General features: G+C 41.0%; 4 protein-coding genes and 1 long non-coding RNA gene across 13 annotated transcripts; all 5 read right to left on the minus strand.

Moving 5' to 3' along the window:
• Positions 1 to 2821: 2821 nt before the first annotated feature.
• Positions 2822 to 71018, minus strand: cacnb2a (calcium channel, voltage-dependent, beta 2a). Of its 8 annotated transcripts, none has more exons than XM_040043803.1 (14): positions 70609 to 71018; positions 69049 to 69141; positions 25175 to 25294; positions 17113 to 17235; positions 16857 to 16993; positions 16656 to 16732; positions 16241 to 16374; positions 13338 to 13418; positions 13162 to 13220; positions 10435 to 10544; positions 7791 to 7942; positions 5956 to 6051; positions 5278 to 5460; positions 2822 to 4150 (listed from the first exon to the last, which is right to left on the minus strand). In XM_040043803.1, the coding sequence occupies exons 1-14, from the start codon at positions 70690 to 70692 to the stop codon at positions 3413 to 3415; spliced, it is 2187 nt and encodes a 728-aa protein (XP_039899737.1). In that variant the 5' UTR covers positions 70693 to 71018; the 3' UTR covers positions 2822 to 3412. The 8 variants fall into 8 exon arrangements, with proteins under 8 accessions (XP_039899737.1, XP_039899739.1, XP_039899740.1 ...); XM_040043805.1 differs by lacking the exon at positions 16241 to 16374 and adding an exon at positions 16017 to 16036 and having other exon boundaries at positions 70609 to 71017; XM_040043806.1 differs by having other exon boundaries at positions 59897 to 69141; positions 70609 to 70638.
• Positions 71019 to 74615: 3597 nt separating this feature from the next.
• Positions 74616 to 87469, minus strand: LOC120741126 (zinc transporter ZIP12-like). Of its 2 annotated transcripts, none has more exons than XM_040043812.1 (13): positions 86598 to 87469; positions 85499 to 85794; positions 84506 to 84826; positions 84214 to 84421; positions 83031 to 83194; positions 82703 to 82874; positions 82224 to 82396; positions 81980 to 82135; positions 81727 to 81801; positions 80053 to 80125; positions 79739 to 79897; positions 79452 to 79639; positions 74616 to 77915 (listed from the first exon to the last, which is right to left on the minus strand). In XM_040043812.1, the coding sequence occupies exons 2-13, from the start codon at positions 85748 to 85750 to the stop codon at positions 77787 to 77789; spliced, it is 2070 nt and encodes a 689-aa protein (XP_039899746.1). In that variant the 5' UTR covers positions 85751 to 85794; positions 86598 to 87469; the 3' UTR covers positions 74616 to 77786. The 2 variants fall into 2 exon arrangements, with proteins under 2 accessions (XP_039899746.1, XP_039899745.1); XM_040043811.1 differs by having other exon boundaries at positions 86240 to 87469.
• Positions 87470 to 88366: 897 nt separating this feature from the next.
• On the minus strand, positions 88367 to 103888 carry mrc1a (mannose receptor, C type 1a). The gene is made up of 30 exons (XM_040043789.1): positions 103675 to 103888; positions 103167 to 103568; positions 101739 to 101912; positions 100530 to 100685; positions 100341 to 100454; positions 100088 to 100228; positions 99821 to 100000; positions 99301 to 99458; positions 99104 to 99220; positions 98908 to 99023; positions 96116 to 96264; positions 94441 to 94640; positions 94237 to 94352; positions 94052 to 94133; positions 93813 to 93957; positions 93659 to 93697; positions 93191 to 93354; positions 92990 to 93054; positions 92771 to 92871; positions 92500 to 92639; positions 92294 to 92399; positions 92031 to 92197; positions 91175 to 91280; positions 90166 to 90398; positions 89889 to 90054; positions 89639 to 89791; positions 89436 to 89552; positions 89187 to 89345; positions 89067 to 89099; positions 88367 to 88976 (listed from the first exon to the last, which is right to left on the minus strand). The coding sequence occupies exons 1-30, from the start codon at positions 103745 to 103747 to the stop codon at positions 88735 to 88737; spliced, it is 4314 nt and encodes a 1437-aa protein (XP_039899723.1). The 5' UTR covers positions 103748 to 103888; the 3' UTR covers positions 88367 to 88734.
• A 3846-nt stretch (positions 103889 to 107734) lies between these two features.
• LOC120741149 lies at positions 107735 to 110468 on the minus strand. The gene is made up of 3 exons (XR_005697567.1): positions 108378 to 110468; positions 108066 to 108129; positions 107735 to 107907 (listed from the first exon to the last, which is right to left on the minus strand). It is a non-coding gene; the product is annotated as an uncharacterized LOC120741149 (long non-coding RNA).
• Positions 110469 to 116912: 6444 nt separating this feature from the next.
• LOC120741535 (transmembrane protein 236-like) lies at positions 116913 to 120830 on the minus strand. The gene is made up of 5 exons (XM_040044515.1): positions 120395 to 120830; positions 120087 to 120159; positions 119226 to 119397; positions 119154 to 119160; positions 116913 to 118915 (listed from the first exon to the last, which is right to left on the minus strand). Exons 1-5 carry the CDS (start codon positions 120664 to 120666, stop codon positions 118039 to 118041), a joined length of 1401 nt encoding a protein of 466 aa, XP_039900449.1. The 5' UTR covers positions 120667 to 120830; the 3' UTR covers positions 116913 to 118038.
• Positions 120831 to 122529: the final 1699 nt, after the last annotated feature.

Here is a 122529-nt window from a genome sequence, read left to right on the forward strand (position 1 = left end):
TAGATAATTGGTGCGATGAAAATCGACATTCAATGGCATCTTATTTCTCTGTGTGATCTTATGATCTTCAATTTTTCAAAGCTTTCTGATGTTCCCATAATCAAAGGCTTGGTAAAATAATTGATTCTCCACTTCCATTTCATATCTGCTCACACACATTATAGTGTGTTACATATTGCTACATGTTCATACGTGCTTATGGTTGCCAAATATAGGAACTAATTTATTCAGTGCAAATTTAAAATGGATGTCCAATAAATCCGCAGCCTGTGTGCAATTTATAGATCCGTGCCAGCAGTGCACCGACATCTGTCCCGTTCTTCTGACACAAAGTATTTTGAGGACCTTCACTATGACCTCAGCTCAATCCCCTTTCCTGGGAATAACATCAGACTCTTATCAGTCCACGCACACATCTGTCTGCGCTGCACTTCACCTCCCTGCATCTAAGCTGCATGTGAGTGCGGACTCGCTGCACCACTGAAGATTTGTTTTTCCCCGATTTCACATTAAAATTCAAGATCAAATATGCCTCATCTCCGAGTTTGTCTGTTATGAAGGCAGCTGTGAGTGTGTGTGGAGGCAGCTTCCTATTTTAGATGCATCCCCTCAGCATTGTCATTCATGTCGGGGTTGTCATGACGACTCGGGAGGCAGGCCGGTGAGTCTACCTCAATTTTTCAGTGGAGTTTCAGATGACTATTTATAGACGCACCGTTTCCCTCCTCTGTCTGGGTCTTCTGCTGACACAAACATCAAAACGGTCTCCCACTGCGTCAGTCGTTTGTTTCCAACTTTATTCTTCGTATTTATGCAATATGTACACATGTACACTGTTATAAAATCTGTAGTGCTACCAATGTAGCATAGAAATGGACGAGTTTTTATAATTACAATTATCAGGCAAAAAAAAAAACATTTAAAAAAAAAAGGTGAGGAGATGGTGTGTAAACAGAGGGCCAGAGTGCACGGACTCAAAGATCAACTAAAGTCTATTCAGGTTTTGATGATGTTGTTGACTCAGGCATATAGAGCAGGTAAAATATCCCCAAATCCATTAACCAGATCCTGTATTTTAATCAGAAGAGTGAAAAGAGGGCAAAAACTTAAAGGCAATATTTATCTGGTAAACACTTGGAATTATTTTTGTTTCTTTGGAATTTCAGAAATACCCACACTGAACAACACATCCTAAAATTAGCATTGTTTGTACTAAGAAATCAAAGTAGGACTTAAATGGGATTCATTAGAAAAGGGGTCAGGATTAATCCAAGATGAATCATCAGGACCTACGATTTGGTGGGAATGTTATATCAAATCCCTTTCACTTGAAACCAATGTGAAAAAGCCTGTTCCAATGTTATAAAATGTTTCTGGACCCATACAAAGAACAGTACTGCATGTGTTGAGAGGAAGTTACTGGAGAACTCTTTGTCTGTCTTGTAAGGCAAGACTAAGGTGCGCCTGCAAGAAGGCATGAATATGTTAAAACGTAACATCTAAAACCCGTGGAATCAAAAAAAGAAACTAAGCAGTAAGTGATGAACATAAAACGAGCAGTTTGACACTTTGGGAAATACGCTGTTAGAGCGATACCACTCTCATATACGAATCCCCCTCCCCCAGTAATGCCACAACCTGTTATTTGTAGGCTTTGTACAGATTTCACCAACACAAAATGGTAATTGTTGAGCTTTTAGAGGTGCTGGTAGGTGGTTTTTACCTTCAGAGAAACTGTTCACATGAGCTCTTTCCTCCTGTTTATTTGTGCTAAGCTAACCTGCTGTTGGCTCTACATTCCTACAGATATGAGAGTGGTATCAAGTTTTTCACCTGCTAAAAATCAATGCAGTCTGATATAACAGTGCTGCATTTATGAAGAGTATAGTATTCAGTTATTTTTAAAATCAAACAGTCATTGATTCAACTTTATGATTATTCTCAAATCTGTGATTTATACTTACTAAAGTACTGAAAGCTGTTAAGCTTCTTAGAGATGCTACGCTTGGCTGATCCCTTACTCACAGTGGGTAGGTTTGGTAGAGTTTTTACACTGGATTTTCTTCTTGACACAACCCCAAAAGGGATTTGTGTCTGCCGTTTTGTCCAGTCTACCAATCAAAGTTGTCTCCTTGTGGACCCCTTGATCACTTCAAGAACTGCTGCTATTTTAAGTGTATTTCAGACTATTTGTAGTAGGACAGTTATAGATGGTACAGGCCACCATTCAGGTCCTCTCCCCACAAATGCGTGCCTCAGAACATTCGTAAAACAGTCTGGTCCTGGTGGGTAAACTGACAACTATGTGAATCTTGAAAATATGAAGACAAAAACGAGCATGGTCCTGACCTAAAGCACTGTCACTGGGGTTGGACTCTGTTTGGTTGCTTGGTTGTAGCCTGAAAGCTAATTATCACGATGAGTTACAATCATGATAAACCTTAAAGCTGATCTGTTTAAAACAGAAGCTCTTTTGAGGTTTGTGGTTAAATCAGCACAAATGTGCAAGGTCTCAAGTGACCTAAAAACAGGAGCAGCTCTGAAAGCAGTCCAGAGGTGTACAAGCAGACTACTTAGAAAATGAGTAGTTTCTATAGTTTTCAATGTAATTATGGGAAGTGTTATGGCTAACACAGAGAGACAGACAACCATTCGCGCGCACATTCACACTTATGGGTAATTTGGATTAATCAGTTAACCTATCCCCACAAACTGCATGTCTTTGGACTGTGGGAGGAAGCTGGAGTACCTGGAGGAAATCCACGCAAACACGGGGAGAACATGCAAACTCCACACAGAAAGACCCTGTCCTGATGGTGGAATTGAGCTCAGGACCTTCTTGCTGTGCGGCAACAGTTCTAACCACTGTGCCACCGTGCTGCCCTACGCTCGATAGGTGTACATAATAAACTGGCAACTATGTAGTCAAGTGTTATTTCCCAAAGTGTCAAACTATTCTGCAACTACAACATCAAAGTATGATGGCTGGTCAACCCTCGCAGTAGTCTGAAGGAACAAATTATTCAAGTGGTAGCAAGCAATACAACTTAATAATAATAATAATAATATTAGAAACAATAAAAATTATAATGCTAATCACAGAAAGCACAGCTCAGTACAGAAAAAATTCTGCTTTTGTGTCATGCTTTATCAAACACAGGTTTAAAATATGCATATTTGAGAATATTCATGCATATCCACACATAAACAACGTCTATGCATAGATACACACATACATATATTCATATATTTATATTTGTATCTATGTAATCAAAATCCTGCCATTGAAAAAGATGCAACAGCATTTACAAAGAAGTGTACATAAATAGGATGCTGTGGTTTTTCAGGGTATAGCAGCACGATGGGAGGACAGAACAGAGTCCAGGAGGGCCTTGGGAGGGGTTCTGGTCTGTCACTGGTGGATGTATGAGTCTCTGGCCCATTCCCCTGCCTCACCCCTCTTTTTTGGAGCTACCTCCCCTTCTCTGTCCCTCTCTCTGTCCCGGTCGTAGTAGTGATGGTGGTGGTCGCGTGCTGGCCGGTGGTGGTGGTGAGAGCGCTGCTTGTTCCGCTCATTGTGGTCCTGTTCGCGCTCTTTGGAGCGCTGGTGTCCCGTGCTGTGACCGGCCTCGTCCGCCCCGCTGCGGTGATGGTGGTGGTGGTGATGGTGGTTGTGGTCCCGGTGGGGCAGTGGCTCGTAATGCTGTTGCTGCTGGGGATGCCCCTCCCCTTGATCCTCATCGTCCTCCTCTTCCTGCTGAAGACGCTGAGTGCGCGGCTCAGTACAAGCCGAGTCCTTGCTCTCTCGACTTTCTCGGCTCTCCCTGCTCTCGGGGGTCTCAGAGTCCAAAGTCTCTTGCCGGGAGAGGCCCTTGGCTTTACTGCTGTGATGGTGGTGGTGGTGATGGTGGTTGTGGTGTTCAGTCCTGGTAGAAGATGACCGGTGGTGGACGTGCTGGGATCTCCTGGATGACTCTGTCCTAAGAGGCCTCTCCTCCTCGTTGCCCTCCTCCTCCCCCTCTGCGTCAGCATCGCCCTGGTCCAGGCTCTGGTGGTGGTGATGATGGTGGTGACGGTGATGGTGGTGCTGGTAATCCTCTCTGGAGCCTTTCCCCTCCACTTTATCTCCCTTCTGCTCTGTACTGTTTCCCTGAGATTAGCGACACACATCAGTCAGTACGATGGCACATACAAAACCAGAAAACATCACAGCAAGCACACGCAAACTAAAAATCACATCACCCCAGTTGTTTCACCAAAATTCACACAGAACTACAAAGAAGAAGATGTCACACTTGAACACACACGCTTTCTCGTCAAATCCATTCACGGCCGACTCTGTGACCCAGGAGTAAGAACTCAAAAAAAGCAAGGCGTGCTCCTCGGCTTCAGCTTTCATCACTCGACCTCGCCGCACTTACCACACTAGCAAATACAAGCTCACTCCTGCTCCTCATCAATATCAGCGTTTTCTTCGCTCTCAGTCTTACATTGTGATGGCAGTGGATAGAGAAAGGGCAGATAAGGGGATTATGCAGCATTTACAGATGACTGAAACTGCCCATAACGGTGAGGGTTGTTATAAAATATATTAAACAAAAAAAATGGTTTAGAGCTGAGCTGAAAAGGAACTACATTAGAAAAGGAACTATTAAAAGTGAAACAAATGATTTCATGTTAAATACTAAAGTCCAGCTCTCTGTCTACGTCCAAACTGTCTCTAAACTGTTTTTATTCTATTGAGTTTTACACGTTTTGTGGTAGTTAAACTTCAGGGGTCTCCTGTATCATCAGCATCAGCCACGATTAATCAAATGAATGTGATAACAGCATTGTTTTGACCTGTTAATATGAATTTTGTTCCCATCTCTTGAAGCGTGTTTTGTCTCTGCTAACTCTTTTCTTGCTGTCAGCTCCTGTTCGTCCTTTTATATTTGATGTTTTCTCTGATCTAGTTCCTCTTTATGCATCAGAAGGTTCTTGTAGAGCATTTTAAATCCAGTTTCTTCCTTAGTATTTCATACCCGTGTACCTATCCTAGATAAAGTAGATTATTCTTAATTTACACATTACCTGTAGTGCATATGTTAAAGAATAACATAATATGAGAAAAGTAAAGACTTTTAGCAGACATTGTAGATGCAAACTACAACATTTTGTAATTCTTCAAAGCTCTGATTTCTTTCATCTCTTCCTTTCTAATCCTGCCTCCCACACTTCTGGATCCCCTCTTTTTCCATGGCCTCCATTGGCCCAGAGTATGCTCAGCACTTGTACCTGCACGCCAGAGACCGGGGCCGTGCTGGAGGGCAGGCTGGCTGTGGGTAGCTTTGCTAGCACTGGGTCAGGGGGGCTGCAGCTGGTGGGGTGAGTGCTTTTCCAGTAGGCCTCCAGGTAATCGGCCATATGCTCACATGCGTCCTCCAGCTGGTTCTCATCAAGAATGATGTCAAACATTTCCTGCGAAAGGCGAAACGGGCGCAGTCAGAGTTGAAGGAAATGGAACGGAGACATGACAGGGTCAACAAAACCAGCCAGCGCTGACGTGGAACTTCACATTAAAAGACTTAAAGTGATCTAAGGAAACAAAAAACGATTAAAAAAAACCATCGGGGCAAGTTAGAAACAACTCACAGGATTAGACACTAGATAACATTAAGTATTCATTTTGCAGAAAATCTTAAACTGTAAATCCCTAAAGATACTGACTGCTATTTAAATGAAATTAAACCTCCGCTTTCACAATACTGGAGGGTTTGCCTCATTTTCTAAAATAATAAGTAAGCAGATTAGAGAGGGACGGAAATAGAACTGGCAGAAATTATAAAGGAATAAACAAAACCTGACTTCAGATATGCACAAATTAAAACCCAGAGCCAAAAAGAACAAAACTCCAAGTTATTTCACACACTGGATTAAAATTGGCAGTAATTCCGGTCCGCTGTGGAGACTTACAGGAGGGCACTGAGCCAGCTTGTCGGCGGCCACCATCTGGACATTGAGGTGTTTGGCCTGAGACTTGCCTCTGGACTTGATGAGCCGCTGTAACACCTGAAGGCAAATGAGGACGAAAGGCAAGAAGGTCACGGCTGTTTTTGACAAACTTAAATTAAAGCTTTGTGCGTGCAGCACACAAGTTTCTCAGCTTTAAACAGGAGCTTCTTTTGGAGGTGGACAATTAATGTAATCTTAGAAGGATTCATTTTACACAAATACAGATAGATAGTAATGAATTTTTAAAACCCATTTTTAGATGAGACCCCATAAATGTGGGTTGAAAACCTCAAATCCTAAGGCTCAACTGGTCAATTAAATCTGCCATTGGCACTTATATATGATATCTAGAGCCTGACCAATATATTTCTCTTGGTGATTATAATCTGTTCTTGAAACATAGAGTATCATCGGGTATGTTGTCCAGTCAGCATGTGGGATTTTTGTTTGTTTACAGAAAACAATGCAGAAAAAGCATAACTCTTCTCCCTCCTATCAGTAAGTTGCTAACTAGTTTGTGAAATAGATAATAAACAATAACCCTGCTCATTTTAACACCAGCACACTGGATTTATTTGTGGTTATACTGGATATCCATCCACCATCCAACTATCCATTTATCATGGAGGTATCCCAGCTGTCACAGGGTGATAGGCGGGGCATACCAGAGACAGGTCACCAGTCACAACCATGCCTATGGTCAATTTAAAATCACTAGTTTACATAACATGCATGTATCTGGACTTGGGGAAGAAGCTCCACTCCACGGGCCACCTTCGGACACATGACCTTCTTGCTAAGAGGCAACAGTGGGACCCCTGCATCTCTGTACAACTGTGCATATACAGTATATATAAATATGATATGAAAACTACTTTTTGTATTGAAATATACTTTTGTTTTATGTGTGCGGCAGGCTGCAATGTGCTGCTACTGTAGAATAAACATTCAATATTTTCCACAAACTACCAGGTTTGTGCCACGTGGTGATATTTGATGGCTAATGTCAAACTTCTGTCATTAAATAGACTTTCTGTATGTCATAAATAAATATAACCTTCCCAGAATAAATGCTGCCACATCCAAGACCATTTTGGGAGGCATGAAAATTAAACAGTGGTGTTGCCTGAAATAATTTAATGCAGCAATTTTGGCTATTTTTACTTTTGATACAGAATATTTAGCTCGTACTATGTCTTTACATTCATTTGTGCAGTTGCTAATGAAGTTGAGTAATTCTACTCATTTAACTGCTATTTATACAAATACAACATATTAAAAGTTACTCTTAGTGTATAAGAAGCAGCAGTTGGGTGTAATTAAGAGGCCAGGTGATAAAGAGCAATTTATTTTCCCCACTTCGAGTGTGATTTAATCTGCTGCCACTGTGATTTAAAGCTGGCATCTCGTGTCTGTTCATCAGCTATTGCTTTCTCTCATTTTCTGAGATGTGCTTTTTATTGATCACTGACTCATGAGCCTTTTGTACACTTGTTGAAGGTCGAAGTGATGAATCAGTCCTCTCACGCATTTTCTCACTCTCAAAGTAGCAGTCACGTCTGACATGCTGGATTTAAAGCCAGAGAGCAGTTGCAGAGAGACAATACAAGCGGTGACAAGACAGGATGACGTGAAGACAGACGCACATAAACCAGCGGAGCTGACTAACACGTTTATGAGAGTACAGGGAACATCTGCTGAGCCGTTTTCTCACTGTCTTTATTTTCCATCATAGCACATGTACACTGGCAAGTGCATCTGTTCCTCTCTGTTCCTACAGACATCATTTCTCTTACCTTGGGTGAGGTGATCTTGACGTAGACAATGATGGGGGCGAGGGAAGTCTTTCCCAGCTGTGACGGGTGGTTGATGGTATCAGCGTCCAGAACCACCAGCTGTAACGTCCGCGCCAATTCGAAAATTCGCTCGATCTCACTCTGGACTTCAGCTGAAGGGAGACACAGAGGTCTGGGTTTATTCTTTTCAGAGCAGGAAATTATTTCTTATCAGTCGTCAGGGGGATTTATCATGATAGTAGCTTGTGTAACACTGGTTTGTTTTGCACTTTGTTTATCAGTGGCACACTTCCTCTTTTCTTTCTTTGCCACTTGATTGAAATCCCCCTATTTTCACTCCTTACTCAAAATCTGCACTCTCTTTTTCACCTTCTCATTGGGCGACAGTCCTGCTACTCAAGTTTAACTTAGCCATTTCTTTGTTAGCATAACCAATAACTATATTTATGTTTATGGAAGTTTATGACCAAGAGGCTTAAGTCTAATCTTGTCTTTGTTTATTTTCCACACTGAGCAGTCCACTGGTGTCGTTTCCCCATTCATACTCACAACTGCAATTAATTTAAAGTTGGATAAATAAACTTTCATGCACCGGATCATAACTTAATAGCTGATTTCTTTCATGCATTCTTACCAGATCCCCTTAATGATTAAGTTCACTTCCGAAACCCCGATTAACACCAATATATCCTCTGCTGCTGACTTTCAAAGACATCACAAATCTTGTAGTGTCATCTAAAAACACCTCACAAGTTGTTTTGATGTGGCTGTGCAAATATATTTCATGATTACTGATAAAACAAAAAGAATAAAAACAAAAATGATCTCGTCTTTTAACAGCCGAGTTCGTTATCGCAGATAAGCTCTCTGCTAGGATGACAGAAAATGAACATAATAGGCCCCATTAATATTTATGCTTAATTTATTGCAAAATATTCACAATATTAAAGATACTCCTAACTCCATATTTTATTATGGACTATCCTAGAGTAGCTGTGTATGATTTAAAGTTAAAAATACTCCTTATTTATCTTAAACCGAACAATGATGCATGCCTTAAGTTCATCTACTGTCTGAAAGAAGTTGTTTTAGCTCCACCCCCTCTCTCTTTAAGCTGACTCTTGTAATTGGCTGCCTCTCGTAAACACAAGTGATGTCATACAGATCCATGAGTGTAAAAAACATCGTCTTTTGGCTCATAGGGATTACTTGCCTTACTTTTGCTGGCCTCATTACTGGAAACTAGGGGCATGTTTAATGTGACCATCCACCACTGTACAAATATATATTTGACAGATTTATACCTGACGATGGCGCTAGATTAAAAAGGATCCCAAGCGTGATTTCAATTTATTTTGAATATCTGCGCAAATTTTTGCAACAATCCATCCATTAGTTGTTGAGACATCCCATTTTAATGTGGATCCCTAGAGCCACACTGAAAGCGTGGCTAAAAAATGATTATTAGTTATTATTAAAGATGAATTTTTATGACTGCTCAGAGTCCATCAGTCATATAGTACGCCTTTTAAAAATCTGAGCCTGCATCAGTGATTTAGGGCATAGCTCTTTGTGCCTCACAGAGACTTAAATATTCAAAAGACATCATGACTTCAGGGACACGGCTTGGAGACTAATAGCTCTGAGTGAGTGAGGAGCCACATTATGTTACCTCTAACAGATACCGACTCTTACATCACACAACTCCCACTCCAGCAGATGACGACGTGACTGCAAATACAATCCTACAAATAACTCAGGAAGGCCCAGTCCGGAGAGAAATCACGGCCAAGCTTCATGACTTCCAGTCCCGACAGTCTGAAGATAACATGAAAACATTCCAGCCTAACAGCTCATTCAAAATCTCATTTTCCAACTTAAAAATGCCACAGAGGGCCACCAGTTTCACGTGTTTCCAACTTTTCCTGAAATCATTTCATCCATCTTAATGGAGCACAGCTTCAAGCCAATGTCACTTTTGATGATAAAATTCTCTTAAAAAGCCTTAAATTACATAGAAAGCAAATGCATAACTCTTTGCTCTTTTGGCAGGAAAACAAAAGCTTTGAGAGACAAAATAATAACAAAAGAATGACAAAACACACCCTGAGTGGTCCTTAACTTTAAAAGCTTTATGTTTAGTATATTAAATGAAAAAGTAGGTTTGACAAAGACTTCGTTTTCTGAAGAAGAACAAAGTCAAAGTTATAGTGTGCCGGCTCTCTGTACTCATTAAAAAACTGTACTTTTAACACACGATGGGCTTCTATTTTATGCTTTTTCCTGCCTTCTTCCTCTGCTGTGGCTGCTGACTGATGCTTCTGGTGATACATAGCAGAGATTAGCCTTGTCACCTCTGTTTGACTCCGGAATCTGTTTCATTCTAATCACATCTAAACCCCAATCAACCTCAGTCAAATCAGAGCAGCTCTTAAACTTATTACTGCATGTTTGCGCTCCATCTTTCATCCCAAACAAAAGAGGCCAGCCAAGGCCATTCAGGGCCGTCTAGAGTTATCGTTACCATTGTCAAGAGTTTCTTTAATCGTTTCCTTCCTTTTTGCTACGTAAGCTGGTCTCCTTGAAAACATTATGAATCAAAACACCAGATGTTCCCAGGCGTAGAGTTTTCTAAGAAACTTACCCAAATTTGAGCGTGTGTTGGAGCGTTCGATGATGGCGTGCTTGCTGGGATTGTTCAGGACCGAGCGTTTGGCAAGAGAGATGTCCGCCGTGACTCGAGTGATTGATATTCTGTCACGAGAAATGGGAGAAGTAATCAGTAGATCTGGGCTTAAAACAAGATGTTGCTGAGGGCAGCAGTTTTTATCCACTGCTTGAGCACATTTCCTGAAACACTGCTGCAGTTCTCAAAGCATTAAGAGCAATCATCACGTCATTGAAAGCCCTGCATCATGCTCACTATAAACATTTAGGCTACAGCGATCAGGCATGACATTATGGCCACCTGGCTAATAGTGTGTTGGTCCCTGCTTTGCTAAACAGCCAAAAAACTGCAATGCATTGTGTATTCTGACACCTTCCTACCAGAACCAACATTAACTTCTTCAGGAATTTGAGCTACCATAGCTTGTCTGTTGGATCGGAAAGCGGATCACTAGATAGTGACCACTGCAGACCGGGAACAGCCCACAAGAGCTGCAGTTTTGGAGTTGCTCTGACTTAGTCTCCTAATGTTCCCCTAATGTATCCCACCAACCCACTAACAGGTGCCATGATGATAATAATCAGTGTTATTCACCTCACCCGTCAGTGTTCAAAATGTGATACCAGATCGGCGTATATGTGACTAAAATGAGACTTCCCTTCATTGTTGCTTTAAGTAAAGGCTCTCGTGTCATAAAGGTGGTGTCCTACACACAGGAACTCCAGGGTAAAGGGACAGTTCACTCTAAATTAAAATCTACATGTTTAACCTCTGCTGTGCAGTGCTGCTTGTTTTTGTTGATGTTTGGTTTCCCAGAATTAGAGATACTGGTTGTAGAAATGTTTGCTTCTCTATTAAATATACTGCAGCTGAACAGCACTTGCTTTGCGATGCTCAACGCTTCCGAAAATACATCTGAAGAACTCAGCAGCAATTCCTTTGAGAAACCATGACCTAGTTAGTCAAACAAAAAAATCCACCACCCCTGTTCTACTAAAAGAAGAATGTGGCTTGTTACCATTACAGCTCAACCAACTGGGACATCATTAATGATTACATCTTAACACGAGCACAAATGCCAAGAAAATATACTTTAGACTAATGTTCTTCATCTATTTATTTATTTCTCTTTTCTTTTAATGCTTATTGACTCGTTGCAAAGGCAGCTTCTGTGACAGCACTTCAGTCCCTGACGAATTTCCCTAAGCGGACAATGAAGTCGTACTGTATTGTTTTTCATTGATCGTGTTCATCAAATGCAAACAGTTTGTCAATACTGATACTATATCACAACTGCTCACCCTTCCCTGCAGACATTTGGAGTTGTTTTGGGGAATGCTGTGCATGGTTTCACTAACTTTTCCAGATTTTGTAGATACAACGAACATGAGCTAAAGAGCCTTAACAGCTCAGTCAGTGGTTGAACACCCGGGGAGCTCTGCTGCATGTCTTTCCTCCCCTCTCTTTCCTCTGTCTATCTGCTGTGTTATATAAATAAAGGAAAAGTATCCCACATAAAAACCATGTGGATGTTGTTAATGTCTGATCTGTATTTGCTGGAAAAACATTAACTGAAATAAAACTAACTAAAATAATATTTGTCCCTACAAAACTAAATAAAAAAAATATACGAGAAATGTTTTCAGTTTAAGTCTTTGTCGGCTCGGTCAAACGTGTCAACGCTGTCAGGCTGACGAGGCTTTGGTGCATATGTTTACTGGGACTGAGATGTCTGTGTGACTGTGGTTGTCTGTAGTTGTTTGCTTTGCTGTACTGTGTCACGTCTTGCTCTGAAACTCCGGCAAAACCACCCATGTCAATAACAAAAATGAACACTAAAGCTAGTGAAAAACACAAAAACTGAAGTGAAATGAGCACATCCACTGTGGGAACTAAACGAAACTGCACTGAATAGAAATCAAACATGTAAAACTTAGAAGTATAACTACAGCACAAAGAACATGCAAAACTGTAACAACTCCGGAAACGGCGCTATGAACAGTATGTGTTTATATTTGAGTTTGGGCATGTTACTAACTTTAGTAACACGAACTTTACACAAGATAAATTAAAGTTTAATAATTTAAACATTTATTTTATACATTTTGAGGATTTATAACATGTGTATGCTTATGAAAAAACAGGTCTTTTGCAGCCCATAACTGAGGATTCTGTACCAAAGCAACAAGAGAGCGCATATAAAAATGCGCTGTGCATTTGAGACTCGCACACGGCGTAGGAATCTCGATTGCCAGGTGAAAACTGTGCCAAACCAACTAAGAAAAACTAACACCAAATCAAAGACAAATGTCAGAGAGCAGCAGCAGGGAATTACTTACAGGTGTAAATTTGTTTAAAACAAATCAGCAGATCAAACGGTATTCTCCGCAGCTGCTGATGATCTGAGTGGATCTTCGTGTTGTGCAACTTCTAAACTAAAAAACCTCTCTGCTCCGGGTGGGAGGATGGACTCAGCATTGAGTAAGGAGAATCCTGCTCGGCTCTAGGGCCCATTATGGCCTATTAAGGACATGGAGAGGGCCTATTTAAAGCAGCGGCACACATCTCCAGGCCAAACAAACTTGTTACACACTCCCTCAGCTAACCTCGAGGGAGAGATAAATACCAGCCTATAGACTTAGAAGAGTGAGGAAGGAAGCGGGATGGGAGCTTGTGTTTTTAAAAAGGTCACAGGAAGCTTACCTTCCCTCAAATCTGTGTTTCAAAAAGTCAAACAGCGCTTTTTGCATCATGTCTGTCACCTGCAAACGAGATTCAGGAGAGAGAACAAGAGTCAATGAGTCAGGTTTTCTAAACTACTAAAGAAAATACTAAAGAAAATTCAGTGTTGTGTTTGGAAAGTTGAAGCTTTGATGCACCTCGTAGCCCTTCAGTGACGGTCCAACCAGAACCACGGGCCGCATGGAAGGCACAACGTCGTACGGAGGAATGTGCTCCGTCTTCAGAAGGAGAGAAGAAGAAAAACAGTTACACATTTATGGAGACCAAGTAAACACTCACCATCACAAATCACTTAAGGGGGTGGAAAAACAACGAAGTAGACATTTTAAAAGCACTGAAACATTATGAACCATGAAACGGGACGTCCGAGCTGGTTCGAAAAACAAACAAACAAACAAGCTTTGATTTATAACCGATTTGGCAGTTTGCTGCAGAAACTTTAATGATGACACTTCAAAGGAGGTTACCGTAAACGAAAAATATTTATGTATGTCAGATCGAGTCTCTCGTGTCATGGTTCTGATTCCGCTGAATAAAAGGGAAGCTAAATTCTAGGAAAGGTTAGTCAGGGAGTGAGAAAGAAGCCCGAGTAGATCAACAGAAGCTTTGACTGAAAACACAAAATTAGGACACAGTTAGAAAAACTCGCTCACTGCTGTACGGACAAAAACGGAGCTCAGTTTGTGGAACAGCCTGTTTTTAATCAACACTTAGACTGACCTTATTATGAGGTCAACGCGGTCCATGATGTGACTTTTGCACATAATATAAACAGTTATTTTTCTAAATGTAAAAATGCTTTTATGTGATGCCTTCTAAGACGCCTTTCATTACACTTAAAAAATACTTGCAAGTATGCACATGCAGCACTTAGCATATTTATTAGACCACCTATTATCAAGCATAACATTTAACCACTAAAACTACATTTTCTTTTCGGGAATGCAAATAAATAGCTACATAATAACACTAACAACAACACTAATATTGTGTTTTACAATGGGGGCTTTTTTGTAAAACAGTAAGTTTGAACATTCATGAATAACATGCATTGAAAATATGGTTTTGATTGAACTGGTGCATTCTGTTAATTAATCATTACAGAAACATAAAAATGATTTTGATTATTACAAATACAGTTAATTTAAGGCTGAACACTGGGTGTTTGACTGTGAGGCTCTCCAGTGCAGAATGTCATGTGGTATGTTTATGAGAGATCATAGACTGATATAATCACACAAATATTTTTGTATTTTTACAATTTACTGTGAACATGCATATATTAATAAAGAAAAAAACTGTTGATTCATAGAGATGAAATTTTTTTATTTGCAACCCTGTTCGAATTATTTTTTTAATACATTTATAAACTACTGAAACTTCTGATACATTCTTGCATTTGTGTTTTTAGTGAACTCGCTGTTTTAGTGGAAATTAGCATTATAAATTCAATTTGTGTATAATGTTTTTAAGACTGTCTTCTTAATCCTTGCAAATATTAGCATGTGGTTTCAGAGAGGAAATGCATTATGGTCTGTGACAGCGAGCCAATGACCCTCATACCTCTGTGTCCCGCTGTCTGGAAGAACAGCGTGTTTGAGCCGAGATACAGAGAGAAGGTTTACTTCTGCTTTCTCTGGCTACTTAAAAGGACTGCTGACATTATTTTCTTAGTCATCCCTTATTTGTCCTCATGTCCGGGCGGTTCTTTCGATCTGTATTATCTTTACGATAAGTGTTTCAGATGATTTATTTAGACTTTCTTGTTGCAGTCTGTAGCTCCCTTTTACTCGTCCCTTCAGCTCTAAACATTTTCTATCTAGCATTCGCTGTCGTCAGTGAGCTTCCCCAGAGACGCTGTGGGAACTGATGCGCACTACTGCTGACTAACATGCCATCAATGAACAATGTAGCTCAGCTTAAATCCTTTCAGTAGCATATTTAACTTCTAGATTACATGGTCACTGTAATCATGAGAAACAAGCTCTACTATATCCTTAAGTCCCACAGCAAACAGCATTTATTTATTTCAGCTGTCACTAATGAAAAATATGAGTAGCGATTATGTTATAGTGAACTAAAGCTAAACCAAAACTAAGTTGAAATAACACTTCAATGAATTAAAAATAAAACCAAGATTAAACTATATTATATGTTTTACTTACATAAATGAAATGTAAGAGGAGTTTCTTTAGTTTTAATCTTTATCATTTATCAAATGTGTCAGCAGAGCCACCCTGAGGAGGCTTCAGCACATTTGTTTATCTGGACTGTGATGACGGTGATCCAAAGCCTCTCACAGGTGTGCAGCTGGAATGCTGCAGTATATGATTTGGACCACTTTTTGCTTATAAAATGATTCAGTGACCCCTCATGTCCTGAAGACGAAGGCCCCATCATCGTGGAAAAGATTGCTCTCATCTGGGTGGTCTTATGATGTTGACAGAACATCCATATCTCCTCACTCTAGAGGTTAGGATTCAAGCTTTCCTTTAATTTGTCAATCATCATTTTTTGGCTTTTCATGTTTTCTGTTTTTATTCTCTTTGCCTTTATACTCTAGCTTCATAAAAGATAGGACCATGGCATTACTTTTCTCATCAATTGTAGCTCTCACCAAGAAACAAGCTGTTCACACTGAGATCCCAAATGTACACACAAAACAATCACAACACACAGGCTGGCAGGAGCGGTGAGTAGTGTGAGTACATTGGTGAGTCTATGCTTAGGAAATGCATTGAGAGGTTTTCACAGCTCAGACCATGAAGGTTATCCCCACACCCTGCTGTGCTGGTGCGGTGCACACAAAGACTTACCGACTTCTGCTTCTGTTTAGCTGTGGCAAGACGAAAGAGGAAAAAGAGAGAGGTTAGGAAAAGGCATGCATGCTAAGTGTGGCGTGAACGCCGAGGGACAAGGACGATGGTGTAGACGAACAGGAGGGGCGCTGCGTGTAGCTGAGCAGCCATAGGCATTTTAGTCAGAGCCGTGCGGACGGATAGAGAAGAAGGGAGGGTCGGGTAGCTCAGGTAGAGTTTACCTTCTTAAAGAAGGGCATTCGTTTCTCTTTTGCTAGGGGTGACATGACAGTGTTTGGACTGGCTTTAGGGGAGCGCAGGTTGACTGGAAGCTCATTGTCCTCGGGGTCTAAGCCTGTGGCGTCTATGTCAATGGCTACCCACACAGACAGACAAGAGCATCGTCACATGGAGGTGAAGACAGGAGGTCACAGGTAACGGGTAGGATTTACATTGAAAGTAGCACAGAATGTAGGTACTACACAGAAAGTACATGAAACGTAAAAGTACAGTTATGGCAGAAATAATGTCTGTTTTACTGAGGTTAGGAACACGTACATCTTACCTACAGCTGGATTTCAGTGACTAAATGTTGATTCAAAATACTAACAAATCTATTAAATACAAAATTGGACTTTCACCCCTGAAGCTGCTTACCAGATGAAGGAGGAGTAGATTTCCGTGAGTTAGGAACAACTTCACCTAAACTAGATGATGAGTTTGCTCCCAATTTACTGAAATGATAAATACAATTTTTAACATTAGGCCAACAAAATTGAATATCTAATGATGTGCACATTCATAATAAATTATCTCAAAGCTAAAGCAAAGGACTTTGGTGTGCACGAGTCTGTTTACCTGGAGTGGAACTTGCCCTGCTTGGCTCTCTGCTCCTGGAGGATACGAGTGTTTTCAAGCTTCACTGGACTGGGGATGAAACCGATTTCACAGCCTTCTTTCACCAGGCGTCCTATCCACCAGTCATTGTTGTACTTCTACACATACACAAAATTCAAGAAAGTCATCTCAAACATCCTCCTTTTTATTGCTGCCGTCATCTTTCTTTCCATATGGCATCGACAAACTACCGTACTGAACAACACCTCTAGCTCACCTCTTTGACATGGAGGAAGTCTTTAGCCTCAAAGGAGACGGCCATGCCTGGCACAGGGACATCATCGTCGTGACTCGGGCTGTAGCTGACATTTGTGCGGACGGCAAATGCAACTGGTTTGGTCTAGCAGAAGGAACAAAGGAGGGAAATAAAAAAAAAAAAGTCAGATTTTACAAGCGATAAATTGCTTTCAAACTGGAGGAAATCAAGCACAGATTCTAACACGAGTGGGGAGACAGTTGCTAAAAGTTTTTATTTTAATCTTTTTCGAACACTACTGCCAAGCTGTGATCCTCGTCTTTGTGTGAGGTGTAAAAATAAGCCCGGGTGAGAGATATCAGCAGCCTCTGACTCATCCAGACTTCGTCTAGTCTTCTCTCCACAAATGAGCTGCCTGCTTTTCTGTCTCTCTGCTACATGCTACAGCACTCACATGTTACAAGTTCAAATGATGCAACATGTTACCAACCGCAGCACCAGTAGTACAAGTACGCTCAAGCAAAATCAGCACTTGCGTAAATGGTAAATCATAAATCAATCCAGCATTCTTTACAAAGACAGAATCAATACTGACCTCCTTATACGATCACTATAAACCTTTTACTTCAAGACAAAAAGTCATTGAGATAATGCATAAAGCTAATAAAATGTTTCCAGGCAGGGAAATAACAATCTAACACTGCTGACTGTCCACAAACTGCATGAAACAGCACTGATGTAGCTGCACCGTTCAATAAAACCTCCCCTGCCCACAGTGACACGTTACCCTGCTACAAAAGATTAAGGATCACATCATATGCTCACATACAAACACTAAACTAGTTTCTGGGTTTGTTTTTGCAAGCCCAGAATATCCACTTAAGACACATATCCCTTTAAGAATTACATAAAATGCTTTCGGACATAATCTTGGAGCCAGTCTGGCGGCAGTAGCCTCAACAGTTGGCAACACGGTCATGCCCTCAACCAGATTACATTTGCTCTGCCTTTGACAGAGTGACAAGCACGACAGAAGTCAACTGAAAAGCCAAAATAAATGCACAAGGATCTAGCTTAGAGTAATCTCCCAGCCCAGACTTGCACGCTAAACATTTACCTGCAGGTGAAAGGGAGCAAGATGAGAGAGTGGATGTGCAATATTTAGCTGGAGGTCTAACCGAGATCACTAGATCAGAGAGGCTGATGCTATAATGGAGTTGGACTTTCTACAGATTCCTAAAAAATGCCTTCAAGGGGCACAAAAAGTCTGGACTGCTGCAGCCGGTTTCCTCCCAATCTGATTTACTCTTAGCAACCCAAAAATAAAACGCACCATCACATTGAGGTAATTTCCATTTTGATTTCTGCATTAAAATGTGGACAGAAAGTATAAGAAAACACATTTATCTTTATTACCACTGGGTTTAGCATAAAGTGAAACCAAAACTGATTTATAATAGATAGAAGTGGAGCTCATGCTATATATTTTAAAAGCTCTATTATCTGATTTTATAGTCGTGGGAGAAGATGAACCCAACAAACACTTTAAACTTTTTAGTTTCTGATTAGGAGACAGATTGTTTTTGCCACCACTCCCGACTAGTCAACTAATAAATGCTCCATTTCGTTCATTGGCTAGTTCATAACTGACTGTTTTTGCTGCTATTTGCTTTCAGGCTTTTAGCTTCATTGTTTTAATTCAGTCCCACTGCTCTTGCAGTGAACTTTTTTGTCAGGTAGGCAGCTATTTTCCCAGTTAAAAAGCTACCTTCTCAGAAAAAAAATACAGTGAGCTTCCGCAGGGAACACAAACAAATGACCAAGAGCACTTACATGACTCCAAATGAATGATAATGTGACTTTATTTGTGGTGACAATATTGGCGCGTCATTACTGCGTTCATAACCAGTGGTCAAAACATTTATTCCAAGTTTCAAGTCTATCAGATAAATGCCTCAGAGAAACACAACTAGTGTGAAATCACAATAAACTATGAATGACTGTGTAAATAATACATTAGTCAAATCCTCCTGAGATCATTTTCCCACATGCAGGCAGCAACGTAAATATTCTATGGCTGTAAGCTGGAGTATGTGTGTGTGACGTCCCCATTGAGGAAATCATCCAATCCAGCGCGTGCACTGCCAAGACCCTTTGAGGACACAGAGTCCTTGGCGTTTGCATGCAATGAGTCACATGCCTGAATGAAGGTATGAGGTCCATTAGTATACATATGTGTGCTCTCTCAGTAGTCTCCTGGACTGCGGCCTTTTTCCTCCCTTCCAGCTGCTCTCCTTCATTTTATCCATCATTTTCTTTCTATAGTCTTAATGGCACTTTGCAATATGCACACATACATCTCTTGATGTGCCACTCTGTCTTTCAGGTGACTGTGGCGTCTATTCAGAATGACACTGCTCAACAGCATCTCCTCACCTCCTGACTGAGCCCATATGGCTCTGTTGCTTCTTATGTAACACAGGCTTTCATTATGGATGCCATACTGCAGTGAGTAAGGGAGAAGGACAGAGGCGGAGGGTTAGAGACAGGGTAAGAAAAAGAAGAGAGGAGGAGGACAAAATAGAGGACATGGAAAAGGAAGGTTTAGTGTTAAAAAAAGGAGATGAAAGAGAAAGGACTGGGAATAAGGAAGTAGATTAACAGCACAAGAGAAGCCCTGTCTGTAACTGGGAACCCTATGAGGCATAACCAATTAACAACCGATGAAGCCAGTCACAATATCACGTCACCCCATACATATTTCATCAGGTAATACCTCCCAGTCCTCTTTCTGCTTATACCAACCTGCCCTTGATGTTGTTGATTTGCCTTCTAGCATGCTACAACCTTTCCTTTAGCAACACGCCAAGGATCTTGCGCTATAAATTAATTTTCCCACATTGTTTCACCTTGAATCTTGTGGATCGATTTGAAATAAATTCCCCTCTGCTCTGCGTGCCGGCCTTAGGCTGTACAGAGAACTGGTAAAATTTATTATTATATGACGTGAAGGAAACCATAACTATCATTAATCTAGCGTGTGGGAAGATGTTTCTATAATTATCAAAGGCTCCTTTGGTATATACTTGTATATTGACTTGACCACTGCAGCTGCCAGTCCTATTATGCCTGGAGTTTATAGTTGGAGTGAGATTATGCTTTGTTTTCATAAATCAAGCCTTCATCCACATAGTCAAATTGCTTTTTGCATCCACGGTTGTTATGTTAAAGCTTCTTGAGTGACACTTAACTAGAGTGAGGGAAAATTGGCTTCATCTACAGCAAAAGAAATCTCCAATACTTCAAGTACGCGACTGAAGATTTAGAAAATACAACTGATATCCAACAAAAAGATAACATGATAAAAACGACCATAAACCATGCAGCAGTCTTTGGCTGTCAATACAATATATGTCAAACTGTCACTCTTCTTTTACAGTACTGTGCAAAAGTCTTGAGCCGCCCATCACTTATTTATATTTTGATGCAGAAATTTAATACAAGGCAAAAAATTTGTACAAAGAAGTCTTTGTCTTGAATTCTTTGAACTCTTTCTTATATCGTATTTGAACATTTAGCCAATAACAGATAAGCATCACTCACTGACATTCAAAAATGTTGCTGATAGGCTGATATGTTTGCACAGTGCTGCCAGCCCTATTTCTTTATGTAATTTTCTTTGTAGAAATGATGCCACACTGCTTTCAATAATGTCTGGACTCTGATGGAGCTCCACTGTGTGTTTTGTATCCAGGTATGTTTTTACTGCATCAGCAGTGTGTTTCTGTCATGCTAAAAAATGATGATGCTTTTCAGATGGTTTTGCACTGTCGACCAAAATCTGACGGTACTTTTCTGCATTAATAACTCCATTACTTTTGACAGGCTCCCCAGCACCGCTGGTTGAATTCCAGCCCTTAAACTATGACAGAGCCTCCACCATGTTTTACAGATGGCTGTAAGCACTCACTGTTGTACCTCTCTCCTGACCTCCTCCAGACATACTTGCAATGATTCAGAGTAAAAGCTTTAAATTTGGATTCATCACTTCATCAGACCTGTTGCCACTGATTTTCAGTCCAGTTTTTGTGTAACTTGGCAGACCTCAGCTTTTCCTCCCTGTTTCCCTTCTTGACAGCCATGTTTCCACTGAGACCATTTCTAACAAGGCTTCAGTGAACGGTAATCAAGACTGGATCGACTGAAGAGCTCAAAGCTCGATCTTTCAGGTCTTGTCAGATTTCTTTTGTTTTTCTTAAAGACATGACTTTTAGTTTCTGTTCATTGGCTGTAGTTTGTTAGTTTTTTAAAGGCCTGCCAATTCTTCTTTTGTCCTCTACTTGCAGACCATGCAGTGATATGACAAGTTTTTGGCTTTGGTGTGAATCAACTTGTTTGATGGGTTTAGCAAATGGGTTTTTGCTAAACTGTCCAACACTAGTTCATGCTTTGAGTAAGGTGCATTTTTTTATGCTTGAACGATGCTTAACACACAAATAAAAAAAAAGACAAGCAAACAACATTCCTCTGAAAACGGTCAGCCGTGAAAAAGCAGCCAATGTCCAAAGAACATCTTCAGCAAAGGCCTTCAGAAAGAAATATTCCTTAAGACCACTTTAATAACAACAATTCCAGTTTGAGATTTTTGCACAGCACTGTAGCTCACAATCAAAAAATACCTATAGATATGGCTCCTAAAAAAAAAATAAATAAATACAATAACATGAAAATCAAAACAGCAGAAAACATCCCATTTTTACTACAGTTCATTCTCCTAAAGTCCTGCTTCCTGTAGTTGAGTCATCATTTGACTATTTTCTCAGCTGCTTCTAGAGATATTAAACCATCCTTTTACAAGCTAACTACTCTCAGTGATTGGTTTGACTTTGATGTGCCCATTTAAGGCTAATTAGAAACAGACAGATGGTGACAGTGTGCGTGAATCTGTGAATGCATTTGAAATAATATTTCAAGTCGATGAAAAATCAGCATTACGGGCATCAACGCTATCTCACTTACAAATATCAGTGGCATGTAGGGGAAGTGATTATGAATTACTGCCCATAAAGGCTCACAGCCGGAGAGTCTGCACTTCCTCTGACCCCAGCCTGCTCTTGCTCTGGTGGCCAGACCACTGAGAAGCTATTTTTTACTAGTCATCTGTCATGTAAAATGCCAGCGGGGGTAATCTATGCCAGGTTATCTGTAAAGCCAACTTATCTTTTTAATTAGTCTTTGCCAGCTACAGCATGAGCAACCCCGACCGAGAGACAGCACAAGGAAAATCTCTGCTCAAACGGATGGATAGCCAAAAGCTTGAGGCTTACAGCTAATGAGCAAACTAGCTGTTACAGACACTAAACACCCAACGAAAGACAATAAACTCATTTTTCAGACATTTGCGTGAATTAATATGTAAAAATAGAGCACCATGAGCTATCTAGCGAGTTGCCGAGCAGGAAGGGAAAACACAATGTGCATTGAAGATAGGAGAATTATTTCACAGATCAAAGGCACGAATCTTAACAGTGCTAGAGATTTAAGTCATTCAGTGGAAGAGAGCTCTGATTGCAATTCCTGTCACACAGAGAGAGAGCCTGCTCTGCCGTGTGTGTGTGTGTGTGTGTGTTTGTTTATATGCTGCTAATTGTGGCCCAGAGCAGAACAGAGCAGGCGAAGCTCTGATAAACAGTGAAGCTGAGCCCTCCAAGGCCCCTAACCTCTCACATCACCGGTCCCTGACAGCCCTTTTCTTCATGTGAAAAACCAGCTAAAATCAGCTCTAATTTCCTGCTTCTCTCTGAGTCAGTCCAGGAAGACTGTCTACTGATTTAGTTTAGGATTAGTAGAACATGATATATTTTAAAATGAGCACTTTAAATGATTAATGAAGGTCTCAGTCAGTGATCTAAGGAAGGCAAGTCAAGTTACAACAACTTTACACAGAAACTTTGACCACAATATTCCTGAAGCGCTAAAACTTTCAAACTATTTCCTTTACCTGGCCCTGCCCCCTACCGTATCCTGACTTGTGGCCCCCTATCACTTAGAAAATGGTAGCTGCTTGCTTGTTAATGTGAAAAAAATTTGGGAAACTAAGAAAAGAAGCCAAAAAGGAAGCGGACTCAGCTTTTCAACAACAAACAGAGCAGTGTAAAGTTTATGTTACAATCTGTGTGATGCATGCCATCATTCATTCAAGCATAATAAACCAATTTTTCTCTCTACAACACACATTTGTATTTCCATATTTCCCAAGACTGCAGTGTCTTACCCCTAATCCTAACCATCGCATGTTTATGTCAGACTAAAATAAATTGAAAACACAGTCAAACCTTATTCCTGAAGGTGCAGTTTTATTGTAAACAGATCTATCAGCATTTTTAATTGCCTGTTTAATTTTAAAACATTTACTACATCTGTAGATATTTGCTAGCTTCTTCACTTCTACTTCTATCAATCAGTAAGTAAAGCCATTGGCTAGAATGTGAAATGGGCATTACTGGAAGCTTAGTGGACCCACCAAGGAGCCCCTATTTTTTCATATGAGTTTTTACTCTCAAAGCATGAAGCTCATGCAACCAAACTGTACCTGAAGGAAGTGGAAAGCAGAATTTTGAGCTCTTTCAGAGAAACTACACGCAGCTACTGGTTTAAAAAAAATCACCCGAGTCAAAATCTTTTACTGAACATATCAACTCAGCAGACACAAACAAGTTCACCACAGCGGATACCAAAGAAAACAGGTTACCATTCACGAACTGTGCAGTGCTCATTGAGAAGGACAGAAGCCTCGACATTGACGGTTACTGGTAACCCACACACACACACACCAGTACCTGCTCTTTGAATCCCACCACCCACTGGAACACAAACACCACCAAGCAGAGAATGTTCCCTTTAAGGCAGAGAGAAAAGAAAAGGAACAAACACACATCAAAAGAGCACTTAAAACATGTGGCAATCCAAACTGGGCCTTCATCAAGTCAGCCAAGAGACAAGGAAATAAATACTGGCAGCCACCAGCCCTACCTCTCAGTCTCCTAGTAGATCCACCTATGGTACTGATTTCAAAATACTATGCCACCTTGTTCTCAAGTTATTCACAAGATTCTCAGAAAACTTCTGACTTTGACTGAGAAACACAGAATAATCGTTTGTCCAAGCATAACATGCTGGTGACCTTCAGTCCCAGCAAAACCCTCAGACAAAAACTGGTTCATCCCAAAACCGAGAAAAAACAAGCTGAGCAATGCTGTGAGGAGTCCTTGGACTAATACAAAGGAGAAACCAAACAACTTCACAGGTGTAAAACACTGGAGAACCACCTCTTCAGGACAGGACTCAGCTGTGTATTTGCACTTACAGGAAAGGGGAAACTCTTTTGAGGGCAAATATTTTCACATTTTGGGCAAAGAGGAGAAATGTCAGTTCAATTGTATTTATGTACCAGCGGTGCGTCCCTCCCACTATCACACTTGGCAACAGCAGGAAGGAAAAACTCCCTTCTAATAGGAAGAAACGTCAGGCAGAACCAAGCTCAGGGAGGAGCAGCCATCTGACACGACCAGCTGGGAGTTAGAAAAGGGAGACAGAACAAAAGACACACTGTAGAAGACAGGCAGAGATTAATAATACCTAAGGATTAAATATGGAGTTGTGTATAAACACATAAAGGAGGCCATGTATGACCAACTATTACTAATCTATTCTGCATCCCTGAGATCCCATCCCAGGCAATTTAACCACCATTCCCATGTCAACCCATCTGACCTTAACAACTCACAATGACTCAATCATGTCCTATCCATCGTGACAATCCCATGAGAAGATAAACAACTTGGATTCCCATCATCTTTTAGAAGAAAAGAAGTCTTTCTAGTGAGAGGTAACTTCACCAGCACCTAAACCAGTCCTGGTGCCTTCAACTCAAACACAGACATCATGGAGAAGCACAAACTCGTGTTGGTTGCTCTCCTCACATTTGGAAATCCCACTTGGTGCAACTTATAAAATGCTGATGACAAACTGCTGTTACTGAGGCTAGTAGGTAGTCACTGACCTCAGGGTTTAGAATACCAACCTTGGCCTTGTCAAGCTGTGCCTGAGCCTGTCGCTCTGCCTCTCTGCGGACTGCCTCCTTATCTTCCTCCAGGGACACATCGGAGTCTGATGGACGGCTGGTGTAGGAGTCGGCCGAACCCTGCAGAAGACACAAGGAGTAAAAACTCAGTGACACAACAGCACGGAAACACGAGCTTGTCCATTTGGTTTCACACTTTAAAAATGACCGGTTTTATCAGCCAAGACGTGCTGAGATTCTTAGCATCTTGAGGACACCGAGGAAAACGATTTGCTTTTCGCTCCCCACGCTCTTTGATGATACGTTAAACTTTGGAGATTGTGCAACTTAGAAATGTGCGAACACCCCCACACAGACTGACGTGTTAAACTCAAAGAAAGGATTCTCAGTTGATTTCATCAGATCCTGAGCACAAAGGAAGGCTGTGCTGGTCTAATCTACAGAAAATCATTGACACTTCTTCTTTTTCTGAGACAAAGTGCCAAAGGACACAAACTGTCTTTCTTACGATCACATCATAGCAGCTCTTTGTCTATACTTAGCTCTCTCTTAGCTGCTTGCCTGCAGATTTGTTGTCATCTTTCTGTGTCAAACACTGGGGGAAATGTTGAGGAACACCAGATCCTGGTATGTCTGTGTGATATGTGGTTGCCACAAATCTACTCATAAACATGCAGACTCACACATACCAGTGCACACAAGACTACCTAGCATACACTCCTGGGCACAGCGCATTGAGCGCATACCATTACACCAGAAGTTATATACAGCAAGTTGTTAGATGCTGAATGAAAACGCACGCATACAATAAATAATTACTGAAGATAAAGCAATGCTTGCATGCTTTAACACATAGTTAGAACACTCTGGTAAAGGAAAAGAAAAAGCAAAGTTTTCAGGCTTACTGAGTAAACTATCTAACAGATGGGCACGCTTTTTTTTCTACACTTAAAAAATGTTCACAGATACAACCATGAAAAAAATGGTTTCTGACATTTGGGAAAGTTATTAGAAGCATGAGAGGAAGAAATAAAACACATGACACGTTTTTTTTAGGTCAACCATTTGTTAAAAATTACCTTTATATGAATAGAACCTATTTTGGAACGCGTGTCATTCACAAGTAGATTAGCCACACCAAATCATGAGAGGGAGATTGTAGTTTCATGGGAGGAGATTGTGAAACAATCCAGAATGGAGTCTTATTCTCATAATTCATATTTAGAACAAATATAGCCCTGATTTTGATATTATAGCAGTTTTTTAGTTGTTTTAAAGCACCCTTCGTTGAAGCAGTGCAACACAAATCACTTCACAGCACATCAAACACAGCTGCATAGCAGCAGCAAACTGATCGTGGAAGCCACAACAAGCTGGAATATATAGTTTCTGATACACACATGTAAATTTAATTTTGATATAGCCACGCTCCTAACGTCAGCTGTCGTGGACATTTGGAAATGTTGTCAAAATCAGTTAAAGTATAGAAAAAAAAAAATCAACCAGTGAGAAGCAGAATAAGCTGCTATATATAGATTTTTTTCTTTGAAATTATACTCTTCTATTCCATAATTTATTAAATAATGCATTCATAAAATGTGTTAATTTGGATTTGATTTTGATATATACTAAACATGAAATTAGTAGCCACATTTATGCTGGCATAAATCCGGACGTACAGATGAAAAACACAAATATGAGATAAAAAGTTTTGTTATCTTATTTGTGGGTATTAAAAAAATATTGCGCTTGCAGATCAACATCAAATCTGTTCCAGTTTCAGGTAATTATCAGGGTATATGATAAAACGGGGTTTTTTCTTAACTAAGTGAAGACAGCATGAGTCTTATCCTTACCTGCACGCTTCTCTGACACCCACACAAGGTCTTTCATTCATCTCACTGCACCATTACACTCTGTTTCTGTCTGAGCTAAAAATAGCCTCCCTCACTCTGTGCCTGATTAGAATTATCCAGCCATCACATACATATGAAGGATGATCGTGCCTCCTCTCCACTTACGCTATAGTAAAGAGACGAGTTTTGTTGCTGTTGATAAAACAAGGTTATTAAAATTTATCTCCTCCATCTACGACAAAGCCCTTCTTTACATCAATCACCTCTCTGTTTCTCATCCCTCTCACCTGAAATAAACAGCTCATTTTAAACTACGTTAATTAGCTAGATTGTATTGGCTGTATTGGCTTCTTTTGCTTTCAATCCACCTGTGGTTTTCAAAACATTTTTACCTACAGTATAAATTACTTCTTTGGAAAATGCTGCTCCTTATCATGGCCTATAACTATTATTTAATGCACATAAACCTTTTTTTTTTTTACTTGAAAAGTGCAGGTGAGCATACCTGGACTGCTATCATTACTCAGGTCACGATTAAAGATGAAGCGTGATCGAGAACACCGTCCCAGTAGGTCAGAGGGAGGTGATATGGAGCTCTGCCCAGAATCTGACAGCCATAACTGATAACAGCACCCAGCTTCTCATCATCACCAGGCAATACATAACAATGCCAGAGTGACCCCAGCACTGCTGACTGATAGATGGATGCATGAAGGAAGCACAGACGCACAAAACACAAGTGCACGCACACAGAACACACTGATTTTCATGATGTAAGCACACTCAAAAGTCCCCTTACACAGGCATCGGAGCTCTTGACACGACCTCCTTTGGCTCGTTTCAGCAAGCGGATCCAGGTGGCCTTCATCAGCCACACTGGTCATTCAGGGTCCTGAGCCACTGCCCCCCTGCTTCTACTACAATTACACCTGACTGCACTGCTGTGGTCACCTTGCAGCTACCGTCACTGCTCTGGCTACAGGTACATTCAACACTGTGGCTACATCGACAGCTGGTTCCTGTTACACCTTGGCTGTAAGTGCTACCTTCATCTCTCGATAAATGAATTGCTTTAGAGCTTCCTGTTTTTCTGCAGCTCCAGCTAGCTCGGCTGCTGTCTGTAGAGCCACAGCTCCTGCCCCCTCTGCTGCTGCTGCTGTTGCCAAAGATGGGGAATCCACAGGAGCTCTCTGCCCCGCGCATAATCTCAGCAGCTCTCTCCCCGTCTGCCCCAGTCTCCTTGATAGCCGGAGTGCTCAGTCTGCCGCTGCAGGTGCTGAGGCTGACTCCCGGTGTGAGTCAGGTTGCAGTGATGCTTCTCATCCTCTCCTTAAAGCTCTGGCTCCAGCCTTGTTGTCCTCCACTGTAGACTCCCTGTGCTGCTGCTCCATAAGCGATGGGTAAAAGCGGTTTATCTACATGAGTCCCGGTGTGGCTGCATGTGACCGACTCTCCTCCTGATACTAATGAAGCTGCTGCTGCTGCCTTTAAGGTGCTGGAAGCTCTCCCTTTCTCATTCTGTGTCTCAGCCTGTCAGTATTTGTCTTGCTCACTCCCCTTCACAAGCCCTCCTGTACTACTTCAGTGATTCTGCCTCTCTATCTCTGTCTCTACCCACCCCTTCTCCTCCTCTTCCTCCTCCTCCTCCTCTGTCACTCCTCTCTTATTTTTTTCCTTCAGTTACCCCTCACAGTCAGTCCATCTGCTCCTTGTGTCTCTGCAGTGACCAGTGCTGGGCAGTGCGTGCGCTATATGGACACTGTTTATGTGCCAACCGTGCACCGTGCTGTCTTCTATGTGCAAACGCACTACATTCACACTGTGATATGAGCTGTTTATAGCTGCTGAAACTGATGTCACCTCATAATTTTTTCAGGAAGGATCCAAAGTACAAGTCAGAATGCAAACGAATCATTAAAACTGCATCTTTAATTACTTTCATATCTATTCTTGCATTATCTCTCCAACTTTTCGTTGTACTCCCTCCTCTGGAAAAGCAAAATGCTGCTGGTTTTATCAACAACAACAAAAACCCAAACAAAAGAAAACAAAAACAAAAACAATGCAGTCCTAAAACCCAACATGGATATTTCACAATGATGTAATGAAAAGAGAAAAGAAGCACATTTTTGCATGGAAGAAACCAGCCAGTTACCATTTCAACACATCAGTGCAACACATCAGAACAAACACTCAAGAATTTCAACACGAGCAAAGCAAAAAAAGCTAAACAAAACTGTTGGTAGAGCTGGAAGTTATCATATGATCAACTGACAGAAAATAAACTGCTCTGGCCGTCAGTTCTTTATTTTCATTTCAAAGCAAAAATGCCAGAAATTTGTTGTTATCAGCTTTTTAATTGTGGGTATTTTCTGCATCATTGTTACTTCAAGGTCAGCTGCTCAGGGAGTCCCTAAAAGAAGCTTTGCCTTTGAACCACTTGGCTTTTTATTTAAGAAATTAGAGGAATTAAGGAGCAGGCTTGTAGATAATCATGCTGAACATGTCGATGTTCATATTTCCTGTGAGTCTAAAAAACAAAACAAAATAGATTTAAAAAACAAACAAACAGTGTTTTCAACATTAATGAAACAAGTGCAGCGTGTTTTCTCTGTATAACTTCTTGTCTGAGGTGTTTTTGTACACACTTTCTAAAGATCAATATCTGTGGACTTTAAACTGCGGAGCAAATGCCCACCTTGGACATTTTATAGAAAGAAAATAAGAAGAATAATTAGCATTGCACTGTATGCATTATGCTGAAATAAGTTTAATATACTGTATCTTTTTTAATTATGTCTTCTTCCCTCTGCTCTCAGCAGCAGGGATTGTGAGGTGAAAGCTGCTCTAAATCCTCTCCTGTCAGATCAGTGCTGATTCATTACATGTGAGCAGAGCACTGCAAAGCCACAAAGGACAAATGAGAATAATTACAACGTTAATTAAAAATTTCCCATCCTCATATAGGACTAGCAGAAGTTAAACCCTGCAGAAGGATTATTCAGAATGATTTTTTTTTTGCTCTGCTGACACATGATGTGTGTCAGTGTGACCTGTCAGGAGACTGTGCTCATTTGAGTCAGGGGTCAAATTGTGGGACGAGTGATTTAAACTGGCCAGTGAAGCAACTCCCTGAGGAGCACTAACTGTAGGTCTCTGAATGACACGCTAATCATTGGTGTTTATCAAAAGCAACAAATGACAGGAATCCATTTACTTTAGGTCTTTTCAATACAGGCACTTCGTGACACTCTGTACACAAAGGAAAACGCTGAAGGATAATTAATGTAATTTTATATTGTTAAGGCCAATTATCTTAATCTTAATCTTATCTGATTATAGTTTAGAACCAAATGAACAGAAAGGGTGGACAAAACAAAAGCCAGTGCACAGTCAGAGTTAAAAGAAAAGGTGTCATGAGAACCTTCGTAACATGACATATCCTCAAATGCAGCAGTTCAGTAGACCAGTCCACAGCACTATGAAATCATGCGAGGGTCACATATGTTTTGTTCTGGTGGCTTGACACTGGCCCGCAGAGCTCTAAGGGCAGGGCACAGATGCTCTGAACGTGGAGCTGTGGAGCCCGGGGAGGAGGCTGGTGGAGTTGTGAAGGCTGCGCTCTGATGGAAACTTGCAGCGACAGAACAAGCCTCCGGCTGCCCGACACGCCTGACCTGTGATACTGACAGCACTGTGTCACCACACACAGGACACTAATAATAATCTAACAGCAGTATGGTGTCGCTCTGATCCATAAGGAGAAGTACTCTCTTTCTATCTGGGCTCACCCAGCAGATTGGGTGAGCACGTCACCATCAAAAGGAGATGAAAATTCGGTGTACCGCTAACAAACATCTGAGCGAGCGCAGCAGTTTGATGCTCTGCAAAAAGCCACATATCACATCACATTTGCCACCAAATATGATACGAGACACTTGAGTACTAAATAGCATTGCTTGAGGAAGTGAAATGCTAGTACTGTGCCGAGACTATTCCCAACAGGTCAAGTATTTTCATTTATGCTGCGAGTTGTCACAACACAGACTAGAATGGTTTTCAAAAATTGCTACCGACATCTATGTTTCCCACAAGAAGTATCCAGTATCCAATTAGGTCCTGACATCATATCAAGTGCAAAAATGAGACTGAAATTCAAAATGCTTACTGAAATGAAATCATCAGTTCTTGGTCAACTTGTGCCAGAAAATTTAATACAGAGATTTAGAGCTGCTTAAATGGCTTTAGACTCGGGACAGAGAACAGGTTTCGTTTCAGGGGTGGCTGTTTAAAAGCAGCACACAGAATGGGCAAAAGTGGAGGTGGGGAATTGAGAGGTCCTTAGATATCTACATCACCTTTATTGATTTATTTAGACCGAGGTACTTGCTGCAAGACCGCCACTGACCTCTACATGGAGCGACAGGATGGAGATCATTACACTAGAACATACAAATCACAGTGGAAATATCCACAGTGAAAGAGGAAGCTGACTCAGTTGTTGCTGCCTCTTATATCTGACACAATCACTTACGCTGGGTGAAGCCATTACACCAGGGAATCTCTTCATGATCCGAGAGCTTCTATTTTCATTTTTAGAGTCTGCTGCTACTACTCTATACAGTACATGTCCACTATGGAAAAAAAGAGAGCTTTAGCCATGCAGAACATGGAGTCTATTTAAGCAGGCTATAAAGTGCTCACGCTGGCCTTTTTTTAGTCAGTTTTACCAGTTTTACTCTCGATTCTTTCTCTGCGACCTAACTCAAGCTCAGCACTGCACTCTCACTCATGTCTGCACTCATGTCCCTTGTTCTTGTGGTTTCCTAAATATCCTCTCGCATTCCTTTTTCCTGTTTGCACTTTATTTCACCTTTTCCCATTCATTCTGAATCCATCCTGACCTCTTACTCTGCTTCTTTTATCTCTCATCTCTCTCTCTCTTGAGATTTTCAGCGGCTTGTGTTTCCTTGACTCTGTTGCTGAAGGATGAAGAGAATTGTCATGTGCCTTCAGTGACTCATCAACAGCTGGCAAAGCACTGTGCTGGTATTTGTTTTGTTTATTTTGGGCCCTTCATCCCACTTTACAACGACTTTGTCACAGTTCTGGATTATTAATGTGTTTGCTTCTTGCCATATGAGTTATTTCTATCTTTTAGTACTTCCACTGATGGCTATTTAATTGTATATATGCAGATTAGTGAAATAACGATAGTGAGACCACTCATTATGCCAGTTTAAATCTCAGTTGGGTGAGACCGACAGCATTTTGTGATGAACTGCTTGTTGCAGCTAAAGGTGCATCTACCCAGGCTCATTTATTCATCTGCCAGGCTTTTTTTTTTTTAAACCTAGCACTAATTGCATATTTTGCTGATGGGATAATGTGGCAATTGTGTAAGATATAGTTGTGAATATATCCAATCAGAAATGAGTAACAAACACTTAAAAGTTGGAGGGCAAGGGGGCACTGCTGATCCTAAAGAGCAAAGCCAAGATAAAAGTTATTTAAAGAAGGAATCAAAAATCAGCAGTTTATTGTGCAGTCTGCTAACTTAACAAACAAATAACCACTACATAAATTCTAAGATGCAGCATACAATCACTGTAAAACTGAGATACTGTGGTCAGTATACCGTACTGTAACTCATATCCTGCTGAAGAAGGAAGATTACTGCTCATGCCAAGCCATCTACAGCTCAGGCACACAGACTGTAGTTGACTACAGTGGGCTGACAATAGGCTGAGCGAGTGTGCTTGCAGTTTCAAGCTTGGCATGACTCATTCTTGGCTGGAACCAAAGCTTCTTTTCCCAGCCATCTGTCCATCACTGCCACTTCACTCAAAGCCACTACACAAAGTCAATTAAATCATCGTTCCACAAACAGCGTCTCCTTCATCAAACGAAGACAATGGGAGCAGACATGACAGCCAAGTGTGAGCGATGTGTGACCGCTACAAGGAATGGTTACTAATATTTAACACAGAACACAGGAATGACTGCAAAGTGAGCAGGAAAGTTAGACAGAAACAGACTCCTGCTACATTTGTAACAGACAACGAAAGTGTGCATGAAAGAAATAAGGAGAGAGACAGAAATGGGGGAGGACTAATGATCTCTCTGCCATTGCAAAAGAGGGATTGGCTGCATGGACGTCAAGGTGACACTGACAGGCCTCTGAGAAAGTGTTTACCCAGCATTCCATGTGCCAGTGCATTAGATAAGTGCACCATCCCATCGAGGTGATGGACCCACTGGCTGTCGATTACATGACAGGATCCCGGAGTGCACCATGATTAAAGGCTAGTTAGAAACTTGGTAAGAAGCCTCGTGGCAGGTTGCTTTGAGAGGAGGTATGCATTTCAAACATGCATTTATTTACTGGCCTTTGATCACTGGTCACATAAAGTAAGACCAAAACATTGATAAACTTTAGAATAATGAAAGGAAAACATATAAAAGGGAAACTTTTGAACTATTCAACTGTAACTAATATCAGACATCACTACTGAATAAGATAACTAACCAAAACAGGGAGGAATCAGCAAGAAAGAGTACACTGGAAATTATCCTTGATTATTTTTAATGATTGGTTACTTGAAAACAAGATAAGAAGAACAACATAACAGTTGCTGCAGCCGTAGCTCAGTGGGTACATAAGGTCATCTACTAATCGGAAGTTTGGTCATTTGATCCCTGGCTGCTCCAAGTATCCTTCAATAAGAAACTGAATCCCGAGTTGCTCTCAGATGCATTCATCGGAGTGTGAATGTTAGATAGAATGAACTTGGATAATGTGTTACTGCACTAACGTCTTGATGCATGCTCAATCATCCAGGTAAGCAAATCTCCAAAGGTTGATTCTGTTCATCTGGACGTAGCGTTTTAAGTGGGAGAAACATTTCGTCACTCATCCAAGTGACTTTCTCCCACTGGAAACGCTGCGTCCAGATGAACAGAATCAACCTTTGGAGTGTTATTGCACTAAATTAAGTAACTATATTGCAGTTACAACTGTGCCGTGACTTGTTTTAAAAGGTTTCTTTAGGTATCTGCATGCTGGGACGATTCACTCAAGCTGCAATCAGCTGATTACATTTCATGTGGCAGAGGAGGAAAATGGTAGTGCGATCTACAGGAGATCTGGACATTACTTGCATTTTTATTGCATTATACTGCTAACACAATTATGGCTCTTTGCAAGACTCTGCAAACACATCATGCTAACATAAATGTTGCCAAGAACCCAGGAAGCTGAGTGCATGCTGACCTAAGACCAGCAGCCAGAGCATGAACTTCAACAGGTAACAAAGATGAGCAGTCAGACTTTTCTACCTGTTCACCTTTCTAAAGTAGAATCACTTTAAAGATCGCTTTGAAGTCACTTTTCGACTTTGCTTTGCGTAGTCGGGTTTGTATTCATACGTAAACACTAAAAGGAAGCTCATATGTGTGTCCTCATTAAAATAAGGATTTGTGTTGGTATGTGGGAGTGTGTAGCCTCAGGTTTATATTGTTAACTGGTAAAAAAAAAAGAAAAAGTAATGACTAATGTGTAACAATATTTTTCTGCATAACAACCTGACACATTGTTGCTAAATGAAAAGTTTGTATGCACCATGTATGGCTATTTTATTGAATTCAGTCTCCATCAAACAACTGACTGCTAAAACCTGCAATTGAAACTTTATGATGCAAGTCAGAGTAGTTGTCTTTCTTTGCTACAGACTTCTTTAATCTGTCCACTCCACCAAGTTGACTGCTTTGTCCTCATTGAGATATTAAACAAAAGAAGGACAAGCCAATCAGAACCATGGGCGAGATTAACACCGTCATCAAACAGTTCAAGCTACACACCATAAAACAGACATTTTAAACAGCCAGTGTTAGCTAAAAATACGTCAGCATTTTTAATACAACTTATAGAAACTGGGTAAAAGTTCTCAGTGAAATGAAAGAGCTTTTGTAGTTATAATCACAGTCACACAAATAAAACAATCACACACTACAAATATATCAAAGTCAGAGTAGATTCAGTAGACTTCAAACAAATTTTAGTACAACTTAAAGAGAACTTACATTTACCTAAAGGACTACCTGGCAAGGCTGATGTTAGTTTCAGGGGTCTCTAGAGACTAGCTGTAGAAAACCAGATACCCACCGAGTCAGAGTAGACAGTGTCAGACTCGAGATGGAAGTGAAATATAACGACTTGACATTTCCGTCTGATAACAGGCCAACAGCTCCCCATAAACCCATACTCATTTATCCTTATTAGGCACTGTTCTGTGCTCAGCTGTTATGACTACATGACTTACAAATGAACATGTACTGTTGGGATGTTTGCTCCAATTCTGCTGCACTGTTTCTATAACACTACAGCAAGACAAATGCAGAGTAACAGGTCCCCTACAACTGCAGATTATGTGCTAATCCCTTTCCTGCAGTAAATTTTTACCTACAACCAGCAGCAAACGTCCTTTGAGAGAAATTGGTCTCATTAGCAGTGAATCCCCTCACAGCAAGATCTAGTTTCTTCCTCCCTCTTCACACTCTGGTTCCTTTGTGAAGAAACAGCATCACCGTATGAAATATCTGATAAGGGGGATACGGTAAAAAGGACTGAGGGCTGCTCTGTGCTGCTATTTTTTACTTGCATCATCAATATTTTGACAGTTTCCTGGTGTACAAAGCAGACGCATGATTGATGAGACCTGGCTTAGAGAGCAGCACGAGCTGCTAACCATCTTCAGTGGTGTAAAACAAATCATACTACAACTGGCACTGTGCACAAGTATAGTATTTCAGCCTCATTTATTTTACCGACAAATGATATACTCTGGACCGATTTCCGAAAAACTGACCTGTTGGGAACAAATTGGGATTTCCCAACCACTTCTGAGTTAAAGAAAACAAAAAAACCTCCCTTCAAACCTCCCTACTTTAGTCTGCTATATATACAGAGCCCCCAACCCTACATACACACAGGATTAGTGAAAAGCTCTAATTTATTAAAAATAAACCCTGAATATGTATTCAACTCTATAAAGGGTGCAATTTACCTTTAGTGCAGTGGAACAACTGGCTGATGGTAATTCTACAATATTTCCCTGTATATGATAAACACACTTTGTCCTTTGCAATGTTCTGACCTATTATCTTCCAAACAGCTCTTCATAATCAGGCCTGTAAACTCACCTATCCACAGCTCTCAGTGGCACACAGAAATTCACACACTAACACTTACACGCTTGGAAAAGATGGTGCTGCTTGATAAGCCAAGTCGAGTGGAGGCAGTCGTAGAGAGTGGGTTCAGTCAGTCAAAAGGGCTAGGTTCACACCACAACCCGTGAACACGCACCTCGTGTAATCAAGCAAATGCTTCTCTGTGGGTGTGTGAAGACAACCAACTTGCTAATCAGATAGTTTATCATATAGCTACAAGTCATCCACAAAGTCAGAACATGGACCCAACGAACATATGCACAGAGTAAGAATGAATAATAAACACACACTTTCCCAGCAGAGCGTTGCTTAACGTTGCTGCTGGGAAAGTGTTAGTCCTGGAATCCATGTGGATGGGAGCATTTTCTCTCTAGCACACCACAGCACAAAAACTGCTCAAGGAAGATGACAAAAACTCAACATGATGACACTGCAGTCAAAACCCTTGAGATCCCAAGCTGAGTGAGCATCCATAAATGTGCTAGAACAAGCCCGAGCCATGTAGTCCCCACCCCACTGGCTACAAACCCTAAAGGAGCCCCTACTAGATGTCCTAGTGCCAGTGACCTCCACAGGTCCTGTGTTTATCAGACTAGATCTGATTTGACAGCTCAGTATAAAGAAGGGGATTTAAATGTTGCAGCTATGATTTATTTGCTTTAGTTAACCTGGTTTGGCACACCAAAGGAAAGTCTCTAAAAATCCCTTTGGTTTTCTGCATCATCCATGCAAAATGTAATCTATATGATTTTGTTCCAACTTCTTTAAAACAGATTGTTTACTGTTGTGTGTAATTTTTTTTAAACTTTACATCTAATTTTTTTATACTTGAAGCGTTTCATCAAATGGAAATATTTTCATTGTCTTTAAATTCAACCTGATAAATTTTGTACTGTTGAGGTGTTTGGCTTCTACACCAGTATCTGAAATGAAGCTCCTGGGGTCTAAACCCTGCTTGTTAGGATGTGTGTTATCAAACTGGTATTTTATTTATGACAACCACTGCCAAAAAGCAGACTTTAAAGGTTTCTGTAATCATTTCATTCACCCGTACAAAGACATGAAGCACACACAACCAGAACAGTAAATATTTGAGATACTAACTAGAAAGTCTCTTGGACATGACATTCACTCATTTATACTCTTTAAGAACCTCTTTTTGAAACAAAACATTCAGGCTGAGCCTAGGTATGTGCTCTCTACCGGTCTCTGTATATAAAAACCTACCTCTTCCTGGCTGTTGACTTTCTTTCCCTCTCCCCATTTGTTAAACACCATCTCATTTCCTCACTACAGGCTAGCAGTGGTCGTGCAGCGGTGCTCACAAATTCATACTGGTTGCTCACATGAGTCTCTTTGTCTTAAGAGCATGCTGCATGAGAGTTAGCATGTGCAACTTGAGAAAGAGCCTCACTAACTTTCTGTTGAAGCACCAGTGGAGTAAAATATCACTTATGTGTGATGATACCCCTTTAAATATCACATTGATATCTTCCATTCTCCAACAAGAACCTCCCTCTTTGTCTAAAGTAAAGAAGAAGCTAGGCTCAGAAAAGGACACGGCAGAAAGCATGTTTATACAAACTTACCAGATCTGACTCCTCACTGCCAGAGTGATACATTTCTGCCCAGTTGACTGCTATTGCTGTTCAGCCGGGCTGGGAGAAAATCTCCTCAGCTGCTGCCCATCTTCTCACGGAGTACAGGAACTCCTACCAGCCTGACTGCTTCACTCCTACAAATCCCCTTGTCTTGGCTCCAGAGCTTTGCTTCTGTAGCCTGAGCAGCGAAAGTTGGATCTGGAGGAGAAAGTTAGCTCCTCTCAGTCCTTCTTTGGCCTACTTTAGTCCCTGAGAGGCAGAGAAAAGACAAGCGTCGTTCCCACGCTGCGAGAGCACTCCTTTGGAGCGCTGCGGCCGTCCTCCAGCCCCAAAAACAAGCCCCCGTGCCCCTCTCCCCTCCCACACACACACTCTCTGTCTCAAACGCACACACACACACACATACAGCTAGTTAGGAAGTAAGATCTCCGACTGAAAGGGCCGGCCTGAAAATTCCAGAAAGCACCAAAAGCAGCTGCAGAAGCTTTTTATGTCTGTGTGTGAGTGTGTGATCTGGGAAGTTTACATGTGTTCCACTTCGCCTTCAAGAGGTTACACTCGGTAGAGACAAAGGCTTAAAGGGCTTGAACTTTAGTCTAAACACATGTTGCTTAGAAAACGTCAGGAAGCGATTACGTTCGCGACATCGACAGAATGCTATATTTGCTTTCATCATCAGTGGGAAAAAAGTGGGAAATTTTCCGTTTGGTCTTTTAATGACACAAAAGTAAGGTAAAAAAAAAACAAACCCAACTCTTACATGTCTGACATTATAGCCATGTAAACTGGCATTTAAAACTGCAGCGGTTACTCTAAAGAAACTCAGATCCATCTCTTTATGATCAGAGCCAGTGACGAAGCTGTGATGTGTGCTTTTTCATCACATTGCTGTTACGTCAGATCGTACACAGGCTGAGATGTTCAGTAATCTAATAGTGGTAAAACATGACTCAACACGTGACGTAAAAGCTTAGTCATAGTTTGCAAAATAAACCTTTAACTAATCTTAATTTTCTGGTTACAAAAAGGGGAGCAACAACAGGGGAATGCAGCACAGTCAGTGGAAAAATACAAACTGAAAAGCACAGATGAGAAGTGAGTAAGCAGTTGTGCCATTTAATGTCCAACCTGGATGATTATACAAGCTCTGAGCTTCATTTGACAATCTGGTAAACCCAGATTTGTATTTTTTTCCCTTTTTGATGGAGAGAAAATGTTGTTTTGGGCAGCCCAGCCTAAATCCTAGATTATATTGTGAATATTTGGTTTGATCAGGGTTAACCCCTTTCTGAGGATTATCATTCAGGGTGTTTGCTCGGCACGTGACACACCGTGGTATAGTCATCCTCATGTCACTGCAACAGTGGTTTTAAGCTCTATTTCTTTTATTTGGAGCTGAACTCCACTGTTGTGTAATATAAAATCATTTAAAAAATGCGTCTTGACTCTTTCAATTGTGTCACTCTTCATGAATCAGTATGTGTATCATGGGAGGGTTACTAAGCATGTAAGTATGATTGGTTTTTATACTATTTTTGTATTGACTATGTCGCCTTACTAAACAGATGTTTGTACATTTTTCTGGCCCCTTGACAAAGAAAAAAGATTTTTGTCCCTTAGGTAATAAAAGTGTTACAAAGTACATTTTCTAATAGTCTTGACCAGTGTTTTCCAAAGATTTTCCAAAATTAGAGTAACATAATTCAAAAATAATTAATTGTTACAGTTTACTGGAAAAATAGTTGCAAATTTAAATGTTTGTGATATGAGGGGGATTACATTAAAATGTATCCTTCAGGGAAAAGGTTATATGTAAAATAAAACATTTATTCTATGGGTTTTTTTTTCTGACTGTGTGGAAATGTGCACTCTCTGTTAGTCCAGTCCAGTCACCTTGTTTTTAAGCTCCTAGTCCTTCATTAAATGTGAACAACATGTCCTCATCAAGGGCAGGATGGCGACTCTATGTACAGACAGGCTTCATTCAATCGGCAGCATGAGCTCAAATTTTGATGGTCGGTTTTGATATTTTCTTTGATCTCTGATACTTTTTTGCCTTCAAAGTAGCACCGGTTCTTTTTGCTTCACTTGTGTACAATCTGTAAGATCTTTAAGGCCTTTGGCCCACATTTTACACAGTTGCAGGACTTCCTGTTCTTCCCCAATGTTTCTGTGTGGCTGTATGTTTGGAGTTACTGTCATGCATGATGAATTAGAAGCAGAGCAGAAGCCTTCCTGGTGGTACAGTATGACAGACACGAATCTAGAGTATCTCAAACCTTTGCACATTAATATTTTCAGATCTAACCTAAACCCTGTTGATGGCAACATGAGGTCAAGGTGAGAAGGTGAAAGGCAGACTAATTAAGCTAAATGCTAGAGGCAAAAACCTTAACATGCTGAGCGTGATGACATTTGATCAGAAAGTGTGATACCGTGTCTCTGAACGTGTACCAAAAGTGACTTCTGCATGTAAAATCCGCTACATACTGCCAAAAATTCACAATAATCAGGGTATATTCTGCAAACTCTAAATAAAAAGAGATTTTTAAGATCCTACTAAATTAAAGTAATGCATAAAAATGACAGCATGTTTATCGAGCGATGAGGCTCCAGCCAACCCTGCCAAGATTTTATGCTTAGGCCAGTGAAGTTTATTTAAATGTGTAATCGTGTAATCGATGTCAAATTAATAAAGTTACAGTTCAGATTAGTTGTTTTATTTTGCTATAAAGTAAATATAGCACAACGTAATAGCATTCTTCACTGCCAGCAGGCATCACTATGATTATCAGCTCGGGATTTGACAGATCAATGTCTTCTGCTTCTGCCACAGAAATGAGTGCCGGCATTGCCTTTGGCTTATTGATCAGTATACATGCACACAATGACGTCAGCAGGCTCTCACACTGACAAGTACATAAAGGCCAAAAAGGATAGCTTACAAAACCAGCATACAGTAATTGGACCATGGGAGAGGAATCAATATAACATCCCAATTTCATTCACTTTTGAAAAAAAAAAAAGACAATACCAACAGCTGTTTCCTTTCATAGTTAAAAAAAGAGTCACCTTGTGGAGGCTGACCTGATTTGATGAAGCTGCGATCTTTCGCGTATATTAATATTCAAAACCATCTGTTTTATTTGACCTTGTGCTGCTCTTTTGCAAAGGTGCTGATTTAAAATTGAGTCTGAATGAAGAACATTTAATTTGAACGTGTTTCCTTTAACACTGAGCAGCTCATGGGAATTTCCTTCCAATGTGCCCAGCTGGATATTTAGACCAGCGGTCCCCAACCCCCGGGCCTCGGACCGGTACCGGTCCGTGAGTCATTTGGTACCGGGCTGCGAGAGTTGAGGCTCAGGTGTGAAATGTATGGTTTTCAGGGTTTTTATCGGTTTTCAGCGTTATTTTGTTATCGTTTTTATCGTTAACTCGGTTTTCCTGGGTCTTTTCACGTGTGTTATAAATAAATCTTTTTTTCGGTACCGGTACTAGTTTTATTTTGTTGTATTTATCCGCGACACCTTAAAGGCCGGTCCGTGAAAATAATGTTGGGCATAAACCGGTCCGTGGTGCAAAAAAGGTTGGAGACCGCCGATTTAGACTGACACTGTTGCAGAAGTGTACAAACAAAAAGGGGTTTCAATGGGGGTTATGTGTCTAATTATTTAATTTGGCGAGGTGCATTTGCTTTCAAGCTTGAGATTAAAGCCTTTTTAAAAAATAAAAAAGGCGATGCTTCATAAAAGCCTAATTAAGAAAAATTGTGCACTTCACTTATTGCAAAATATATAAGACTTCAGTTTGGCGCTTCCATTTCAGCACACAAAGATGGAAATAGTTGCCAGGACTCTTTAGCACATGAAGGTGATGGAGATCGAACCATCGACCTTTTGATTAATGGACAACAAGCTCTACTACCTGAAACCAAGACATTAAAAGCGTTCCAAGCTTTAAATATGGTAGAAGGCCAAATATACTATATATCCAGATTGGTAATGAAGAGGAGAAACCATTTTATATACTGGGACACCATTTGTTTACCAGTGGAGGCTTAGTGCCTCTTCTTCAAGTTTTTAAAAATGGCGATTGCCATTATCAAAAATGTTATTTTGAGTATTCATCATGTTGGTGAGAGTGCTATATAATATCACTCCAAAATCTCCACACCTGTCAACCTGTAATACTCCTCAAACCCTAAAGTAACCCTGCTTCTTTAGCTTGTCCCTCATCTATCATACCTACAGTATCATCTGGGTGCTAACAGACTTTGTGATTTAAGAACTACATTGAAGATGATGGGATGTAACCACTTGAAAAAATTTCTAGGAAGCTATTAGAAAATTTACTGAAGCTTAGTGATTATGCATAATTCATTACCAAGCGTGGTCTTTACATCTCACTATTTTTAGATCAGCCTCCCTCTGCTCCAAGCATCTTCAGAGGAAGAGAAGAAACGAAGATTCAGTTTTGCAATTCAAGCAAGTCAGATGAGAGCAGTTCGATGTATCGGGTTAAGCGAACGGATCACACCTGTGTACACTCAGTAACAGGATAGTCTCTCGAGGCACCGGACCACCAAACCAGGAGTGGGCAGTTTTCATGCTAGTGTGACTTCACACTTGCTACCACTCTCAAAGTAAATAGCCCAAAACACAACCTCTCAGCACTGCCGCACGCACTTGCAAGTGATGAAGCACTCAGGTTCATGAGTTAATCCGCCTTATATCAATACAACATCATAACACTGAAGACATCATAAACAAGAGACAAAGCAATAGCAGACACTGACGATAATTGATTGATTATGACCGAGGCGTATCGCCAGAGATGGAGACAATCACTAACAACATGAACAGTGTTTTGTTTTCTGTCAAAAGTGCGATCATAACAAGGCATACAAATGATGTTTAGCAAACTTTAATAGACCACTAATGGGCTAAAATACACTACAATTAGATCACTGAGGAAATGTCAGACAGGCCCCTCCTAAGGGCGACTGCCCTGCCAAGAATGCTATTATATAAATGAAACTCTCCAAGAGGCTTTCAAGAACTGCTAAATGAATCCTTTTGTCTATAAAAAAAATCCCCGTACAAAAAATCTACCATTTACTTTAATTTGATTTTCTTACCCTACTTTCACAAGAACATATTTACTGTACTCAGATGATCCTGCAAAGTCTTGAGACAATCAGCAGTTATTGCATAAATTCACATGTAGTCAAATGCTTGAATTTTAAAGGTTTTGGATCCAAATTCAGCACTCATGTTTGTTTTTTTAGCTGATTTGTTAGACAGAAATAAAATCAATGTGTTTATAACTTTTTTGTCCCAAGTTAGATGAAAAGCTTGATATCAGTCCTGTGTCTGTATAAAAAATATAAAGCTGGAGCCAGAATCGGGTCAACTTAGGCCTCGACTTGACTACTGTAATAGTTTTTATTCAGGTTCAGCTGCTTAGCCAACCGCAGCTGGTCCTAAATGCTGTGGCACGCTTCATAACTGGCATATGCAAGCAAGACTACATATCACCTATATTAGCATCCCTGCACTGACTGCCAATCAGTTCCTGAATTGAGTTTATTTAATGCCTTGAATGCATTCCAGAGGTTGGCACAATTTTACACCTCTGATCTTTTAAGTTTGCGCATTCCCGCCTAGATCACTGAGGTCTGCTGAGCAAATGATCTTTAAATCTAGTTTAAAGCACAGAAGATATCTGTGCTGCTCAAAAACTCTGGAACAACCTATTTCTTCATCAGGAACTCGGCAACATTAGACACTTTAAGCTGCTTGAAAACTGCAATAAGAATGAGATGTGAATACTTTGACTTTCTCTGATTCTTTTCGTAAACCGTCATTTTGTCCTATTTTTTTATGTTATTTGATTATATTAGATGTGCAGCTCTTTGTCCAAAGCTGTTGTTCTTAAATGTGCTATAGAAATAAACTTGACTTGTCTGCAAACACTCGTCACAATAGTAGCCTAGGGCTAGTAAAACTTGTGCTTCATCATTGCAGACAACACGTTTCAAAATCTGCAACTTTTACTTTGAAGGCAAACTTCTGCTTCTTCTTTGTGTCACACTTTTCACAGTTTATCTAGTTTGCAAGTGTTTGCAGACAAGTTGGTGTCTTTCAAGCAAACTACAGGCAACCTGGGTCTTAGTTTAAACGCATAATCTTAAAAAGAGGGAGCAACTACTTGCTGTCTACCCCCAGCACTCCTAAAATTCACTAATTAAGACATTATATCTTTTTTTGGGTTAATTTCTTTAATTTAATACATGCAAGTGGTAACCTACAAATACCTACAAATGAATCCTTATCAAGAAATTACAGTATTGTCAGTTTGGTTTCTGTAAACAAGCTATGACATCTTAATAACTGAACAGCAAAAATGCTTTTTTTGTTATCTTTGGGCGTAAAGTGGCATAGATAATTTCTGCTTGCTATAGCTTTACATTTATAAATAACATGGATGAAGACATTTACAAATCTATTGTAATAAATCACAGATTTGAAAGTTTTGGCTTATTTTTATTAAACTGAAAGACAGGTTTTTGAGAAAATATAAAGTACTGATACTTTTAATAACAAAATAACAAAACAAAAGTTACTGTTTACACCAGATAAAAATGAGTATAAAGGATTAAGGTGGAATAGCATCCCGATGCAAAATTTCCAGATGAAGCTGGAGAATCCATCCCCTGACTGTGATTCTAATCTAATAAAACCCACAGGGCCTGCAGCCAACATCTGACTGATGTTACCTAGCTACAGTACATGCAGGGCCACTTGAGCCCAGGGACCATCTCTAATTACAGATGGTGAGAGAACGAAGAGGAGGGGGAACGAGAGAGAGAGATACACGGAGAAAAATAATGGAGAAAGAAAAAGAGACGGATGAGAAAGAGAGACAGAAGCCACAGCTGTTCTGCTTCCTGTTGCCTCTCGGAGCATCTCGACAGTTCGACTGCTGCTTCCCCCACATCACCAAAGGGCATCCCGCTAGCATGTGTACCAAACCTAAGAATAGCACTGAACCTGCGCCCACACCACTTACATTTCTCATCTGTTCTTAAAATAAAATAATCATAAAAGAGAACATGAAATTTCCAAAGAAAGAAAGCAAAGAAATCGCAAAGCCTTTACTGAAAAGTTGACTCCATCTTACCCGTCCCAAGATGTGTTTAGTCCGTGGAGACAAAGGAAGCTTGTCAAGCACGCCAAAGGGAATGAAGATCATGAGCTCAGAGTTTGTGAACAGCTAAGGGAAGCAAACACTTGATGAAGTCCGAAGCGCTGGCATTTATTACTGTACTCAACAACAATGTACAACTTCTGGCGGCTGCAGTGCAGTGTGTGGTGCTAAACTGACTCACTTCACGCTCGCTGAACACATCAACGCATCGGCTGTTCCACATGGACTCATAGGAAAAACTCTTCAGTCGTCAAATCGGTACTGCTCTGACCAATAAAGTCACGTGTAGGTCAGGAACACACAAGAAGAGGATGATGCACTCACACTGTGTGTGCAAACACATTTTCATAAGTATCAAATGCAGTAGTTGTATGATCCACTGATGGCACAAGATGGACAAAGACAGAGAAACACTTTCATCACTCCAAACGGTTCTGGCACAGAGCCTGGGCCCAGTCATTTTTAATCAGTTAAATGTATGGCCTGACAGCTGGTAATTCAGTTCACATACAAGCTCACTTAAGACACTGACTTATATTGATTTCTTGACTTACATTAAACTTTTGGCCATAGAGAGATAATTGAAACAGTCCTGACATGGAGCGGTCGTTAAATATATATTTACTAGATAAATATTTCTGTGCCATGTGTTTAATAAGACAGCTTTGTTTTGTAGTCCAGTTTTTGTCTACCAGCTCCTGAGAGAAAGACTCCACTGAGCACATCAGCTAGTCACTAAGAGGAATGTGTGCGATTAGACGTTTAAACATTTCTGCCCTTGCTATTTGGCACCAAAAACGCTAACAGCAACAGCTTCTTTTATACATCTACAATGACAATTACCAGTTCAAAAGATGTTACAGTGCCACCTGCCACTAATCGGCGCTGCAGCGCCATGTGGGCTCTGACTGAATAAACTGGAATAACCAAACAAATGAAGCCAGGTGTAACCACATTCTGCACCGTGGTGTGGAAATTAGCCTGGAAGAAACCAGGACTACTGCTGCCAGCACTGCTAAGATTAGCTAAGTTCTGCAAACTAATCTTTGCAATGTTACACCTGTCGTCATGTGCTGCACATTTCAGCAACATTTGAAACATGATTTGATAAATAAGGGATGTGATTAATGATTTCATACAAAATACACACAAAATAGTTTGAATGTTAAGTGTTTTCTATCCTTTAGACTAGTTGACCTTTTTACACCTAGTATATTTCATACAATGAGTATATTAGTTGGCTGGAAAATATCTAATCACTAACACTGCCTGCCATTAGTTGTTTGTTCCTTTTTTCCCCCCTGAGAAGAACAACTGGGAATAATCTCACACTATGAAAGCAGTGAGACTGAATTAAAAAAGAAAAAGAGCACAAAGGCACTAAAAAGCTCCACAGAGCTGGGGGGAAGTGTTGAGTGGTTCTGATTATAAAAACTGTATTTGGGTTAGTTACTGGTCCATTTTCAGACCCATGTCTCTGAACACACCGCGATGAGTTTAGTTTCCTGTCACAGCACATGTATACAACATAGTCTCATCCACTTTTGTGCAGACCTGCGTCTTGCTGTAAGGCAATTGTCCCTTGTGCCATTCAATCTTTCTCTATGTAGAGTGCATCCTTATTCTGGAGGGATGACAATCCACCTTCCACATAAAAACACCCACAGGGGTTATTGCTTATGTCTACTTGATCCCCTGACTCACTTTGTAATGATTGCTTCTCTCAGTAAGGAGATTTAAATCTGCTTTGGCCGTTCAACCAATCCAGGATTTAGAGCAGAAGAAATGACTGACATGAAACATGGTTAGAAACTGTGAAGATCTGGTCGCTTGAAGTCACTGTGGGAAGAGGAAGGCTCCAGCCTACAGGAGTCATTATCCTACTCCCTCTATGTTTTGCTTCTTGCTATCCAAAATACTAAAATAAAATCTGTACTGGTCTATTTTATAATATTATGTTAATTTATCATATAGCATTGCAAATTTACCTACCTTTGTGGTAGATTGTGGACTAAACTACAATCTAAACATTTAGAAATATATTATGTGTGTGCAGAATTTTTATTTTTTTTGTTGTTGTTTGTTAATAAAAAAGTTTTATTCTACTACATTACTGATGTTTTACAGCACACGTGATCTGGGGCAAAGGTTTTATGAGTGATTTCCCACTCGTGCGCGTTTAAGTGCATGACCTTTGCAATATTTATTTGTGCTGCCTTGTCTCATCGTTTCTCACCTGACAGAAAAATTCCAATAAATGTAAATATGTAAATATGTAATGTAAATTAAAAAAAAAAATGCTCTTAGCATTTTCATCTAGATTAGTCAAAGATTTACAAAGACATTCACTTTTTAGTCATTTTACAATGATATAAAAATAATCATATAATCTAACAGCACAATACAACTTCCTTTACTGCTTCTAAAAATTCATGAACTAAACAAAACAAAACAATCAAAATCTGCCACAAGCCGGCAAGGAATTATGAGGACTCACAAGACAAAAGCTTTAGCGACACTGCCATATATATAAAATAACACAGGGTAAATGGTCCTGCACTATAAAAGAAAGAGTCTGCCACAAAGTATTTAGCTGTTTGACTCTTTCACTGGACCAGCTGGAGTTATCTTCACATGTGAAGAGAAAGATGACCCTGCAGCTTGCCTTTCACCTGCAGCATCAGTGGCTTTATACAAGACACAGTCCCACAACAACCCATGATTAAAAACTAAGCTTCACTTAATGTATATTGCATGGAATTCCAGCAGTATAGGCCCATGATAACAGACCTCACAGACAGGATATACAGTACGGCAGACTGTCGACGTCATCACAAACAAACCTGGAAGCAGCAAGCACTACAGACAGAAAAAACACTAGCAATAAAAAAAAGCTTTGAGAAAAACAATCCAGTGCTACAACTAATAGTACAAGCTCTGAAGAGAGAAGTAAGCTGCTGATTACACAGAAACAAGAACAGGTTGTATGTAATTTTCTTTTTTTTCCTTTTTACCTTTGGCTTCTTAGACATGCTCGTTCTCCCACAATGCCCGGGACACCTGTGTCGCCTCTCCGCTCCACAGCGACTGTAATGAATTATGCAAATCCCCTGGTTTTTGTTCAGAGTACCATGACCCAGGGGTGCAAGCAGCTGACGCCTGGCATAAAAAAAAAAAAAAGCCAACCTCTCTGCTTCAGTCAAAAGGGATAACACTGACTGCTGTGCTTCCTGGGGAGTTGCTCTTAAATGCAACCGGTGTCACTGCTGAGGTGATATCTAGGAGAGGAAATGAGATGAGCATACTTGAGAGCTCTTCCAACAGCAAGTGTTATCCCTCATGTCGAGTGAAGCTAGCTGGAGTCTCTCTAAGGCAGATCAAACCCACACAGTGACCCGGGCATGAGTGGACGGACACACACGGTGGAGTGTTTAACCTCTGCGGTGTCATGGTTAGCTCTGAAGTGTTTTTCTTTCCCAGACCGGGCATTAAGCTTTAATTTGATAGCATGACATCTGTTGCATGGTCCACTAAACTTTGCAGTGCTATAAAAGGCAGACTGAAAACACACCCACTGCACACAAAGCATACCTTAAAACCCCAGAAACACTGTATCAGCTGTTAGAGGTGACAGGAGTCTGTGATGCTGTGCGTCTCGGCTGCAGAGGCAGAGCTTACCGCTGTAGTAAAAACATGTGACCTCCTGCAGCTGTACATTCGTTGCCAGACAGACAGTCAGGCAGTAACAGCACCATCTGGAGTCCTAATCCGCCTGACACTGCCCACCCCTGTGATTATGAATGTGGCCCTCAAAGTCATTAGGCTTATTGCATAGACAAGGAGATACTTGGGATCAGTGCACTGCAGAGGTGCTGCAACTGCATCAGGCAGGTCAAGAGTTTTTGAATAAAATTAATACCAAATTGATGTATGTGTAAGCAGTGTTGCTATATTGTCAGTTGAATTATGGGTGTGGAGAGGGAAAAAAAGGCAAAGCCAGCTTTTAGTTCATGTGACAAAGTTGTTGTCAAGTTGTTGTCCTTCTGGCTGCAGGGCCATCGTTCTGTCTGTTGATCCAGCACTTGGGCAACAGCTGGTGGCTAGATTTAGGCTGTAAATCATTTTTAACCACTTTATGTTTACTCATATTACAATTTCCACTATAATGAAAAACAACCAACAGCCCTGACTAGGATCACAGTAATATACTCCTGTTCCTGTGACAACTTAGCTAATAACACAAAGGAAGCAGACCTTATACTTTGGTGTGTTTGCAATAGTCTTAATTAATGTTGTAACTTTAAACATTTTTCCTTCTACACAGAAAATGTCTTATCTTCAATTTCTTTCTTTTTTTTTTGCCTGTCCTGTTTTGCTCTTTTGCCATCAGAAAGATGCCCAACGGATTTACTTTACCGAATGGACCATCCCAGCCTTGCCATATTGGTCTATTTGATTCACCTTTTATTGTTTATTTTATTTGAATCTGCTAAATACGGGACAGACTTGACTGGGGAAAAGAAAGGGGAGAAAGAAAGAGGGAAAGAAAAACAGCGGGGAAGCGGGACGAGGATAAAGGGCAAAAAACAAAAACCAACAAAATAGGCAGACAAAAAATACACATATCGATCACCTGGATCACCTGTTGATGTTGAGAAAGAAAAAAGAGAAAACAAGCAGAAGAAAAAAAAAGAGCAACATAATAAACAACATCACGATGATATATGGGAATATAACAGTAAATACTAAATATTAAACATTATTGTGCAGCACGTAAGATCGACAGCGCACAGTGTGCTTTCAGGTAGGAGCCAAAAAGGGTGTAGTTTGTGTGTGTGAGCACCCGTGTGTACACCTGTGAGCGTGAGCGTGCTTGTATTTAAAAGGTTCCTTCATGTAATGATCTGCTAGAGGGTGTGGGGAGCCACAGCCCCGTCCTCCAGGGCATGAAGCAGGTATGGAGGAGATCAAGACTCCAGACATCCAGAGGCCCCCAGAACACAAGAGACCAAGGAAGACCAACAGAGGGGCAGCCGCGCCACTGTCCCAGAAAGAGCTTATCTTCAATTTCTTGTCATGAGCTCAGATTTTTATCTGATGTCGGCATTGGATAAAAATGTAACCTGACATGAAAACAAATGGATGAAACTCCATTTAATATTTCTATGATTGTCTGGTTTTGACGTCATCTTTTGTACCACTGTCAGATTAAACTATGCACTTAAATGCAGGAACTCTTAAATTCTTGTAGCCGACTTCCATGAAATGTGGTGAAATAATTAATTGTCAAAAGATAAAGCACTTTTCATTTGCAAGAGTTTTTCTTTGCTAACTACAAGCCCAATACAGAAATCACACATTCTTTCTTTTGTCTACACACACACACAAACCCATAGTTAGCTCAACTGAGGTAGGACACAATTAATGTTTATAGCCTGTCAAACTTCCACCAACATGAGCCTCTTATTACAGATATGGATGGTGGGAAGCTCTGTAGAACAAAAATAGTTCCTACTGGCCATGTTTCTTGTTGTTGTTTTTTTTAAACTAACTGTGTCTTGATTTCTTGAAAGACACTGCAATTCAATTATATGTAAGAGACGTAACCAATTTAAGAGCAGATATTTTCAAAACTGGACGATTTATACCAAAATCATGTAGATAGAAACAGCTAACAGCACTACTGCCAAGTGGAAAAATATGTAAACTGGATTTTAGGGTGAACTATCCCTTTGATATCATCAGCCATAAAAACACAAACTAAACAAAGACAATGCTTAAGTGCATGTCTTTTCTCCTTACTAGCCTCTTTACTAGTTCAGCAGACTTTAAAGTGTTTTAAAGTAATCAACTTTCCAGCTCTGTTTGTGTAGAAGAAGTCAGGCTCAGTCAGAGTGAGGACAGAGAGCTGGGCTGTAGAAAGCAGTAGCATGACATATTTGCCATATGGGTAGGTCGAGGGAAAGTAGAGCAGCGTTTCCCTCCGGAGGAAAACACATAAGCACATCTCGATTCATGCACATGTGCACATGTACGATATACTGGACAGAAATGCAAAACATTCACAGGGTAAAACATGAACGCTTGTTTAGGACAGCTCAACATATGGTGTATAAGAAGGAGAAATAAGCCCCGGGCTCCTTGCACTATTATGGTGTCACTTGCACCTGACTTACAAGAACTTCAGCAGCAAGAGGGATCATAAAATGTGTAAAAGGAGGCTGTGTGAGTTTCTGGCAGGTCGTATGTCTGCAGAATGAGAAAGAGAAAAAGGTCCACAGACAGAAAGAAAGTAGATTTGATAGTAAACATACCTCCGTCCCCAACTCTCTCCTCCCTGCCCCACCCCCGTTTTCCCAAGTAGCTGATTTTATCCTCGCAAAGCCACTCTCATTCTAATCTGCCCTGATCCGTCTGCACTGGCAAAGACTCAGATATCAAACTCACACACATTAGAAAAAACAAACAAACTATGACATCTTAACAAAAGGTGCCAGTTTATCTGCTGTTTTATTAAAAAAAAAAACAAAACAAGAACAATGCACCTTTCATGGAGAGTTCAACTTGAACTGCCATCAACTAGAAATTCAACCCATCAACATCTGGCGTACTTCCTGGCAGAGGCAGAGTTGGCAGACTGATAACCAGATTTCATAAAGTGGGTATGTAGTAGCTTGTAGTTATATAATACCTAAATCTCTAAGCCTCAGTTTGGAATAGCCACTGAGTACAGGAGCATAAAAAAATCAATGAAAACACACTGTAATAGCCTCTGCATAATCTGTTAAACCACAAAATCATATCAATAGTGATGCAAAATGTTACATTGCTTTCAGATGTTTTGCAAATGCCACAGAATACAGAGTAAAAACACACATGACAGAGCACTTCAAGAGAAGAGGAGCACACTCACTCTACAGGAGCACACCTCACTTACCCATGAGACATTTTTATTCTTGGTTTGTTTGATCATGGCAACGAGAGGAAGGCCAGTAATGTGGCGAGAGGAGCCCCCTCCTCAGCAGATTTTAGCCCCGCAGCCTGTTGCGTGGGGAGGTCTATGCGGGATCAGGGGTGATGGCCGGGGGCACGTCGCGCTCAGCCATTGGTCATCATGTGCCCTGCAAACCCGCGAGCCCGAAACGCTTGCTCTGACTGAATCCAGCATCTGTCAGCGGATCAGAGCACGCCACGCGCAGAGTTTTCAAGTTTTTTTTTTTTCAGGCTACGTTACAAAACTAGAAAAGTCCAGAAATATCCAGCAAAACTCAAAAGTGTTTTCCTCCTCACAGCACACAGTGACCTGATGGACTGATTATGTATTTGAGCCGAGTATGAATATGAAACATCCCAGCAGGTTTAACCCCGCCCTGCTGAGCCACAGCACGCGCCCAATCAGATCTTTGTGGCCAGCTCCCCAGGGTGAGCTTATAGAAGTATTAGGATGAACATACTGAGTCTTTGGAGGAGAGCCCTGACTGGCAGGTCACTGGCATGTACAGATATCAGGCAGGAAATAAGCGGGAGCACCGGAGCAAAACTTAAAGTGACTGACCTCATCTTCATCTGCTGTAGGTACCTCTCCTTTTATTATCGTGCTTTTATTTGTTTCATCCCTGCTCTTTGCCACCTACCTAGAGCCAGTCTCCTTCCTTGCTCTCTAGCATCCTCCATCTCTCCCTCAATCTCTGGAGTACATCTTCTCACCCAGCTGGCACCTGTTGTCATGGTACCACTTTGCTAAGAGATAAATAGCATGACAGACAGTAAGAAAATGCTCGGTGACTCTCCATTTAATCTCTTAAGTAAGTGGCTCCACTGCTCTCTGATCATGCCTCTAAATGCTGACTTTTGTAGCTTCCTCTGCAAAATCTCACCAACATCTCCTCTCCACACTTCTTGCAGTCTGTTTGTTCAAGTTGATCCGGACTACTCATAAAAGATCAGTGCAGAGTTCTGAGGCTGTAAGTGCTGATTTGAGTGGCTGCATTTGGGTGAAATTGAGCCACAGAGCAGCGGCGGATCTCTGGATCAGCAGTGGCAGAAAAGTCTACAGACCGCACATAAACAAGCAGAACAACTAGTGTTTGAAAAGGAATTTAAAAAGGTGCCAAAACAGCTTGCAGCTTTTATAAGGGAAGGGTGTTCTGTGAGTCTTTTATTAACAGTCTTCAAAATTTATCTGAGACGTGCTCTTTCTTCAGTTATAGCTTGATGGAAACTTTTAATTTTTTTTACTTGATTTCTCTGCCACAATCTTTTGTGGCTAAAAAAAACCCCCTGTTACCTGCGAGAGGTTGTAGCTGAAGGATGTTTGGCAAACAAACACGTCGGTAAACTTTCCTTTGGTTGACAGAGCAATTAATTGACTAATCATAGCAGCTCTATACATGAACACTTCACGTAATATCTGAGGCCATCTTTTTAAATTTTTACTTCTACTATCTTGTTACTTTAATGTGGAAAATCTTGGCTACCGGTGAGACCAGCTCATTAAAATAATCAATGCAAACCACAAAATTACAAACATATAGTGAAAACTCTTGCTTTACTCGGCTTCTGGTCCATTTTTAACATCTGCCACTCTAATTAACTGTCTCTAGTATCCATATGGGCCAGCAGCCCTCCTCTGGTGCACAAGGTTGTCTGCATCTCTCTCCTGTTAATTGGCCTCAAAGAACATCTGCTCCTGTTTTAAGTGATGCTCAGTTTGGCCTGGGTGCCCTTTCTATCAGAGGTGCCAATTTAATGGGTGTGAGCTGAGCAAACGACTCTGCTAGCACTCTTGTGTCAGCACGATGTGCATGATTTCATAATATCTGTGGGCTGTTAGTAGAAGAAAATTACATAAAGTACAGTCATCACAAGGTATGTTAGAAGCAAACTGAAAAGTAAAGATAAGAGATTAAGTGAAGGCAGTGGGGGAAATATATCTGATCCCCTGCTGAATTTGTAAAATTGCTCACTTCCAAAGAAATGAACAGTCACTCATTTTTATGGTAGTTTTATTTTAATGCAGAAAGAAAGAATATCCAGAAAAACACATTACATAAGGAGTAAAAGTCATTTTTCTTGGCATTGATTGAAATAAGTATTTGATCCGATACAGTTTAGCCATAAATTTGGCTCCCGCCTATTGACAGCCAATCAGTTACAGACTCCTGACCTGAAGTGTCTAAGGCCCACCTGTCCACAGAGTTAGTTTGTTCCATTTCAACCTCTTCACCACCATTAGTGAGACCAAAGAGCTGTCAGAGGACGTCGGGGACTAAATTATAGACAGAGGAGCTTGTTGATTATCTGAAGTCAACTTGGACTACACTGGTAACACACTATGCACTTAAATATATTGCAGTGCCTGCAAAGTCCTCACATTTACAGGTCTCTTTTAAGTTTGGCAATGAACACTAAATTATTTCATATGCATTCATCTCAATTGGTTAGAAAGCAGCAAACAGGCAAAGAAGTTGTGTTTCTGAGACTCTCAGAAACCATATTTCAAAACTTTCCCAGTATAATTTCGACACTTTATCATAATGAGGTTAAGTTTTATACGCACTGATTGCCAAGCTCTTACTGGAGGTATCGGCATGAAATTTGGTACAGGTCTTCCTGCTTTCCTCAGGATTTTCCCCACAGCTTTTTTATGTGGCCTTTTTGCAAGCCACAGATCTTATAGGCATGCAGTATTTGTCTGCATGCAGTTCTTAAAATATCACAGTGACTTGAATAAGGCAAGCAGACAAACAAGCCCAGCTTGCAGCTTGATGGCCTCATGCTGGATGCATGCTTTGCTGTCCTTTCCTTGTTGGCTCTGTCTTTCAGTTCTTCCAGGAAACTGATCCGTGGAGCTGAACAGAGGAATCAAACCTGAAAGCAGTGTGCAGCATTTTGCTACACCCTAGTTGATCGATGCCCTACACACAGTGAATAAGCTGCATGAGTTTCCTGATGCAACACACCTGAATGGGCTGAGCTCAGTAGAATATAAAGCAGACCTTAACCTGGTTGGCTGACTGACAGCCCCGTTTATTCTTTGATCTTTTATATTCACACTCATTCATCACTGACACTACAAAGGTACTGACCCGTTGACAGATATGCCCTATTGTATTGTCTCTTAATTTCTCTAATTACACATTTGGCGTCATTTAAGACCCTAGTTGGCCTCCCTCTCGTCACATACTTTTGAGCCAGGTTGTGACAGTGATGATTTATTGTAGACATATTAGGAAGATTAATGAGGAATCAGTACATTTTGTAGGATGGGAGAAGCATCTCCTTACCCATGACCTCACTATTTCCAGACCACTGAGAGTTTTAAAACTCAGACTGCCAGCCGTAACTTAAACGGGGTCAATGCGCACTGTGTCACTGACATCAGTGTTTCCGGGCTGGAGCTATACTCTTCATAGGCTTCCACAGATAGTGTATAGATCACACTTTCCAGTCCAGCTGTGACGTAAACACAGTAAAAAAAAAATCCACCTAAATCCAAGACATTCTTCAGAGCCTCTGTGGCCAATTAACGGCTCAGTTCCCGGACATTTCCATATTCTCTGGATAAGTGAAAAAACGCACAATTGCTGCCAAGGAAACCCTGCTCCAATTTAGTCTGCGCTGGCTCGGGACTCCTATCTGGGCGTCCATCCCGATGCCTGGAAAACTGGGAATTCCAGGTCACCCTTTTGTTATGGGAGCTCAGCTCACTCACCACAAGAACACACAAACTCAATTGTTTCTGGGAAAAAAAATATCTTTGTCTGAGAATATTCCCGTATTTTCTCATTCTCTGTCTGGTTTCTTTAGTCCACCTAACAGCTCAAAGTTTTTACTTACCTGCTACATAGCTACATCTCTTGAATAAGCCAAGACAAAATGTTAAAAACATGGCTACTCCTGAAATTTATGATCCCTGATGTTTCCTCTTTTCCCACCGTGAGGTCCATGTTTGTTTTCTTTTAAATCTCTCAAGGACTATTTTATGAACGGCAGACAAGTCCCAGCAGGATGAATTTTCATCACCATTTTGTTATTTACGTCCAAACATCTGTCTTATGACAGTATAATGTATCACATGACAACCACGTCAGCCATTTGTGTTTTGTGCCCAAATCAAATAATAACATGATTAATATGACCATTTAAGTCATTAAGCATCAAAAACCACACCACATTAGCATTTTTCTGTTAACTTGGTACCATGCTAAAGTTAGCAGGTAGCTCACAGCACTGCTGCATAGCCTCAGAGAGCTGTCAATAACAATTAGGTCAGTGTCCACTGTGTATATTTTGTGTCCAGGCACAAAACAGCCTCTATGTCATCTGACATGTGGTCACTTCTTACTATAGCATCAGACAAAGGCACGTTTAAACAGTCTGCTAGCATACTTAGCCTCCTTATACATTCACATATTCCATCAAATGGTCTTCCAGATGGATGTTGCATCCAGGTCGAAAAACGCACAAGTGTCTTAAACCTGCATTCTTTATAAAGTACACCAGGGGGCGACTTGACGGCTTCCTTTCTTCCTCTCTCCGTTACCTCAGCAAAGACTTTTTTGATGACCTTATGTGCTCAGTCGCTAGTTTTGAATCTTGTCAAGTAGAACATTACTTTTTGTAAATGATGGTAATTTTAAGATTTCACAAAGGAGGATAATTCAAGACATGCTAACCGGCTAATAACTTGTTAATCCAAAATCATTAGCCAGTAAGTAGGCAGTTTCAGATCAAGCACTAGGTTGTCACATCTGGCGTCAAAACATAGAGGCGGTCATAGTGAAAATGGCTTCATAATGGAACTTCACAAAGGCTACGCCCATCTTTTATGTTATCTGTTATACTGTCAGATTATCTGTCCAGATACAGTAGGTAGTTTTGTTTTTTTCTCCACATGAAAAGATGATCTGTTTTCTCTTTGTTATCCTGATGGCTGGGGAGTGAGTAGATACAAACTAAGATACAGCAAATTCATTGATAACTTTTTTGGCAGATGAATAATGCATTAACATTCCCACCAAATCCCGATCTCGAAACACACCTGGATGCGCCTCACGATACATTGACTATAGAAAAGAAACTGTGCTACATTGTTTCACATGTACCTTTAAAGAGTTTATCAGCATTTCTACTGCAGGAAAAGAGCTCAGGTTGGTTTCCTCAGATGTCACTAGCTACTGGTGCTGCATCATGCAAACAAGAAGGCCTAGAAAACAAAAGGTGGAATGGAGTAGGCCCTGCTGTCTTCAATTAACTGAGTTTCCGTGAGGAGTGTCTGAGGCTGGCTATTCATTCTGTCAGACGGAGTCCCATCCGGCCAGGTCTCCGTGCTCCACATTCCATCGAGAGCAGAATTGTGTTCCGCCCCATTTCAGACGTAAAACGGCGGTTTGGTGCTCCATATTGGAAACATGTGAGAGGAGCGTCATAGAAAGAGTGGCGTGTCACGGCAGCTAGGGTCCACTAAAGTTCAGCGCTGCACCGCCCTCTGCCAAAAACTCTACTCATTATATTAATTTCCCCATGCTTACTTTGTGCACAGTCATTAAACACAAACACATGCTGCCAGTGATACTCCACCACAGCGAATGGTTTGTTTTCATGCAAACACCTCACACATGGGGCTTAGATGCTCCGGTGTGGCGTTTCCACAGCTGGTCCTACACTAATCCACTCATCAGTTAAATTAAAGCTTACTCAGTTGTACAGTAAATGTTGATCCAGCCTACTGCAGCGCATGTCACACAAAACCAGACTGCGTAACCAAACTAGAGCAATGTGCACAGGGTCACACTGGCATTTTTTCCTTCTCTATAATATCTGCGATAACGTTGTTGTTCCAGTTCAGAAGCATTTCAAGACAGACAATAATAATCATAATGGGCCCAAATGCCTTGGACCCTTTTCAAAGGGCTCTCTGAATGAGAGAAGGCTGCTTCTGGCTGAATTTAGAGGACACAACTGGTGTATTACTTGCTGCTCAAAGTATCACATAATGAATTATGAACCCATGAGTTCTTTTTTGGAACAACTGGGTGATACTAATTTATTTATGTACTCATGAAGAGTTCCTTTAGAGCATCCCTAGATCTCAGTCAAGAAAAAACACTGATACAGGTTTCTCTTTTCTTTTGGACATTTTAAGTTGATTTAAAAAATATTTTTTAAATATTCTACTGAAACATGTTTTTGTTGTCTCAGTTTAAGTCAAGTCTGTAACATTTAGTGTACTATTATTATATATTTCACCGCCACAATCTTACACCTGCTCTGGCAGCCCGTGTTCACATGAAACTTCAGGTTTACTTTCGTGCTAAATTGGGATAAAACAAACAATTATGTAATTGCGTATAATTTTTTTTTCCAATAAATGTATTACTCATTGTCTAAAAAGTGTAAACCTTGCCTGCCCAACATTTGGAAACCCACATATGAAGTTTACTTTCACATGACACAAAGAAGCAAATCTTCAAAAATGCCATTTTTGATTAACACATGGGTATAGTTGACTGTTGCTGTCTGAAGATTGAATATTTACTCTTGTAAAAAAAAATCAAGGATGACTTCACACTGCCGTTAAGACTTTTATGTGCTTAGATGTCACAGTTTTCGTCATTCTGACGTTTGTTTTTCTTTTGTGCTCAGGACATTTTGTCCCAGAGGCGAACAAGTTACCATCTCGGATCTGTGGATGACTTCATAACTCATTTTAGATAATTATATAAAAAAAGTCTACCTCATGAAAACTTTATCTTTGAGCTTTAATGGCGGTGAGGCATTTTCTCTCTGTGCATAAAAGATAGATCTGCATGTACAGTATGTGTTTGAGTGGAAGACTCAAAAGTGAAATGTGGCCATCTAGTGGCAAAATGCAATGCTTGTCTTTTTCTGCAGTACTGGGGAATTGTGGAAGAGGGAAAACATGATTCATTTTTACATTGCTCTATTGACAATCCCTAATTTCCCTCGGGATTAATAAAGTATTCTGATTCTGATTCTGATTCTGACGAACAGTTCACTGGAGGCTGCAAAAAGCAGAAGACATTCCCTTTCTTTGTGCTGTACATAAAGGAGTGCACAAAAACCCACTGAGGCTGACTGACAAAATTAATAATGCACAGGACAGTAGAGAAATAAATGCATGTGTCATCAAATTTTCCATCTCGGAGTCATAGCTATTAGAAGAAAAACACCCACATTTTCCTCTCACTGCATTTCATTAAGCTGAACAGCCACAGTAGACTCGTTGTAATGAGCTTCTGATTGCAGACACCAGCACATAAAAGACGCAAGAAATAAACAAGCAAAACCCAATAAAGTCAAACTGTCAACAGAGCATGTGCCTGCATTGTGAACCCACAGCATTCAAAAACATTACCACCTCACAGCTCTCTCTCCAAACCCTGGAATAAATATGGAATAAAACATTTATCATGTCTGGCAGCATGCAGAGTGAAAACAGAGCTCTGCAGAAAACTGTCAGGTCAGTTCAGGCAACTGAAATATTTCAGTTAAATCCTGCAGCACTCAGGATTGTTTCTGGATAGAGATCTACAGCAGCAGACAACAGTGATCAACATCGAGGGAAAAAGCTGGCAGGCATCCACTGACTCTTCAGACTGGTGCTTTCAAGCAGCGCTGACATTTTCAGTAAAGTTGTGCATGCATGGAAACACCTGCCAAATAACCTCTGAATTATTCATCCTGAAACAATTAGTCTTTGCACATATGCTGGCAACTGTAGGCTTCATCGCCTCTTATTCTCTCACTATCACATGTAGTCTATCCTGTGTGATAAATCAGCATCAAAGCCACAAACTCACATATGGAAGCTCTGCTCTCCGGCGATGGCCCAGACCACAGCACGGCATGAAGGGGACCAGGGAGGGGAGGAACTGATGGCCGTCTCACAGACTCCCTGTCAGGCAGCAGCATCTACTCAGCCTCGGTCCATGCCTTCAGACTTGGCCCACAGGGTTGTGGACCACCAAAAGGTGCAGAGCAGATAACGAGGACAGCAGGGATCCTTGATGGAAGAGTGAGCAGAGGGCTGTCGTATCCACACCTGCCCCCTACTTCTGTCCACCCCTCCTCACGTGTGCACCTTATCTGCCCCCTTACTCAGAAACTATGGAGATTCAAAAGTCAGATTCAAATACTCCTTGCTCTTCTTCCTCCTCTTCTACCCATCTCCAGACTGTTGCAGCAGAGTGTCCATCTGAGTTTACCCCACCCCAAAATCTGTGCACGCTCTGGCAGAGCCTCTGTGCTGCCAAATCCTCTGCAGCGCTGCTGTGCTGTGGCAGAGACGTACAGTTGCAGGCTGGCACACTGGTTCAGCTGCTAGTGGATTTAGACCCACTCATTACCACGCGTAAGTTCCTTCTTGGCACAGGGAGGAGGTGGAGTTCTGAGTGTCCTTTACTGACCGCTGTCCCTTGCTTCCTAATAGACGACACATCCTCTATATTCCCTGCCCCTCCTTCATTCATCCAGGGTTCAGTCGGCTTTTAAAAGCTTGACACACACACTCTGGCTATCTTGACTTTTTATGCTCCACTCCTTTTCTTTATTTCTTCTTGTGCCATGACTCAGTCCTCATTTGCACTGGATTACCCTTCTTACTTTCTCTGTGTGAGGACAGGCACTGAGACAGCTACTGGTTGCTGAAGAGACTGCACTGTGCTTTTAATGTAACAGAAACAGTGTGTGTCTCATGCTGCGAGCGGAGGAACAGCACAACGCTGCCTGTGGTGCAGGGGGAAGTCACTCGCACAGTTCAGTCATGCTGGAGTGCTTTGTGTGACTGCAGAGCTGGCGTGTTTGTTTCTTTCCCCTCCCGTCTCATCTCACACCTCCTCTCCACTATTATCCTTTCCCACTGTGTTCAGGTGATTGAGTCCAGAAGGACATCCGGCCTCACTACTCCATCACAAATGCTGTGTCAGCCATAAATGCACATACCCGCTTCATGCCACAGGACAACTGTGGTAGAGAGGGGTGGGTCACGGGTAATATTCAATTATACAGCATGACTGTGGATGTGCTTTTGCATCTCTACTTGCAAAGCCAGCTGGATACATAGATTTTAACTTTGAACCTTTCCAGCAGTGATTTCAGTTAAATCATCAAAGTAATGTATTTTGAAAATGGTGTAGCAAATATAGTTTTATGAGCACTGACAGCAAAGATTCCCTGAAAATACAGATTTACAACTGGAGCTAATAAAGCCAATAAAAGCAACACTAATTTCAGCCAAAATACATAATTTCATTTTATTTTAAACGGGAAGCCTTTGCTTTTGCATCAGCAGATTATTAAAAAGTGAGGAGCCAAACAGATTCTAAAACAAATGAGCTTTTCTTTCATGCTAACAATAAAGGACAGCACTGAGCACATGTATAAACCGAGTTTAAGCATCCCCCCCCCATTGTCACCTACCTTCAACTTTTTTAGTTTGCTCCACTCTTATATTGTGCAGAGCTGATTCTGATGTTGAAGACATCATCACTTACTCTCAGGCTGAGGTGGGACAGGCTGCAGTTTGTCAGTAGAATAACAACATGATTTCTGCTGTCACAAAGTGCTGCGTCAAGATAAAAACAAACCCAGTTTTCTGTCTCCATGAATCACAAGTGATTTTCCAGGCGCCTACTACTTACGAAAATAAAAATATCAAGCATTAGGTCAAGTATCATAATTTATTCTCCAACACATTGGCTTTAACTGAGGTTTTAAAAGATTTACCTAAAGACAGATGGGGTATTTCAGGGCTAAAATGAGAGCCAGGTCAATTTTTTTTTTTTTTGCTGAAATTTTATTGATGAGAAATGTAAAAAAGCAAATTCACGTCAACATAACAAGTTTTAATTTTGGGATATTTGAGGGAGAGTTTTAGATCCTAAAGAAAGTGCATGTTAATGCGAGGAATTGTTTAATGAAATAATCGCTTCAACGTCTTCTGTAATACGCTCACAAGCATGGAGAATTAAATGAAAATGTCAGTAATCTCAGATCTGCATGCTTAGTAAGACTTTAATTAGCTTGCCTCACTCTGTTTTTTAATTCAGCCAATTTTGTGCAGTGTGAACAAACAAAACACATTATAATATAATCAGTGAGCATTCAGTCAACAGGGGCTTTTTCTAAACTGTTCAGTAATCTGTTTTCATGAATATCCTCTCTTTCTTATTTTCTCTTTCCCCTCAAACCCCAACTAGACAGAGCCAATGTCTGGCCCTCTCTGAGCCTAGCTCTGCCAGAGGTTTGCTTCCTGTTTAAAGTGACTTTTTCTTTCCCACGGTCACAAAGTGCTTGCTCACAGGGCGTTATCTGAGGTGGGGATTTTACCCTACATTAAACAGCACCTTGAGAGGACCTTTGTGTATTTGTGCCATAATCTATGTCTATTAGTGTTATATTAAAACGTTATTAGAAAGTATTTCTCTACACAATAACCCTGCACCCTGGACTGATGCTGTGTGGCCTGTTGTGAAACTTTGTGCTCATCAGTGATAATATACACATATCTATTCATCTCCTCAAGTCTGACAACATAAACCTGCCGTGATCTTTTATTATCGTTGAAGCCTTTTTAGTTTACTGCCAATATTTCACAGGCTGACATGTGTCTGCGGTGATGGAAAGGCACAATTATAAACACAGAGCTGTGCACCTTACAGTGAGAGGGGAATCATGTCTATCAGTTAGCCTGTCAGAGGCTGTCACCCTTCAATGGTAATAATCGCTCAGCTGCTGATGTCATGGATAATACTGCAGGGAAACAGGTCTCCACATTGAAGTACTCCCAGTTTAATTTGGGTTCATTACAGCCTCTCTGGATGCATCTTCGCAGTCATACCTGAGGTACTTTACCCAAGAATCTGCACCAGTTTCTGCTTTTACATGAGTTAACATGCACACACTGTTAGGTACTAGGAACTCACTGTGATCATGAAAGTAATGTAACAGTGAGAGATGTGTCTATTCTTCCCCCCGGATCTGCATCACTATGCAGAAGACAGTCTCAATTAATCATAGGGGCAGTAAGAGCAAGCTTTCAAGGCATAAGAAGGAGCTAATTAAATGAATCCATCTTATGATTAAAGCACAAAAAAAGAGAATGGACACTTGTGTTTTACACCACAACTTTGAGGATGGATTTTTTTTTGTGATAATGATATGACTATTGTTTTTTTTTTTTTTAATTCATCTGAAAAACACACCTAAACGATGCTACCTTTCATTTTAGGCCTTTTATTTTTCAAAGACCAGCCAATTACAGCTTTAATCCAGCTGAAAGATTGATAATGAAAATAATAAGCACTTACAGGCTAAAGCAAATGTATAAAAATGTGCACTCTCATGAATTTCAGTCATGGCCTGCAGTCTCCAGTCGTTGAAACATGATGACAGTCTCTTAATTTGCATGATCAGCAAAACTTTTTATCTTTCTCTCTCTCATCCGTGATTCATCTAATACAGTACCTGCTATTTAGATAGATATTATTTGAGTGGAGGATGAGGATCACTCGTAATAACTGGGCTGTGACCTTGGCCACTAGGTGGTTAATGGATCAGCTCACTGCCAAATTAATTTATCAGCAGGACTGAGGAGTGGGAGGATGCATGGAGGATTCAGGTCAACTGTGAAAGCAGGGCATGCTTTGATGTAGTGATAACAATGTGCGTCTTTCTCTTTGTTCCTTCGCTTGTCACTTACTGAAAAACAACAGACTGAACAATAAATTCCACATTTGTGGCTTCAGTGTCAGTATTATTAGATAAAAATCATACTGTTACATCACTTACAGTTTTGCAACCATATTTGGCTATCCATGTATTTCCACTCAGTTAAATAACCCCAATAACAGTGTTTGTCCACTAGATGGCAGTCTGGCACTGCTGCAACAGCCGACTGAGCAGCAGTAGTGCTTTACGGTTGCTTTTTTTGTTTCCAGATTTTCACTCAAGTACAGTATTTTACTCTGGCCAACATTACTGCAGTCTGAAGCCAGACATTACATACTGTTCTCCAGAAATATTTACTACTGGAAAAATCTTGACATTTGTTGCTTAAAGTTCAGAAAAGGTCTGCAGGATTAATGCTACAATTGATCTTTGAGATTTCCAATGGCAGTCACTCCATACCACCAGTGCATATGTAACATATCCATGGCATGAAAACAGACAGGCTGTCAGATTTGATCAGAACCATAACGAGCTCTTTGCGTCATTCCTTTTCTCCACTGACTAAAATAATAATAAAGGGAACGATGAGAAGGAAAATGGTTGCAATCACTGAGTGAATGGGAATGGGTTTTTATGTGTTCACCACATGCATTCACGCAGACTTTCATCTGCAAATCCATCTCTACAGACAGAGCAGGTCAAACTGTACCAATATACTGTGGAAAGTTACGGGAGTGGGAGACATCATGGAGAGGTGAAAGAGCCAGAAGGAGGCGGACAACACAGAGGGGAAGTGGGAAGCTTGGTGCAACCATTTACATAAACATAACAAGTGTGGGAAGCAGCAGTAGGTTAATTATGACATAATGCTCTGTGAGTTATGCAAATCACAGTCTCAACTACTAAACACTGAATCTCATTTTTCACTGTATATCATTTCAGCACCTCACCCGGCGCACGCAAATTATCCTCCCCTGAGCAGGTGCTCCTTATATTGAATCTATTCTTCAATTTTTAACTGTCTGCTTTCTCTAATATTGAATTTCTATTGAAAACAAATGACATAAAGACTGAATATCTTATTTTAATTGGCAACTAACAAGAGTGGAGCCAAGAGGTTATATCCAGTAAACATTTTTCTACCGCACTCACATTTGAAGCAGGAAGTCAAAAATCCAGAGTTGAAATTTTCAGCTGCTCATGTCAGATTTACCCAGTCAGTATTAGCCCCACCATCCCCAACTTCACAATCCAATATGGCAGCAGTGCTTTTAAACAGTAGTAGAACATAAATTAACCAAACAGAGAAGACTGAACAAGTCAGCAGAGAAGCACCTTATACCTGCATTCTCTTTAAAGGCCAACAGGGGGCAACAGCTCTGTAAAAACATTTCCTCTCCTATAAGCATATGGGAAAACGGCTCTGAGATTTGACCTCTAAACTCTTTGCTGACTAGTTTATGTGATCAGTCGCTTGTTTTGGGCCATGCTGAATAAAAATTAAGTCCATTTTGTACATTTTAAAAATAGAGGATATGCTCATGAGCTAACAGCTTGAGTTTGATCAGTTGATAGCCAAGGAGAATACGATATCGCCACAATGACGATGGAGAAAACACTTCAAAATGGGTCTTTGCAAACCAGTGGGTGATTTCACAGTGTAGATTAAAGTGTAAAGTGTAAATATCCTATGAACTTTATCAACAATTAAAACATCTTTAATATGTATGAGTCCTTGCGTTGTACTGCTAGATAGATGGCAGTGATTTACCATACTGAGAGGAAAAATAATGCAATGTAAATTTCTGTGCTACCTTGGTGTAAATTTGTGGTGTCAGCCTATAAAAATGATGTAGCTCAGACAGTGGCAAGAAAGCTTTGTGTGTTGCACTTGCAGGTTTGTTCTTCATTATGATGGACACAGGTGGGTTGGCAGTTCAGACCTCATTGCCTTAAAAGTTCTACATTTATGACTGTATTCTCGAAAACGATGTGCCTATCAGCATGATGTAAGGCAGATTTGTCATCTGATTACACTCCAGTCAACTCAGTGGAGTCAATAAAGTCAAAGGAATTCAAAGAAACCTATATCTATAATCATTTCATATCTTTACCCAAGAGGCAAAGGGCAGACTGACACCCTGAGTTGAAACTCATCTGACAGTTTTCCTGGCTTGTTTGAAAAAGAGTAATGTTTTTGTAAAACCTGAAATAACCTGCGAGAAGTATCCTCGCAAGGTCTGTGTCTTTTTGTTTTATTCACTAACTGGGCCAAGCTTTTATAGACTCACTTTTAAGCCATCCCTCTGCTAGTATTTAATCCTGTTGTTTGTTCTGCATTTTGTTTCTCACCCTCTCTAAAGTACTTTGTTAACTCTGTTTTTAGAGAAGTGCTATATAAAGAAAGTTTATTATTATTCAGGGTCACGGAGGACTGGCTGATTTCCCAGGATGCATTAAGCAAAAGCAGACACTCTAAACACAGTGCCAGTTTACAAATGGATGATCACTCACAGTGGACACTTACACCAGTTGTAAGTTTAGAAATGACTACATTCAATTCTCTATTGTCAAGAGGCTCGCAAATTCATGATGTCGAAGCTGGCTGTTTATTATACCTGCTTAGTCATTCACAAACACACAATCAGTCAGCTTAGCACATAAGCCCAGAAGTCCCTGGATTCATATTCATCCATGTAAAACTCCCAGACTCCAGCGCCGGTGAAGTCTTGGCTAGTTGTCTGACAACTTCTCAGAGAGAAAAAAATTGTCATACACATGACCTTTCTCTAAAATATTTTTTTTTACAGATTTTACATGTTGCGTTGTTATTTATACTTTTGCTAATCTAAGTTTACCAGCTACTATTTCCACTCAGTTACATCTACCTTTTCTTTGAGTCTCACCACATACATTTTCTAAAAATAAGGAGCTGATCCCTAAAATAACTCCGAGGTGGACAAACATGTATCAGCTTTCATCAACTTGATGGTGAACCATCTGTTTTTCTATCTCGGGCTGACGTAAATGTCTGGGCAGTTAAAGGAACTCTATGCAGGGCGCCCAAGTGCACTGTATGATCCTGATCTCAACACTATTTATTCGAAGTTTTGACCCCTCGACATGTGCAGAAAAAGATGGGACAAAGCAAACAAAACAATCTGCACTCAGTGACGCACGTTTGCTTACACAGCAGCCCACCTTCACATGAATAAAAATAAACCGTCTACCTGATGGTGGTAAAGTTTGCTAACAAATCTATGACAGTTCTGCCCTTCTTCCTTCTCAATGGAGAGCTGAGCTCCACAAACACCGACCTCGCTACTCCCACGGCTGAGCGGTCTGGTCTTGCCTGAGCCTCCATCCTTCCCAGCCTCCTCCACACTTCCCCCTCCCAGGCATCAGACCATGACCGCAGAGAATGTCTCTCATCCTTTCTCTACTCAAACTACTCCCCATCTGCCCTCTGCCCTCTCTATCTGTAAGAGCATGAGTAATTCTGTCATTTAGGAGTGTTTGCATGGAGTTACTGCGAGACTGTATTGATGCTCGGAGCTGCGTTGGCTTGATCACACCATGACCCTGGTGAGATGTTCTTAAGACGCCCACATGTATAAAAGGATTATGAAGCACAAAAACAACAGGTTAAACAGGAGGGTGAGAGGCAGAAAATATACAAGAGATCATGTAATTTATTGAGGAGACAGTCACTTATTTGACACCCTTACATGCTTTTATACATTCATTACAGCAACAGTTACTCTACAAGTTCCACCTCAAAAACCTGATATAATAAAAATGATTAGATCTGCTATGTTTTTGAATAGAACTGACAACTAGATTATCAGGTAAACCAGTTAAGGGAGATCTTTATACTCTTAGTTCTGTGCTCTAACATGTGCGGGCAAATCATGTCTGAGGCTTATTCAGTAAAGGACAGAGTAATTTTATTTTAAATATAGGATGGTTCAGCACCTCAGACGGGCACTGGGTTGTTATGTTTCCCGCCGAGAGATGGTTTCCAAATCCTAAATCCAGTTGTGCATGTTTAAATAATAACAGTGAAGACAACATCAAATGACAGGCTGATTAAAAGGCACTGAGATCATGAGTGTGAGTGGTGGTGTGAGTTTAGCTACTTAGAGAGTACACTCTCATACATCTGTAAGTATGACTGAGCATGAGGCAAAGAGAAATAAGGTCAGAACAAAATGCTGTCATGAAAACATAACTGAATAACAGTATTTACACTGTTATCTAAACAGAGGTGAAGTTACTGGAAGGTCTGCTATTTCTGGGGGCCTCTTGCAGCAAATATCTCAAAGAAGATATTTTTGCTCTGCATGAAAGAGACTGTCTGACTCCCAAAAAGCATAATTCCTCTGCTCCACACCATCTCTTTTCTGTCTCTCACTCAAATGCCCTCTCATTTCCCTAACATGACGATGCAGACTGACAGTCGTTCGCAGCAAAGCTAACCGATGACTCTGACTGAAGGGGAACTCCTCATTTGGGGGAGAAGACTGTGGGAATGGACATTAGCTCCCAAGGGTGGTGGAAGAAAAAAAAAAAAATCAGGGAATTTCTCCCTGAGCAGCTTCGGTTGAGCTGCAGCGCCTCATTGAGAACTTCTCTGTGGCTGTGAGATGAAGTAGACAGCAGCCTAGGAGGTGCAATTTTGATCTGACCTCCTCCAGCTTCCCGTCGCTCTGCTGCTGCTGTGCCAAAGACGAGGCGATCTGTGCCTCCTCCAAAAAAGGCAGAAACATTTAAGCAGGAGTGTTCATCCTTAACTCAGCCCATACTGTCCCTTTGCAGGTCTGCTCAACAAAGACCAGACTCGCTGAGTGTGTACCTCACAGGGTCTGCTTTATAACAGGCCACAGTGTCGCTGTGCACTCAGTGCACAGAAGATGCATATCAGATGAGAGGCTTCCATTTAACATACTGTACCCAGCAGTGTTTACAGAGGGCTTTCATCGCAATGCACATCTTATTGCTGATGGATGATGATGACTGAGCCTGAGCTCTTACACCAGTTTGCATTTACTGTCAGGCATTTATACAAACACACAAGTGTTAGATTCCAACGGGAAGTAACTGCAGCCAGGAACTTGAATTATACTTCATGGTACTCTTTTATCGTGGTCAGCTACATCTTTGTTGTACCTTTTCAAAGACAAAACTATTTTGGTTTTAGGCTTTAGGCACCAACAGATAGTTTAGATGACAAAATAAGACACCGATAGGCGAGATCAGCAAAAATTCAAATCACCACCCTTACCTGGCGAACAAGGCTGTTGGTTGTGGTGTCGGACGAGGTGCTTCCATCTGAGCCTTTAAAGCGACCTTTTCTCCGAGCTCCTTTGCTTTGAGACTTCAGAGCCAACAAAAAAAGACAGGATAAAACTGTTTATGAGGAATCTTAAAATCTTAAATCTTAAAAGAATATACACAAGACCATGCAAACTAATACATTTTCCCCATAACAGATTTTAAGTTCATGTGCAAAAATGCATTCAGCAGAAAATAATATGAGACTCATAATAAGTCATTAATGTTTAGCAACAAATGCAGCAACTGTAGTTAGATCAATTTCATTATCAATATGTTTTCTCTATGAAAACTCCAAGTACAGGGCGAGATCTCAAAAAAGGTTGTGTCTGACAAAGATTATCTGTGATTATGAAAGCCAATAGAGCAGTTTTAAGTTATCTGAGTGACCAGTTCTGCTTCCAACATTACAGCCTCCGTCTTCACTGATGAATTTCATTGCGTAGTTGAGTGGAGTTGGTGAGTCATTTCCAGCATAAAATAATTTTTTATACCAAAGCATTCAGTCAGTATTATAGCCAGTATCAGCCAAGCACTGACTTCCACTGTTTCTTACTTATTACAGATTTGAGTGTTTTCACTTAAGGTGTAATGTTATGACGTGTTTCAGGAGGTTAAGTAATCGTGTAGGTAGACAGCTTATTTTTCAAAAGTGGCATCCTGGAAAAGTAATGCACGAAATGCAAGAAATTCATTTCAAATCTGCTTTTTTTTTTGTCCCCCTCAGTCGAGACCCCTGGACAAATACCCCAGGACCAAACAGAGATATCACTATACGTGTTAAATAAACTCACTTTACTCCACAGAGCAATTATATAATTATATATAATTTATTATCAATTTTTCATTATTTTACCTGCAGAAATACACAAAACCCGTTTTAACATGTTTTAGACATTACAATGTTGTTAATAATGAAGGTACTATGTTTTTTCTTTGAGACTTTACACTAGCTTTAAACTTAAATGCCGCTTACCTGCCACTAAAACAGCCAAAACACCCATACATGCTTAAGCACCTAGTTCTTAGTTACTTTCGTTTTTACAGCAGTACTTTGAACAGAGTTCTTTTTGCATTACACTCGTAAATATGTAATTTCTACCACTGGCTTTACAATTGAAATACTTCCGGAAATATGAGTTAATTTGACGAGCGGCCTGGCTAGCTTACTTCAAAACGTCGTGATATTAAACTAATACGACATGTCAAACTATTTTCAGTCCCTGAACGTGAATATCCAAATATCAAACCTGACCCACAAATAAGTAAAAACAAACAAACAAACAAACCAAAACAAAAAACAAATTAACAAAAAATAAAGATTCGCCCTCGCGACTTACGAACCTCAATCAAAACTTTAATGAGGCCACCTGCGCTCATCAGCACGCGCAAAGGAAGCGGACAGGTTGAGAGCAGGTGAGCTGTTTGACGTCTCTCAGCGTGCAGTGCCAAGGTTTAAAGTGGCAGTTTAACAGGAACTGTCAGCTTTAATTAAAATGAATTAACTCACTTGTAACATGGGATGTTCCAGAGCGTCCATGTGTTTGTCCGGAGGTGTTTCTGCTCTGTTGGTTGGGCTAATGTTGACGACCATCACACCATTTGAAAAACGCGGATATTCGGTAAAACCTCTCGGGTTGTACAGATGCTCCAGCTGTGCCCGAGACAAAAGCGCATTTTTACATAGTAGTGTTGAAGAGTTTAATGCTGCTCTTCAAGTTTGAGTCGAGTTAAAGGAGGAGCTTGTGCGAAAAATGGCTGTAGTTTTTCGCGAGTTCAAGATGATGGTGATGATGTGAGTCGTCGGATATTATAGCCTTCAGCATCACAAAGCCCCCTCATCAGTTCGCTCCTTCCTACACTAGCTGAGAGAGCGCTCCTGCTCCGTGAGCCCTCATCCAACGCCAACACCTCTCTGCCTCCTCACAGCGCAAAGGGATGAAAATGAATAGAAGCATCCAAACAGATAGTCGGCATGAACACGACTGAAAAGCGTCAATTCAGAGTAACTTTGACGATCAGAACTGAACAAGTGAGAGAAATCAGTCATAGCTACTGGGAGGTGTTTAAATCAACAAAATGATGCTGTTATTGTAATATAAACCTGATGTGGCCGCTCACAGGTGTTGGCACCAAAGTAGAGGTGACACAGGGTGGTGGAGGTGGTGGTGGGGACAAAGAGAGGGAAGCCAGAGGAAATAAGACTATTTTATCAGAAATGAATACAAAACAAAAACAAAAAAACATGCATGCAGCCCAAATACAGATAGTAAAATATGATAAATGTCTCAGCACAAGTAGTTAAAGTAAAATTACTCATGTCTAATGGCTCACTTCAGAATCATATACATGATAGATACTTCAATGATCTTTAATTTATTTAATAAATTATTGTATTGCAGCAGCACGATAAAGAGTAAAAACAGTGCAGTCTAAAAGAAATAAACCACAGTGTTAAAGTAAAAGTGCCACAGGTGCATAGTGAGGGTCTTATACTGTGACAGTGCAAAGTTTTAACAGGAATTTTAACAGTGATAAAAAAACAAAACAAAGAAAATAAAAATTTGGTTAATTTAAAGAAGAGTAAAAAAAAAATATTGGATCACAAAGACTGATATGTTATTATGTGCATTACTTGATTGCTGCAGCTGTAGTTAGATTAAAATTGCTTTTTTTTAGAGCTAGTTCCCCTTTATCCAAATAATAAGCATGGAACCAGATGTAATGAGGAGAGGCAGATGTGACTGAAACAGAGGGCTCAAAGGCTACCAAGCTGAGATTAAGTAGTCGTTAGCCAGTGAGCCTGTAGCTTCATACCACACACAGTCTTGCATTCTGAAGTACAACGAAGATTTTACTTTTTTTCAGTTCAATATGATCCAAAATGAGTGACTGAGACCATAAACTCACGAGGAAAGTGTTTCACAGCAATCACAACTATCGCCATCTGGTGGCCTTCACATAGAATGCAGGTTTAAGGCACTTTGCGTTGGCTTCATTTTTTCTGACCAAAAAGCCGAATTCTTTTTTTTTTACTATGGTGAAAGGAGTGTGGTGCCACCACATAGGCTGTATATAAAAGATGGATGCAGCAAAAATGATGTCATATGTGGACAAGAGGGTGGAATACTAGTTACTTAGTTAGAATCTTGATTAGCAGTTCATAGACTGACTGGTTTGGTTTAAATGCACACACATGCTAATATGTGTGCATTTGGATATACATAACAAACTGTACAATTGTTGCTACAACAGGCCTATTTGTCAAATAATTACATTAAGAGGTTCCAACAACACAGCCTAGTCCAGCTGACTCTCATTTATAGGAGGCAGTCAAAGCTACCACATGCTTAACTCAGTATCCAGATGGATACTGGACATACCCCTGCACCAAGAAAATGTTAAATATACCTCTGTGAAAATCTTGGTTTTCCATATTTGCTTCTTGTGTAATAAAGAAATGGAGTTTTCCAGTTAAACTGGGATAGCCTAAAAACATATATATCATCATGTTATCATTTGGTGCAGGAAACCTGAAAATTGGAGCAGTGAGCCACAAGCTGACAGATGAATAATTTGTATTGGCAGTTAAGTACAGGCAGCATAGCTGGCGGATGAAAAAAAAGGGTGTTGCACTTGTTGACTATTTCATTATTGAATGAGCTCTTTTTATAAATATGTCATTGTAAATAAAATAACTTAATTAATTAAATAAAAAATACCTCTCAGTTTCATATTGGATGACATACTTGTTCAGCCAGTAGTCCAGAATCCAAATATATTGTTTCTAAAATAAACTTGGCACTTGCCAGTAAGAAAATCTTTGTTTGGTCGATTATTTCTTTGTTGTAACAATAATTCCTGGTAATAAATCTTATACTGTTGGAAAGCCTGTTTATTCCCCATCCATGATGCCACATTTGTAAGGAAAATGCATTTGTGGGTTGAGCAGCTGGGTTGAGTATGGAGGTTGTACCATGAAAAAAAGCTTATTCTAATATTGAGTTTTGTTTGGTGTTGTTTATTGGATTGGATGATTGAAGTCTGAAGGAACGAGCCATATTGGCCATTTAACAGTCCATCCAGTTAACAAACAGGGACATCAGTGCAATGTGAAAGAACCATACACAGCCACATCAGCCTGGCACCTCCTCCTCATGCTGGTCATCGGCTTGGTCACACACCGGTTTGGGATGGTGTCCGATTCTTCGGTGTGGTTGAGGTCAGGACTGCAGGCAGGCCGTTCCTTTCTCTCCACTCCCAAATTTTGGTGATAGTCTCTGATAAATCCTGCTCTGTGGGGATGAGTGTCATCTTCGAGGATAGAGTTCAGTCCCAGACTGTGGAGATATGGGATTCCATTGTATGGTATGTTCCAGATTTTCTGGGTACAGAGCCATCAGCCATATCATACTGGAGACTTTGACTGCAAAGCTGTAGAAAACTATTTACAGTTCCTAAATCCTGACAGGGTGGTGTTGTCTTCTTGGGACACTCATGTAGTGGCCTGTCTCAAAAATCTCCTCTTATGTGGAATATGCTCTTCTATTTGGAGATGGTACGCATTCAAAAAAAAAAATGCTGCAACTTGGTTTTGCAGAACACCGGCTTGAAATTGTCCAGTGGCACGGGCGCTATGCACATCAGTCAATCATGGCATGCTTGCAGCAGACACCAACTGACCCCTGTAGTAGGGTCCATCCTCAAAGGTGCTGCTAATCAGACACCAGTCAGTCACCTGATTGGCAGCACATGGGGTACAAGAAGCTCAGAATAAGATATAGCAGATAGCAATCGCACAAATGAATTCTCCTTACAAATGCAGCATCATTTAAGGGGAAATAAAAAGGCTTTCAAACACTATGAGATTTATTGCCAAGAAGAATTGTTACAGCAAGGAAATAATTGACCAAACAGAGAATCCATACTTTTTGGGCTAAGTTTATTTTGAGAAAAGAAAGCAACAAAATTTCAGATTACAAAATTTCATGCATACCAAAGGAAAATCACCAGGTTTGTATTAAATGAATCTTTCATCTGCTTTCAGGCTTGAAATGAACTTTTATTTATCAAATGACTGCCAAAAATAGGAAAATTAATAGAATCCTAGTAAGTAAGGTGATATAGACAACCCGCACTGAACACTTTGAAAGGTACACCTTTCAGACTTACCTTACTCTAAATGTGGTACGGTTGTTGGTGCTAGACAGGCTGATCTGAGTATTTCAGAAATGCTGATTTACTGGGATATTCCCACCTCTAGGGATTACAAATAGTGATCTAACAAAGTGAAAATATCCAGTCAGCTGCAGTTCACTGGGTGAAAATGCCTTGTTGATGTCAGAGGTCACAGGAGAATAGCCAGACTGCTTTGAGCTGATAGGAAGGCAACATCAAATGAATCACTGATACAACCAAGGTATGCAGAGGAGGATCTCTGAATGACATCTCTGAACAAACTTGAAGTAAATGGGGTGAAGCAACAAAAGAACACACCGGCTAAGAACATACCGCAATTCACATGGCCTCAGCAAAACCAGACAACAGAAGAATAGAAATAATTGCCTTGTCTGATGAGTCAAAATGATGTGCCATCTCACAAAGATCAGATCATCTAAAACTGGTTTATTGAACTTGATTATTAATTCTCTGCACTCTATTGTCCTACAGGGTCACTAAATCTCAGTTCAGTGGAAAACTTTTAAGATGCAGTGAAAGGGAAGATTTACATCATGGATGTGTAGCCGATAAATCCAACCCAAAAAACCTTGCATTATAACAGATGCAACTTCAGGATATTTTCAGTGACAGATGTAAATATTAATTCATAATTTCTACTTTTTATTGTTTGTTGAAGTGTAGAAAGGTAACTTTTCTTATCGTTTCACCTGTATAAATGAGTCATTTGCTAAAACAAGGTAGTTTGAACCAGGTAAAGTGAAAGAAAGGAACTGCATCTACATTATATCCCTCGGTATGAACTTTGCAATATCGCACTCATGGTATAGTGTCTCCTGTAAAACCATGCTGGTGCTGAAGAATGCTATTCTCAAAAGACTTTAGAGAGCTCTGAAATTGGTATTCATTATTGCCCTCTAGTGGTTTCATGTGCATTTGCATTTTAAAGGAGAACCGTAAGAACTGTATATAATAAGTTATGTGGGAGCAATTTCTATAAACACTGATGCAAAAAAAAAAGGCGATGGCCATGGTGGTGGATGCACTCTGAGTGTCTCACGTGTACCAAGACTTTATAAAACAAAAACATTTTATGCTGAAAACTATAGATTTATATTTTATACCAGTTATGTACACTGTTATATCAGGACACAATGAGGTCCACAGGAGGTGATGTTCCACAGTATTTGGACCAATTATCAGTTCGTTAGTATCTTATTTTTGAGGTAAAGGTTCATTTTAGCAATGATTTCCAAAGAAAAAGTGAAAAATGTACATCTAAACAGGGGTAACAGTGCAGGTTTGTCTGGTTATTATTATTATATGCTTCTTTTGTCTTTGTGTATTTAACATCATAAGGCATTCAACTGCCCTGTTGTGATATTTTGAGGGTTTTTTTTGTTTGTTTGTTTTTTTTAGCAACATTTGTAAAAAAAAATTGTACCTAAGAAGAAAAAAAAAGATTGATGGAATGAGTATATGTGAGTTAAAGCCAGTTTTTAAGGTGCTAATATGTATAAAAACTAAAGCATTTCCCTCACTGTGTGGCAACTATTTGCTGGCGTGTTTTTGTGTCACAACAAAAACAGGCAGGAAGAATTGTTTTCAATCAGATCCGTTTCAATCAAAGGGAAAAATATTTTTATGTTTCCTGTTCTCTGTCTCTCTAGTAGCTTTTTCCCATTGTTTGTGTGTTCTCCTGCCCTGATGACCCCCCGCAGCTGAGCTCTTCTTCTGAGAGGTCTCTGCTGAGCAAGTGAGAATACTCAGTGTTCAAACCAGCATGGCCCAAATAAAAGCACTTCCTTCATCCATCCTGGCAACAGTTACCTTGAAAACATGAGCATGCCAAAAAAAAAAATGCCTCTGTGGTGCAAAAGAGCAGATTTACACACAAACGAGTAGGCCTGGAGCTTTCCTGGAAGTGCTGAAGAGGCTGAGATTTTTAAAATAACAGCAAAATTGCTAGAATAAGAGAAAATTCAATGGGCTTCCTCCTATTGTCTGAACATTTCTCGGGAAGTCACAGTAAATGGTGTCAGCTCTTTCTGCCATGATAGCCAAATAATCTCATGACACTGTTTATGGAAATGACTTTGCAGTTAGATAATAAGCGCAGAATGGCAAATTAACATAATCAGCATAGAAGAAAGTAATCCCTCGCACGAATAAAGTAAATGCTCGACAGCTGTTTGCTCAAATTTTACAGAAATATGTTGATGCTGAGAGCACCAGAATTTAATCACAGCAAGCTGATTAAAGGAAAGAAAAAATCCATTTTTAAGCCCACTCGCTCTTTCAGTATCACAAATCCAATTTTATGTACAAATAAGTTGATTTGCCATGTTTCATTTATTTCATTGTGCTTATGTATTCATCACATTCCCATCTTCCTCCACCTCCTTCTGCGAGCCCACTCTGACCGGTAAAGAGCGTGTGCTCTGTGTGGGTCGGACCGCTGCGGCGTTTCTGTCTTGCACAGCGATGAGCGTTAGTCATCCAGGTTGGTGGATGAAGAGAACAAGTAGCTCAGGTGGGTGGAAGTGCCCTCATATTGGATCACAGAGAGGCCTCAAAAAACAAAGAACAATGCCTCTGAGATGAGAAGCAGAAGCGGAGCAACGTTTTTCAAAATAGGGCTTCAAAAATAACTGTAAATGATACCAGCTTGTGCCTGACAAAGAGGCTTAAATCCTTTTCTTTGTTCCTAATATTAGTTTCTCATCAAGCCAATTAGTTTGTGTATATTTAGAAGTCGCCCAAACACACAGGAAATTATGCGGAATTCCTGAAAAGCACAACTCTTTATAATTTCGTGTATATCATGCAAAAAAATAAATAAAGGAATTAATTAGAAATACATTGAATGGAGACTCAAAGGGATTATCTTTCAACGGGACAATATTGTTGAAGAGCAATACTGAAAAACTTTAGTGCTACTTTAATTGGAATTAAGTGTACAAATTTAAAACCATCTGTGTTTTCCCATATGATTTGGAAATTTGATGTGGCTATTACAAGCTCATCAAGTAAAATGTCCCTCAAATCATCTGCATCATTATATCAACAACACCCAAATTAATCTATTAATTTTCCAGTTAAAATTTCCATCAGTTTAAAGGCAATGGAAAAAAATAAATAAAAATGTTAATAAAAAAGGGAGCTTTACAATATACTCTTGATCATTGAATTTGATTGTCTGAGGCAACATGAACAACAGATGGTGCTACCAAAAAGGCAATGAAACTAGACATTTACAGTCCATATACAGGCACACACACTGTACCTAACATACAAAAATAAATCATCAAGTATAAAAAAAGACAGGCTTCGCACCACAGTACATATATCTGATCCATTGTTGAGACTACAACATCATCAATAATTATTCAAATCTACTGGTTGCACATGCTAAGAGATGATAACAAACCAGTTAATGGAAATTTAAAACTCTAGTACGACTCGGCATTTTGTTTTGGCTCGACCCTGTGAGGAAGATGCACACTGCATTTAAAATTTGAGTTCATGTTCAAAGAGCGCGAGCAACAAAAGGCAGGCCCAACCCAACAGGAGACCGAGGTTCTGGAGGAAAAACATGAGGCACGGTCTGTCGGTCTTTACTCGATTCATCTCTGGAAGCTGATGAAAGAGAGAAAATAAGAGTAAGAGCAAAACCTTCAGCAGTTTGGCAGAAATTCAGGGTAGGGCTGGCATTATTCTCTAGTTTTCGTACTTCCACATAACCTCGTGAAAATAACAGTCAGCGATTTTCCCATCGCTCAGTACTTTCCAACTGTACTACTTAAGGTTTAAATCTTAAACCAGAATTTACAAACACGCTAAGCATTCCATGACGCTGTTCTGAAGCACAGCTGGACTTTGAGCTTCTTGATGCTGAGGTCAGCTTACTACTAGTTTAACAGGTAAAACCTTTTGTTAATCACACAAATTAGTGTGTTAGTACTTTGTAAAATAATATAAAGTGCACAGCTCAGGTTGATGGGAGTGCCGCTATTTTTGCAGGCATTTGGTCACATACAAATGCCTGCAAACTGATGACAGACAATCCTGAGAGACACATAGCATGAAAACAGGTTGATATACACACACCCCTAAAAAGGGCTCAGTTTTTGGTTCCTGATGGTCTCTTGGAGATTGGAGTAATTTTATGTGCAATTTTTCATGATCTGCAAAAGCTGTAATTCTCAGCTGTTTGACCAGTTTTCCATTGGTTTAGTTTCTGCTAAAACAATATTTGAACTTGAATTTGAATTTAGTAGTGGCATTAGAACACATTTAATGACCCTTTAAAGACTCCTGCTGGTTAAAATGCACTAATTTAACCAAAGTAATATCACCCATTTGTTTAGTATTTTGACTGTTTTTGTTTAGATTAGATTGAAGTTATTAGCTAACACTAGCAAGACTGAAACATTAAGCTATAGGGGTGCAATGCTACAGTATTAGCCTTAGCACACATGCTAATGCTAATAGCAAATAAGGAAATGACTTTCACTCACTAAAACTATAACACAAAGCTTTTCGACTGGCCATACCACACAGTAACAATCTTATTCACATTATTAAATCAAAAATCATATTTAGAATCAGAATCAGAATCAGAATACTTTATTAATCCCGAAGGAAATTAGGGAAATTGCTTATAAAGAGCAACACAGACGTGACAATTTTTTTTGTACGAAAACAACAACATTGTAATCTATTATTGAAGTTAAATGTTTGGAAGTCTATGGGAATTCGGAGCCATCATCTTGAATGAACTGCATTTTTTAACACTGTCCTAGCTGGCGTTTTAGAGCCAGCCTCCAAAGTTTCTGCTTGAGATCATTGGATCAGTTTAATGTTTTGTAAAGTGTTACTCAAACTGGAGTTCAAAAGTGCATTTAAGGGGGACTATTGATACATTGAGGCACTAGTTATTTCTGCACCAGGACAGAGGATCACTGAAAGTAAATTATGTCACCCCAATGCATCTGTTTGGGTCATTCACATTTGGGATTTTTTTTCTTTACTGTTTTTGAACAACAATAAAGTTTTATGGTAGAGACACCGTAGATTACATCGTAGGTTCTGACCTTTTACAGGATTTGTTGTCAACATGGAATGGCTAATAAAGAATATCACAAGCCATGTGCTTCATAAAACCTGGCTTACCATTTCCACCAATGACAAATAGAGAAAAATCCCAGCAGTGACAGAAAAGATCCACTTCTGCACTTCTGTCTCTGAAGAAACAAAAAGTCCGATGTAGAGCCCCATGAAGGCCGTCAGAGCGCTGAGAAAGTTCATTAGCACAGCAGTCTTCACTGAGAGTCCAGAGCTGAGCAGCACTGCAAAGTCCCCTTGGAGACAAAAAGCATACAAGATAAGTCAGCCAGTCAAGGAGAATAGTTTCCAAAAGATAACAAAGTCATCCAAATGAAAACACAGTGACCTCTCACCCATCTCATGTGGAATCTCGTGACACAGGATGGCCACAGTGGTCGCCATTCCAGTCTCAGATGAAGAGGAGAAAGCTGCCCCGATAACCAGGCCATCAGCAAAGTTATGAAGACTGTCTCCCACAATTACCATCACAGCCAGCAGAGAAACCCCTTGTCCTGGGAACACAAAGAGGGCCTGTGTCAACAAACTCATCCTCAAACTGTAACAATTCCTCTGTCGTGCCAGGCAACTAATTACAAAGCACAACTCATTCATCTGCGTGTGATGGCGCAGCTCATTTAAAAAACAAGAAAAAAGAAGTTTAGCTTACTAGGATGTGAAGGACGCCTTGTGTTTGCATGCTCAGGAGACATTTCTGTACACTCCAAGTCATCCACGGGTCCCTGCAAGATAGACATACCTGTTAACACCAGGGATTCTTGAACATTTTTAGCCTTTGATTTAAGAGAGAATTGTAGAATAGTTGTCAAATTAAAGGAGATACATGAGACTTAACTTTAGTAGTAGTTATGCTGCCTTTAGCGTTAATATCAAGAAGTTATTCAGAAGTTGTTTCAAGTTATTTCCACAACACAATAAGTTTGCCATTTGCAAACAATATTACTTTCAATATCTTTGATATTGCACATCATTAATGTACAATATGAAAACCAGTGGCCCCGAGACAGAATCTTGGGGAACCCCACACAACAGATTTCAGTTTTGATTTTGTAGCATTTGCCTGGTAAACTGATTCCAGTTTTCAAGATAAGTGTTCTTACCAAAGATAATGCCAAACCTCTAACCCCATATGTGCATAGTTTGTTAAGTTAAAGGTTATGATCAACTGTATCAATTTTCTTTTAACTAAAAATACTCCCACAACATATTCTTTGTTTTCAATAGCAAGTTCAAGTTCAAGTTTTATTCGCCACATGCAGTGGCAGGATGCCCTGCAGTGGAATGAACCCGCCCCCCGACCATACACACACAACACAGACATCACATGGGGATACAAGTCAGAGAACGGTTGCATTACAGAAAAAACACTGAAATGTACACTACAATGGGAAAGTACAAGAGGAAAAAAAAGAGACCTCTACTCATGCTGGGCTAGAGAGGACAGCATGAGAACAGGAAACAAAACTGTATCTATGAAGCCAATGAAAGTGTGTGTTGTGGTTCTTTTGGGTCTAAATCCTTATAGTACTCTGGAAGTAGAGAGATGAGCCTATAGTTTATGAGGAGATGTTTATCTCCAGGTTTACATATTGGCACATCCTTTGCAAATGGTATCTTTTCAGGAAATAAACCATATATAATGACAAATTACAAATGTGGGTAAATGGTTTCTAAATCCATATTCGTTAGGCTTTCCATGTGAGGGATCTAGTCTCTGAGACCTGTTTGTGTATTTAAAAGGATCAAGTCCTGAGGTATTAAACTGTCTTTGCACAATTCAACAGCATGAAGTGATTGCTGAATGATTTAATACTTCTCATTCTCCAGCATCCTACATGTTCTGTTTCTTTACTCCCTCCTACACCACTAATCATTTTGTTATATAAGAGCAGTGCGGAAATTTTGGTGATTTCAGTCAATTTTTGATCAAGAATTTGGGGGAATTAATACTAAATAAAGTGTGATGAAAGATGGGATCAGGATTATGCCAAATCTTTGTACCGCCCCTCAACTTGTGTGGTGAATACCATTCTCTAGCACAACACTTGCTGCTTTCTTGGAGGCGTAATGGGGGAGTGAAGCATGACTGGGGTGAATGAAATTATTTTCACTTAAATAGGTCTCCTGTGTTACAGTGTTAGCGTACACATTTCATCAATGTGTTGACATGAGCAGAATTGCCTTACTATAGTCACAACCGTGTGTTTTATCACTAAATAAATAACATGGATGGGTATAGGAATGAAAATTTACCTGCGAAGAACAGTCTTTTTATTAAAACAAAGCAAAAAAACTGTTCAGTGTGACTCGTGACTGGACTCACCAGCTGTATTGTGGAGATAGACTTGCCTCTCTGTGAGTGACCATTGCAGTTCAAGGAAAGGTCACCGCCATGACCCTGCACACAAAAGAAATTCATGAGATCAGTTGCTCAACATGCACAGTCATAGAAATGTGTTTCTGCTTTTGCAAGACCCTTAAATGTTTAAGCCTGTGATGCACTGCTTCTGAGTAACTTTCTCAGATTCATCTTTTTTGTCATTAAATTGATAAAGGCTACAAAACAAAAGCCTTACATGACTATGAGAAGGGACTAAAAAGGAGAATAGTTTTTCAATGAGGAAAAAGCTGTAAATCCCAGCAATCACTCCCAAGATCTTCCACAAATAATCTTTTTCTTCATCATAGTCCTCATCACCATGATTGTGTGTGCTGTGATGGAGGCCAAGGATCTGCAAAGTAGACAGAGAGGAAACAATTTACTCCACACTCAAGCTATGTGTGTGGTGGGTTATAGTGGACGGTGCGGTGACCTTGTACCTGTGGTATGAGGTGCAAGAGAGCGTCTCCTGACAGGGTTCCCACTGCCAGACCAACAAACAGCTGCAGGATTAGTGAGTAGGTTTCTTGGCAGGAGTTGAAGAAGATCAGACAGATACCAAACATGGAGCCCACCGTGATGAGAAAGACAGCAGCTGTGCTGTAGCCATATTCTGCAGGAAGGAGACAGCTTTGCATAAAACACCGAACCAAAAATGTAGTAAAGAACAAGTGATTTATTATGTCTGGCCTCAGAGGCAAGTGCAGCTGATTCGGCCTCTGCAATCCACTTTGCAACCCACCTTAACGTCAGCTCATCCGTACACTGCTATTTATGCTATTTCTAACTTAGTCAATGTCATGTTCATTGCTGGTAAGAATTGCAACTATTGGTGTGTTTTATTTAGCTGAAACTATAGCATGTTGTTTTTATTACAACGTTGGTTTGTGAAGAGAAACAATCAGGTAAAGCGTCTTACTCTCGAGAGCTGTGGGCAGAGACCCTCTTGTTTGTTGCTCTTCAGGCTCACAGGCATTGCCTAGCAACTGCTGAATGATGGCTGGGCAAATTTGTCTGAAGTGTTCCTTGGAAATCGGCAAATGAGGATCCAGAGCAAAAATATCCACCAGCTGATTGGCTGAAAAACATACCTGATTGGAAGAAAAAGAAAAGGCAAATTTGGAAGTGAGTAGGAGGTATTTCAAATCAAGTCTCACTGTGCCTGAATGAAGTTTTTCATTCAGTGTTTTATGGTTTTCAGTACTTTTTGTTTGTCATAACCCAATCAAATATTTATCTCACCATACCTGTGCCCAGTCACTGTTTATTCCTTCAATTCCGGGGTTGCAGCTATCTTGCAAATCCCTAGCCACCTTCTTTGAACCTACTATGATGCCTCGTCTCTTCCTGTTGCGAGAGTGCATTCCTCCTTCCCATCCTACTCTCAGCTGACGAAGCAACTCCTCCAGGTCTAAACAGATAAATGGAACACAATATATCAGGGGTCAGTGCTTTAAACCAGCATTTCTTTATTCATCGCTTAAAAAGACAAATAAAAAGATGGGGACAAACTGTTTTGAAATCCAGTACATCAGTCATTTCTTGGTGTGACTGAACCTCAAATTAACCTGCATTTTTTACTGTCATGAAATAATTTTAACAATTTTCATATGTGTAAGTATAGTTTTATAGTACTGCCTTTGATGCAGTATTTGAGCATCTAGTCTCAAGATAATCGGTTCCCTCTTGGAGCATGTCTGTTAAGAAGACTTACAAAAAACAAAGAACAGCTAAAGCCTCTATTATTGTTCAGTAATCTTGTAATAATCATTAACTGTATAAGAATGATGGACATAGCTTCCTGCATTCTTTCTAATAGCCAGCAGGGGGCGACTCATCTGGTTGAAAAGTAGTATGATGCTTTATCACCTTAGTGAACACTCTCCTGATGACTTATTTAAAATAGTATGATGTATGTGATGGTCTCCCTTAGAGTCAAAAAGAAGCAGGATGCGTTTTAGGACAGCATCCTCTGTGATTGACTCGTCACTCCCTTAAGGGTGTGCAATATTTCCCAGTGTCTCAGTCAGATCCAACCCAGTATCGTGATTCGTGGCTTTAAAGCTGTAATGGCTTCACAGTGGAACGTCATGTACCAATGGGTAAGGTCATGGTGGCTATGACCATATTTTATATAGAGGCTTTAATATGAACAATGGATCCACTGGCTGTTGCTAGTAGAAAGTGTTTGAATTGTCCCACCTGTGCCTTCAATCAGGCAGTGGTTATATTCACATAGTGGGTAAACCAGCTGGTGAACAAAACCATATTTAAAATCTAAGGTGTCCTTTTCTCAGGCTGAAAATGGAGCTAAAACGAGAGCATGTGTTGTACAAAGCTAATGCTGCTTTGCATTTGATGTTTATATAGGTAATGGTGTGTAGCTGTGGTCTGGAAGGAAAATATACAAACATGCTCTTTTGAACTCACCCATAATCTGCAGGTTACTTGTGCAGTTAAGAGAATGAAAGATATAATCTGTAAAGAAGGCAGGAGGCGGCAGGTTTCTCTTTCTGAAACAGTGGCCTTGGAGAATATGGCTAATGATGGCTGCGGCCACTCTGGGAACAGCAGATGTACCAGCACCTGGATTTCCCTTAACATCAGCATCTTCCAAGAGATGAGCTGCATCGATGCACTGTGGTATGGAAAAACTGAATTATTTATATGCAGGCGTACACACGGTAAAAAAAGATATATCTGTCAGAAAATGCTCTCTCACTTGAGAACTTGAGGGTATATGGTGGCTGGATGGCTCATAGTGTTGGTTGATGACCTGCAGGATGCTTTCTGTTTCATTGGATGAAAGGAAGCTGTTGTCTTCAGCTGGGTGTAAGTTAGTGAGGGCCAGAAGATAGAACTGAAAGTTCCCAGATGAGGAGGAAAAGGAAGAAGGAGGGGGGGCAGCATTTGACACACACAGGTCTTGCAAGTTAATTATATAGTACAGCAGGACAGTTGAGATCTGCTGGTAGTTCTCCTCAGTGAGGACATCCTTCCCATCATCCTTCAGCACAGAGAGGGCTATGTCTGGTGTCAGGCACTGTAACAAGGACAGGAGTGATTAAAAATAATAATTATAATTTTTTTTAATACATTTTATTTAAAGGAAGTTGAAAAAATCTAGGTCATGCTAACTTTTGAAAGATGTTGTGTTGATAACAGCACTACTTTTTCTCTGCACACAATGTTCTGTTCTTTGCTTCTTGGAAAAGAAGCGGTTGAGACCAATTAACCCCACATGCAGGTTGCAAACGTTTGAGAGAGTGAGTGAAGCACTGTTTCTTCTGGGAAAGAGCTGGATATTCACTGAAGAGAGATAAAAGCTACTCTCTTAATTACTAAATCTTAATTTAAAAGTTTGACGCAGACATCCTTATCTTCCACGTCATGCTGCTCTGTTGTATCTTAATTGCCCCTGGGGGATAAATAAAGTCTTTCTGATTCTGATAATCACACTGTCAGCCCAGCTGCACAAGCATGTGTAGTACCTCTAAATCCACTCTGTAGAGTTTATTATGTCAAACGGAGGGATGTTTAAAGCCATGAATGCTCTGTGCAGGTCAAGGACTTAAGCCTCCACATCCACTCACATTCCAGCCATAACAAACATTTTTCCTGCTGTGTGTTCAGGAAAAGCATTATTGCCCTTGCTCAGTTTAGCATTTAGTGACATTTTAGTGATAAAACATTTTAAGACAGGTGTAAGCATTACCTTCTCACACATGTCCTGAGAGCTGCCCGTCCGCTCTGTGCAGCGCACTGCCTGGAGAAGTGTGGTGATCAGCACATTGGTTCTGTTCTTCTGGAGTTGAGCCTTGTTGTCCGGCCCCACGGGCAAATTCAAGGACCTGAGAGCCTGCTGCAGGTATCCCTGCTCCTGCCCTTTCACTTCCAGCATTCTCCCAAGAGGACAAAAATACAGCAGTAGCAGCAGCAAACACCAAGTACTGCTCATGAAGTACATGTTCCTACCAAGGTCGTCAAACTCCCTCACACTTCCAGGACTGGCTAGAGGTTTGAGATGACAAGGAAGTGATACACGGAAAACAAGAAAACAGAGAGAGAGAACTGTATCAAGGTGAATGATGGCAGAAGGCTACTAAGAAAGGCAGTGATGTTTTTTAGACAAGGGAGGTGCTAATAATAGGCACAACTGATCTGACGTGAACTGGACGGTTCGGAGGTGAACCAGTCCTTACAGTGCCGAATGGTCAGTAAAAGCCTGGGCCCCTCAGTCCATAACAAAAGGATTAGTGCAGGCAAGTGAAAGAGAGCACAGGGGCAGGGAGACGGGGGCATGAGGGGGAGACTGTAGACAACATAATTAGTACTGAGGAAAAATAGGGACCGGGGAGAAGCTGTTAGAAATGTAAAGAAATAGCTCAAACAGAGCCACATCTGAGATATCTCCTCTTAAGCAGTGGGTATGTGGCACAGAGGCGTACACTGTTACCTTTTTGATTTATATCTCAGTTTTTAGAGCAGTCCATGGATTGAATCGTTTTTAGCAGCTCCAGTTGTAAAAGAGAAAGGGAGAAGGTGATGTGAGTGAGTGCATGTGGTGTGATGATCATAAGCACTCCATGTTTAAGCACCAGCGATGCTCATATCTAAGGTTTTCATATTATGCAGGATCTCTGAGTAATCAAGGATCAACCATGCACTGCAAAACACGCTAAGCTTCCCAACATCCTCCTACACTGGAAACCCTGCAGGTCGATTCAACCCGGCAACAAGAGCACATAGTTTATTGTTTAAAAATTCCTGTAAGCTACAATAACACCTGAGAGAGAACAGATGAAAAAGCTTACCCGATGTACCAGGCCTATACCGTTCTCCACTCTGCTCCAATCAGCTGCTGTGACGAGGTCTGTTTTCCTCCTAGGGTGAAGGTTTTCCTGGTAGGGCAGACCAAAGATCCAGTGCTAGTTTGGGGAGAATTTTTGGGCATTGGTGCTGCCGGTAAAACCCTCTTATGAGAAGTGAGTAAGCTCCTGAAGATTAGCTGCGACAGCCTTGGAGGGCTGTAGTTACCATGGAGAGTGCTGCCTCATTTTCAACAATAAGGTGATGGTGGGGGGCTGGCCTCTAGCAGGGGTGACTGAATGGCTGAAGCCTGATGGAGTAATACTTAAAAAGCTCCCTTAGGAAAAAAGGTTTATGCATAAATAGACTGCTTTGCTGTGTTTCTCTCTCTTTCTGTATTTTTTCTGTCTCTCTACATCATATATTTTCTTTTTTTATCAATACATATCACATCCCTACAAAGAAAAATCCATAAAAGTTTCAATTCATGCTCTTAATCCTGTCACTGTGAGCATCTATACTGCCAGAAAAAACAGGTGCAACACAGGCTATGAAAAAAGACACATTGTTCTCGGCTGTGACAGCAAAGTGCTCACACTTATGCACGCCGTGTCTCGTGTATAAGATGGACAAACAAAAGCCATTTTCAAAAGTTTCTTTAGATTTGTAGATAGAGGCAAGCAGTGAGTTTTCCTGACCTTTCTAATGCAGAACAACATCTTCAATGTAGCGTTGATGGGATCCTGGTTGTGCTCGATAAATTAAAAAAGAACAAGGGTGTTTGCTCAGGAGGGACTCGTGAAATGATCTGGCAGCTTTTTAATAGCTTTTTATATAAAACGGGTATGTCAAACTCATTTCATATTCGAGGGCCACAAACAGCCCACTTTGTAAAATCACTATTTTTGTCAGGGCAAAGAAGTTTAAGTATACATTTAATCCCAATCTTAGTATTAGAAAAAGAAGTTAGTGCAATTAATCTGTCTCAGATTTTCTATGTTATAGGTAATGAAAGAAATCTGTCAGCATGACTCTTAAATTAAAACTGTAAGGGGGGAAAAACTCAGTGACTGTCTTATAATCATAAAACAAAGGTTTTTGTCAATTCGCAGAAAATGTCTTTGACTTTTCTGTCATTTAACTGTTTATCTATTACTTACTTAATCTGGCGTTGTATGAATGGCAATGGGAGAGATCCCCATCAGTATAAAAAGCTGTGAAAGTTGTAAAATTGCAATTCAATGCCCTCCTTCACAGTGTCCCATGAAATCCAGCGGGCCATATTGAGTCTTTGCCAGGCATGGCCATGGAGTTGGACCCAGCAACAGGTGATTCATATTGAGGCACAACTGATGAAAGGCTTTTTGTTCCAATGGTTTATTGAGCACTTAGTTTAAGACCATGGTGACTGTAGGCTAAATATACTGTGGACTGCTAGTTTGTTTTGTGTGCTTTTAGGTTTTTGTTGTCCTGAACACCCTGGAGTGGTTTTTATAAATAAAATGTATTTTTTTGTCCTCCTGTACTTACCACCTCCCTGCCATCAGGTGATTAGCTGCTGTCCACCTGATGGAGAAGGACCTCTCTTTCTTTCCTTTCTACACATGGTTACATAAACATCACAGTGGAAACTAAGCATGTTGCCTGCAGCTCTATTAGATTCAACTATTCATGTTTACCATAACTTAGTGGAAATCAGCCCAGTCTTCATGTATATCACAGGCTGTAAATAAATACTGTGCTTCTATTCATTCACTTAAAAGCAAAAAAAATGTAATTTTTTTCTTCATGTTTTCATATTTTTTTAATCGGGCTTTGATTTAAATGCCATAAAAAGATTTGTCAAATAGCACTAAAATTCACTTTTTGTCATTCTCATCATTCATTAAAACAAAACAAAAAAATTTGTACACATTTCACATTTTACATTATCATGAAAAACAAAAACGCAATAATTTGTAATCACTATTTTTCATACAAATCGTACAATTTCCTCAAACCCCCACCCAAAACAAACAAACCAACCCCCCCCACCCCCACCAAACAGTTCCAGTTTCCAGAGAAGTGATCCAAAATATAAACATAAAATGAAAACAGAAATCTAATTTTCATGGGGTTGATTGCCAATCCTCTCCTGCCTTTCTATGCTTGCTCATTCTGTTCTATGTTCGCGACCAGCCCTTTGGTGTCCACCGCTGCTCGGTTTGGATTGTTGAAGTATAACTTGTTGTCAAAGGTGGATTCTCCCAGGGTGGGGGCAGGTATCCTAGGTATCCTTTTACGGAACAGGAGGAAGGCACCAAGTCCAACTATGGCGATTACAATTAATACTATAGCCACAGTGATGCCAGCGGACCCGTGTGTAGTTTCCTGGACGACGTGGGCTGAGGAGGCAAATATGTAAAGTTGGAGCAGTGAATTTACTCAGATTTGAAAAATTAAAAAATATATGTTATATATTTTTAACAACTTACCAACAAATGGAGGCTTTTCTGTAGGTTTAATAACTAAAATGATAAATCAGTAAATAAATCAGTAAATACATACAAGGCTTATTTGAATACATTTTTTAAAAAAAAGCTTCTTTAAGTTACCTTTTGGTGTTTTGCAGATGAAAGAAAATGACCTTCTGCACTCTGTCGTACTCCACAGACCAGTGTAAGAACTGATGTACACACACGACTCTGACTGTGGCATTCCTGATTTCCAGTTGGTATAGTCCAAAGGGCTGTCATCGATCCACATCCACTTGTCTGAAGTGGAGACACATGTTAATTTATCAACACATATCCAATGTGTCGGTGTGTATATACATGTATATATTATGCTGAAGTTAACCTCACCTTCATGGGTCTTGTACATGCCAATCCAAAAGGTTTTGGCACTGTCCTGGAGAATCTCCACATTCTCTTCTATGAATTTACTCTCAATAGGGTCCTGAATACTCACTAGAGAAGCACCTGATAAACATGGTACAACAGTTAAAAGCTAAAGGTTATAAACATGGACATAATTCTCTGTTTACGTTGAATTATTTGTAACTTACCCATTTTTATACATTCAATTGAGGCGTGGGCCCAGTCGTTGGTCACTGAGCTGAAGAAGGAATAACAATGGCCTCTGAAAGGTATCCATGTTCTCCTGCTTGTTGATTGTGGACAGTCTCCAGGAAGCTGCGGGGGAGCAGTGGGAGCTACAACTGAAAAAGAAGGAGCAGGTTTTATGCCAGTCTTATGAGCTGCCTGCTAACTTTGCATAGTGAGTGTGTACAAAGTGTAAAAGACAGAATGTCCCACCTGGTGACCTTTTGCAAAGGGAATAATAGGTATTGGTACATGGTGCAGTCTTCCATGTTTTGTCCACATCTACATACACACAGGCGTAGTTATTTTTAGGTTCATTTTTGCCCCATTTGGTGTAAGACAGAGCCCAGTTATCCACCCACTTGAAGTGAAAACCAGTCTGTGAAAAAATAAAATCGTTGAAAACTGACACAGAGCTAGAAACAAGGTCAAAATCTCAACTTGGAATCCTGCTTGAACCAGCAATAAGCTGTAACAGGTAGACCCCTACCACATTGCTGTTGAGGCCAATCCACAAAGGCTCGTTGAGCTTGAGAATCTGCAAGGTGGCGTATGCGTGTGCTACGGGGCTCAGGATGCTAGCCAGCTCTGCATCATCTGCTTGGCACTGCCTCCTGGCCTCATCCCAGCGCATTTTCTGGGTCACCACTTTGTAGGAGTCATTGCCGAGCTTGTAGAAGGTCTTTGGTGACACAGTTGTGGGTTTGACAGCAATTTGTGAATCTGAGTAAATGACACACATTAGCTGGTAATCACAGTCACAAGAAATGTCTACGTAAGGGCTCTGCAACTCAAGTTCAATTACACAAAACGGAACTATTTTCCACTTTGCTTTTTCACCCCTCCTGTTTCTCTCATTGTTTTCACTTCTGTTTGATTACTTGCTCCTGTACTTTGACCTTCTTCCACCTGTTTTTCATCCTCAGCAGCCCCCTGTGTATACAGAGTCCTGTTTTGACCCCGTCTTTTTTTGTCAGATCACCTGTTTTGCTTCTGGTTGTGCTTCCTGTTTGGCTCCTAGCCATTCTCTGTGTGTTTTTCTTTTGTTTTTCATGCCGCTGTACTGCTCTGCAGTGTAATGACGCATTTCTGTTGTAATGCCTGTTTCAACATCATGATTCAGTGTCCTCTCAACTGCCATCATTCAACAATTCATGACAAGTCACACTTTTAAATAATTTAAATGTTGAAATCATTTTTGTTTATGCTGGGTATTGTTAAGCTAACTGTAAACTGATTGTTCTGATTGGCTGACTGTTACATAGAACAGGTTTGAACTCCTTGGCATAGGGCTGTTGTGGCCATAGGCAACATGACCATATTAGGGTTAGTCACTGACATCACACAGATCCAAGAGTTAAAAAAGTTGTCTGAAGCTTGATCTTGTGACTCATAGAGGTGAGTTGCATAATACATTTAAGGATAAGGATAATAGAGAGCGCCTTCAAATTTAACAGCATGCTTTACTGATAGTGTGGCTTCATCAGTTTGTTACTCACCAATTTTTCTTTTACAGATGAAGCCATAATCTGACTGACAGTCATCCACCTTCCAGTATCCAGTTTTTCTGGCACTAGTGCCCATCATGATCACACAGTCATAGGACTGTCAAGCAGAAAAAAAAAGGTTTGTTTCCATTGGTTGTATTATGATGACAGTATGCTGACATTTCTTTTTACACACCGTTTGAGTAAGTAAATGTTTGCCTTATTGTCTTACATAAATATTACCACTGGGGCATGCACACATAATCTGTGTAATCACTGTGTGATGGAGGCAGAATGGCTGGTGGAGTAAAAGAGTTTACAGATTTACTTATTTAACTAAAAGTAGATACAAGTGGTGCTGTGTCTGCCTGCAGAGCATGCAGGTAGGTTAGGTTAACTGATGACTCTAAATTGGCTGTGAGCACGGATGTCCATCTCTCTGTGTCTCTTCACCCAGCAAAGGCCACTGTGTGCCCCGCCTCTGACCCTGTGGCAGCTGGGAGAGGCTCCTGAACTAGATAAGTGGAAACATAGCTGCTGTTGTTTTTTTCTTTCTATATTACTGATTATGAAACAAAGATTTTAAATATTGTATATGTTCATTAGACCAAACCTTGACTTGGAAGCATGGGATAACAAAGAAATACTACAATTTCAGTGATTAAAAGTGATCTTTTGAATATCATATTAGACTTCTTCCTAATCATGTGTTAAGGTGACTGGGACCATCTGGGGCACATACATGTACCATACTGTTAAACTAAACTGTTTATTTAATATTAGCTGTCTGGATAGGCAGCACTCAGTCTAATTCAATGTCTTTTCTAAATTAAAGCATGTGAGGGAGAGAAAAAATTCTCAGAAAAACCTCATGAAAATATCTTCCTGGAGGTGCTGATGCTGGCTCCCCTAAGGCCCAGTTGGTGTAGGAAATACTTTTCCCATCTGTCCACACAAAGCGCATCTCCCAGTTGACATCATTCATACCAATCCAAAAATCTTCCTTGTAGTTCAGCATCTGTGTTGTTAGGAAAGCTAGAAAGGAATTATTGCCATGTAATTTAGTGACACATGAAAATCAGCCGATATGTTTAAACATGAACTGCACTTTGCAACACTCCTGTCACTCACCTTGCTCTTTCTCACTGGTTATAGAAAGCAGATTTCCTCCCTGGTTTATGCAGTGTGTCCTGGCATCGTGCCAGTTTTTGTGATTCCCCACAACAAATTTGTAGCACTGTGTAAATAAAATGTAATCAGGGCGTTTATACTGAAATAACAAATGGGCAGAAATCAACATTTACCTGGAATAATCTGTGTAGTACATATGTATTTACCTTTCCTTGGAAAGCTAGCCACTCTGGAGCACATCCTCCTTTGGGAGCTGTGGTCGGGGCCATTGTTGTATTGATAAAACTGTTGCTTCTCTTACATATCGAAGGAAGCTCAATACCACAGTTAATATCATTCCAGTACCCTACATGTGAAGAATTTACAGAAAATTATGAATTGAATTCAATTTCAAATCATTTCAAGGGATTTAGGGATTAATTTTTTACTAACATTTACCATAAATTACAATATAGATTTTCTCTGTATTAGACTCACCCATGCTGTTGTACATAGTCACACAGTTTTCATCATTGTTGGCAAAGTTGGGCTCATTGTGTTCCCATGCGGTGTAAGTTACAGGGGTGCCATCAAGCCAGCTTAAAATGAAAAGAAGAGAATTAACAAGTTATCAAGAATCCTAAACATTTGATGAAGGTTGTTTGTAAACAGCTAGTGTTTTGTTTTGTTTTTTGTAAATAATGCATTTTGATTTACCTAAACGATTTATCTAAATTCACTATCAGGCCGATGTAGTACTGTCCTTGTGTTCCTCTAGAAATCTGTTGAAACATAAAATGCGACTTTATATTAGGAGGAAAAGGAAAAAGAGACTCTGTGGATTTTAGAATTTAAACAAAATGCACAAAGGTCCTGATTTGATTTATCAGGTTTGGAAATGTATTCTATATTTCTTGCCTGTTTCCAAAGGAACTTTCTCTCGCTCTCTCCTGTGATGACTACAAGTTCACCAAAGTTTTTTTTGCAATAGGCTCTGGCTGCTTCCATACTCTGTTTGTTCATGTTCAGGTAATACTGGCTGTCATTGTATAGAAGCCATCCATCGTCTGTGGTGTTGTATTCTGCAAAGAGAGCAAAAACAGTCATTGGGAGTTCAGTCATGCAGGCAGCTTTGTAAATCTTTAAGTTGATTTATGAAAAGAAAAAAGGCAGAAATATTAAAGAATCCTTAGGGTTTAGACTCAAAGAACCATAAATGAATTAATGAGGTATAATTTACATTTTAGACCAATCAATGAAATAGCAGAGGGCATCGTTGAGCCTAGACAGAAGTGGTGAATCAACTGACCTACACTGTATTTCTCAGTGAAATAAAAAGATCTGTTGAATCAACTAGACTTTTCTCTGAACAATAATTAAACTTACCTTGTACAGATATCACAGGCTCGGGGTTGGGAGTCACACCTGAGAATAAATAAACGAGACCCACAAATATTACCAAGCTTTAATTTAACACCAAATGTTTGGAAATCTGGCTCTGTGTGAGCTGAAATTCCAAGATATGATCAGCCTGTCTCACCTTTGCGTAACTGGCAAATCCAGCTATTGTAGGCATCACAGTGTCGATCATTCCACCTCATTCTTAAGCTAAGGTCCATCTCTGTACAGTGCTCGTTGTCATTGTGGTTATTTGGTTCTCCATAGCCCCAGTTCTCAAAGTCAAACTAGGTCAAAGTTTTTACAAAGATACATAATTAGGCAGGAAATGAGAGCAGTAATAATTAAAGCTTTTCCTGATTGTTCTGAATTTCTACATACCGGTGATCCATCACTCCAGACAAAACCTCCATTGGTTCCCTGTAAGCTGAGGCCTATCCAGAATTTTTCACTGTAGTAGACACTGTATGAAAGTAAAAAACACAAGCACTGATTATCTGACTTGTTGATTTACCCAGTATGAATTCTGAGATATGCAAGCTGTTAGCTAGTGCAAGTAAACATACTCGAGCTCTCTACATTCCTGATGACTGTGTAAGCTTATGAGGTCCCCGCCAATGGCCCTGCAGAAGTCCCGTGCTTCAGACCAAGTCTTCTTTTCCTCTTGACGTTTCTTGTACGCCTTTATTAAGGAGTGAAGGGGGGGGGGGGCAGTGTTTTATTACTGAAACGGCACAAATTTGTTATTGTTCTTAAGTTTGTGCTCCTACTTTGAAACATTTGTTCCCTTTGCCGAGCTGGGTCCACTCAGAAGCACAGGCCGCGGCCAGAGTGGTGGGTGGAGCTGTTGTTGTCTGCACACCCTCAGCACGTTTCTTGCAAATATACTTCTCTTTGTTACTGCAGCTGACAACATCCCATAGTCCAGCAAAAACTCCAGTTGTCATGGCAACACATCCTTGTTTTCTGTCTTTTATTAGAGTAAGATAAAAGCATACGGATTAGATTCAATCAAATACAGAAAAGAAACTATGTTGAGCATAACTTCTCATTAGTGATCATGAATTACATGACAATGATTATCATGACAGCATTCTCAGAACAATGGCAAAGACCAAGTGAAGTGAAGAAGGAGAACTGTAGATTGGGAAGGTCTGTCTCTAAACAACTTCAGATTCCGAGATTATCAGTTTAAATGATTTAGCTTAAGTACAAGTTATTCAGCTGTGCCACCACATTGCCAAAATCTGGAAGAAGACCCTAACTTTCTCCCTCAATTGAGAGGAAATTTAGTTAGTTCAGGAACAAGCTAGGAACAACCAAGACTGAATATTGACATGAACTGGAAACTGGGGGCCTCTGGATGTCTGGAGTTTTGATCTCCTCCATACCTGCTTCATGCCCTGGTGGACGGAGCTGTGGCTCCCCACACCCTCTAGCAGATCATTACATGAAGGAACCTTTTAAAAACAAGCGCGTCCATGCTCACAGGTGTACACACGGGTGCTCACACACACATACACCCTTTTTGGCTCCTACCTCAAAGCACACTGTGCGCTGTCGATATTACGTACTGCACAATAATGTTTAATATTTAGTATTTACTGTTATATTCCCATAGATCATCTTGATGTTGTTTATTGTATTGCTCTCGTTTTCTTCTGCTTGTTTTCTTTTTTCTTTCTCAACAGGTGATCCAGGTGATTGATATATGCATTTTTTTTGTCTGCTTATTTAGTTGGTTTTTGTTTTTTTGCCCTTTATCCCCGTCCCTCTTCTCCGCTGTTTTTCCCCCTCTTCCTTTCTCCCTTTTCTTTTCCTCATTCAAGTCTGTCCCGTATCTAGCAAGTGAAAATAAAAAAATAAATAAAATAAACAATAAAAGGTGAATCAAATAGACCATTACGGCAAGGCTGGGATGGTCAATTTGGTAAAGTAAATCCGTCGGGCATCTTTCCTCGCCTTTAGACAATAATTCTGATGGCAAAAGAACCAAACGGGACAGGCAAAAAAAAAAAAAAAAAAAAAAAAAAAGACATGAACTGGAAACTGCTGTAATCCCAGCTTCACTGTCAATAGTGAAGCCAGTTTCAGAAATCAGCACCTTCAAGCTCGACTAAAATTTGAAGCTGTCCACTATTCAGCCAAAATAATAGGAGTAAAGGGGAGGAGTAAATTAAGAACACTGTATCAACTGCCAAGCATGGTGGTGGTAGCAACATGCTCTATATGCTCTAGGACTGTTTTGCTGACAGTGGTTCTGCTACATTACACAAAGGGTGAATTCTTCCAAATTCTACAACTTCTCAAATCATTGGCTAGATGGACACAAACTTGGGCACAAATGGGTATTCCAACAGGACAGTGATGCCAAACACACATCAAAACTGACTCTGGATTGTAATAAGTTAAAGAGTGTATAAGGTTAAAGAGTCTAAGGTGTACCTGGCATTCCCACATTGAAATTAGTGAACGTGACCGCTCTTTCAGTCATCCATTTGAACATGTTTCTGTCTTCTGTGTTCGATAAGCCTGTCCAGAAGTACTTCTCTGGTCTCAAGCCCACCAAACTGACCAGAAAAGCATTCTCATATCTGCATGAAAACATACACAAAGTTTGGCATATGTGTGACATTTCTGCATTAGAATTAAGTGTGGAATAGCTGTAAAGTCCAAAACAGACATACAAATTTTCATGTCATGGTTCAGTACTGTCCATACTAGTCTGATGAAGGCTCTAATATTAAAGGATTTTTATGTAAAAGTAGGCGATCACGATCAAGTGATCAGAGCTCTAGTAAAGCTACCCTTGTCCAGTGATTTCTTTTGCATCCCCTATAAAAAAAAAAGAACAAAAAAAAAAAAACTGAAGAAAGAACTGAAACCATGTTCCTCAAGAATTGAGTAATGATATGAGCAAGGACTGTGCAATCCAATTTTAATCTAGTTTCAACTTCTAATGACTACGTAAATGAAAATTATTGCACAATATTGAAAATGTATGGTCTACCAATAGAACAAAAAGCAAAGGTGGTGCAGGCCCACCACCCTCAGGAGGCACCGTGGGGGCCAGGTGCATTGTGAGCCGGGCGGCGGCCAGGAGCGGAGGACCGATCCCCGGCTACCAAGACTGGCAATTGGTACACGGAATTTCACCCCTCTGGTGGGGAAGGAGGCTGAGTTAGTGCGTGAGGTTGAGAGGTACCGGTTAGATATAGTCAGGCTCACATCAACGCACACCTTGGGCTCTGGAACTAGCCTCCTGGAGAGGGGCTGGACTCTGTCTCAGTCTGGAGTTACCCCTGGTGAGAGGTGGCGGGCCAGGGTGGGTATCTTGGTATCCTCTTGGCTTGCTGCCGGTATGTTGGGGTTTCTCCCAGTGGACGAGAGGGTTTTTTCCCTTCGCCTCCAGGTCGGGGAACGAGTCCTGACCGTCGTCTGCGCTTATGCACCGATTGGCGGTTCAGAGTACCCAGCCTTCTTGGAGTCCCTGGGTGGGGTACTGGAGGGTGGTCCTCCTGGAGAGTCTGTTGTCCTACTTCAATGCTCACGTCACTTGTTTTGTTATTGGACTTAAGCGGGTGGTGGCTGAAGCAAAAACTCGGGTGTGGGAGGAGTTCGGAGAGGCCATGGAAAAAGACTTTTGGACTGCCTCGAAGAGATTCTGGCAAACCGTCAGGCGACTCAGGAGGAGAAAGCGGTGTTCTACCTGCATAGTGCAGGTGGAGTGCTGCTGACTTCGACTGAGAAAATTGTCAGGTGGTGGAAGCAATACTTTGAGGACCTCCTTAATCCCACTGGCACGTCTTCTGTGGAGAAAGCAGAATCTGGGGGTGAAGGGGATGACCAGCCAATCTCTGGGGGTGAGGTCACTGAGGCAGTTAAACAACTCCTTGGTGGCAGAGCCCCTGGGGTGGATGAAGTTCGCCCTGAGTTTCTGAAGGATCTGGATCTTGCAGGGCTGTCTTGGTTGATATGCCTCTACAATGTTGTGTGGAGATCAGGGGCAGTACCTCTGGACTGGCAGACTGGGATGGTGGTTACCATCTTCAAGAAGAGGGACTGGAGGGTGTGTTCCAACTACAGGGGAATCACACTCCTCAGCCTCCCTGGGAAAGGCATTCGACCGTGTCCCTCGGGGGGGTCCTGTGGGTGGTGGTCCGGGAGTATGGGGTGTCTGGCCCATTGCTACGGGCCATTCAGTCCTTATACAATCGTTGCAAGAACTTGGTCCACATAGCCGGCAATAAGTCGAACTCGTTCCTGGTGGGTGATGTGCTCAGCCAGGGCTGCCCTTTGTCACCAATTCTGTCCATTATTTTTATGGACAGAATTTCTAGGCGTAGCCAAGTGGTGGAAGGCTTTCACTTGGGTGGTCTCAGGATCTCATCTCTGCTTTTTGCAGATGATGTGATTCTGTTGGCTTCATCTGGTTATGGGGTTCCAGCTCACCTTGGAACGATTCACAGCCGAGTGTGAAGCGGTGGGAATGAGAATCAGCACCTCCCAATCTGAGGCCATGGTCCTCAGCCGGAAAAGGGTGGAGTGCCCACTTCGGGTTAGGGACGAGTTCCTGCCCCAAGTGGAGGAGTTTAAGTATCTCAGGGTGTTGTTCACAAGTGACGGGAGAAGGGAGCGGGAGATCAACAGACGGACTGGTGCAGCGGCCACAGTGATGCAGACACTGTACCGATCTGTTGTGGTTAAGAGAGAGATGAGTGTAAAAGCAAAGCTCTCAATTTACTGGTCGATTTACGTCCCTACCCACACCTATGGTCACGAGCTTCGGGTAATGACCGAAAGAATGAGATCTCGGATACAAGCGGCAGAAATGGGCTTCTTCCAAAAGGTGGCTGGCCTCTCCCTTAGAGATAGGGTGAGAAATTCGGCGATTTGGGAGGGGCTCAGAGTAGAGCCGCTTCTCCTCGAGATTGAAAGAAGCCAGCTGAGGTGAGTCGGGCACCTGACAAAGATGCCTCCTAGGCACCTCCTGGGTGAGGTTTTATGGGCATGTCCCACCAGGAAGAAGCCCCGGGGCAGACCCAGGACACGCTGGAGAAGTTATATCTCTCGGCTGCCCTGGGAATGCCTTGTTGTTCCCCCAGACAAGCTGGAGGAGGAAGGTCTGGGCTTCTCTGCTTGGGCTTCTGCCCCAGATAAGCTGAACAAAATGGATGGAGAGATGGATGGATATTTGGTATTTGAACTAATACAAAACATCTAAACATGAAATATACCTATCAGACACATCCACCAGGTTCGCACCAGCCCCTGAGCATGCCTGCTTTGCCTCTTCAAAGGTTTTTTTCTCAGCTCCGATGTTATAACAGTATGAGCCAAACCTGATTGATCCCTAAAAAAAGGGGAAAAAATGATGAATAAAGGCTTTTCTGTTAAATTGCACCTGTATTTAAAGGAGAGGACATAACTCACAAGAGTGCACCCTTTGTTGACTTCTGCTAGACTGCCTCCAATTGGTTTAGCCGAGGCCTTCTTCTTGCACATATATCCATGCAACTTCTCACAAGTGTGATCTGCCCACTTACCATCCTGTATAAGAAATACAGAGGGGTCTTAGAGTTGTAACTTTATAACAAAATTGATTGTCGTTTTGCAAGAATTTGTGCTACCTTTCCTTGAATCAGGACACAGTCCTCTTGGAAGCTGGTGAGATGAGAGGGCTCATCACTCTGCCACTGGGTAAAGGTGACATGTGAGTGATCGGACCATTCAAAGAGCATCTGGTTCTTTTGGTCATTCATGCCAATCCAGAGCACATCTGTCGGCACTGAGGTTTGAAGTATATAGAGACGGAAAGTGGTCATATATGTCTCCTTACTCTTTCAGGCTGTTTTTATAATAGAATTGTTTAATGAACGTCACAAATTTATTTATTTAGTCTGGTTTGGAGGTGCTGCCAGGTATAGTTTGTTACAAAGCTCATACTGTACAACCTAGCTAATGCTATGCTAAGCTAATTAGCTCAAGGCTAGTTTCATATTTTCTCAAAATGTAAAATTATTTATTTTCATTTATAGGTAGGTAGGTAATAGGTAGGCCTATTCCACGTCACGATAGAGTACTTACTTTCTGATATTTCAGTACTTTAGCAGGATATTGTTATTTGTTGTTATCTTCTTGTACACTTACTGTATCCAGATTGAGAAATAATGAAGCTCTGCTCCTCTATGTTATGTATGCTGGCAAGATCTCCTCCTTCTTTGCGGCATGCAGCTAAAGCATTACTCCACATCTCTGCAGTCCTCACCAGATAGTAGCAGTTTCCTGCATAGTGAACCCAGTGATTGGGGCAAAAGCCAGGCTGTTTGGCTGTGGACAGAGACCAGAAGGGCTAAGAACAAACTCTTTCTAGGTTTGTATTGTAAAGATATGGACTCATAATAAATGGAAATTTACTCGATGGTGGGGGCAGACTGGTAGCGTTTCCTTTACGACAAATGTAACCAAGTTTCTTGCTGCACACGCTGCTCTCCCACTTTGAGGCCTTTGCAGCATTTAGGGTTGCACAGTTTAACCCAGGGTTTGATGATGGATGACCTGTGGGAAGCACAGGTTAGTTAATGCTAAATATAAAAGGGTGTACTTTTGAAGTACTCCAGGTATTTAAAAAACTCACACAATTCCATGACATATACCAAGACATACTAACCTGGGGCCCAGTTTAAATATCTGAAAGGGTTTCCGTTGCTCCACTGCCATCCACTATCAAAATCCAAGCTGTTCAGCCCAATCCACAGAGATGAGCCCAAATGATTTGCTAACCCTGTGTGAAAACATGCATTTGAAATTAATGTATGATCAGCAATGAAACACAGATGATACAAGGCTTATTATGTACCTGAAATGTATGACTGCTCATGCAACTCTACGATGCTGAGGAGGTCGGCTCCCTGCTGCTGGCAGCTCTTCCTGGCCTGATACCAAGTCAACACTGACTGTGCGTTTAACTGATACTGAACCCCTGTGACAGGGTCAGTGATCCAGTTGGAGGATGCTAGATTATGGTAAAGACACAAAGCGCTATAAATTATTACACAGCTGGAAATTACTTACATCAGGAAGTTAAATTCATTGAACGCTCCCTGACTTCAGTACACAGTGAGGGATTCAGTTTCTTTTATTACCCTGCATGGTTTGAATATGGACTGAAGATTGGGTGCTATCACAATTTAAAACATGTCTGTCTTGATGACATGTTGATCTATAACAGTGATTCCCGAAGTGTGAGCTGGGGGGGCCCTGGTGGGCGGTGAAGGTACTGCAGGTGGTGCTGCAGTAATAAGAGAAATTCAGTTTGAAATTACAAGTATATGCAATTACATATGTATATAAATGTATTTATTTAAATTAAGGTTAATTAAAATTAGTAATAAGAGGTGGTTAGTTTGTGATATTATAGTACTGAAGTTTGTGTGGCAGGTGGGCCTTAACACTGATTGGGCAACATTAGCAATTTATAGCCAACAGCCTGTGTTGTTTGTGCTTTTTGAATAACATTTTCAAAGAAATACACAGATTTTTCTTGTATTTTGATTAGAAGAAAGATTAAGGTGGGCCCCATGGGAGTCTGTGGTTTTTAGGTGGGCCACAGCAGTCTTAACTTTGGGAATAGCTGATATACAGGAACAGAAAGTATCAATAAGAATTTCAAAACTTAAAGGAAGAAAGTATATAAAGTATGTAATTTAAGAAACATCTTCTACAGCCTCAGATGGGACTGAACTCTGACTTTATAAAACAGTCTGGTAAAGGGAGATCCCTTTATTTTGCTGTTGCTTTACTGCCTCAGTTTAAGAGCAGTGCCAGGGGAAACTTAAGCCTGTGAAAAGAGGAAACAGAGGACAGTGCTGTGTTGACAGTCCATGAGAGGAAAAGGTGAGAGAGGGTCAGAAAACAGGCCTGCAGCACTTAATTCTTCATAAAAAACAAAGTTTTTGTGCATGATTTAATAAAAGTAACCATGGAGGGCTTCCTGTCTTCATATTATAGATGTAAAGTGGACTGGATCAGACCATTTTTCAGGTTAAAGAGATTTTTCATTCCTTACCTCTGGTTGGACAAAGTCCCCATTTTCCCACTTTATCATAATCTCTCTCTGTGGCACACCACAGCTGTCCATCCGTACGACCGTCTTTAGTGCATTCGGCGTACCACTTCTCGTGGAACTTAAAAGGGAACTGACAAGCGGTTCCAAAAGCATTTCCTCCTAGTGTGAATATCTCTGCGGAGACACAAATAATGGAGACGTGCAGTCATTTCACCAGCATGTGATTGATAATTATGAGAGTTTGCCTCCCAACTTCTTAGGGTTCTTTTCTTAAGCTTTTAGAACTTCATTCAATTGATTTCAGCCAATTTACCCTCAAGTTTGTTTACTGATGCTGAGTGAGAAGGAGTAGTGTTCGGTTTCTTGCCCTGGTTAAAGTCAGTCATTTAAATTTAGAAAATGAACTTGTGCTTGTAATGGACACATGCCCATGATGAAAAGGGGTTTTTCCCAAAACGCTCCAGAATGTTGGGAAGTGCTGCAAACGTTGCAAATGGTAAGTACGAATCACTGAAAATCACTCCAAACCAAAAGTACATTAAAGTACGCAAACTTATACTTGTACTTTGCAAATAGGTTATCAGGTGTGATAAATGAGTCTAAAGTTTTAGCTTGACCTGAAAGTGATGGTGGATGTTAAAACTTAATACAGCTTTTGGTTGTTTGAGTTACCAAGCTTTAAAAAGTGTGGGTTTTTCACCTATCCACCATGGATTCAAGTTATACAGTTGAGACTTGCTGCCTATGCCGTGCACAGAGAGTGCCTTCATAAGGACTGCTTATTATCTGTGCTGCACTGACAATTATGCAGTCTCACCAGCGATCCCTGACTGTGTTCACTTTTAGTAAGAACAGCAAGTTTCTCAACAGCTATGCTGTAACCAGCTCCCTTCTAGTCCAAGAAAATCTTTCTAAAAATTATACCTGCAGTTGAAAACATAATTTCGTAATGCTTAAATCCTCAAATGCTACACTCCAAACAACGACGTATTCTAACATGTGCTAAAACATTCATACTCTGTCCAAATATTCAAAAAAAGGGGGAAAGAATAAGAACTATGTTACTTTCCCTAGACAACTACAAAATCCCCAATAAATATTATTATAGTCAAGCCAAGTTTCGTACTCAGATCAGATAAAAAAAAAACCTTCCACATACTTTAAGATATTTAGATGGTAAATGTAATTGCATCAGTAGCCATAGCACTTTTATAACCTAGTTTACTTTGTACAGATTGTAATATTTTGCATTTAGAATTTTAATGGAAGTAAAAACAATTTTATTGCTCTTTACAAATTCCTAAAAACAACAACTTTAAAGCATGCACTGTTCAGGGACCTTCTAAAACACATTTCTAAACTTTCTACAAAGCTAAAGCACACTCAGGTTTAGCTATCTTTGTAGGCTCTTGTGCCCATCATTCCTACCTTGATATCCCTTTGAACAGAGGTCCCCCTGAGTGCCATATATCCTCCAGCGACTCCAGATCCCAGAACCTTTGTAGATCATGACGCTTTTCTCATTGCGGTTGCCCCAGTTTAAGTGCAGGTCCTGGTCTTTTAGACCAAAGAGGGTATCGTTCTTACACTGCCAATGCTGGAGGTCATTGCTCTCATCACATTCCACGAGCTGCACCTTCACCCAGTCTTTTATCGCTGTAGTACCCAAACACAGCTTAAGGGACAAACTGAGGAGACGAGACTCAGAGACCCATCGGAACTGTTGATCTTTGGCATGAGGATTACAAGCATCCACTGTTATAAAGGTGGCACTCTCCACCTTTACGCACTTGTTGTGATCTTCATTGAAAATCAGGAAGCTACTCGTGTCTGGAGCAGAGCAAAAAGAAAATTCAGCAACACATTCCCATGGGATATGTTTTTCAAATGAAGCCACAAGTGTATTAACCAACAAAAATGTTTCTGTGTTACATACCTATATCAGCGGTGATGCAGAAGACTTGGACAAGGACACAGAGGACCACAGCAAAATTTAAACAGGGCAACATTATCCTTGCGTAGTTTGCAGTTACTGTTGGATGAGGCTGTAGCAGAGATTTCCCGTCATGAGCAAAGGGGTCTGGTGTATGCAAAGGTGTGTGACATGGAGCAACAGTGATCCAGAGACTCAGTGCCTTCCCTTTTTAATCAGACAGATGGATATCCTGTCACATGAGTAGTTACGCCTGGTCAAACTCCTGGAAGTTCCACAAGCTTTGCAGACCTTTTGGCAGGGTAGGCAGGAAGTAGGAAACAAACAATCTGACCTCTCCATTCAGCAAGAAAATGAAAGTCAACTTAAAGTGTCAGGCAAGACTCATAATGAAAGCAAAAGGGTTTGTTTTTTTTAAAAAAATATCACAAAGCACCCTTTTCAGGATTAATTCCCTTTATTGACTTCATCATTGACTTTAAACTGTTATAAATAGACATTATGTGCTAAAAATGTGCCTGGAGCTTGAACCCTGAGAGCAGATTGCACTGTGCAAGACTAAATTTAGATTCAAAGGGAGACTGAGAAGAACAGGATTGCAGTGAGGACCTGAGCGATATAATGAGGTTTGTAGCACTTTGTTGATGTATGTTTTTGCAGGATAGTACTATGAGGCTTTAGTTGAAGAGTAGAGCAATGACACCAATCAGAAGACAGAGAGGACAAGAGGAAATCCTGCTTCCTATTGGGGGAAATGAGTGGCACTTTGACCACTTTGGTTCCAAACTGCAAAAACACCAAGTTATGGTGCTTAGACCAATAGATCCAGATAAGTTTCTTAAATGTTAAAACTGAACTTCTGTCAGGAACACAATAGTCATACAGAATGAAGAATGACTGTGGTAGCTTTCCACTTTGCTCACTTGTCATGACACTGAATAGAGCTTTAAAGGTTTTTTTTAATTAAAATAACCTGAACTTTACATTTACTATATGTCTTAATCCTTGGTTTATCTGATAAATCTGATTTTTTAATGCTGCTTGCCTCTGCTCTCAACCCTTTTTTGTTTTGCGTGCTCGTTCTGCTCTGTGTAGGCGACCAGGTATCTAGGTATCTGACTGCCAGGTATCTGACTGCCAGTAGACTGGTATCTACTGGCAGTCAGACTAGATTTTTGTGTAAGTATAAATTGTTGTCAGAGGTGGATTATCTCAGGCAGGGGTACATATCCTGTGTATTTGTTTATGGAAGACTATGAGGGCATCAAGTCCAAAATTAGTTCCAAATTATTATGCAAATTGTGTTTAAGTGTCATAAAGATTAAAGAAGTTGTTTTTCAATTAAACCCATGGATGGAATTGTGTCTCAGGACTCTTTGTATCACTGAAATCAATCTCGGACACCTATGATCATTAGTTTGCCAGGTGAGCCCAATTAAAGGAAAAACTACTAAAGAAGGATGTTCCACATTATTAAGCAAACCACCATTTTCAAGCAATATAGGAAGGAAAGAGTATCTCTTTGTTGCTGAAAAGCGTGAAATAGTTGAATGCCTTGGACACGTAATGAAAACCTTAGCTATTTCACAAAAACTTAAGCGTGATCACCATAATGTAAGAGATTTGTGGCTGAGTCAGAGCACACATGGGTTCGTGCAGATAAAGCACAATGATGAAGGTTTCTGCCGGACAAATACATCTGATTAAGATAACAGTTGCTAAAAGGCCATTGCAAAGCAGCAAACAGATATTTGAAGCTGCTGGTGCCTCTGGAGATTTGCGAACATCAAGGTGTAGGATCCTCCAGAGACTTGCAGTTGTGCATAAACCTTATATTTGGCCACCGCTAACCAATGCTCACAAGCATTGGTTAGCGGCTGCAGTGGGCCCAGAACTACATGAAGACTAATTTTCAAACAGTCCTGTTCACTGATGAGTGCATTGCAACCCTGGATGGTTTAGATGGATGCAGTGGTGGATGGTTGGTGGACAGCCACCATGTCTCAACAGGGCTGCAACGTCAGCAAGGACATGGTGGAGTCATGTTTTGAGCCGGAATCACGGGGAGAGAGCTGGTCGGCCTCTTTAGGGTCGCTGAAGGTGTGAAAATGACCTCTGCAAAGTATGTGGAGTTTCTGACTGACCACTCTCTTCCATTGTAGAAAGAGAAGAACTGTGCCTTCTGCAACAAAACCATCTTCATGCAAGACAATGCATCATCTCATGCTACAAGGAACACCGCTGCTATCTGCATAAAAGGAGAGGAACTCATGGTGTGGTCCCCATTCTTCCCTGACTTCAATCCTACTGAGAACCTTTGGAGCCTCCTCAAACAAAAAAAATATGAGGGTGGGAGGCAGTTCACATCCAAACAGCAGCTCTGGGAGGCTATTCTGGCATCCTGTAAAGACATTCAAGAAGAAACTTTCCAAAAACTCACAAGTTCCATGGATGCAAGAATTGTAAAACTGCTATCAAATAAGGGGTCCTACTTGCCCTGTTAAGATGTTTTTGATTGAAATAGCTTTTGATTTCAGTAAAATTGATCTACTAATGCTGCAAATTCAACAAATGACCATTTTCAATTCTCTACAACCTATAAAATGTTTTGAAACTCTGTGTGTGTAATAATTTAGAACAGTGCATTTTAAGTTTTTTATTTTTGAAAAAGATACTGTGTTCATTGGGAGTTTTGATCAGTAACATTTGAATTATACTCTAATGGTGGATGACACAAAAATTATGCTGACTCATTTGAATCGACTATTTAGAAAAAAAAACAGAAAAATATAATTTGCATAATAATTTGGAACGCGGTGTAATGATGTGTGCAAAGGAGGCAAAATGTACAGTTTTAGCAGTGACATATCTTAAATTTGAAATGCCACAATAAATATAGTACTGTGCAAAAGCATTTAGCCACCTCTTGTTTCTTTATATTTGTTACCAAGTTCCTAGAGTTTCCTGTCATGTTAAAAGTTGTCTTGAGCAACAGTTCTCCAGGCTTTCTGATGGTCTTTCAAAGTTTTTCTTTGGACATTGGCTGCTTTTTCACTCATTGTCAGTTCACTCTTTGTACCTGACCATTTTCAGAGGAATGCTTTTGTTTGATTTTGGAATACTAAATACTGACCTAAGAGTCATTAAAGCATGAAAAAGGCACCAAACTTACTGTAAAAGAACAGTGTTGTCTACAAATTGTCATGTCTGTGTGTAGGCAGGCAGGAAGAGAGGACCCAAAATGCAGGACTCACTGAGGCGGAAGTAATTCAAAACACACAGCTTTATTGCTGGTAAGAAGCAGAACAGAAAAACACTAACTAAACTGGAAGAACGGAATAAGTAGGCAGGTAGGCAGGAAGGCAGGAAGGCTGGCTGGCAAACGGAACACACAGAGGAAGCGAGGGTGAACAGACGTTAACGATGCGACACCGAGTAGGGGAAGACACAGACACTAAATACAAGAGGTGAACGGAGCGAAGAGGAAACAGCTGGGAGACACGGCTGACGCTGATTACACTGACGAGACAGGGAGAGGACAAAGCTGAACGCACTGACAAAGGACACAGACCTACAAAATAAAACAGGAAGCACACGCCAGACAGAGACAGACTCGTAAACAGGCATAATGACGTCATGGACAAACAGAGGGACATACGGGCAGAGAAGACTAAGCACAGGCAACCTAAACCAAACATAAGGGCAAGATAACAAAACCTAAACCAGAAATCATCATCATCATCAACATCATCATCAGATAACTAAAGAATCAGAATATAATGGTAATCAAAACAGTACCACCAGAGAATAACTAATCCATAATGCAAAAATAAACCAAAACATAAGAAACTCAAAATGCTGGGTCGACCCGACCCAGGACCGTGACACAAATAACTGGCAATATAGCAAAGAACCAGTTCTTTAAATTACCAGAAACCTGTCAAAAAAAAACAAAAAAAAAAAAAAATTGAAAAAACTGGACAAGTATGGGGGAAAAAAAAAAAGAAGAAGTGGTCGATCTAAAAAAAAAAAAAAAAAAAAAAAAAAAAAAAACCCCAAAAACCCTTGTATACAGCAGATGAACAGTATCTGAGAGTCATATTCTTAAGAAAAAGGAAGAAAATCCAGCAAAGACACATGATTTGAGAGAGACATCTGGCCCTTTTGTTGATTCACTGTTCGGTGAATCCTCATCAGAAATAGTCTTAGTGGAAGGATGGCATGAAGACGTCATTCCTAAGGAAGGGAAACAGCGGGAAATGACTGAGGTATGCCAAATTACACAAGAACTGGAGTGAAAATCGGTGGCAACAGATTTGTAATTTGACATTTTTGGTTCAAATTACTGTCATTGTCATCGGGCACCAATACTTCTTTTACAGATGAAGCCGTACCTTGATGTACAGCTATCCACATTCCGGTATCCCATTTTTCAAGTCTCCAAGTAATCCTGCAATCCTGCAGCCAAATATTGCACTCAGTTTTAGGATTAGATTCAAAAATATAACTGCTGTACACAATATACTGTTGGTTTATTTTCAGTATGTTAATATTCACATGTATGTGTCAAATGTCTGATATAGAAATGAAAGAAGTAGAAGTAATAACTAATAATTTATAATTTTTAAATGTAATCTTTACAGACAGAGAAAAGTATACTTTTTTTAACATTAGAAGTATATTACAACACGGCTCCTACTACTCACCTTGCTCAACTCGCTGATGATTGGAACCAAATTTCCTCTTTGGCTTTTATGACCTGGCACTCTGCCAGTCTTTGTGAGTCCCCTCAACAAAGTTGTAGCACTGTGTAAACAAAATAAGTTTAGGGATTTTCTGTTGTAATTACAAAGGGACGCTTGCTGGAAATGGATATGAGAAAATGTTTTACTGGAACAGATTTAAGTCTCTGTCCTTGAAGTGGAGGAAAACCCCTTCTCTTGTTTGAAGACATGCATGCGGCATACCAAATAAAGAAAAAAAAAAAAAAACCCCCAAACCTCTTTAGCACAGGCCCTATTCACTTGAAATTCTTGAGAAATAATGCGTTTAATTTTAACGTCTGTGATTAATGAAAATAAGTATTGGTACCGTGAATGTTCAATGTGTTTTAGACTATCTCTGTATTAGACTCGCCCATGCAGTTGTTACTGAATGGCCAGTATTTTTTCTAATATTTACCTAAATGATTCATCCAAATTCACGATCATGCCGATGTGGTACTGTCCTTCTGTATCTGTCTAAATATAAACAAAGAGAACCAAGTGAACAGCAATTTTGCCATTATGTAATATTTCAAGCCAAATGAAAACAGCATGCTCACAGTGGCAGTGCTAACAAGCTAATGGTCACCATCTTGGTTTACCATGCTGACGTTTATAAGTACAGCTAACTGAACCAAACTAATGGAACTAAAAAAATAAGCACACAAATTGCAAGCTAATACACCAGGTCTACCTTCTGGCACCATAACTTTGAAGTACCTTAAGTAGATCATGGCACCTATTTCCCATTTCCTAGCAAATTATAAAGAAATGAGAGGTAGTGCAAGACTTATAGAATACCTTTTATTGTCACTACACACATGTACAGTGAGATACAGAGCATCTCCCACTCACTGCAGACATGATTATGCTGTTGTGTAGCACAGTATTCTATTTTAACCTTACAATTAACTCTCCCTTACCATTAACTTACGAACAGTTGAAGGCCTTACTGTAGATTTAATATTGGAAAAAGACAGATAAATACATACATAAATAAATAAACACATATATACATAGTCTGTTTGACCGGCCTAATTTGAGAAACATGAAACACGTTGTGTACCTTCATGTTGCGCGGGAGGGCCAGTCGGACAGTCACTGGATTCAGGATGGCTTGCACAGAAAAGGGTCCAAGGAACCGGGGAGCCAGCTTCTTGGACACAGTCTGCAGAGTGATGTTCCTAGAGGAAAGCCATACCTGCTGGCCTACCGGATAGGCCGGTGTAGGGACGCGGCGGCGGTCAGCCAGTCTCTTGTTTTGTGCGCTCGTACGCAGTAGGGCCGCTCGAGTTGCCCGCCAGATCCGTCGACAGCGCCTCATGTGATGTTGCACGGAAGGCACGGTGAGGCACTCTCCGTGATGGAGAGTGGGGGTTGATACCCCAGGGATGCTTCGAAGGGAGAGACACCCGTAGCAGCCGACGTGCTAGAGTTATGGGTGTATTCGGCCCACGCCAACTGCTCACTCCATGACAACTGGTTGGAGGAAACGACGCAGCGCAGCATGGCCTCCAGCTCCTGGTTTGCTCGCTCAGTCTGCCCATTAGTCTGCGGGTGGAAACCAGAAAACAGGCTGACCTGGACCCCCAGCTCGGTACAAAACATCTTCCACACCCGAGAGGTGAACTGGGGCCCACGGTCAGAAACAATGTCCAGAGAAATGCCGTGAAGGCGGAAAACATGCTGGGTCAAGAGCTGGGCAGTCTCTAGAGCGGTGGAAGGTTTGGTAAGGGCAACAAAATGGGCAGCCTTAGAAAAACGGTCAACGATGGTGAGTATAACAGTTTTACCAGAGGACAGAGGGAGGCCAGTGATGAAGTCCAGAGCGACGTGCAACCACGGCCGGCTGGGGACAGGCAGTGGTCTGAGGAGTCCCGATGGAGGGGAGTTGGACGTCTTATTTTGGGCGCACACAGGACATGCGGCCACATACTCCCAGACGTCCTGAGAGAGAGAGGGCCACCAAAACAGTCTTTGTAAAAAGGTGACAGTTCGGTTCCTGCCCGGATGGCAGGTAAACTGTGCGGTGTGTGCCCAGTGGATGACCTTACCCCTGAGGGAAACGTACAATCTACCTGCTGGACTGGTGCCGGGGTCGGGATCTTGTCGCTGAACATCTCGGACCACCCTTTCATCTCCCAGGTGAGGGTCCCCACAATGCATGAGGCTGGCAGAATGGGCCTCTCCTTCTCCTCAGGGTCCATGTCTGGCGCAAACTGGCGTGACAAGGCGTCTGGTTTCGTATTCCGGGACCCGGGCCTGTAGGTAATGGTTAGGTTAAACCGTGCAAAAAACAATGCCCACCTGGCCTGTCGGGCGTTCAGGCGCTTAGCCGCTTGGAGGTAGGCGAGGTTCTTGTGGTCCGTCCACACGATAACAGGATGTTCGCTCCCCTCCGCCGAGGCAAACAGGCTCTTGAGACGGTCGAATGCTTGCTGAGCTGCTGGAGACCACAGGTACGGCTGTTTGGGCGACGTGAGTTGAGTAAGAGGCAATGCCACCTTACTGAAGTCCCGGATGAAACGTCTGTAGAAGTTGCTGAATCCCAGAAAACTTTGCAACTTCTACCGGGTGCCTGGGCACAGGACACTCCAACACAGCTTTGACCTTAGCCGGGTCCGCTCGCAACCGGCCCTGTTCAATGATGAAACTGTTAAATTATAATATTATTTTATGCCATGTTATACCCCTAACTAAAGATTGTGAATTATTATGTAGTTTTAGTTTGCATTATTCTCCTGAATTAGAAGAAGGTGATAACTATTGCATTTGTTAAACTGATTTGCATTACATTAGGCTGCTGATTTATTGTGGATGAATGATATTGTTTTATGATGTTATAAGAAATACTGTTTGCAGAGAGTTATCACCTTATTTGTCTGATTAGAAGAGAACGGAACATGCTGGAGTTTTCTGCCCCATCTCAGCAGGAGCAGATAAACGGGGAGCCAAGGTCGTAGCTTAGGCGCCGTGTGAGAGAAAAGCATGTGAATGTTTAAGCTTTTATGATAAGGTGGGGGCACCAGAGGCTATAAGAGTTTGATCAATGCTCCACCATTTTGAGATCTGAGGCTGTCTGCATACAGTGTCCATCTCCCATGCGTGTGACTATTAAAATCATCGTTTCACTTAACCCGGCCGGACCAGTGTTGTTATTGTGGTTTTCCTTGTGTCTCCATCCCCAATTTTTGAACTCGTAACAAAACCCAGAAAAAAGACAGTTGAGGCATGAAACTCACATTTTTCCGCTTTACAAAACAGCCGATTCTCCAGCAGGCGGTGCAACACCAGTCTCACATGCTTAACATGCTCAGCTCTGGACCTGGAGAAAATCAGAATGTCGTCAAGGTAAACGAACACGAAGTGGTTCAAAAAAAAAAAAAAAATCTCGTAGGACGTCATTTACCAGGGCTTGGAAAATGGCAGGGGCGTTAGTGAGTCCGAACGGCATTACCAGGTACTCGAAGTGGCCCAGATGGGTGTTGAAGGCCGTCTTCCACTCGTCCCCCTCGCGGATGCGGACCAGGTGATAAGCATTGCGGAGATCAAGTTTAGTGAAATGGGTGGCTCCTTGAAGGAGTTCAAAAGCTGAGGCGAGCAGAGGTAGAGGATATTTGTTTTTGATAGTGATCTTGTTCAGTCCCCGATAGTCAATGCAGGGGTGTAGGGACGCATCTTTCTTTTCAACAAAAAAAGAAGCCTGCACCCAAGGGAGAGGTGGAGGGACGGATGATGCTTGCTGCCAGGGAGTCGGTAATGTAGCGCTCCATAGACTCGCGCTCGGGTTTCGAGATACTGTAGAGTCGGCTAGTGGGCAAGGGGGCGCCTGGGAGCAAATCAATCCCGCAGTCGTACGGACGATGGGGGGGGGCAGCGATTGGGCCCCGTCTTTGCTAAAGACTCGACCTAGATCATGATATTCGGCTGGCACGGTTGACAAGTCGAGGCGAGTGGGCGGCCCCGCAGGATCGTCTGACATGCAACCCGGCACTGCAGAGTGTAAACACTGCTCATGGCAATGGGTGCTCCACCCTACGATACATCCCTTGGCCCAATCAATCTGTGGATTGTGTCGCTGGAGCCAGGGGAATCCCAAAACTAAGGGTGTGTCAGGTGCCTTGAAGAGAAACAGGAACATCTGTTCAGTGTGATTACCGGAGAGAGTGAGTGTGATTTCTTGAGTGCGGTGAGTGACAGCGGCTAAAGGCCTGCCATTAAGCGCTGACACCTGGAGCGTTTCAGGGAGGGGAACAACAGGCAAACCCATCTTGTGGGCCAAAGCCTCATCCAAAAAACTTTGTTCAGCTCCCGAGTCTATTAGTGCATCACAAGAATGGGTGCGGGAAAGAAACCGTAATTTAGCGGGGCAGCTGAGGTGGAGGAATGTATTCACCGGCGCACCCGTCAGTATCCCCACCTTTACTGACAGGCTGAGTCTTTTAGCCGTGAGGGACAGGAGTCCGCGAAATGCCCCTTCTTCCCGCACACAAAACACTCACCCACCAGTTGTCTTCTGCTCCGGGTGAATTTAGTCTGTCCCAGCTGCATGGGTTGCTCCTCGTCAGCAGGTGAGTCCGTTCCCTCCTCTCTCCACTCGAGAGAGGGGAGTCCAGTCGGAACTCCTACGCCCCCTACTGACCGTCGCCCATCTCCAGTCCGCCTGCCAAACTCCCGCATATGGTCGTCTAGACTGATACACATGTTAACCAGGGCACTTAACGATTTAGGAAGCTCTTTAGTGGCCAACTCACGTTTAACATTCTCATTTAAGCTGTTTAGGAATGCTCCTCGGAGCGCCTTTTCCTCCCAGCCCGTCTCCTCGGCCAGGATCCAAAAGTCCATGGAGAAGTCTGCCACGCTCCGCCGGCCCTGCTTTAAAGTAAACATGCGATGAGCAGCACTGTCAGGGTTAGAGCCTTTGTCAAACACACACCGAAATTTGCTCAAAAAAAAAAAAAAAAAAAATCACTATATGAGATGGAGGGTTGGGCGCTCAGGACTGCTTGAGCCCAGAGTAGTGCTCGTCCGGTTATGAGCTCCACCATGAGGGTGATCTTGGCAATATCAGAGGCATAAGCTCGAGTCTGCTGCCTAAAAATCAGAGAGCATTGAGTCAAAAATCCCCAGCTTTTGTCCAACTCTCCACTGAATTTTTCCAGGTACAGGTAATGTGTGTTCTCGCTGAGGCGGAGGCGGAGATGGAGGAAGGGGACAGGCCGCTGCTACATTTAGAAGCTCCACTGGTGGTTGTGGTGGTGTAGTGGGCTCTGGTGGTTGAACGAGTGCTCTAGGTGTAGCAAGCAACATACCTTTCAGTTCAGATACCACCTGTAGTAGCGCGGACTGCTCCTCGGCCACATGCTGCAGCATCTTTTCATGCCGCTCCAACCGTTCAGCTTGAAGCGCGAGCTCGCGCTGGACGGGAGATGAGTCCGCTGAGTCCATTGCTAGCTGGATGGTTCTGTCACGGGTAATGGGAAAGTACAGACTCAGTCGCGGAGCTCAGGATGCAAAGTACACAGTGCATTTATTTACAGTGCCCAAAAACAGTTTCAAAACATAAAGTGAAGTGCAAAGTCCAACAGTGATCTTCTCCAAACTCCCAGTGGTGCGCAGGTGAGTTTCCAAAGTGATTCTCAGAGTGTGTGTGTTCTCCTCCAATAGCTTAATCCACAGGCTCCTTCTCTCCAACCTCCAGCTCTGTATCTCTTCCTCCTATAAACGAGCAAAAACAACAGGTGAGGAAGCTAGCCGGCTAAAGCTAAGCTGCAAGTCACAAAACACTCTTTATTACCGAGCTTCAAGTACAATCCAGCGTCGACTGCCATCTGGACACACAGTTAAATACCTCAGCCCACAACGAAGGATGATCAGTGACAGCTGGGTGGCAAATTAGGTGCAGGTGTGTCAGCCACTGGGTGGAGGAGGAGAGAGAGAGAAGCACACACATACACACACAGGCAGGTCGTCCCGGGAAGGACCGTCCGACCATGACAGTAACAGAGAAAGTTTATAGCAACCCGTGTAGTGGAAGCCGACAGAACCCAGGGCATCAAATCCAGAGGCACATAAGTGCATAAAAGTTGCCAGTGCACTGGTGACTGCAATGCTCAGTAACTACTCAGTTACAGAGTTACATTCATTTTCTTCTACTCATCCAATTCAGGATTGCACGGGAGCTGGAGCCTGTCCCAACCATATTCAAACCTAAGAACACTGTGTCACAGTATCCTCTGCCAGGCACGGTGGCTCCATCATACTCCGGGGCTGTTTCACTGCCAGTTCTACTAGGGCTGCCAGTACTTGTGGTACTAACTAATAATCAGAATTTCTGAATTATCTTTCTTCTTTTGCAAACACAAATACTTAACAACAATATTTAAAGCATGAAGAAATTATGCACAATATGGTAAAAAATTAAGACACCCTCCAATGCTAAAGCACATTTTAGCCTTTGTAGGTTGCTGCACCCACAATTTCTACCTTGATATTCCTTTCAACAGTGGTCACCCTGAGTCCCATGTATCCTCCCGTGACTCCAAAGTCCTGAACCTTTGAAGATCGTGAAGTGTATATTCACCAGTGAGGTGAAGTGTATCATATATAGATATATTTAAATTCATTTAAAAGCCTAATATCCACCAAAAAATAAAAAATAAAAAATCTGAAGTACATGCCTATATCAGCAGTGATGCAGAGGTCTTGAAGGACACAAAGGGACACAGCAATTTTAAATAAGGTAACGTTATTCTCAGTGTGTGGTTTGCTGTTAGTGGCAAACGAGGCTGTAAGAGAGATTTCCCAATTTCCAATCAAGGGGAGAAGGGGTCTGGTACGTGCCAAGGTGTGTGACATGGAGGAACGGTAACACAGAGACACAGTACCTTCCCCTCTGAATCACCCTGAAAAATATCATGTCATTTACACCTGGTCAAATGCCTGCAAGGTCTACAAGCTTTTTGCAGACTTTTTTGGCAGGGTAGGCAAGAAGGGAAACAAACTGATCTCTCCATTCATCAAGAAAATGAAAGTCAACTTTGAAGGTCAGGTAGAAGTTTAAATGTTTGTAAAAAAAAAAAAAAAGAGATTACATTTTTCAAGGGTAAAGATATTGCCGTTGTCATTGTTTTGTAACTGTTCTGAAGTAGCCATTGCATTATGGTTAAAGAAACACAGACTGTGTTATACAAGACTAAATTTGAAGATCTTTCATATGTCAGAAGATTTGGCAGAACAGATATGAGGAAACAAGGGTATAATGAGGTTTGTTGGACTTTGCTGATGTGATGGGTTTTGCAGGATAGCACTTCTCATGAGGCTTTGGGTGAACAGTACAGCGATGATATGTTTCAGCATACTTATATGACAAGAGGAAATCCTGCTCCCTATTCAGGGAAATGAGGGACAATATGGCCACTTTGGCCTCAAACTGCAAGAATTCCCGTTAATACTTATTAACTTACACGGTAAGTTATAAGTAGCGTGAAGAGCATATAATGGAGGTGGGTTGCAATGCGGATTGCAGGAACAGTGAGTGAATTCAATCTTGGAAGGACCTAGGTGGCCAGTGGCTTCAAACTCATTTGTTGTGAGGCAATGGTGCTAACCCCGATACCACTACAACTTTAGGAAGATGAACACAAAAAGTCAAATATATGCCCCATAAATGTGTAGTGGGTAAATGTCCTTACTATCTTCTAGATAGAAATATCAAAGGAGTGGATATAAGAGACGAAAACATATGTGATGGGATTTAAACCCTAAACAACAAATAGAGGATTTAATAAAAATGTTACATTATTTTTCTTTATGTGTGCACTGTAGTCACATCTTGATTGGTTGAGTTAAAACTCACGATACTAATGATTGGAAGCAAAATTACAAAACCTGCTATTGTCCAAGTACCTGAGTGTAAACTGCAGTGGGCATTATGTCATTAAAATATAGTACCTACTTTATGCTATTGGTATTTTTTCACGTTAATGTCTTGTGTTACTTTATTTAATTTGTTTTGGTTCTGCAACTTTGTCTATTCAGAAAATGATAATTGTCACAAAAGTGTTGTGTCAGTGCTGTATTAATTTACTTTACACTTTTCAGTGTAGTCATTGTTTCAGTGAACAATGACTGCCCTGTCATTGTTTTTGTGTGTGATGAAGTTGTTTTTGCAGAAGAATAACAGGAAACCCCTGCTCTTGAGGATTTAGAAAAAGATCAGATGAATTACAAGGAAAAACATTTAAGCAGAGTTTTTTTTTTAAAAAATTCCTAAAAACATACATGGGAGGTCAGTGCCAGTGAATTTTGTCTGCATTAAAAAATATTTCACAAGTCAAAGTTGCAACATATTTTATGAGTTTCTTTATTAAGTTGACCAAAATATATGTATCAGTGACACAATCTCACACCAGTTTTTCTTTTTGTATAGAAACTTAGCAAAAAAAAAAAAAAAAAACCTAATATAAACAACATGAATTTATGCTTTTACATATTCACCGCACTTTATGATTGTAGAAAAATCATTACATTACAGGTACATTTCCAAAGTGCCATTCTTGGTTTAAAAAAAGTATATTTGGACATAACATGACAACAGTCACTCGACATGTAGTTTCCATTGCCTAAGAGCTCCCTTTTGGCCTGTGAAAATTACCATCATGCATTTTGTCACATGCACAAATTCATACTTGGTTTGACTGCACCAGCTGTGAATTGTGAATCCATCATGAAGTCTGAGAATGAACTTTTTCGTAAGTTATTCAATATTACGTTATCTTAAAAAATACCAAGGTTTAAGTGCCATTTGTACCATTAAAACTTAGGTGTAATAACAGAAATGACTGTGGCATCACAATCTAGAAAAATGCTTGAAAATTACAATATATTAATCCCAGTCTTATAAATTTGAACATTTGAGCTAGATTTTTTTCTTAGCTTTTTCAATAATTGTCTTCTAGTTAAACAGGTTTTTATTTAGCATGATGCCAGATTTGATGAACATATTACATATTGTTCTTCTACTCCTCACTAAAACATCATATATTCAATGCTCGGCCTGTTATTTGGTGGAAACATCTGGTATGAACTCTCTTGGCAATAACTACTTGAGAAGTCCTTTTGTTCTTTTAGTACTTAACCTATTACTTGACTCGTTTTAAGAAGTGCCAGTGCAGCCACCATCTGAATCAATACATTCTGTGTTTGTGTCAAACCTTTGCTTTAACCACCTCTTTTAAGGCAGTTGAGTAGCTGTGCATGACACATGGTTCAAAAACAAATCTCATTTCAGTCTTTGTTTAGCCAGTTTCCTTTTGATTGGCTGCCCTTTATAAACCAAAGGTTTAAACAGCATGTAGGTGGGGCTTCTGTGCTCACAGGCAAAGCTAAGTGCCTGAGACGATCATATAAGTGATATGGACTCTCTATAATGCCATGGAGAGCCATAGAAGACATAAAGCGGTCTGAAACAGAGTGTTTAGAGCAGTCTGAAGCCATCATCTACAAATTTGGCTGTTTAAAATGAGCACCCACTGTCGTGACAGTATTTAGTGTATATATGACAGAAAATAAGGAAAAGCTTGTTTGCCCTTGAATGCTGGTCTCAAAAAAACATCCTCTCTGTGTTGAAGACCTTCAACTTGGTCATAAAGTTGAAGTAGATGAAGGCCAGCGAGACCAACAAGTTCTTCATCAGATAGAGGATGGGCGTAACAAAGCCGAAGAAGGCAATGAGGCCAACGCGCACAAAGAAGAAGGGTAAATCCTGCAGGGCTACTCCTAGGGAGGAAAGCAGGGGGCTGTGGGGCATGACCACCACACGCAAGCATGATAGGTAGCTGAAGATATAGATGGGAAACACCCAGCCTGAGTAGTAGACCAGAGGATGTCCTGCCACTCTCACCATCTCCACCGTATCCATCCAGAACATAAAGCTGTCCACAAACACGTCTGCACGGGCATCAGTGGCGCACAGGAATCTCAGAGGCCCAGTGTATGCATAGGGAGATATGTGGTACGGTGTGGTGCTTCCTGATGGTTCACTCAATCCAGACATGCCATATGGCCTCCCATTGTTACCTGGTATGCCCGGTAGCGTCCCATTGGTCTCTGGTCGAGCTCCTGCTCCGTTCTGGCTCCTGTCATTGAGCTGGTTTGCTCCTGGTTGCATAGGAGTGGGCACACCTTGCCTGTGCACAGCTGGCCCTGGCACAGCTGGAGTGATAGGTGTTACTGGTGCTACTTGTTCCACATGTGTGAGGACAGTGGAAGGGATGTCAGCATCTCTTTCGGTGTCATTAGCTGGAGAGAAGAAAAAGAAAACACAATATCTTGGATTATATTTACTTAAGCTGTTTATCATCAAGTGGTGTCGGCCCAGATTTACAAAGAGACAGCTGAAGGCTATCAGACAAATAATGTGGCTCACAGATATAAACATTAATCTGCTGTTTAGACAGAGGCAATAAATCAAGAGATCGCTCATTCAAACGATTTTGGCTTTGAAGAAATTCATATGAACTGTTTTATCATGTGGTTTTTAAGAAAATATATTTCCCTACTTCTGCCATGTCAGATTCAGAAAAATTTAAAAATATATCCTGCTCATTTCCTCATTTTGGATAAGTGAGAAATGAAGCAGTCCAAAGAAATATCCTGCTCATTTCTTCATTTTGCTCGAGTGACGTATAGAAATGTTCACAGTGTGTTTGCAGTTGCCTCCAAGCTCCTGCAATGCAAAACCCAGCATGCTTTACTATACAAGTCTGCAGCAGAAAGTTCAGGATCTACAGCAGTCAAAGAGTGATTTGTGTAATGTGTTGAGAGAGCTGCGCTCACCCTGGCCGGTCAGCCTGCAGTGTCGTATCCTCTCCACAACGTCAATGCAGATGAGCGAGAAGAGGACTAGTGACACGGGGAGCTCAGTGAATGTATCATGTTTCAGGTTGTTATTTATCTGAACCTGGATAAACAACCGTAAAATTGTTAGCCTGACTGAGTACTGTAATTATTTACTCACTTTTAATCTTTACAGAGCCCACTGGTTCACCTCAATGGTAATAAACATTTTGGGATTTGTCACTTGCAGCGAGGGCATTTGACACAGCCCTAAACAGACGAGGTGCTCATCTTAGCAGAATTTATGGCTCTTATGTTGAAGCCACTAGATAAGCAAAGGTCAAAAGGTTTGCTTAAGCTTTAAAGAATGCCACAAAAAAGGGCAAATAAGGTCTGGGCTGTAGCCAGTTAGGAAGTGAAAATGTGCCTCGTGGACATGATTTGACAAGGACAGCATTGACAGGAAGAGGAACCAAGCTGCTTATCAGTAGCTCCTTATCCATAAGGCTAGATAGTCCTCTCCTGAGATCCATAAGGATTCTCACAGCTCATCACATTTGTTTCAGTAATACTGTGAATCCTGTCATACACCATGTTCCCAAACACAATGTTGTAATAGATATATGTTTAAGTTACTAGCAACTTCTTTGGAGTATAAACACAATCACCCAACATGACTACAAAGGATCTACAATTACAGGTTGAGTCATGTTACAAGTATAGCAACATACAGGTCAAAGTTCATGATCAGAGCAGAGATAAACCTGATATGACAAATGAAAGCAGTGAGAAACAATCTGTTGGGTGTTGTACCTCAGAGCTGGCAATGAGAAAGGCAAAGCAGGGTAATGTGGATAGGATCACATAAACAAGGGTCACTGGCCTCCTGATATAAAGACAAAAGAAGGGCAAGAAAGAAAACAAGGGAGGAAGTTAAAGTCAGTGACAGGAATTGCTAAAGCCTGGTATTAACCAGCCAAGTTCTGTCCAAACCAGTCACAGGCCAGTTCAGCCTCAAACCAACTGATCATGTCTCGGTCCCGTAGGACAGCACTGGGATCCCAGCTGCTGAGCATACACAACTCGGACCAGTTCTCAATCTTCATGTCTGAGAAACTCACCACTTCTTCCTCCCTATTAGAAATTTCTTCTTCATGAAGACCATATACTTCAGGGGTACCCAGACCAGCAGGGCAGTGGAGGTCACATAGGCAATAGAGGAGGCCACGATCAACCAGTAGGCAGTGCTGCCGTCTCCGGGAGGTTGTGCTGATGTTTTGACCTTTGCAACGATGACAGCAAACCTCTGCATGACGATGAAGAGTGGCACGCACAGGCCTGCAAACTGCAGCACCTCGCACAGGGCAAACTTCACCGTCCTCCCTGAGCCCATCCTGTGGCAGCTCACAAAAAGAAAAAGAAGGGAGGGAGACAGGGGCTGTTGTCGCAGTGAGGCGACCCCTGTCCCTCTGAGGGCTGGTCAGGCCTCGGACCTCTGCATTGTCTGCCTCCACTAGCATTTTCCACACACCACAGCCCTGGCTCTCTGCTCACCCAACTGCTTACACTGCACTAGGCATTGTGTGCCTTGGCGTGGCGGTGATGTGACCGGCCCTTTGCTCTCTTTTGATACAACGTACAAACAGAGTTCGTCTAACTTTACACCCTGAAGGACATGCATGTGACACAGCAATCGCTTTGGGGCAATCCGAGGTAAAAACAGCATCTCAGCCAGTGTTTTTCAGTCTTATCACATCACAGTCCACACAGCTTTAATGATGTGTACCTTGTATTCTTCCTGGGAATTCTCCAAATATAAGAAACACAAGTTAATTACTCCCACAGTATAATCAGCATCCCAGGACTACTGGCTGTAACCCAAGAAACAAGATACCACTAAAAACACATCGACTCCTCTCATGCTTATATATCACCATCTAGTGGCAAAGTGTTCTAACTGCAAAATTTTGGAATCCACACTGTTTTGTAACAATTACAAATGCATTCGTGCTTTGAAATTGCTGTCAGTTCAACATGTTATTGTTCATCAAATTCAGGCGCTTGATTATGATTTGTTGCATCATAATAATAAGCGACATGAGACTTTTTCCCCCACCAAAGCCCAGCTAGAACTTTACCAGTCAAAAGCATTCATGAAGTAATTTTATCTGTCTTTGGTTCTAAAGCCATCAAGCCACAGTATCTGCTATGCCACAGACCAATATCGCTACATAAAAGTGACGACGGAGCAAAAATGTTGCTGAATTGTTTAGACTTGTGTCTGCAAAACCCACACAGCTGGACATTGTGCCATTGCTGTCTTCAGACGTGTGAACACTTGATCAAGTAACTGGATCAGGATTAGATAATCTGGACTATATTCAGTGCTGTCTTTGGTTTGCACACATTTCTACGTGGTGTCATTAGAAGAGCTAATTTTAGATTCTGCATCGACGCGGTTTCTGAAGCAGTTCCTTCATGAGAGCACAACTCAGTCCAGTACAGGCTGATACCTGTATACTCCCAAGCAATTACAGTCCTGTGCAATACCAACGAAATTTGAAACGATTCAAAATGTTGTATCTTAATAATTTAAGTACTTCATCAAATTATTGATTATCAACAATAAATAAAGAAACTGTGAAAAGACTAGACTGAAAGTACAGACCCCAGAGCTCAACGTCAGTAAAACTGTTTTTTATTTGCATTTGTATAGGATTTTCTTAAAATCCTGAAGATCAAGGCTCACATAGCAGATAGCAGATACAGTCGCTATCTAATCAGGGCTGGTTTTGGCAACTTGCCCCATTGGAGTATGTCAAAATGTGCTTGACATGTGGTGAAACTGTGACCTGTCAGTCAAGGCCAAATGTATGATACTGCAAATTTTGGTATCCATACTTTGGTAATACCAAGTAAATACAAGGCCAGTGTTGCCGATACCAATAGTGTTACTGAGACTCATGTAGGGGTTATGTAGGGGTGAACAGTGTGTTATGATGACATGAATCATCATCAGTTTTTAACTTCTGATCACATTTTAATTACCACTAAATCACTTTGATTTATTACATCAATAATTAGTTAATAAAACTAATAAACTAATTTGAGGTATACTGAACACAATTCAATGGGATATATACGTAGAGCAAGGGGTGTGAAACATAAGGCCTGGGGGCCAGAATCAGCCAAGCAAGGCCTCCAATCCAGCCAATGGGAAGGCTTGGGGAAAAAGTAACCATCAGTTCATAAATTT

Source organism: Simochromis diagramma, unplaced genomic scaffold, assembly GCF_900408965.1.
Source record: "Simochromis diagramma unplaced genomic scaffold, fSimDia1.1 OVJJ01000602.1, whole genome shotgun sequence".
Lineage (NCBI taxonomy): Eukaryota > Metazoa > Chordata > Actinopteri > Cichliformes > Cichlidae > Simochromis > Simochromis diagramma.

What these genes read in the sequence shown, in the direction of transcription:
- cacnb2a (XM_040043803.1), bottom strand. Translation starts at nt 70,692, where the DNA reads ATGGTCGTCAACATTAGCCCAACCAACAGAGCAGAAACACCTCCGGAC. An exon ending in TGGAACATCCCATGTTACAA is followed by an intron (nt 69,142 to 70,608) that starts GTGAGTTAATTC and finishes TTGGCTCTGAAG; the next exon opens with TCTCAAAGCAAAGGAGCTCG. An exon ending in ACTTCCTCCATGTCAAAGAG is followed by an intron (nt 16,994 to 17,112) that starts GTGAGCTAGAGG and finishes GTGTATGTGTAG; the next exon opens with AAGTACAACAATGACTGGTG.
- LOC120741126 (XM_040043812.1), bottom strand. Translation starts at nt 85,750, where the DNA reads ATGTACTTCATGAGCAGTACTTGGTGTTTGCTGCTGCTACTGCTGTAT. An exon ending in TAAACAGTGACTGGGCACAG is followed by an intron (nt 82,875 to 83,030) that starts GTATGGTGAGAT and finishes TCTTCCAATCAG; the next exon opens with GTATGTTTTTCAGCCAATCA. An exon ending in TCTTGCACCTCATACCACAG is followed by an intron (nt 82,136 to 82,223) that starts GTACAAGGTCAC and finishes TCTACTTTGCAG; the next exon opens with ATCCTTGGCCTCCATCACAG.
- mrc1a (XM_040043789.1), bottom strand. Translation starts at nt 103,747, where the DNA reads ATGTTGCCCTGTTTAAATTTTGCTGTGGTCCTCTGTGTCCTTGTCCAA. An exon ending in GGGACTTTGTCCAACCAGAG is followed by an intron (nt 100,686 to 101,738) that starts GTAAGGAATGAA and finishes ACCATAATCTAG; the next exon opens with CATCCTCCAACTGGATCACT. An exon ending in GAAAGTTCCTTTGGAAACAG is followed by an intron (nt 93,055 to 93,190) that starts GCAAGAAATATA and finishes ATGTTTCAACAG; the next exon opens with ATTTCTAGAGGAACACAAGG.
- LOC120741535 (XM_040044515.1), bottom strand. Translation starts at nt 120,666, where the DNA reads ATGGGCTCAGGGAGGACGGTGAAGTTTGCCCTGTGCGAGGTGCTGCAG. An exon ending in CTAATAGGGAGGAAGAAGTG is followed by an intron (nt 120,160 to 120,394) that starts GTGAGTTTCTCA and finishes TCTTTATATCAG; the next exon opens with GAGGCCAGTGACCCTTGTTT. An exon ending in TTCTCATTGCCAGCTCTGAG is followed by an intron (nt 119,398 to 120,086) that starts GTACAACACCCA and finishes TTGTTTATCCAG; the next exon opens with GTTCAGATAAATAACAACCT.